Source organism: Astatotilapia calliptera, chromosome 13 (assembly GCF_900246225.1).
Source record: "Astatotilapia calliptera chromosome 13, fAstCal1.2, whole genome shotgun sequence".
Classification (NCBI taxonomy): domain Eukaryota; kingdom Metazoa; phylum Chordata; class Actinopteri; order Cichliformes; family Cichlidae; genus Astatotilapia; species Astatotilapia calliptera.
In genome coordinates, this window is record NC_039314.1 from 32,818,766 (window position 1) to 32,928,734 (window position 109,969).

The following is a 109,969-nucleotide window of genomic DNA, read 5'->3' on the forward strand; positions in this document are numbered from 1 at the left end:
AGCCTGAAAACGATCGCCCATAAAAAAAACACGAGCAAACAGCAGTAGCAGACATCCTGACTGGATTCCACGTTAGCATAGATCCCTCCAGAGTTTTGTGCACACGGTTTAGGTAAAAATGAAAAAGGTTGAGGTTTTACATTTAGTTCAGTATTACCTGTTGCCTGTGTCTTTGTCTTTTGGGAAAATACTTTACACAAGTAGTGGCTCAAAGAGGATTCCTTTTTTTTACTGTGCTGCAATTGTTTACTGGATTATTTGTGCCATTAATTAGTGTCAGCTAATTTTTATTCGATCTCCGCACAGGATATGCTTGTGAAGATGGAATATGGGGGAGAGCAGAAGTGCGTTGAAGTTCCACAAAGTGATGAATGAAGGACATGCATATTGTATTGAAGGAATAACTGATGAGAATGCTGTTATTTGCATTTACCATGTCAGACCTTTTGATAAACAAAATTCTAATGAAAGTGAGAACATGTATACTGTTACATCTTTCAGAAAATGTTTTGAAATTGTGGTGCACAGTTCAGAATAAATGTTTTTCAAAAACCATTGCATCTTTTTAGTAAATGTTTATTTCCAAAAGAAATTTCTAGAAGTTCAGAACAGTAAAATTCCCGCTTTTTAGAATGAATTAGAAGATAACTCTTACGTAGTTAAACTAAAATACTCTTTGAGTGTTAATATATAAACTCTTAACACCAAGTGTTAAATTATCAACTCCAGACAGATTTGGTGTTTAACACTAAATCAGAGTTAACGTACCAACTCTCCAAAAAGAGTTAAATTAACACTCTCTGGTGTGGACCCATATAGACACTTTAATAGTGTTGAAGTCAAATCCGACAGTGTTAATTTGGACATGCTGGATTTGCTGTGTGGTTAAGAGTAGAGTAATTTAATCCATGAGGTAAATTTTGCTCCAAAGCCAAATCTATCAAGGACTGCAAAGAGATAGTGGAACTCAACTCGATCAAAGGCCTTTTCAGCGTCAAGAGAGACTACACATTCATCAGAATATGTGTGGCTGGAGTAGACTATATTAAACAGCCTCCTTATGTTAAAATATGATTGACGATTTTTAATGAAGCCTGTCTGGTCTTTTGAAATAATTTTTGGAAGAACTATTTCTAGTCTACGGGCAAGTATCTTGCCTAGTATTTTAGTGTCTGTGTTCATTAGAGAAATGGGTCTATAGGAGGCACATTCCAACGGATCTTTTCCTTTCTTTGTAATAAGTGTAATACAGGCTTCATAGAATGACTGAGGAAGAGATCCCTGTCTGATGCAGTCTTTGAGGGTAATGAAGAGAAGTGTTTGAAAAACTCTGACGGAAAGCCATCTGGACCTGCACACTTCCCAGATTGCATTGAAGCTACAGCTAAGGAAACTTCTAACTGAGAGATGGGTTCATCCAGCCTTGTTCTATGTTCTGGTGGAATTTCAGAAATGTCAAGTTTAGCTAAGAAATCATTCACGGAATTGCAGACAGTTTGGGACTCTGAGGTGTAAAAATCCCTGAATACTTCATTGATTTTTTCATGATCTGTGACTATGTTGCCGTCTTGTTGTCGAATTTTAAGAATACTTTGCCTTGCCCTAGAACCTTTTAGAAGGCTCACCAGTAATTTATCAGGTTTGTCACCATGCATATAAAATTTTTATTTCTCATGTAAGAGTAAACGTTCAGTTGAGTACGTTGTGAGTAGGTCAAGTCTTGTTTTGAGTTCAACACGCTTTTTAAATATTTCACGACTCTATTTAAGAGCATACTGTTCATCGGTCTTCTTAATTTGTTGCATTAACTTATTCCTTTCACGGGTGGACTGTTTTTTTAATTCTTGCTAAATAACCAATAATCTGGCCTCTGATATACTGTAAGCCTTAAAGGCATCCCATACGACAAGGCTGGAAGTCTCTGGGGAAGAGTTGGTGGCAAAGTAAAAGCGTATCTCATCCTGGATAAACTTTACAAAATTTTCATCAGACAGAATGGTTGAATTGAAGCGCCACTGTGCAGCTTTAACAGGAAGATGTGGAAGAGACAGAAACAGAGTAAGAGAAATAACTACGCTATTGTAGGCACAGGAGTGGACCTGCTGCAGACAAGTAGTGTCAATGATAAAGTAATCAATTCTTGAATATGTATGGTGCACATGTGAAAAATAGGAGTAATCTCTTTTATGAGGATTTAGGGTACGCCAAACATCACACATTCCATATTCTGATAGAAAGGCATGAATGACAGATGCAGATTTGCTTAGAACATTACTCTTAGTAGATGAGTGATCCGGGGCTGGGTCTAACCAGCAGTTAAAATCACCCCCCAGAAAAAGAGAGTAGATGTTTAAGTCGGGTAAAGAGGAGAATAGTTGTTTAAAGAAATTCTCGTCATTTATATTAGGAGCATACACATTTACTAGGGCAACAAGACTGTTATACAGTTTCCCACTGACTATGACATATCTGCCATATTTGTCTGCTATGACATTGTGGGCCTCAAAGGGAATGTTCTGCCTGACCAATATAGAGACCCCATGTGCCCTAGCTTGGAAAAGTGAGTGCGAATACTGGCCCCTCCAACGGGAGAAGAGACGGACGTTATCAGAAGCCCTGACGTGGGTCTCCTGCAGGAAAGCCACGTCACTGTTATGGTGTTTAACATGTGAGAAAACCTTTTTTCTCTTGACTGGATGATTTAGATCATTACCATTCCAGATCAGAAAGTTTAACTGCAGACTCATCTGATTTATAGAGCAAAGACAATATGCACACTGGCTTTAAACGATAAGAACAGAATAACTGTACAGTGGGTGGAAATTCGTTCAGAACAGGTGAAAAAAAGGAACCAAGTCAGTGTATGAGGTTCATAGCAGTGCAAAAGTTTATCTGCCTGTTAAAAAAAGAAGATAATCTTATCACAAACTGGTGTTTGATTTTGAAACAGGAAAAAAGTGGGGAAACAACTGAAAAGTAGGGATGGGTACCGGTTTCTGGTGCCATCATGGCACCGGTTTTGACATAAACGGTAGTAACTAGACCGAAAAGCAGCGCACATTTCGGTGCTTCATTTCTGTGCTTTTTTCCTCCCTGAGATGTCACACACTTTAGATTCTAGCCAATCATTTTACCTTTCCGAGGATAGTAGGCGGGCCCAGGTACGTACATTCTTTTAGAGCAGAGCTACAGATTAAAAATGCCCAAGGTGAAGCGGTCAAAGTCTGGCTGTACTTCACAGCAAAAGATGCAAACTCAGCAGCCTGCAACAAGTGCTTTAAGCTGATACTGTCAAAGGAGGTAACACCTCAAATCCGATGAAACACCTGGTAACGCATAGCGTTTTTTTAAAAGCCGAGAAATGCACAGTATTTGATAGCTTGCTGCGAGACCTCACACCGAGCACATCTACTGCGGGTGGGTTGCCTGTTATCGGACCCAGAGTTAGCAACATCCCCCAAGAACCCGAAGAGGAGAGTCCTGGCCCCTAGCCCTGCCAGTGTAGCAGAAATGATGATGATGGCAGCAGCAGCTGTTCTTCTCTGCTTAATGTTGTTCGTGTGTAATTTACGTTTAGTAGGCTAACCACATTATTACATTAATGCATGTAAGGTGAACTAGCAAACACCGTCGTAGTTACATGCAGCTGTCTTCTTGTTTTGATGGCAGATACTCCCTTCACCCTGGCCAAAAAAGCTAAAATGACCAAAGAAAAAGTGGAAAACAGTTAAACATGAGAGGTTTTTGGACAAAGTGTCAGGGCTCTGTGTGCGGGCAGGCAGAGATGAGGATCCAAATGCAGGACTCGAACACAGAATTGAAACTCAAAAACCTCAGCTTTATTGCTGGCAGGAAAACAAACATGAAGTGATGATGGAACACTGAGACCAAGGACACACAGGCATAATCTGATGGTACGACGCAACACCGAGCATGGGAAAACACAGGGCTTATATACACAGGGTAGTAACGGGGGAATCGGCAACAGGAGGGAGACACAGCTGGGAGAGATCAGGGCTAACGAGACAGGGGGAACAAAGCTGCACACGCTAACATCAGACAGGAACAAGAACCCTCAAAGTAAAACAGGAAACAAAACACACTTTACTAAGACACAGACTAGACAGAGACAGACTTGACACTGACCAAAGGCTACTAAATGATAATCATAATCACAACAGTATCAGATCATAAATCATAATATAGAAAAACACCAAGATAACTGAAACACCAAGTATCAGAGAAACATAAAGGAAAATCCATGATGCAAAAGTACCAAAACATAATGAACTCAAAATACTGGGTCCAACGGACCCAGAACCGTGACACAAAGTTTGTGTTTTTTCCATTGTTTAAGCACTGCTTCCAGCCAAGAGTGATACCAAATATGCCCTATAGCTGCAGAAAACGCTAACATTGTTATCTTTTTACAAAAAAAACAGCTGAACATGAGAGGTTTTTGGACAAAGTTTCTTTAAGCACTGGCACCGTTTCAAAAGTACCGGTTTGGTACTGGTATCGGATAAAACCTAAACGATACCCATCCCTACTGAAAAGACTAACATTTGAATGAAACCTGAAAGCAAGTAAATACTTTCTATGCTGCCTTATGGTAAACTTTGGTAATATTGATGTATAAAGAACAACACTGGCTGATGATGAAATGCAGTCAGCTGGCATGGTGACACTACCAGTATTAACCTGCAGGGCTGGACTGTGACAAAAAAAATCGGGCATTTTGACTAGAGACCGGCCCAACAGGTATTAAAGCCATAAAGCCTTTGAATGAAAATAAACGTTGTTGTGACAGTGATGTAGTCTTTTTGGTATGTGTATGATTTCTATACATTTTACATCAGATAAAAACTTTGGTTGTAAGATTCAGATAATTATTTATTAAAAGTGAGACATTTTAAATGAGAATAAGAAAGAAAAGTATGTCTTTGTGCCCCCCTCTCCCTGTTAATGCCCTACCTGGCCCCCTGGCAAAACTTTCCTAGACCCGCCCCTGCACAGTTACCAGCTGTCAGCTACGTAAAAAAAGGATCCTGGTGTTATTTGTCTCTCAGAAACAGTTCATAACTTCAACTCATCCATGTCACCTAAAAGGTAAACCTGTTTCTCCATCACCTGTTCAGCTCTGATGATTCAGTAAGGACATCTCCTGGTTTCATCTTCATGTTTCCCTCTCACCACATATCCAAACCGACATCATGACCAGCAGGTTTACAGCTGTGGCTCCAGCAAACATCAGCTGATACTAGAAATTAATATTAAATAAATTCTAACAACAGCTGATCAAGCTTAAACGTGCTGCTGTTGTTTAGCGCGACATCCGCTGGTTTCCTCTTTCTGGCGCAAAGTGGGCGATAAACAAGCAAGAGAGCCGATCAGCTGATCATTGATCAGTTTCATGATTGAAGTAGCAACAGGAGAGGGAGGGGAGAGAATGAGAGAAGTAGATGCAGCTGTGCAGCGTAAACACAGAATAACTCCAGCTTTGTGTCTTTTTTTCATTATAGCTAAAGTCCGGGACAAACTGCATCTCTACTCAGCTCAATACGAAACGTGTAATATTTTCTCTGAATGAGGGACCATTCCATTTTTAAGGAGCCATTGGAAACTCTACTAACTAACCTTATAAATAAAATAAAGTTCACTATCAGTAACATCATAGCACCCACCCAGCTGTATAGAAACTCCGTCATGTTAGCTAGCAGTACAAGTTATTGTAACTGACTGTAAAAAGTCAGCACAACGAAAATAAACTCCACCTAAACTTGATTTACTACTAATTGTATTCAGTTGTGTTGCACCAGGGACACATGGAAAAGTTGCATGACACCGGCCCTCGAGGACTGGAGTTTGAGACCCCTGTCATACAGAATATGACAGGTGTGGTTGAACTGCACGAAGACTGAAGTTTCTCTTCTCTTCTGGCAGGACAGGAATGTGGCCTTGTCCTGTGAGCCACTGTAAGGATGTACTTAGAGTAGAACTGGACTGTCACCGGCCTCAGGCTCTTCACCTTTTCAAAGACAAAGCAGTCATTTAAATAAAATATAAGATATTGTTTACCTGTAAATGCACAAAGAGAATGTAGAAATGTAATTATTATCAAGAGTGAACAAGCACTGATAGTGTAATCTACAGCTGTGGCCAAACGTTTAGAGAATGAGAAGTGTTGTTTGTTTATTTACAAAGTTTGCTGTTTCAGTGATAGTTCAATCAATCAATCAATCTTTATTTATAAAGCACTTTTCATACAAAAAACAATGTAGCACAAAGTGCTTTACATAGTTAAAAACAGCCCACCCCACCCTCCAACTCACTCCCCACACTCTCATTAACATAAATGATGTGAATACACACATATCCCCCCCCACACACACACACACATACACACACGCGCACACTTAAAGAGTAAAAATTGGGCTGGGCTCGCATGAGCCAAGTGAGGAAACACTATAACAGGGAGCCGTCTGCACCGGGAGCCGGTCACAGACCGCAGCCTCCAGGCTGGGCACACAGCAGGAGGGAGGCAAAGGAGCCTCCCAGCCAGGCTGAGAGGACCCCCAGAGACCCAGCAGCCACAGTCGATCACAGCCCCGGTGCAGAGAGCGCCCTCTGAGGAAACACTGGAGATATGACGCAATACGATATATACAGGGTAAAATGATAAAATAAATAAGAACAGGATACAATATAAATATAAATAGAGTAACAAGATTAAAAAATGAATAAGAATAAAATCAATAAATATTAGGTAAAGCCTAAATTAATAATAGAATAACAGGATAGAATAAATAAGCATAAAATAAATAAACGCTAAGTAAAAGCTAAATTAAAAAGGTGGGTCTTGAGCCTGTTCTTAAAAACATGTACGTTCTCTGCGGCCCTGAGCTCCTCCGGCAGGCTGTTCCACAGACGAGGACCATACCACTGAAAAGCTGCCTCTCCGTGAGTATGTGTCCTGACTTTAGGGACAATTAAAAGGCCAGCACCAGAGGACCTCAGGGTCCGCGAGGGTTCGTATGGTAAAAGCAGATCTGAGAGATAAGAAGGCCCAAGACCATTAAGACATTTAAAAACCAGTAAAAGAACTTTAAAATCGATCCTGAAACACACGGGGAGCCAATGCAGCGATTCTAAAACCGGTGTAATGTGGGCCCGCCCTCTGGTCTTCGTCAGCACACGAGCTGCCGAGTTTTGCAAAAGTTGTAAAGTTGAAATATTCTTCTTAGGAAGACCAGAGAGCAGGGCATTACAGTAATCAATGCGACTGGTAATAAAAGCATGCATCAGCATCTCCGTGTTGGCCCGAGAGAGAATAGGGCGACTCTGGCTATATTTTTTAGATGATAAAATCCAATTTTAGTTACATGTTTAATATGTGGGATAAAACCAAGCTCAGAGTCAAAAATAACACCCAGGTTTTTCACTTGTAGCGAAGGACATAGTGAAAATGCCTCTAATTTAGACAAGAGTTTCTCTCTCTGAGCCTCAGGACCGACGATTAAAACTTCAGTTTTGTCCTGGTTAAGCTGTAAAAAGTTTTCTGCCATCCAAGATCGTATATCTAAAATACAGTTAAAAAGGGCATCCATTGGTCATGTGTCATCAGGAGACACGGAGATGTACAGCTGCGTGTCATCAGCGTAACTGTGGAAGTTCACTCCATGCCTCCTGATGACACCGCCGAGAGGGAGCATATACAAATTAAAAAGTACAGGGCCTAAAACCGACCCTTGAGGCACACCACATGTCATTCTATGGATCTTAGAGGAGCATGTAATCATACTCACCATAAAAGTTCTGTCAGAGAGATAGGAAGTGAACCAGCTGTGTACAGCACCAGAGAGGCCCACCATGTGTTTCAGTCTGTTTAAAAGAATAGCGTGGTCTACTGTATCAAAGGCTGCGCTTAGATCCAGTAGCACCAGGACTGAGAGCTTTTGGGCGTCCCAGTTACATCTAAGATCATTTAAAACCTTTAGGAGAGCCGTCTCTGTGCTGTGGTTCACCCTAAATCCAGACTGGAATATCTCCAGGATCTGTCTATCATTGAGAAAATCAGTAATCTGAGTAAAAACAAGTTTTTCTAAGATTTTACTTAAAAATGGTAAGTTGGATACAGGTCTGTAGTTATTAAAATCATTACAATCCAAATTGCTCTTCTTCAGAAGGGGTCTCACCACCGCCGTTTTAAAGGCAGCAGGGAAGACACCCAACTGAAGAGAGCAATTCATCATGTGTAAAAGCTCAGCCTCAAAAAATCCATAAAGTGTTTTAAAGAGTGAAGAAGGGATTGGATCTAAAAGACATGTGGTGGGTCTCACTGAGTGAACAAGCATTAACCAGGACAAAGCTGTCCAGTGTCTCCTCAGGTACAATCGAGCCCTCAGATGTGTTTACAAACATATCGCGATTAGATAAAATATCAGATCTGATGGCGCTGATTTTTCCCCTGAAGTGGTCTGCAAACTGTTGTATATCATATTATATCACTTCAAACAGAGATGATCCAGTAATGCTGCACTAATTAGACTAACTATTCACAGAGTTGGGATGCTGTGTAAGACATAAATAAAGCTAAAACACAAAGGTTTGGACACTGTTTTGCATGTTTCCCTACTGTAGGGTCTCTGCAAGCATACAGAGGGGGTACTCTGAGAGGGTCCAAGATGACAACTTTGGAATTCTGCTAGAAACAGTCTGAATTCAGGGTACGGCTATCATTTGTTAACATGACACTTGTTCTTATACATGTAATACATTTATTACCAATCTGAGAGTTTATCTGCTGGTCATTCAACATGACGAATGACTTCTGAAGTTTTAATTCAGCTCAAGACGCTGTAGATTCCCGTCAGTAACACTTTCGGTCCGCTAGTACAAAGTAGAGATGGCACGATACCACTTTTTTATGTCCGATACCGATATCATAAATTTGGATATCTGCCGATACCGATATGAATCCGATATAGTGTTTTTTAATCAACAAAACTGTTTTTTAAATATCTTGCTGCATTTTGTATAAGTTCATACTCAAGTTTAAAACAACAACTACACTAAAGCTATTCTGTTATACCTGTATGCAAAAAAAAATATTTCATAGTTCAGCAATACTGATCAATCTAATAAACTTAAACCTACACCATCCTCCCTATTCTGGTATTTTAAAGAGTACTTAGCATAAATATTAAGCAACCTAACTAATAGGGTTCCAACTCCCAGCAACAACAAAAATAAATAAATAAAAAATAGTAACCACCCCTCACGCTCCACCTCATGATGCTTAATCGACGTAATCAACCTTAATTTGATGCAGTGTGAAAAAAAATGCACAGAAATCAATTATTTTTCAAGAAATATTAAATAGATTCAACATCTTTCTTCAACAAAATTGCAGACTGCACAGATGGTAGCTTCCCAAAGGAAAAAGTACTATAGCTTACTAGGGTATATTAGACTTAACAGTTACTATATGCAGTAATGGACTTCTATACATTTTACATCAGATTAAAACTTTGGGTGTAAGATTCAGATAAATATTAAATAATTAAAAGCGAGACATTTTAAATGAGAATAAGAAAGAAAAGTATGTCTTTGTGCCCCCTTTTCCCTGTTAATGCCCTATCGGCCCCCCTGGCTAAACTTTGCTAGATGCGCCCCTGCACAGTTACCAGCGTCAGCTACGTAGAAAAAGATCCTCGAGTAGAAAGTAATATTAAATACATTCTAACAACAGCTGATCAAGCTTAAACGTGCTGCTGTTGTTCAGCCGCTGGTTTCCTCTTTCTGGTGCAAAGTGGGCCAAAAGCAAACTAGAGACACGGACTCGCGACAGAAAAGCCGATCAGCTGATCATTAAGCAGTTTCATGATTGAAGTAGCAGCTGGAGAGCGAGAGGCAGTCGCTCGTTAAGCTTAACGCAGGAATGCTTTACAAACATTCAGAGATGGACTTACACACTTGCTTTACTTCTCTCGGGGATAACTTTGTCGGAGATGAAATGCCGGGTTGCTAGCGAAGCTCCAAATGCTATCCAGACCACCGACAGGTCCTGCATGCCACAGCCGCTCTATCACGTGATGCCTACTGCTCCGACGTGCTAACGTTCTGAGGCGAGTTACGGCGTGTTGCAAGTTTTGTGAGGTGCTTTCGTGATATTTAATGGATTGGATTACATTTTTTATTTTTCTCCGATATCCGATCCAGTAATTTAGGTCAGTATTGGACCGATACCGATACGTAATATCGGATCGGTCCATCTCTAGTACAAAGTAGTTCTATTAATCTGAGCTAGATTAGTCTTCAATTCAATTCAATTCAGTTCAATTTTATTTATATAGCGCCAAATCACAACAAAAGTCGCCTCAAGGCGCTTCATAGATACAGAGAAAAACCCAACAATCATATGACCCCCTATGAGCAAGCACTTTGGCGACAGTGGGAAGGGAAAATTCCCTTTTAACAGGAAGAAACCTCCGGCAGAACCAGGCTCAGGGAGGGGCGGCCATCTGCTGTGATTGGTTGGGGTGAGAGAAGGAAGACAGGATAAAGACATGCTGTGGAAGAGAGACAGAGGTTAATAACAGATATGATTCAATGCAGAGAGGTCTATTAATACATAGTGAGTGAGAAAGGTGACTGGAAAGGAAAAACTCAATGCATCATGGGAATCCCCGGCAGCCTACGTCTATTGCAGCATAACTAAGGGAGGTCCAGCCCTTACTATATGCTTTGGCAAAAAGGAAAGTTTGAAGCCTTATCTTGAAAGTAGAGATAGTGTCTGTCTCCTGAATCCAAACTGGAAGCTGGTTCCACAGAAGAGGGGCCTGAAAACTGAAGGCTCTGCCTCCCATTCTACTTTTAAATACTCTAGGAACAACAAGTAGGCCTGCAGAGCGAGAGCGAAGTGCTCTAATAGGGTGATATGGTACTACAAGGTCATAAAGATAAGATGGGGCCTGATTATTTAAGACCTTGTATGTGAGGAGCAGGATTTTGAATTCTGGATTTAACAGGAAGCCAATGAAGGGAAGCCAAAACAGGAGAAATCTGCTCTCTCTTTCTAGTCCCTGTCAGGACTCTTGCTGCAGCATTTTGGATTAACTGAATGCTTTTCAGCGAGTTTTTAGGACATCCTGATAATAATGAATTACACTAGTCCAGCCTGGAAGTAATAAATGCACGAACTAGTTTTTCAGCGTCACTCTGAGACAGGATATTTCTAATTTTAGAGATGTTGCGCAAATGGAAGAACGCAGTCTTACATATTTGTTTAATATGTGCATTGAAGGACATGTCCTGGTCAAAAATGACTCCAAGGTTCCTCACAGCGTTACTGGAGGCCAAGGTAATGCCATCCAGAGTAAGAATCTGCTTAGATACCATATGTGGCGGAGGCGTGGCCCCGGGCGCAGCTGCAGGGGAGGAGTGCAGCAGAAGGCTCAACAGGGCGGCGCTGCGAGGCCGGTAAGAACAGCTGATGGTGTTTATGTACTGATGATGGTTTCCCTCCGCTGTTTTTATAGTGAGACGGGGAGGGGCGGCCAGGAGAGAGATCAGCTGGGCTCGTGAGCTGTCAGACTGTACGACTGAGTCAGCTGTCAAAACTCAAAACTCAAAGCTTCAATAAATGTGGAAGTTGGCAGTACATACCTGTGTGTGCGTGTGTCTGTGCCTGGTGTATTCCACAAGTGGTGCCGAAACCCAGGAAAGTGCCGGTGGGGGAATGTCCGACCCACAGGCCGCGCCACCCGCCCAGCCTCTGCAATTCTTGGCGCAGATGCTAGCGGAGATGGCGACGATGAGCCGGGATCAGGCGGCCGACCAGCGTGCCCACCTGGCCGCGCTGCAGGAGCAGACGGACCGACAGACGCAAATTCTGGAACGGCTGGTCGGGGCCGCTGCCACGCCGAAGCCCTCGCCACTGTCGGTGGCGGTGCCCCGGATGGGGGACGGGGACGACCCACAAATTTTTTTGGAGACCTTCCGTGCCACGGCGGAGGCTTGCCAATGGCCGCGGGAGGAGTGGGCTCCGCGGCTGCTCCCCCTGCTGTCTGGGGAGGCACAAACAGCGGCCCTGAGTCTGCCTCCGGCGTCGAGGAGCAGCTTCCCGGACGTGAGCCGGGCGGTGGTGGACAGGCTGGGGCTCACCGCCGAAGACCATCGCCGGCGGTTCCGGGCCTGTCGGCTGGCTACAACGGACCGACCATTCGCCTGGGCCCGGCAGCTGCGCGACGCGGCGGTGCGCTGGCTGCAACCGGGGGCATCGGAGGGCGAGACGAAGCTGGTGGACAAGGTGGTGCTGGAGCAGTTCACGGAGGGGTTGCCAGCGGAGACGGCGAGATGGGTCCGGTGCCACCGGCCCGCCAGCTTGGAGGTAGCAGTGACGCTGGCGGAGGACCACCTTGCCGCTGGAGCAGGGGAACCCGGGGACGCCGGACGGAGGCCGAACAAACAGGCCCCAGTGCCGGCCCCGAGGCGCCGTGTGCCGGCACCAGGGCAGGCCGAGCGGCTGCCGGCGCTGAGCCCCACTAACCCTTTCGCGGCGTTGATGCCGTCCAGGGGAGCCGAGCCAAGTGGAGCCGCCCCCGAGCCACGGAGAGCAGCACAGACGCCGGGGCCGGAGTGTTGGAAGTGCGGGCAGCCGGGGCACCTGAGGAGGGATTGTCCGCTTATGGAAGTGGGGCAGGTGTTCCGCGTTGCTGGCGCCCCAGCACCCTCCCCCGGTCCAGGAGGGACATACAGTATTCCGGTAAGGACTCGAGGGGGTATACGCCAGGCGTTGGTGGACACGGGCTGCACGCAGACCCTCGTACACCAAAGCTTGGTTCGCCCCGGGGCATTGCTGGAGGCAGAATGGGTGGAGGTGAGGTGTGTGCATGGTGACGTTCACAGGTATCCCATAGTGCCGCTGTTATTAAAGTATAAGGGCAACATGCATAGAGTAACGGCGGCGGTTAGCCCGCGCCTGTCGCACCCCCTGATTCTGGGTACCAATTGGCCGGGGTTTCATCAGCTATTGGGGCAGTACGCGGGGGTGCGATCACGACCGGAAGCGGGGTGTAGCGTGTGCGCGGCATTCAGCGGTGACGCGGGGTCGTCCGACACCGACTCCGGGGGGGAGGAGCCGGCGGGTCCCTCACGGGACGTCCCGCCGGCCCCGGAAGTGTCCCCCATGGGTGATTTCCCACTGGAGCAGTCTCGTGACGGCACCCTACGCTCAGCCTTTGACCAAGTGATGGCTATTGATGGTCACGTGGTGCGCCCTGAGGCCGCGCAGACCTACCCGCGTTTCGTCTTATTAAACGACCGGTTATATCGAGTGAGTCGTGACACTCAGACCGAGGAAACACACACCCAGTTGTTGGTGCCGCAGGGCCGCCGGGAAACGCTTTTCCAGGCGGCCCACTATAACCCCATGGCAGGGCATATGGGCTACGAGAAAACTCTGGAGCGAATAACGGCCCGATTTTATTGGCCGGGCATCCGAGCGGATGTGCGCCGCTGGTGCGCGTCCTGCCCGGACTGCCAACTTGTTAACCAGCCGGCCATACCGAAGGCGCCGCTGCGCCCTCTCCCCCTCATTGAGGTCCCGTTTGAGCGCATCGGCATGGACCTCATCGGGCCGTTTCACCGGAGTGCACGCGGCTACCGCTTTGTGTTAGTCCTGGTGGATTACGCAACGCGGTACCCGGAAGCAGTTCCGCTGCGCACCATCTCTGCAAAGAGTGTGGCGCAGGCACTGTTTCAGGTCATCTCCCGAGTCGGAATCCCGAAAGAGATACTGACTGACCAGGGCACGTCGTTTATGTCTCGTACACTGCGGGAACTGTACGAATTACTGGGCATTAAATCTATTCGGACCAGCGTCTACCACCCTCAGACTGACGGGCTGGTGGAGCGGCTGAATAAGACTTTAAAGTCCATGATTCGGAAGTTCATTAACGAGGATGAACGCAATTGGGATCACTGGCTAGACCCTCTGTTATTCGCAGTGCGGGAGGTGCCCCAGGCCTCCACGGGATTTTCTCCCTTTGAACTGCTGTTCGGCAGGAGGCCACGTGGGGTGCTCGACCTGATTAAAGAAAGCTGGGAGGACGGTCCGAGCCCCGCCAAAAATGAGATTCAGTACGTGTTGGACCTGAGAGCAAAACTCCACACTTTGGGGAGGTTGTCACGGGAGAATTTGCTCCAGGCTCAGCAGCGTCAGCAACGCCTGTATGACAGAGGGGCTAGACTCAGGCAATTCTCACCGGGAGATAAAGTGCTTGTGTTACTCCCTACTTCCAGCTCGAAGTTGCTCGCCAAGTGGCAAGGACCCTTTGTGGTCACACGGCGAGTCGGGGACGTGGACTATGAGGTCGCTCGGTCGGACAGGGGAGGAGCCACGCAGATTTATCACCTCAATCTCCTCAAACAGTGGAGAGAGGCTGAAACCGCTTCTCTGGTGAGCCTGGTGAAGGAGAGAGATGAGTTGGGGCCTGAGGTGCCAAATTCTATCATTCCCGCCTCCCTCCCTTGTGATGACCATCTCACACAGGCCCAGAGAGCGGATGTTGTCGCGTTGCAACAGCGTTTTGCGGACGTGTTCTCCCCCCTGCCCGGCCGGACGTCCCTCATCGAGCACCATTTCGTGACGCAGCCTGGCGTGACGGTGCGTTCACGGCCCTACAGGCTCCCGGAGCACAAGCGAAAAATCGTGCAGAGGGAATTGGCGGAAATGCTGAGGATGGGAGTAATAGAAGAGTCGCACAGCGCCTGGTGTAGCCCCATCGTTCTGGTGGCGAAGAAGGATGGGTCTATACGGTTCTGTGTCGACTATCGCAGGGTGAACGAAGTGTCACGCTTTGATGCCTACCCCATGCCTCGGGTCGACGAGCTCCTGGACCGGTTAGGCACGGCCCGCTTTTTCACGACACTGGACTTAACCAAGGGCTATTGGCAGATTCCCTTGTCTGCCGAGGCCAGGGAGAAAACGGCCTTCTCCACTCCGTACGGTTTGTACCAGTTCGTGACACTTCCGTTCGGCCTGTTCGGGGCCCCGGCCACTTTCCAGCGTCTCATGGACCGGGTACTGCGTCCGCACGCAGCGTATGCTGCCGCCTACCTGGATGACGTGATCATCCACAGCGACACCTGGGCGGAGCATGTGCTGCGGGTGGCCGCGGTCCTGGAGTCCCTGAGGGGGGCGGGGCTCACGGCCAATCCGAAGAAGTGCGCGGTTGGACGGAGGGAGGTGCAGTATCTGGGGTACCACCTGGGGGGCGGGCAGGTGCGTCCACAGGTGGAGAAGACGGCGGCTATCGCATCCTGCCCGCGCCCCAGGACGAAAAAGGAGGTGAGACGGTTCTTGGGGTTGGCGGGTTACTATCGTCGCTTTGTGCCGGGGTTTGCGCAGCTAACCAGCCCCCTGACCGATCTCACTCGAAAGGGTGCCCCGGATCTGGTCCAGTGGACGGGGCCGTGCCAGGCGGCGTTTGTGCAGGTGAAAAAGGCTCTCTGTGGGGAGCCGCTGCTTCACACTCCTAACTTTTCCCTCCCTTTTGTTCTGCAGACTGACGCCTCGGACAGAGGGCTGGGAGCCGTTTTGTCCCAGCAGGTGAGGGGGGCTGACCGCCCTGTCCTGTACATCAGCCGGAAGCTAGCGGAGCGCGAGCGCCGGTACAGCACCGTGGAGAAGGAGTGCCTGGCCATCCGGTGGGCGGTCGGCTCCCTGCGCTATTACCTCCTGGGACGCTCATTCACCCTCTGTTCGGACCACGCCCCGCTGCAGTGGCTCCACCGCATGAAGGATGCCAACGCCCGGATCACCCGGTGGTATCTGGCGTTGCAGCCCTTTAAGTTCAAGGTGATCCATAGGCCGGGGGCGCAGATGGCGGTGGCCGATTTTCTCTCTCGCTCGCGGGGGGGAGTTGGCTCGGCCGGACGGCTCCCCGGCCTCGAACGGGCGGTGGGGGTGTGTGGCGGAGGCGTGGCCCCGGGCGCAGCTGCAGGGGAGGAGTGCAGCAGAAGGCTCAACAGGGCGGCGCTGCGAGGCCGGTAAGAACAGCTGATGGTGTTTATGTACTGATGATGGTTTCCCTCCGCTGTTTTTATAGTGAGACGGGGAGGGGCGGCCAGGAGAGAGATCAGCTGGGCTCGTGAGCTGTCAGACTGTACGACTGAGTCAGCTGTCAAAACTCAAAACTCAAAGCTTCAATAAATGTGGAAGTTGGCAGTACATACCTGTGTGTGCGTGTGTCTGTGCCTGGTGTATTCCACACCATATTTCTAAGATTTTCAGGGCCGAGTACAATAACCTCAGTTTGATCTGAATTAAGAAGCAGAAAGTTAGCGGCCATCCAGGTCTTTATGTCTTTAAGACATTCCTGCAGTTTAACTCATTGGTGTGTGTTATCTGGCTTCATGGACAGACAGAGCTGGGTGTCATCAGCATAGCAGTGTAAATGTATGCTATGTCTTCTAATGATGCTGCCTAAGGGAAGCATGTATAATGTAAACAGAATTGGTCCTAGCACTGAACCCTGTGGAACTCCATAATTAACCTCAGTGTGTGAAGAGGACTCTCCATTTACATGCACAAACTGGAGTCTATTAGATAGATATGATACAAACCACTGCAGTGCAGTACCTGTAATACCTACAGCATGTTCTAATCGCTCTAATAGGATATTATGGTCGACAGTATCGAACGCTGCACTGAGGTCTAGCAGGACAAGCACAGAGATGAGTCCACTGTCAGAGGCCATAAGAAGATCATTTGTAACCTTCACTAAAGCTGTTTCTGTGCTGTGATGAGCTTTGAAACCTGACTGAAACTCTTCAAATAAACCATTCCTCTGCAGATGATCTGTTAGCTGTTTGACAACTACTCTTTCAAGGATGTTTGATATAAAGGAAGGTTGGAGATTGGCCTATAATTAGCTAAGACTGCTGGGTCCAGAGATGCTTTTTGAGTAAAGGTTTAACTACAGCCAGCTTGAAGGCCTGTGGTACATAGCCGATCATTAGAGATAGGTTGATCATATTTAAGATCGAAGAATTAATTAATGGCAGGACTTCTTTGAGCAGTTTTGTAGGAATGGGGTCTAAAAGACACGTTGATGGTTTGGAGGAAGTAATTATTGAAGTTAACTCAGAAAGATCAATTGGAGAAAAAGAGTCTAACTTAACATCAATGGTACTAAGAGTAGCTGTAGATAATATTACATCTGTGGGATGATTATTGGTAATTTTTTCTCTAATGAAAAAAATTTTATTTGTGAAGAAGTTCATGAAGTCATTACTAGTTAACGTTAAAGGGATGGTTGGCTCAAAAGAGCTCTGACTTTTTGTCAGCCTGGCTACAGAGCTGAAGAGAAACCTGGGGTTGTTCTTATTTTCTTCAATCAGTGATGAATAGTAAGATGTTCTGGCTTTGCGGAGGGCTTTCTTATAAAGCAGCAAACTATTTCTCCAGGCTAAATGATGATCCTCTAGATTTGTGACACGCCATTTCCTCTCCAGATTACGAGTCATCTGCTTTAGGGTACGTGTTTGAGAATTATACCACGGAGTCAGGTACTTCTGATTAGAGACCTTAGTTTTCACAGGAGCTACAGTATCCAGAGTCGTACGTAGTGAGGAGGTGAAATTATTAACAAGATAATCGACCTCTGTTGGGTTAGCGTTCAGATAGCTGCTCTGCTCTGTGTTGGTACAGGGCATTGAAGATGATAACAGTGGGTGGATTATATTCTTAAACTTAGTTACAGCGCTTTCAGAAAGACATCTACTTTGATAAAAGTCTACTCTTCACCGCTGTGTAATCAATTATTGTAAATGTACATGTTATCAGGAAATGATCAGACAGGAGAGGGTTTTCAGGAAACACTGTTAAATGTTCAGTTTCTATGCCATATGTTAAAACAAGATCTAGAGTGTGATTAAAGTGGTGGGTGGGTTCTTTTACATTTTGAGAGAAGCCAATTGAGTCTAATAACAGATTAAATGCCATGTTGAGGCTGTCATTTTTAGCATCTACATGGATGTTAAAATCACCCACAATAATTATTTTATCTGAGCTCAGAACTAAATTAGATATAAAGTCTGAGAAATCAGACAGAAACTCTGTGTAAGGCCCAGGTGGACGATAGATGATAACAAGTAAGACTGGTTTCTGAGTTTCACAGCTGGGGTGGACAATGTTAAGCATCAGGCTTTCAAATGAATTAAAAGTCTGTCTGGGTCTTTCATTAATTAATAGGCTGGTGTGAAAAATTGCTGCCACACCTCCCCCTCGGCCTGTGCTTCGAGGTTTCTGGTAGTTAGAATGACTCGGGGGTGTTGATTCATTTAAACTAACATAATCATCCTGCTGCAACCAGGTTTCTGTAAGGCAGAGTAAATCAATTTGTTGATCAATTATTAAGTCATGTACTAACAGAGACTTGGAGGAGAGAGACCTAATATTTAATAATCCACATTTCACTGTTTTACTCTTTGGTTCAGATGTGGATGCTGTATTGTTCTTTCTTTGTAATTGTTTATGTTTAAGTTGTTTGTTGCTGGTTTTTAGTTTGTTTTTTGTCTGTTTGGGAGCTGACACAGTCTCTATGGAGATGGGTTTTTGGGGGGGTAGCAGGAGGAGAGAAGCTGCAGAGAGGCGTGTAAGACTGCAACTCTGCTTCCTGGTCCCAACTCTGGATAGTCATATTTTGGGGGGTTTAATAAATTTGTCCATATTTCTAGAAATGAGAGCTGCTCCATCCAAAGTGGGATGGATGCCGTCTCTCCTAACAAGACCAGGTTTCCTCCAGAAGGTTTGCCAATTATCTATGAAGCCCACATTGTTTCTGGGACACCACTCAGACTGTCACGATCTGAGGAGACAGACCATGCGGTGGTGTGTGTGATGGACCCAGGTGCGAACACAAGAGAGTAGACCGGAGTAAACTTAAACTGAAAGCGAGCCTTTATTATGGCTGATGACAGGTCTCACACAAAGCAGAAACACCGTGACTAAACTGAACTTAACTAAACTGGGAAACAGATATGATAAACTAAGAAGACTCAGAGGACCATGATGATGACTGTAAAGACTGGCCGTGAGGACATGGAGGGTGGGAACACAGACGACGTGACACAGACTGCATGAAACACAGAGACTAAATACACATGAGGGATGATCAGGGGAAGTCGCCACACATGGGAGCACAGCTGACACACATGAACCTAAAGACAGGACAGGAGAAGTGAAACTAAATACACTGACATTGAATACAGACTTTCAAAGTAAAACAGGAAACATGGAGATTAGACATGACATGAACTAAACATAACCACGCAGACATGATGCATGACAGGTAGACGCACGAACCAGGGAGACTGAGTACAGGGAGATGACAGAAACAGCTAAGAAACAAAGGGCTAAACAGCACCCTAGAAATTAACTAGACGAACTAAGCTAAAGCATAAATGAATACAAAAGATACATAAAACTCAATACTGGGTCACACGACCCAGGACCATGACACAGACAGCCAACATTTTAAGGAGAACATGCGGCTAGTCCCACATTGTTTTGGCAAAGTTGCACACCGATTCAATATTGATTTTAGTGACCTCCGATTGGTGTAACCGGGTTGTCATTACTGCCGACGTGAATTATGATTTTACTGAATTTATGTTTACCCTTAGTCAGCAGTTTTAAATTTCCTTCAATGTCGCCTGCTCTGGCCCCTGGAAGACAATTGACTATGGTTGCCGGTGTCTCTAGCTTCACATGTCTGAGAACAGCATCACCAATTACCAGAGTTTGACCCCCGGCGGGTGTGTCGCCGAGTGGGAAAAACGGTTAGACACATGAACGGGTTGGTAGTGTACCCGGGGCTTCTGTTTAGGACTATGCTTCCTCCTCACCGTCACCCAGCCGCCCTCTTTCCCCAGCTGCTTGGGGTCTGCCGGGGAACAGCTAGCGGGGCCTACACTATCTTCGGCTGCACCAGCTACAGGGGCCTGGCTAGCTATGGGTGAATGAAGGGTGCGAAGCCGAGTCTCCAATTCAGTAATCCTGGCCTCCATAGCTGCAAATATGCTACATTTGTTACAGATATCATTACTGCTAAAGGAGGCCGAGGAGTAACTAAACATCTGACACAATGAGCAGGAAAGTGCAGGAGGGACATGTGAAGAGGCCATGCTGCTAACGAGTCGGCTACGAGCTAAGCTAGTTAATAAAGACACAGTGAGTGAATATTGTGAAAATAAATTTGTGAGCAAATCAAAAGAGTGTGCTTCGGATGAAGCCCGTGAAGATTATACTATGAAATTCAGTTATTAAGTAAGAAGAGTCTTTGTTCAGAAACGAGGTGTTCAGTGACCAGGTCAGACCCGAGGTAATGTGGAGGCCCAGGAATTTGATGTTGTCTACAAACTCCACCACCTCCCGTTGGATGAGGAGAAGTGAGTGCTCTGTCCTCCTGGACCTCCTGTAGTCTACTATGACTACAAGACTATGCAAGACTTGGTCTTGCTGGTGTTAAGCACCAGATTGTCGACTTGGAACGGCGAATCGAGGACCTTGAACAATAGACAAGAATGGATGACTTAGTCATAAGTGGATTGGAGACGCAACACCAAACCTATGCCAGAGTAACAGCTGGCGGAGGTAAAGACGGTGAAGATGCCCCGGTAGAGGAGCTGCAAACGCTTGAACAGCAAGTGATAAAATTCCTTGAAACGAAGAATGTATGTATTCAGAGCCATCATATTGCAGCATGCCACACGCTCCCCAGAAAAGACAGTAAAACAAAAACTGAAACAGGGTAGGAAGCTAAAAGGGACCGGTTTGTATTTAAATGAACATTTAACAAAAAAGACTGCTGAAATTGCAAGACAGGCACGCAGCCTGAGAAAAAAAAATAAGATACAAGCGACATGGATGAGGAACTGCAAAGTAATGATAAGACTAAATGGCAATCCCGAAGAAGCGAAAGTTGTGATGATAAGAGAACTCAAAGACTTAGAGCAATACAAATAATCAGGAATCTGCTATGGAATCTATTGGAAAAGTGACGATTGGATAATGAACAATGGGTATGGAAAGTGTTTCTGGCCTTACGGCTCAAAAAACAATGGAAACAACAAAAACAAAAACAAAAACACATAAATGACAAGTTTGGACACAGATTATAGGTTTCCATTCAGAGATATTGAAGAGGAAGAATTTGATTATGAAAAGGACTGTCAAGGTGGTTATTTTGCCACACTCTGAGAAAACGAACTTCAAAACGTTTAACTATGCAGAGCACAACATGCAAGACCCTGAAAGTAACATTGACCCAGATACCCACTTCTACAATAACACCAATAATACTTGTGAGTACTATACAGATGACCAATTCAATGTGAATATTAAAATGGCAAATGCATTGTCGGTCATACATTTCAATAGTAGAAGCCTGTATAAAATTTTTCTAAAATTACAGAATGTTTAAGTAAGTTAAAAAAGTTTAATATAATTGCAATATCAGAAACATTGCTCGATAATGAAAAAGTTAGTGAAATGGGACTGGAAGGATACGAATTATTTACAATGAACAGGGTGAATAAAAAAGGAGGCGGTGTTGCTTTATATGTTGATAAAGTTTTGAAATGTAGTCTGATTGAATGTATGTAAAGCACCATAGATGACGTATTGGAATGTGTTACTATTGAAATCCATGTTGAAAAAGCTAGTAATATAATTATAAGTTGCATCTATTGTCATGGTCCTGCGACCATGACTCAGTGACTTTATGTTTATGTTCTTTATTGTTATTACTTTCATTATTATTCATGGCTGTTTTGGGATGGTTTGTGTTTGGGATTTTAGACACTGGGTTCTGGGTTTGTGCTCCCTCTGTTGGTCCCTGGTGTTAGTGTTCCCCTGTCTCGTCAGGTTAATCAGGTCCAGCTGTTTCCCCCACCTGTGTGTGATTTCCCAGTGTCTCTTTGTGTACTTATAGTGTGTGATTTCCTCTGCTCCTCGTCGCGTCGTCTGTGTTCATACCTGGTGTAATCCCCTGCTGTTCTCCCTTCATGCTCAGGTTTGCTATTTCTTTGTGTAGTTTCTCCCAGTTAGTTCATCCTTAGTTCTGTTTTACCATCCCCACTTTATATTGGATATTATCAATAAATCACCCTCACACCTGAATAAGTGCTGCGTTTTGAGTCCTCCTTCCGCTCTCCACACGGCCGCTGCCCCGGACCGTGACATCTATAGGACACCAGGTTCATGCCTTGAGATATTCAATGAAAAACTTGCTGCTATGTTTAGCAACCTAAATGATAAAAAAGTGCAAATAATTTGTGGTGATTTTAATATAGATTTGCTAAACCCAAATGGACATCAGAAAACAACAGATTTCATCAATACAATGTATAGTAACTCCCTTTTCCCTGTAATTATTGTCATGAGCCTGTGCCTTCTCGGCTGACTCTGTATGGCTACAAGTGTTTTTGTTGTGCTGCATCTCCCTCTCTCCCCTTCCGCGCACTGCGCTCTACCGGGGCGGAGTCATGACGGCTCCAGCCCCTGGCTCGGACACCTGCAAACAATCATCTCACTCACTTCTTAAGGCAGCTGCTGAGAGTGCTTCCTCGCTGGATTATTGTGTAACACTCGTCAGTGTCATCACCTATCTGAGCCTTTTTCCGAGTTTCTGTCGTGCCACTACTTACCTGCCTTTCCTCTCTGTACCAGATTTCTCGCCAGCCTGAGGACCGCCGTTCGGTGACCTAAAGACCGGAGCCCGAGCTACCTGAGCTTCAGTGGATTGTGTATATAGCCGTTCCCTTCCCGTGCCTGTGTTCCCCGGAGACCCTCTTCCTGTGCCCCCTCACTTGTATATGCCCGCACCTGGTGTCTACGTGTAAATAAATTGTGAACCTTAGTGACGGTCTGCCTCTGAGTCCCTCCTGAGCCTGACAATTATAAAACCAAGTAGAATAACAACTGATACAGCTACACTGATAGATAATATATTCACAAATAAAATTGACCATGAAATAGTAGGTGGATTTCTTATAACTGATATAAGCGATTATCTTCCTGTTTTTGCAATTTTCCAAAATTATTTTGGGATTAAAACTGAACAAAAGAATCAAACATTTGATATGATACGACATAGAACAACAAGAGCCATTGCTGTCCTCCAGGTGGACTGAAAGGAATACAATTGGAATGAGGTTTTTGCAAATGAAGATTCAAATAGTGCATATGATGCATTCCTATCAACTGTAATTTCACTATATGAAAAACATTGTCCTTTAATGAAGATCACTAGAAAGCACCACAGATCAAATAAGCCATGGATCACAAAGGGGATAGAAGATGCATGTAAAAAGAAAAATAATCTATATAGAGGACAAAAGATGCTGAAATAAAGTACAAGTTATATAAAAATAGATTAGTAAATATTATAAGAACAAGTAAGAAAGAATATTACCACAAATTATTGGAGCAAAGTAGAAGTAACACACAAGAAACATGGAGGATATTAAACAGTATAATCAAAAAGGGCTCAAAAAATAAGAATTATCCAGATTATTTTAAAAAAGATAAAGATATTGTGCTTGATAAAACTGAAGACATAGCAAATGAATTTAACGATTTCTTTGTAAATGTTGGCTTTAATTTAGCAAAAGAAATTCCAGAGTCAAGAAATAATAACGACCTAAATAAACATATTACTCAGAATGTGTCCTCCATGTTTATTGGTGCTGCAACTCATAGAGAAATAATTAACATTGTGAAGACATTTAAAAATAAAAAGTCCACTGACTGTTTTGGTATTGACATGATATTAGTTAAAAGTATTATAGAATATATAGTGCAACCTTTCGCATACATTTGTAATCTGTCCTTTCAAACTGGTGTGTTTCCCTCACAAATGAAAATAGCAAAAGTTATTCCAATCCATAAAAACGGAGAGAGATGTCAGTTTACCAATTACAGGCCAATATCACTACTCCCACAGTTCTCAAAAATTTTAGAGAAGTTATTTGTTAATAGACTTGATAAATATATTGAGAAGCATAATCTCCTAAGTGATAAACAACATGGCTTTAGAGCAGGGCTGCCCAATCCCAGTCCTCGAGAGCTACTATCCTGCAGCTTTTAGATGCATCCCTACTCCAACACAGCTGAATCAAATGGTTTGATTACCTCTTCAGCATGCCATCATGTTTGGCAAAGGCCTGATAACAAGCCATTCATTTGATTCGGGTGTGTGGGAACAAGGATGCACCTAAAAGCTGCAGGACGGTAGCTCTCGAGGACCGGGATTGGGCACCCCTGCTTTAGAGCATGCCTATTCAACTACGAAGTTAGTTGGGCCAGATTTTCAAACCGAGGAATTTATCTGGGCCAGATTTTTTTTTTTTTTTTGAAGCCAGTAAGCAGCAGATCATGATCAGTTTCAAACCCACACAACTGTACTGAAAAACAAGTATTTTTTTTATTCCTTTTCCCCTATAAATCTGGTGGTGACCTCTCACAAATGCACACCAAAAGGTCTATTTAAAAAAAAGGGAGCTATAACTAAACTATTTTTTGCACGTTTGAAATACTAATAATAATAACAAAAAACATTTTGATAATTCCCTTTCAAATTAAAATATATATTTCGCTGACCACTCACTTTTCCTGCCATGGATGGAGCCCCATCGGTCACAAGTATACAGACACGCTTCATATCCAGACCATTTTCCTCAAAAAGAGCTGAAATCTTCTCAAACATCATTTCGCCAGCTGTGTGTCCCTCTAACGGTAGCAAGCCGAGCAATTTCCCATCCAAAAAACAGACATATACGCACAACTGTGCATTATCAGTTCTGTCTGTGATCTCCTGCTATAGACATTACATCAGTTTTCTTCAGGTCATCTAACAGCATTTCAAACTCGTCTGACGCCTTCAATTCTACGAATATTTGAACTGTCCTACAGGGGTACGTTTTTAATAGCAGATGTCACACTTACTTTAATTTATTCATCACTTTTCACTGCATCCACCACGGCCAGCATGCAGTATTTCACCGTTTCAGAATCTGTGAAAGGCCTTTTCTTCTTCGCCAAGAAGCAAACACGAAGGGAAGATGCTGCAGCTCTCTCTTGGGCTGTACAGGACCCTCACCATGGTAGCACAACTCCGGTTGTAAGATTATTAAACTCGGTAAAATGAATAAGTATTTGTCAGTCCAGGCAGGGTTAAACCGACAGTTTTCATTGTCAATTTTGCGCCGTTGGAGTGAGAAAGACATGCTGTTGTCGCATCTTATATTACGATGATTGTTTAATATGTTTACATCACGGTGCATTGTGGGTTAAATATTGCTAGGCTACTAGGAGTGTTGCATTCACAGTCTACACTACGCTGTAGGAATTTTTAATTTTTTTAAAATTAATTAATGAATTAATTTTTTGCGTTTTCTCTGTGTTTCTGCCAGGACCACAGGCAGGGCCACTCGCAGGTTGCTTCTGGGCTGCATTTGGCCCGCGGGCCGCCATTTGAATAGGCTTGCTTTAGAGTGAAAAGGTCCACTTCGATGGCAGTGATGGAACTTGTTGAAGGGATATCTAATGCTATAGATAATAAGGAATATACTGTTGGTGTTTTTATAGACTTAAAAAAGGTGTTTGATACAATTGATCATTCTATATTAATGAATAAACTAGAGAGATATGGCATAAGAGGGTTAGCATACAAGTGGATGAAAAGTTACCTGGATGAAAGATATCAATATGTCGAATTCAATAATGTAAAATCTAAGCAGTTGAAGGTAACTTGTGGTGTTCCTCAGGGCTCTGTGCTGGGCCCTAAATTATTCAAATTATATATAAATGACATATGTAGTGTTTCCAAACTGTTAAAATGTGTATTGTTTGCTGATGACACCACTCTGTACTGCTCAGGTAAAAACCTAGAACAGCTTCTGACTACAGCGGAAAAGGAGTTAAATATATTAAAAAACTGGTTTGATGTAAATAAGTTATCATTAAATATAAAGAAAACAAAATTGATTATTTTTGGCACTAGACAAATGAAAAATGTATCTAAAATAAGGGTTAATGGAATTGAAATTGAAAGAGTGTACGAGAATAAATTTCTTGGAGTGATAATTGATGATAAGCTGAGTTGGAAGTCTCATATAAACCATGTGAAAACAAAATTCTCTATAAAACAAAGCATGTCCTGAACAAAAAATCATTATACACACTTTATTGTACTCTGTTGCTTCCATATATGACTTACTGTCTGGAGATATGGGGTAATGCATATAAAACGAACACTCTTCCTATTTTCAAGTTACAAAAAAGAGCTATAAGAATTATAAACCAATCAAACTATATAGAACCAACTAACATTTTGTTTATTAATCTGAATACCCTGAAATTTTATGATTTAGTTGAATATAAAATGGCACAGATAATGTTTAAATCACTGTCATAACTATTCCACAGGTTACCTCCTCTAACAGAAACACATCTCTGCTTTATATTTGTCCTTATCTTGTTTTTTTTAAAGAAATCTGTTCCCCTTAAGTCATATTGACTCTCTCTGACTTTAAACAGCTTCTGAGTACTGCAGCAAAGCAAGTTATTTTGTGCTTTATCAAGGTGTAGTTCATTTTCCTTGTTTAAAAATATGTTTAAAAATAGAGTATTAGAAAAATATATAAATCAAGAATGAAAAGAGCAAAAATAATAATACTGAAACTCTTGACTGTTTTGCTTTGATGTAGTTACCTTTCTAAGGTGGAAAGTTTTTTTGTTTGTTTTTTTGTTTTTGCTTTGCTTTGTTTTATTCTTTGCTTCGAGCCCTGTGTACAGGAGCTGCATGCAAAAAGATCTTTCGTTAAAAGGGTTGGCGTAATAAGAAAATGATTCAGCCAAGACCTTTTGATTAGCCTTGTCTCATGCTTTCTTGCTTTGTGGTACATCTTTATTCTGTATTCACTGAGATATTTGAATGCTAATCAATCAAATCAAATCAGATTGTTCAATAAACAGCACTGGGATCTCCTCTCTGTACATGGTTTGTCATGAGACACTACTGTGGTGTCGCTTGCAAACTTGAGAACCGTGTTTGAGGAGTGGATAGCTGTGCTGTTGGTAAGAGTGAAAAGAGGCGAACTGAGCACACAGCCCTGTCCCTGTGTGGGACCGGATTGGATGATATTCTGGCCCCTAGTCTCACCACCTGAGGTCTCATTTAAAGAAGCACAACTTTAACTTTCTGCATGATTATTGGGGAAACTAACCCTACATGGAGTTTGTTCAAATTATTTAACCCTGACTAAATTTTAGCTGAATTAACTCATAGGGTCAGGGTTATTTCTTCAATCCATTATAAGGGTGGGGTAAAGGTTTCTGAGAGGTAAAAGCTCAGCTTCAGACACTCTAAACTCTCAGACAGCCAGAAACATGACAGGTGGACTCATCAAAAGCCGTGGGCGCTGCCCCTCTGCAGGCTTCCTGAAACTGTCCATTCAGAAAAAGGTAGGCATGAAGTGAGTAGCTTCACTGAGGTTCAAGATCACCTAAAGAAGCATTATTTTGAAAAGTGACTCAAATCTGCTCTGATACAAAGCCTGAGAGCATTTCTGCTGATGTGGACCAACTGAGCTGTAGCAGTCTGAGTGAAATAAGACCGGTTTCCAGATGAGGCAGGAGCTAAAGCAGAGCCAAAGCAGGTTTAGTAGGCTACAGGTTAATATGAGAAGACTCACGATGTTCACTTCCTGCAGAAATGAAAGAAATTCTGAGTCATTTTTTACTCTGTAAAACTTTTATTTCTTTTTTAAAATGAATCATTTCTGTTTAGAACAAACATGAAAGTCATGAAGCAATGCTACATTTTCCTAACAGCAGGTTTGCTAGTGGTGCTGAAACACGTGAGCATCCATAGAAACATGCACCTAAACAGGAGGCCCTGTCTTCATCATAAATTCAAAAAGCTGCTACAGATTTTTACTTCTATTGCATCTCTTTGCAAAGTTTCACATTTCATAAACACTTCTGCTCTTTACATCTCACATATATATTTGTATACTTTTACACATAAAAGCTACTCTCTCTTTGCGATAAAACTAAAATAATAGAAATAAAAAGACAGTAAGACACGAAAGTGTCTGAAATGGTCAGATGCATTCATCAAGTCGAACATTTTTCTCTTCAAATCTTCTCTGAGGTTTGAACATCTGCTGTACTGACACAGGAGGAGGAGGAGGAGGTCTGTTCCAGAGATCAGACAGATACAGATTAAAATCTCATTAGGAACATCTGTCCCTCACCTGACCACCACCATCACTGCCAGACACCAGCAAACACTCTGGTTTACTGGTTACACCTGAATGCAACCCGCTGCAGACCAATGCTAACTCTCAAAGTTTGGAATCGCTCACAAACGTCCTCATGTTTAACTTAAACAGATCAGAAAGGTCAATTTTTTCTGAATGAAAGGAAAGGTATATGTTCATTTAACACCACGCTGCAACCTGTACATACTACCTGAACCACTTTAGGGCCAATTTCCTCCTTCAACATCTCAACGAACAACCAAGACTGAGTGGTTGAGCAATAAAGGACTCTTTAGATGAGCTGGTGTTGGCCAGCTGGAGCTGGCGAATATCTGAACCGACCGCGTTTACATCCAGTCTGAAAAATAATTCCGACATGAAACACGCATTAATGTCAGAGGTGTAAAATCACTGTCGGCTCAAGCACTTCCTGAAGGTCTCCTGGACCTCCACAGTCCTCCTTGTTAAATCTTCTAGGAAGAGGAAGTTTGTGTTCTGATCTGATCTTTGTATAAATGAGAACAAAATGAAACCACATTTTCTTGATCCAGAGAAGGGTGGACTCCCGTCCCTCACTCTGAAGACGCTTGCCGAGCTGTTCCTGTCGGTGTTTGCGATGAAGAGAAGCAAGGCGAGAGGCCATCACAGCCTGATGTGTGAAGTCTACAACATCTCTCGGCGTTGAGTTTTACAGCGAACCGTTTTCACCAGGGAGACACCATGATGAGAAAGGTCTCGTGATCACCTCGTGGTACTGCATGTGGACGATCCTTTAAGTTCGGTTCTTTCAGGTAAAAGTCTTTCTGTACGTCTCCTTTCACCCTGCAGATCATCTCTTTAACCAAAGTCCGAGTTTTAAAGGAAAACGTGACATCCTGTGAGAGATCCTCGAGTGTGAATAAAAGTTCACATCTGAGTGTTCGGACCATGAACTCGGTTAATGTGGCGGTCGGGTTTACGCCAGGTTTCTGTGCAATTTCATCGGATTTGTTTCATTAGTTGTGTCAGTGTTACCTATTGATTACTTTCCAACTACAGATTACAGTTTGATTGTTTTAGTACCAAACCCCCGGCAGACAACAGGTTTCTGATCTTTACAAGTTCACAGAGTAAAATCATGTTTCTGATTTCTGACAGGAAGTGACCTCACAGTGAAGCTGGGACTCTGATTAGCTGATTTAATTTAGTGGCCTGATTGGTCAACAGCTGCTAATATTTTAGCAATGTTTTACCATGTAGACTTTTGTTATTTCAAGAAATATAATACAACTTAAAAAAATCATTATTTATTTTTGATCTTTTGCCCTTTTTTGGAGAGAGAAAATCAGAAATGTTCACATTTATGTCTTGAGAAACAACAGCGTAGACTTTAGCTCTACACTGACCGTCAGCAAAAACACCTGGTTGGCGTGTTTTAATCACATAGTGATCCCAGAATACTTGATAAACCTGTCAGTAACCACCAGGGCTTTGGTCACATCACCAATCATCTCTGAGGTCAAAGTTCAGCATTAAATCCGTCATGAGCAAAGTCATTGATGTTTCAGACGTAGATCTGCACAGACGTAAGTTTTGTTAGCAAACGTCATAGCAAGAACTTTAATTGAAAGCTTCCTGTTTACTGTCTCCTCTAGAGTCACACCTAACTTAGCTATAGGACTGTTAGCTCTGTCATCTATCCACGCTGTAACATGTTTAAAGTAACATATGAAATGGAAGAAAACGTAAAATAAACCCACAGACATCTGTAGCTTTACAGGCCTTACCCTAGCTTAACTTAAAGTCTGACCTGAACTGAAACCCAGATCAAAGTTGGTTTGTTAAAAAATTCACTCAAAGACAGTCCATTATTTTTCATTAACCTCAGAGGATCCGTAAAGTCTTCAAAAGCACGGAGCTGTCTGTTCTGCCTAAAGGTGAACAGCTGTGCCACTGTCACACATCAGGACTGCGTTTCCCAGAAGCCACCTGTTTTCTTACTGGTTTCTTGCTGGGTTGGTTTTCTCGGATCACGTTTAACTCTGTGTTCATTGACATAAAGCGTCCACAGCCTGAAGCAGGGGGCGCTGTAAGCAGTTTTGTTTAATTATAGACTGAGTCCAAATAAAACACGACTCCACGCTTGTTCTGGCTGTGTGATGAGTTATTCCTGAAATTTTAATTTAAAAAATCTAAACTTTGATCGGCCACAGCTGTGTCTGTGTTTGGTTAAAGCACGGTTTTATCAATCATTTCATTTTTAAAGCTCTGACCCTTCCTTTCAGGTGTGTTTGCATTATGGCTGTAACAAACATAGCTTCAGATCAAAGTGAATCTGTGGCGTGGGAAAGGTAGGCGTGCAGCCAGAAGGGCGGGGCTAGGCAGAAGTTTAGCCCCATCAGCCCTTGGAGGACAGGGACAGACCTGTCCATCGTGACAGAACAGGTACGTCATGACATCATCGTTGGTCAGTGATGAAAACAATAAGAAACTTGCATTAAGGCACACACTGGGAGACAATTTCACTCCAGATGAGATCTGAGAGGCTTTCAGGACGAGACTGAACTGAGACATCATCACAAAGGTGACACCCCTTTGAGTGCCTCACTTTGATTGGTCACTGTGGCTCATAAAGGCCAAAGTAATATTTCATGCTTGGATGTGTAAATTTAGCTCTTCCTCTCACAATACCAAAGTCCTCATTATTCTGATATTTAAACCTTTCTAATACTTTTCTCTGAAATTTTATTTCCTGAAGATTACAAATTTTCAAATCACTTGAATCAACTTTTACTTCCTCTCCAAAAATCGGCGTGTTTGCATCGACCTGAAAGCGTCTGCAAGTGGAGGCGTGTTTTCAGTTCACAGGGTGTTTTCAATGCAGGAAGCTGTGGTCACATGACATCAGTGCTAGAAGTCAGTTCAAACATTTTCAGCCAATCAAACGGCAGATAATGATGGAGCAATGACGACCTCATCCGTCCAGCAGGAGGCACAAGGCCGTGTGTGTGTTTGTTTGATCGTTTGTTTGTTTTGTCTCTCAGGAAGCATGTCGGAGGACCAGTGTAGGGGCAGGGCTCCACTGGCCATGAGTGTGGTGGTGAGGGGTGGGAGAGCATTCACAGGAACAGGGGGGGGCGGGCTTACCCAACATCCCCCCAGAGTCCAGCGGGTACTCCAAGATGGACGCTGGTGCCGCCAGAGTGTACGGGTAATCGTAAGGCGTCGTGTAGATCAGGCCAGACTCAGGCCCCACCCCTGCCATCAGTGCCGGTGTTCCATTGGGCAACACTGTCTGGATCTGCCGAATCAGAGGCATGAGAGTGGGGCCTGTGGGGGCGGGTGTACGCAGGGCAGTGGGCGGTGCCAGTATGGGGGCGGGGCCTGAGAGGACACGAGAAGCCTGTTGCGAGACGCTAGATGCTGCGAAAGAAAAGGCGAGGGATGCTGGGTATGGGTAACAGGAAAGGGGAGGGTTTATAAAAAGGGGAGGAGTTTTAGTATGCTTGCTGTAAAAAGACAAAATGAAAATCTGAATCAAACGGTGTGAATGGCATCTAAAACACTGCATGCTTCATATTTTTCATTTTAACCAATACATTTGGCACAAATGATTCATGTTTAAAATGACTGTGTATGATTGGCCAGTCTGTCTCTTACAGGTTTTGATGCTGGCGTCTCTGTACGTCCCGTTCAGGATGGCCAACTCCATCAGCTGCATCTTCTTCAGACTGTCCTCGCCCTCTGCCTGAAACACAGACACGACTTTCAGACACGCGTGTGCTGTGAGAACATGCAGAACCGACACACACAGCAGCTTAAGTTCACACAGAATTTCATTCAGCCTGAAAGTATCAGATGTATTAAAAAGTATGAAAAACTGTAAAATACATTTAAAAAGAATCTGAAATCAGCCACTACAGAAAGATTCATGTTGTATAAAACAATCTGTAAAATATCCAAACATCAGTAAATGATCATAAAAGATCGTACGGTTACTGTGTAACCTGAGCCCTCTCCTGTACTCACTCTACACCTACGACTGCACGGCCACTAACAACTCCAACATCATTGTTAAGTTTGTGGACGACACTACAGTGGTGGGTCGTATCACCAATGGTGATGAGACAGCTTACAGGGAGGAGGTCAGCGCCCTGACCCACTGGTGTCAAGACAACCATCTCACCTTCAACGTCGCAAAGACAAAGGAGTTGATAGTGGACTTCCGGAGGTGCAGAGAAGTACACACCCCCATCACCATCAACGGCGCTGCTGTGGAGAGAGTGAGCAGCTTCCGGTTCCTTGGAGTACATCTAGCTGAGGATCTTACGTGGTCAGTACACACAAACAAAACAGTGAAGAAGGCGCAGCAGCGCCTCTTCTTTCTCAGGAGACTGAAAAGATTCGGCATGAGCCCCCGCATCCTCAGGACCTTCTATCACTGTGCCATTGAGAGCATCCTCACTGGATGCATCACCACCTGGTATGGCAACAGCACCGCCTACAACTGCAAAGCTCTCCAGCGAGTAGTGCGGTGCTCTGAACGGATAATTGGAGGTGAGCTTCCCTCCCTCCAAGACATCTACAGGAAGCGGTGCCTGAGGAAAGCGGGGAGGATCATCAAGGATTCCAGTCACCCCAGCCATAGCCTGGTAGCCTAGCCTGCTGAAGTGGAGGGCTGAGCAAGGCGATGACCCGAAGGTCCACCCCCAGCACCGTCACCACGTGCTGTCCGCAGACAGATGAACCTCAAGAGTAAACTCGAACAAGACACTCGAGGTCAGTCATAAAGTCCCAGCTCACTGAGCGGGTCCGTGCTGGCCGTGTAAGCCCATGACACAAAGGCAATGCACCAGATAGGGAGTCAGCAGGCTGGAGAGCTTTCACTCACAGGCCGTGTCAGACACAGCGAGGTCTGACAAGCATGTAAACCCGCGGCACATGGTTAGCAGGCCAGAAAGCACAGGCAGTCAGCTACAATGAGCCTGTGTGCACGCTCTCCACATGATCTCCAGCTGGAGCCTGGGGTGCACAGGGCCTGAACCCGGAATCCTAGGAGCACAGTGAGGAGAGGAAGCGCCGCTCACCGAGCAACTGAGTGGGGACCCTACTGGACACACAACCCAGCAAGAAGTGGGCAATGCCAGACAGGGAGCCAGTGCTGCTGGAGCGTAAGCCGGTGAACCGTGGGCAATGTGCCAGGGGAACACAGCCCGCAGCGTCAGCACGGCCGCTGAAAGCAGAGGGCTGAAGTAGGGACGTGACCCAAAGGGTCTGTCCCCAAGCCGCAACACCACCCTGCGCCGTCAGCAGACTGGTGAGGGGGCTGGCGGTCCAGCCAGCCGAAGCCCAAGTGGGGAACACAACCCGAAGGTCCACCCCAGGGCCGGGCGTCTGCTAAGTGCTGTTGTAGCAGGGGCGAACTCGCTACTTGTGCACAGTCGGCCCTACAGGCTGGAGAACACTTACTCACTTACTGACTGGCTCTGACTCACTGCAGTCAGAGCTGAGAAGCCACTCCGCTCGACAATGACAGGAGCCCCGCTGGTTGTGTGAACGGCGCACTGCGGGTAACACACCAGACAGAAAACTGGCTACACTAGGCTGGAGAATTCTCACTCGCCGCAGCGAGGTCCAACTGGCGTGTAAGCCAGCGAATACGGGCAATACTCCAGGAGAGCACAGCCTACCAAGCCACTTGAGCACGGCAGCTGGCTATCGCCATGACAGAAACCCGCGATATGCAGACGACGCTCCAGATGGGAAGCAAGAGTGGGCCCGACAAGACACCTGCGGACAGTCGGGAAGTGTCAGCTCACTGAGCGGGCACCTGATGGCCGTGTGACCTGTGACACAGGGGCAACGCACTAGACCGAGCCAGCGCCGCAGGCTGGAGAATTGTCAACTGCTGGCCCATGCCTGCAGCGGAGCTGGCCACTATGCCCAACTCAAAGGATCTCAGGAAGAAGGAGGGTGGTTGGAGGACAGCTGAACCTAGGCTCCGAGTCCTCCCCGCCTCACCTGAACACGGCCATCTCCACATCCCTGCATAGGCCCCTCAGCACAGCGAGGTGGCCACAGGGTAGACAGGCAGTCCCATCAGGTACAGTGGGGCAAAAAAGTATTTAGTCAGCCACCGATTGTGCAAGTTCCCCCACCTAAAATGATGACAGAGGTCAGTAATTTGCACCAGAGGTACACTTCAACTGTGAGAGACAGAATGTGAAAAAAAAATCCATGAATTCACATGGTAGGATTTGTAAAGAATTTATTCGTAAATCAGGGTGGAAAATAAGTATTTGGTCACCTCAAACAAGGAAAATCTCTGGCTCTCACAGACCTGTAACGTCTTCTGTAAGAAGGTTTTCTGTCCCCCACTCGTTACCTGTATGAATGGCACCTGTTTGAACTCATCATCTGTATAAAAAACACCTGTCCACAGCCTCAAACAGTCAGACTCCAAACGCCGCCATGGCCAAGACCAAAGAGCTTTCGAAGGACACCAGGAAAAGTATTGTAGACCTGCACCAGACTGGGAAGAGTGAATCTACAATAGGCAAGCAGCTTGGTGTGAAAAAATCAACTGTGGGAGCAATCATCAGAAAATGAAAGACATACAAGACCACTGATAATCTCCCTCGATCTGGGGCTCCACGCAAGATCTCATCCCGTGGGGTCAAAATGATCATGAGAACGGTGAGCAAAGATCCCAGAACCACACGGGGGGACCTGGTGAATGACCTGCAGAGAGCTGGGACCAAAGTAACAAAGGTCACCATCAGTAACACACTACAACGGCAGGGAATCAAATCCCGCAGTGCCAGACGTGTTCCGCTGCTGAAGCCAGTGCATGTCCAGGCCCGTCTGAAGTTTGCCAGAGAGCACATGGATGATACAGCAGAGGATTGGGAGAATGTCATGTGGTCAGATGAAACCAAAGTAGAACTTTTTGGTATAAACTCAACTCGTCGTGTTTGGAGGAAGAAGAATACTGAGTTGCATCCCAAGAACACCATACCTACTGTGAAGCATGGGGGTGGAAACATCATGCTATAGGGCTGTTTTTCTGCCAAGGGGACAGGACGACTGATCCGTGTTAAGGACAGAATGAATGGGGCCATGTATCGTGAGATTTTGAGCCAAAACCTCCTTCCATCAGTGAGAACTTTGAAGATGAAACGAGGCTGGGTCTTCCAACATGACAATGATCCAAAACACACCGCCCGGGCAACAAAGGAGTGGCTCCGTAAGAAGCATTTGAAAGTCCTGGAGTGGCCTAGCCAGTCTCCAGACCTCAACCCCATAGAAAATCTGTGGCGGGAGTTGAAAGTCCGTGTTGCTCGGCGACAGCCCCAAAACATCACTGCTCTCGAGAAGATCTGCATGGAGGAATGGGCCAAAATACCAGCTACTGTGTGTGCAAACCTGGTAAAGACCTATAGTAAACGTTTGACCTCTGTTATTGCCAACAAAGGTTATGTTACAAAGTATTGAGTTGTATTTTTGTTATTGACCAAATACTTATTTTCCACCCTGATTTACCAATAAATTCTTTACAAATCCTACCATGTGGATTCATGGATTTTTTTTCACATTCTGTCTCTCACAGTTGAAGTGTACCTCTGGTGCAAATTACTGACCTCTGTCATCATTTTAAGTGGGGGAACTTGCACAATCGGTGGCTGACTAAATACTTTTTTGCCCCACTGTAACCCTGGTCGTCTGACCAGAGTCAAGCGTCATAAACATCATCCTCCTGAGAATCAACCTCCACCGGCACAGGCCTCACAGAGGCGGGGCAATGGGAGGCAACGCTGCAGCCATCATCTCCATTTTAGCCCAAGAGGCACAAGATTGGGGAGGGCTCTCCATGTCCCCAGCCTGCCTGCAGCTGACGTGTCAAGCTCCATCCCTGTAGAGGGAGCGACGAAATGGCCGCCAGCAGGGCATCAGTTACCCTCACGCCCCTGTTAGGGCATGCTGCCCTGCCCAGGGAGGGCCCGAAGGGGCGTCCAAAGAGACCAGGGACAGGGCTATTGGGGGAGGGGCCAAAGGCAAACTACTCCCACCATGCATAGCAGCAACCATCTGCGGGCAGGGGACCACAAATGCTGGGATGCAGCACACTCACTGCCTGCAACCAGACCAATCAGGCAGCAGCGGCACATGAGATAGGAGGCGCTGTGGCTGTATGACATCATCAACCTTGAGGTTCGCTCTACTAGATGGGACCTCAGGAAAGGCTAGTTCCCACACCCGTCATGCTCTAATTAAGAGCTGAAGGGACCCATTTTGCCCGACACTGTGCCTGGGGACCAGCAGGGGGCAGCCCAGGGACAGGTGGGTGACAGGTGACAGGTGAAAGCGTATGCTTGGAAATCTGACATCCTTCCCACTGTAGCCGAGCAACGAGCCGAGTCTTGCTGGCTGCACCCAAGCTATGGGCAACGGCAGACAGGCTAACAGACCGGAGAATGCTCACTCGCCAGCTGTAGCACAGCGAAGTCCCAGTGCCGTGAAGCCTGCAAGGCGGGCAAGATGCCACACACACAGACGGCAGCTCGATCGGCAAAGGAACCGGGCCACAGGAGACCAACTAGGGGAAACCGGGGCCGAGGGAAAGATAAAGGGGAACCAAGCTAAGGGGAACCACGGCTGAGGGAAACCAGCTAAGGGAGACCAAGCTAAGGGAAAGGGCAGGGGAGAGGCTAGCACCCAGGGAGGCTGCCGAAAGAGGCTCCTGACGGATGCACACACACACAGCACTCTCGAAGAAAAGTCACTCACACACACGACACAAGTGGAGATCAAACAATCACGTCAAACAGTCATGTCATGTCTGCACAGCTGTTTTATACGTGAGCTGTGGGGCGTGGCCGGGCAAGCTGGAGTGTCTTAAAGAATTATCAACGCCCCACGACCAAGGGGGTTCGTACCCCGTATATATGGAATATATAACGGTGTGGAGAGATAGTCTCGATATGCTAGAGACCATTCAAGTCCCAGAAATAAACTTTTGTCACATTAAGATGACTTGAACTCATGATGGTTACAGTATCCTATGAGCACGCTCAGTAACCAGCCTGCTTAGGGCTGTGCAGACCACATGGGGCGCTGCTGTCCACCACACAACGGCGATTATTTCTACCAATTCCTGAGAGGAAACACAACACAACATCAAACACACACGACACACTTGCCACGAGCTCGTTAGACAATCAGCTCGTCAGTTAACATCTTTCATTTTCTTCAGTCCAACTACAAACTGACTTCTAAACCACTTTGTGTCTCTGCAACATGAAAGTAACTTCAATGCCTCCCTCCAACTTCCTGTTAGAAAACACGCACACACACACACACGCACACACACACACACACACACACACACACACAAAGAGAATCATCAGGTGCCCAGACTCACTTCCTAGTTTTTTTTCTTCCTGCCTCTGCACAAATCAAGGAAGTGAGAGTGGAGGAAGTGAAGATCAGCAGAATCACTGCACTTCCTGTCTCTCTCTCTCTCACACACACACACACGCAAACACACACAGACACACACACTCCTAAATCTAGAAGTGATTCTAACATGAACATGAAGGTTAAAGCCCAAGGGCTGAAACCCCAAAGTGAGGTTGATGTCAGCGACCCGAGTCCGTTTACCTGCCAAATCACCATGGTGACTGATGCTGAGCATCACCAGGTGAGGCTCAGAGTTTCCTCTGATTCTTTAATGCAGCATGTTTTCAGAGTGAGAGATTCTCTGTGTGCAGCATGTTCCTGAAAGCAATGAATGAAGAAGCTCCAGCAGATCAGACTGAAAGTGCACGTGTTCATGGGGCGATCGTGGCTCAAGAGTTGGGAGTTCGCCTTGTAATCAGAAGGTTGCTGGTTCGAGCCCCGGCTTGGACAGTCGCAGTTGTTGTGTCCTTGGGCAAGACGCTTCACCCGTTGCCTACTGGTGGTGGCCAGAGGGCCCGGTGGCGCCAGTGTCCAGCAGCCTCACCTCTGTCAGTGCGCCCCAGGGTGGCTGTGGCTGCAATGTAGCTGCCATCACCAGTGTGTGAATGTGTGTGTGAATGGGTGGATGACTGGATGTGTAAAGCGCTATGGGGTCCTTAGGGACTAGTAAAGCGCTATACAAATACAGGCCATTTACCTTTCATGTGATCAAGTGTTCATGTGATCATGAAACATGAACGCCTTTTCAACCAATCACATTCGTTCCCTCTGATCTGATCTCACGTGCCCTTCATCAGGCTGTGGGACAGGAAGCTGTCATGTTTCACAGCTGTGATGTGAAGCTGTCACCTAGGAAACAAACAGCAGCGCTGAGCGCGCTCAGAGCAACATCCTTCCTGCCATTCAAACCTTTATTCTTCTCTGTCACAAATCAGCAGATTAACCAGTTTCTGCTGCTCCACCTCTGAGGGGTTCACCTCTTTACAGGTTTCATCATCATCATAGACCTTTAATGTCTCTGGTCAGAGCACCTGGCGCTAATAGAGATCCCGGCTTAACAGAAAAAGTTGATAAATAGCAAGTTTTAGAGTTCATCAAGCCAGCGAACTTGAAGAAAGCCTGGATATGTAGAACTTCCTTTGTCCTCACAAAAACACACACAGGTCAGAGGTCAGGGGACTCACAGCAGGCACGAGCAGCTTGGTGACTTCATCTACAGCTCGTTTGAGTTTGATGTCGGCTCGGTTCTGGGCGTCTTCCACCATGATGAGGACATGAAGGTCCTCGTTCAGGTGCTCCCAGTTTGGCTTCCCTCTGTTCTGGTCTTCCTGCAGGTGGAGACATGAGTGAAGACAGAGACAAGTAGTAAATATTCACATGCTGTCTGGTGTTCACAATTGACTGACTTTGGTGAAATGCATCCAGGGAGTTACAGTTTGTTTTTACATTCACTGTCTGTAGTCCTCAGAAGAGGGGCCTCAAAGCTAAAGGCTCTGTGTCCCATTCTACTTTTAAATACTCTAGGAACTATAAGTAAGCCACCAGATCACAACAACAGTCACCTCAACTGAACCCTGTGGAACTCCATAATTAACCTCAGTGTGTGAAGTAGATTCTCCATTTATACGAACAAATTGAGTCTGTTAGATAGATATGACACAAACCACTGCAGCACAGTACCTGTAATACCTACAGCATGCTATATATTGCGATCTTCTGCTGGCGTTCAGCCTGTTAGCGTGTTAGCAGGAAGTCTGCTGAGTTAGCAGAGGATCGGCAGATGATTGGACGATCGTTTTCTTGCACAGATGAGTGGTCTTAACAAAAACTGTATGAGTTTCAGCACGACATCAGTGCAAAACCAACACCCCCCTCATTCATTGTCCTCCCTCTCCTCTAGCTCCATCTGGCTTGTGTTGAACTGTTGCTACGCCTGTCTCATGTACCTCTGTTAGCGTAGCAGGTGGCTAACCTTGTCAGCGTCACACACGCAGAAACACAAACACGCATGTTTTTTCAGCAGTTTGACCTGAAATGTTTGAAATAGTTTCTTCACTGTGAATCATTCAGAGAGTCTTAATCCTGAGGAGACCGTGTGACTCGGCTGCTTCTGCAGACTCAGAGCTTTCACAGGAAGCAGCTCGTCAGCTCTTATTTTAGAGTCTCAGCTCTTCCTGAAAGTTGGCAGACAAACTTTCTGACACACGGGTGCATGAAGCAACATCCTGTTCGGAGTTGTATTTAAAATCTCAAGCTAAAGACAAATTCATGTCACAAGTCTTTCTTCAGTCTGACAGGACCTAACCCTAACCCAAAATGTCCTGTCCTTTCTGCCAAAGCAGAATGAAACTTTATAAAGTTCAGAATGCAAGCTGGGATTTTGGCTTCAGTTTGAAGTTCAAGCAACAGAAGAGTTTAAGAGCTTTTTTGGAAGGATGTGTGACTTTATTTTTATAGTTTTCAAACTGAACTCTAATCAGTGAAAGTCTCAGTTTTAGGGACAGACCATCCATCTGAGACAGCGACAGATTTTCGGGCTTCGTTGGAGCCACAGATACTTCCTGTTTCGGACATGAACTATTTCTCCAATCAGGCCCATCCCACATTAGTCTGCACCTGCATGAAGAAAGACCCTGCTCAAACTGGTTTGGTCCACTGAGCTCAGGCTGGATCCTGCATGTTCTTCTGCAGGTATCTGTTTCGGGTTGAGTGGACGTTCGCTGTGATAGGATAGAAGTTCAAGTAAAAGGAAAGACGCAGCTCAGCGTTCGTTGATGCACTCAGAACCTGCAGATTCACAACAATAAGCGGTCACTTCACTGAGCGACCTAATTCTACTGACACGTTCTATTCTGACTGATCTCCTCTGTGCACACATCAAACCGAATGTTACAAAGTCCTTCAGAAAATGCACAATAAAACACAAGCAGAATGCAGAGTTAACCCTAACATCTGGAATAAAATTCATAAGAACACACTCTCTGTGATAAGGAAATGTGTCATACCTCAGCAGCCGTGCACGTTCTCACTCTTCTAGCTTCTCAAACAAAGAGAAGGCTCTTCGTTCGTTTTAAATGTTGAAACACATCTGAGTGATGCTCAGGCTCACGTGTTCTGTCTCTGGATCATCCCTGCATATCTACACCAGATGTGTATTTTCATATGTGTTGTTCTTTAAATGAAAATCTGCTGACTGACCTCTGACTGTGTTTCAGTGTCAGGCATTTTCACTTTTTACGTCACTGCTTTGATTAAACCAAGAAAATCAAATATTTGAAATATAAGAAGAAAAATTTCATCTTATGCCTTCTGTGTGCGTGCGTATGAGCGTGTATTCATATCTTTGTGGGTAGCAATAATTGGAAGTTTACTACACTTATGGGGACCAAAATCCTGGTCCCCACAAGTCTGAAGGCATGTTTGAGACTAAATGTGTTTTTAGTGTCAGGGTGATAGCTAGGGCTTAGGCTCAAGGTTAGGCATTCATTTTTCATGGTTAGGGGCTAATGAACGCATTGTGTTAATTACATGTCCCCACAAGATATGAATACCTGACATGCTGTGTGTGCATGTGCACGTTACCTTCTTCTTGTCTCTCATAGAGCCTCTTCCTCTCACCATGATCTTACATCCAGTTTCAGCCTCCAGCTGCTTCGCTGTCAGACCGCGAGGGCCCAGAATCCTCCCCACAAAGTTAAACTGACATACACACACAGGTCAGCCTGTTACCATGACAACCTAAGCACTAATCAGCCAATCCTCTTTCAGAAATAGCCATAAATAGTTAGAATGAATCTACTGAGTCGTAAAACTTTGAAACAGAGCAACACTGATGGAAACACAGGAAATGAATTATTATTGGTGCATCACGATGATCCACACACACAGACATACGTCGGGATGCTCCTTCACGGGGACGTAGAGTTTCTCCTGCAGCTGCACCGTTGGGCCGACAGCGTCCGGCAGCTCGCTGCTCTTCTCCGATCCGTTCAGCGTGTCCGTGTACATGTCCTTCCTCACGCGGCTGATCTCTGAAACACACACACACGCAGGAAGTGGAAAACTGTTCTGCGGTCTGGCCAATCAGAAGCTGATTCTGTTTGGCGTTCGTGGCAGAGGTGAGTGGGACGCACAGGCCATCAGCACTAAAACACCTGCAGCAGGTAAAGAGGAGCTGATGGAGCTCGGAGGGAAACAAACAGCTGGAATCAAACTTAACTGAAAACCGATGTTTGAGCGCGCCGTCTTCAGACTTGTCCTTTATGTTCAGGTTTTCAGCGCTGGAGGCACTGTTTCTCTGCGTTTTGTTTTGCTGCTCACCTTTTCTTTGTGTTTGGAGTAAATCTGATCAGACATTCAGGTTTTATATTTGTAACTGATTTAAAGGTCGTGTTCATATTTTTCCAAACATCACCGTGCGAACCTCTGAAACCTGAGGTGACGATGATGTTCTCACCTGATTCCATGATCTGTCATTCCCGTGTCCTCTTTAGCTTCTTGTATCTGCAGGTGAGATGGATGTGATGGATGATGAAGGTGGAACTGATGATGTGTGTGACTGCTGCTCTCCTCGTGGAGTTTGAACCTTGAAGCAGCCAGACGATAACCTGACCTGCAAACATCGGTCAGCTTTCCCTTCATGTTGAGCCTGATCAGTGAACAGCTGAGTGTAATAATGTTCATGTTTCACAGATCAAGCTCAACTGAAGAGAACACTTTAACCTGTGTGGTTTCTTAGTCTTCTAGGTCCTGCAACTCCTTAAGTTCTTAAGTTTAAGGCATTTGGAGGTTCTTGCAAATGTTTCACTGGACAGAACGATGTGGTGTCTCGGGTCTTTGTCCTCTGGTAGGCTTGTCCTCTCGGGGGTCATCCTCACAGTTGCTGACCCACCCTGTAATCATGTGAGTTATGGGTCAAGCTGTGAGTTGGTGTCGAACCACCTGAGAGGAGGTCTGAAGACTGTGTTACAGGCGGCTGATTGCTGATGGGTCCCCCCTCTGTGGAGACCACCATCCACCTTTACTGCAGTTATAACGGTTGGTGTTCTCGGTCCTTTCTCCTTTACAGAGCCGCAGCTTTATCACTGTGATAACTTTGACAGATTTGGTCCTGCAAATGTTTAACACTGGGACATGTCTGGTTACAAAATAAAGCAAAAAAGCAAAACAACATGTGACAACAATCATTTGACATCACCCTGCAGACGAAGACTTAGGCCAGCAGACCTTTGGAGAGGTCTGTAGTTAGAAACCAGCTAAAAACTCTGTGTTATAGCAGCTAGCTGTGGGGTTCCTCAGGACTCCTGTGTTGCTTCTGTATTCTTTCATGTGCATGTTTTTAGCATGTTGGTTTAACATGTGGCATTGAAAGTGTGTTTAAGCTGCAGCTCAGCTCTTTGTTTCTGTCTTGAAACAGCAGCAAGTAGGGACGTGAAACCAGTGCAGCTTTCACAGGAAGTTGCAGTATCCCAGGTAACTGTTTCCATGATGATCGCACATCTTATACTGACCACCACCCCGGTAAGATTTATTTCTCCCTCGCAATGCATGCTGGGAGACTTTATGAAGCTGTCTGTGTGGTGATTCAGAGCAACAAAACAGCCCTCACCATCAGCCAATCAGGAGCTAGGAGTGCGCACACACACGCACACACACACACACATGCGCGCGCACACACACACACACACACACACGAACATGCAACTCTGAGTTCTGAGTTCATCCTCATGTCAGACGGCTGTTTGCAGCAGACGTCTGTGAGCAGGAAACAGGAAACAAGCAGCTGCACAGGTAGGAAACACCTGAGCATCTCCTCAGCAGGTTAGAAACACACTAACCTGCTGGTTAGCATCAGAGACTTTCCATCACATCAAGTGAGCTCCTCACAGTCTGCAGCTCCTGCAGCATCACGGCCACAATAACCAGCAACATGGGAGCAGGCAACCCGCCCTCAGGACCAGTGTTGGTCAAGTTACTTGAAAAAAGTAATCAGTAACTAATTACTGATTACTTCCCCCCAAAAGTAACCCTCTTACTTTACTGATTACTTATTTTCAAAAGTAATTAATTACTTAGTTACTTAGTTACTTTTTAAAAACAGGATTTACACCCTGAAGAGGTGATAAAGTGATAGATCTTTCAGCCAATTCTACTTTTTCTGCATAATCCATCATACAAAATGTAATCAAATGGAAAAGTCTCTTTTTAAAACTTGTTTTATTAGTTTTAATCTTTTAACTTTATGCATCAAGCAAAGATTTAATTATATGCAACATTCTCTGACTGGAATAAATTAGTTTAACATTTAAACCTATTTTCTGCACATTCCAGCACATAAAATAAAATATTTTGTGTGTTTACACTCAGTCTTTCAAATAGATGCAAGTAAAACACAGCAGAAAATAAATAAAGTCAAAGACTCAGCAGTCCTGTTGCTCTATTTTCACCTGTAAAGCAGGAGTGGGGCAGGCGGAGGTTTACCCTGGTGCAGGTGTGCCGCGGTCAGTGGAAGAATCCGCGAGTTTCTCTGTGAGTTTCCCATTACGTCGTAGCTACTCGGTGCTTGTTGGAAGTTTAGGGGTTTTTTTCGCTGTAAAAAGAAGTTTTCTTCCCACGCACAGCGGACACTAATGTTTTTGTCACTTTTTATGGAATCAAACTCAAAGTAAGGTCAGTACTTCCACGCTTTAAACGCTGCACGCTCATACTCTCTCTGCACTCGATATGTGATCCATTGTTGATCTGCACACAGCTGTTGTCACTAACGGCGCACTCGCTTACGTCACTGTCATGAGACAGACAAAAATCACGGTTTTAGTAACGCAGTAACGCAGCGTTCCTACGGGAAAGTGACAGTAATCTAATTATCGTTTTTGCAATAGTAATCCCTTACTTTACTCGTTACTTGAGAAAAGTAATCAGATTACAGTAACGCGTTACTGCCCATCTCTGCTCAGGACACACCTCCAAAATAAACCAACGTGCTTTCAGTCCGCCTACAACTTTCACTTCAATGTCAATGCCCCGAGTCATGGCGCAGAGGAGGAGATCACCAGTCATGAAAGGTTATCGTATAAGCACCATGTCCTCACATGGTCTCTTCGTCACCCTCATTGTCGCCCTGATTCCAACGTGAACCATCACAGAGGTCTTCAAAGGATCATCTTACACTGAGGAGTCAACACAGAGACCTAACAGGCAGGAACGTCCTCTCTACAATGGTTAAAATGGGATGTTGGTCCTCACAAAGTCAGACAGACACACACACACTGGTACTAGTGGTTTTACTGTCTGAGGCTATTACAGCAGGGACGCCAGCCAGAGGGGATTCTGGGTAAATTGATTTTCTTCTCTCTCTCTGACTGACACACACACACACACACACACACACACACACACACACACACACACACACACACACACACTTCATCTGAGCTTTTGAATTAATTGATTAGACCAATTAAATGATGAATAGCTGCACTTAGTGTAATTGAGACGCACACAGAGGACAGAAATAAAGAGGAGTAAGGTTTCATACTGTGGTGTGTTCAGGTGCTGTTGGAAAAGCAGTGTTCAGACACATGCCACAATTCTCCCTAGCGTCAGGTCTAGCCGTCCAATCACAGCGCACTTTCTACATCAGTAACTCACAGGTAAACAACACACCTGACACGTTGGCCATGTTGGTCCGAGTTCACAGGACTCTACTGTAAACGAACCTAACTGTTATTAAGTGTTTATTAGGTAAATACCCCCTGTGGCCATCTAGTGAAATGCAGTCTAACCCTAGCATCTACAACCCGGCTCTAAAAAAGCTCACTCGCTGAGAAAATGTAAATGTAAGCAGAATATTGAGTCATATTTCATTATCTATAGAAATCAAGTGTTTAAACTGAGGAAATCATTTCACCGTTTTAATATAAATATCAGATATATTTGAATTGTCTCCAAAAAGCCTGGTGTTTAGCAGCCAATCAGGTGAGCGGGCAGCAGGTCAGTCTCATGACTGGGTATAAAAAGAGCTTCTTGGAGGGCGTGTGCTGTACAGACGTGTCTATATCCTGCACACCTGAGTGTCAGTGTAGTGATAGCAAAGCTCATCTGGGCATGTGTGGCTAACTTACAGATAGCCGGCCAGCCTCAGCGTGCTCGAAGTATGAACTTCATGGAAAAGCAGATCACCTGACAGAGACACAGGTGAGCTAATGTGAGACAGGTGGACGTCTGCTGCATCAGTCTGCAGATCAATCGACCCTCACTGACCATGAGCTTCTTGTATTTCAGTCCTTCTCAAACTGTGAAACTTTATTCAAACATTCACACCTGCAGAAAACATCTGTGTGCACACAAACTGAACCAGATGTTCTCATTCCTCCACCTCGATGTCCGCTGGAGCACTGCCACATAATGTCAGCAGTCACATGACCACAATAACCTCACAGCAGCCCAGAAGGCTCCAACAGCACAAACACAGCCGAGGTCCAGTTCAGGAGAAGCTAGCAGACAGCAACAAGAGCCGCCTGTGTCCCATCCACCTGTCAGTCACAGAGGCCATGCCCCTAATAATGCAATGAGGCTGTAAAGTGACTGAGTTGGATTCCTACTGATTAGTGAAAATTGTGGGTGGGGTTAAACGTGCCAGCTCACCCATTTGTTTTTTAATCTTTCTGATCAATGAAATCAATAAATGATGATCAGTTATTAAAATCCATGATCACTAAAGTATGATACGTTACTCGAGTATGCTTCAGACAGTACTTTTACTCTGAAAACACATAGCACACTTTCTGACAGTACTTACTGCAGTACATGTAGTACTGCCAGCACTTTAACTTGTAGAAGTTTTAAAAGAAAAAGTATCAGGATGGTTTCAGTAAACTTTTCCTTTGATTTAAACCCTCTCGCGCGCGTGCGGGTCTCACCTTCGTCCAGGAGCCTCTCCAGGTGCTGGAAGATTCCGCAGAAGTTCGGCAGACCGCTCATCAGCTTCTTGTCGTTCATGAGTTGCATCAGGTAATCCGGACCGGGTCTGGGCTTCTCCCTCCCCTCCATCCTCCCCACCACGACCCGCCGAACTACACGGATCCGGACCGCAGCGGACTGCACGGCATCAGCATGAATCCAGACCCGCTCCAGACACGGAGGCGCCTTGAGTCCCGCACGCTCGGCTCCGAGTCCGGGTTTAACGCTCCAGCTGCTTCGGCTTTGCCCGGCTCTCCGCCCTCCGCTCCGCGCAGAACAGCGCTGTGTGTCGGCCAGCAGCGGCTCTGAGCCTCCGCTCCGCGCACACGGGGGGGCTTCAAAATAAAACTCTAACTAACTAACTAACTAACTAACTAACTAACTAACCAAATAACTAACTAACTAACGTGTGTGTGGTATTTTGTTCCCAGGCGTCACCATCAATAAAGCTGCTCCGTTTGAACGTGTCCCTCTAAATAGTTTTATTGGTTTTAATGGTTTTTTTCACATGGAAATGAGTCTCGTCCGCCTCCTCCTCTTCCTCTCCCTCTTCATCACCCACCTCCTCTCCAGAGCCTGGGACTCACAGAAGAACAAAGGAGGGGAAAACAAGAACTTTTCTTCTTTGTGAGTTTGGCTGAAAATCGCTTTGGGTGATGAAGAGCAGGAGGGAAATGAAGAGGAGAAGCGTGATGAAGAGGAGCAGGTGCAGCTGCTCCTCAGAGCAGCTCATGAAGAGTTTAAGGGTTGATCCGTCACCTCCGTGAGGAGGTGTTTACTTCCTGTAATGAAGGCATCCTCACCGTCGTGCTCACCTGTACACTTACCTCAGGGGTTGGATCATAAACACATCTAAAACCTGCAGGATCCCGGCCCTCGAGGCCTGGAGTTGGACACCTGTGCTCTACTAGCTCTGAGTTAACAATTACTGAAAGTAGTTTTTTCCTTGCCTGCCCAGCCCTTTCCTGGTGTGGACCCAAAGTGCCCTTTTGTTGAGGGTTTTTTGTGTATGTGTGGCGTCCTGCCTGTGCTCCTCAACAATAATATTTAACTTTTAATCACAGTTCTGCTAAATTAAAGGATCTTTCTTGCATCTGTCACATGATGACCATTAACCAGTGATCGCTCTTGACTGCAGATACGAGTTGGGAACCAGCTCGCAAAGAGCCCCTACATGTTTTGACACTTGAGCTGTGAGGAGTTGTGAGAAACAGAAAGTAACTGGGAGACGCAGACTGAGGCAACAGAAACCAGTAAGTAGGTGAATAGCCTACACTGTGTGTGCCTGTACATTACCTGTCCTTTATTACCTGCACACGTGTCCTGGTCATTAGCTGCTAGCTAACTGTGTAAGGCTGTCATGGATCTGCAGCTCTGTCCACCATCTCAGGGAACAAGTTTAAGAAATCTTATCGAGTGATATATCACATGAGAGGAGAGAGCTACCGCACAGATTTTCATTATTTTAATATGATGCTCTACGACGTTACAACGATACCAGAAAGTTCCTCAAAATTACACACAGCACAGATAAAATCTCAAAATTTTATAGAAGCCAAACATTTCCGCAGATTTTGCTCCAAGCATATGTGTAAATATCATAAAACTGGATAATAAAACGGAGGCTGCTCAGCCTGAGCTGAAGGCTCTGAGTCTGAACAGACAAAAAGTCACCGTTTTGGTTTTAGGACGTCTTTCAGCTGGTGGAGGTCAGTCGGGTGGACAAACAAGCCCATCTGGGGTCAGCTGACAGGGTCACGTGACCAGAGCCTGGACGACCTGTTACGAGTGGAACAATGAAAGTTTTCTCTGACGGACAAACAACAGAGTGAGAGTGTGTGAGCGCAGGCGAGGTGTGTGTGTCCACTGGTTTCATCAGGAGGTCACTCCAGTTTCTCCCCTTTACTTTGATCACATGATCAGAGCACCACATTGTCAGCTGAGCACTGACGAGTACTACAGACTACTTCAGTGTACTGAGAGGTACTACAGGGAACCACAGTGTAACAGAGATTTATGCAGTACTTGTACTGGCATTTTGTTTTCGGATGAATTTCTGGAACGACAGAAATCTGCGGACCTCTCTGCCCACTCTGATTGGTGGGAACAAACAACATCGCTGTCATGTGACCTTTAGGAGACCTTCAGACTGCGTAGGTCACACTGACCTCAGATCATAAGGTCAAAGGTCACGGTGATAGAATCACAGCCTCCTCTGTCTGCATGGGGTCTGTTCTGAGCTGGCTTGAGCTTCTTCTGCTTCTCCTTCGGTTCGATCCACACTGTGGACAAGCGCACGCACCTGTGACTCACCTGTGCACAGATGCTCTCTGTCATCAGGCTCTCTGAACGCTGACTCAGTGAAGCCCTTTCATATCCACAGCCTTCAGTCTCATCTTTAGAGGAAGGTTTAAAAGCTCAAAGACAGACATCAGCAGTCTTCTTGTGGTGTGTGTGTTTGTGTGTGTATGTGTGTCACAAAATGTACTTGATAATGAGGGTGGGAAGTTGCAATAATCCCCCCAAGGACCAGAAGCAGACAGAAATGGACCCAGGAAAATCGGACCATCCGCAGCCACCAAGAGTACCGAAGACCCGAAGCCACACATCTCTGCGATATCCACCTGCCTATCCCAGCAGGAGAAGGAGGGAGGCTCCAGATGTGGTGGCAGTCCCAGACAACCAGTGGCGAGAGCAGCCGAACTCGCCAGAGGACGGCCACCCCAGTGCGAGCCGGAATCAGGGTTCCAGGGATCCAGGCACCTATAAACCGCCCGGTACCTGGCAGGTACCTGGGAGCCCCCTCCCAACATATTTAAGATTGAATCATTAACTAATGGCAGGACTTCAGACATGAGAATGACACCAACAGAATGATCTGCCATTTGACTTTCTTACTTTTCCCTATGAAGCACCGTTGCCTGTGGGAGGGCTTCCAGGAGATTCCACAGCTGTTTCTGTGCAGGTTCATCCATCCATTCTTTTCCACTTATCAGGGTCGTGGGGCATGGGGGGGCTTACCAAAGGCTGAGAAGCAGGGTACACCTTGGATAGGTCGCCAGTCTGACGCAGGGCTAACACAGACAGCCATTCACACCTACGGATAATTCCAAATCATCGATTAAACTAACCCCACTAACTGTGTGTGTTTAAACTGTGGAAAGGCCCCGGCCACATGGTGCTTTATATTCTAAGGTAAAGCAAGCATTTGGTGACAGTGGGAAGTAAAATCTTCCTTTTAACAAGAAGAAACCTCCGGCAATACCAGGCTCAGCGAGGGGTGGGCGTGGTTACAGGAGGGAGATAATAATAATAATAATAATGGATTGGATTTATATAGCGCTTTTCAAGGCACCCAAAGCGCTTTACAATGCCACTATTCATTCACTCTCACATTCACACACTGGTGGAGGCAGCTACAGTTGTAGCTACAGCTGCCCTGGGGCAGACTGACAGAGGCGAGGCTGCCATATCGCACCATCGTCCCCTCTGGCCAACACCAGTAGGCGGTAGGTATCTTGCCCAAGGACACAACGACCGAGACTGTCCGAGCCGGGGCTCGAACCAGCAACCTTCCGATTACAAGACGAACACACAATCGCCACGATCGCCCCTAGATAGGCGATTTAGTCATTATCATACCTGCACACAGCTGCACAGGTGCGGCTCTGCAGGAATCATTGACAGAGTCAAACTGAGTTAAAGCTCAGTCAGCAGCTGTAGTACTGCACAGAGTACTGCAGTACTGTAGTGTAGTGCTGGGTGTCATACAGTGTATGATACAGTATATAGTAGTAGTACTGGTAGCTCTTTATGTGTTGACTGTCCAGGTTCAGTTTGTGAGGACATGCAGTGAGCATTCCTGCTCCCCTGCGTGCCTACCCTCTCTGGGACTCCTCCTCCTCCTCTGATGGACGAAGGAGGTCCTGGGAAAAGGTCGTGGTTTTTGGTTCAGACTGATTACCAACCCCACAAATCACCACAGACACTTTCATTAAAGGAGCATCTCCTCTAAGATGAGGAGGCCGAAGAGGAGTCAGGGAGACGCCACCACGTCTTCCTCTTCGTCCTGCTCCTTTCACATTTTCTCCCACAGTCGGGCCTTTTAGGAGTCCTGGATCAGCTCTGGCTGTTTGGGTTCAGTCCAGACCTCCGAGCTGTTTGAAAGGAGGCCGGAGCGCACCCCCGCTCCCCCTCCTCCTCCTCCCGTTGTCAGCAGCGTTAGACTCTCAGAGCGTCTTTCAACAGGGAAGAAAAGAAAACGGTCTTCATGAAGAAGGCCGGCTGGTTTCAGGAAGTAAGGGGGGGCACAGTGAAGGAGTCTTTGTGTCGGCTGTTTTCCGCCCAGCGACCACTGATTCATATTCAAATGGAGTTCTGAATGGACACACACAATGATGTCATTCGAAAGAAAGAGAGAACTCAGTGGGAAGAACGTCATGTGACATGTTAGTCACATGACGTTCTACAGAACAGAACCATCTGTACAGCATCTCCTCAGTGGTCCAGCTGCCTCAGCCAGCTCTGATTGGATGATCTGGGGTTTTATCAGGTGGGTGGAGCCACCAAAATTGACTGAAACCTATTGGTTGGTTTCTTGATGACCTTTGACCCTGCACAAACAGTGTTACTGAGGAACAGAATGAAGCTTTTTAGGACGCCCGTCCTGATAAAGCCTCCCTCCTGTCCCAGCAGCAGGGAGAACACGTTCAAGGTTCAAGGTTCAAGGTTCTTTATTTGTCACATGCATAGTTATACAAGTATAACACACAGTGAAATGTAGCCTGACACGCTCCTCGACATGCGCAAAAATGGGGGGGCGGGGGGGGGGGGGGGTAGAGGAAGAACATTATATATATATAGTATATACACTGGGTGAATGTGCAGTAGTAGCAGCAAGCAGGTGAATTCTGTACATTAATATGAATAGACATCTGACTATTTTACAGGATAGACAATATAAACATATTTAAAATTAAAGGATTTGAAATGTACATTGTGCCTTGGTTTAGTGTCTGGAAGAGTCCTGTCTCAGTCAATTATAGATGATGTGAGAGGGCGGGTGTGTGTGTTTAGGGCACGGATGGCTTGGGGATAGAAGCTCCTCTTGAGTCTCTCTGTCCTTGCCCGGAAGATGCAGAACCTTCTACCAGATTGCAGAAGTTGGAACAGTTTGTTGCCAGGATGGGACGGGTCCTTCAGTATCTGCTCTAGTCCGGCATCTCCTGGTGTAGGTGTCCTGAAGCGGGGGGAGAGCAATCCTGCAGCAGCGTTCTGCTGTACGGATCACTCTCTGGAGAGCTTTTTGGTCCTTCACACAGCTGTTCCCAAACCACGATGTCATGTTCTGTGTGAGGATGCTCTCCACAGCGCCTGTATAGAAAATCCTGAGGATCTTTGGAGAGACCCTGAACTTCCTCAGTTGTCGTAGGTGATACAGGTGCTGCCTAGCCTTTTTGGTCTGGACCTGAATGTGGGCAGCCCATGTCAGGTCTGAGGAGATGTGGACACCAAGATACTTGAAGGACTGCACCCTCTCCACTGGAGCTCCATTGATGATAATGGGCTTGTAGTCTCTGTGCTGACCCCTTCTAACGTCCACGTTAGACTTCATGCAGTAAATTGTGTCACATTTACATAACTCGTTTAAATACTCTCCTCCTGGGAGTGAAACAAACACATGTGCATAAGGCCCAAAATGTTGCTGTTCACAGCTGTCGGGACAAACAGACTCTGAGCCTCTGCAGGAACCCTGTGTTTGTTCTCTGCAGACATCAGTGACTCTGACCCCAAATGCTCCTCTTCCTTCCAGCCTCTGTAGTGCACGATACATTCACAGGCTGCTCTCATTTATATGACCTCCAGAAGATTTGCGTTTTGTAGTCCATCTTCTGGATATTGTAGTTTCAGCACGGTGGACACGCAGCATCCCATTGTTAAGCAGAGACGAGTGTGAGGTCGTTCCACTTCTCAGCGCACCGCTCTGCACTTCTCCTCACCTCCTCTCTCAAGCTCTCGAGGCCTTTAAACCCAGAGTTCAAATAAATCAGCCAGGCCCTCTGCAGGGGAGCAGGTGAACTGTCAGAAAGGGAAACTGAGCCACTTCCTGCTGCAGACGTCATTTCCTTGAAAATCATAATCAATAACTGGGCATCAGACAGAGGTCGGGATGTCAGAACAAGAATTCAACCGGCAACTGTGAGGAACCCGGACAAACACATAGACACAGATACACACACACAGATACACGCACACACAGACACACACACGTGTGTGTATTCATATCCTCATGGGGACATCTCATTGACTTAACCCTTCCCTAGCCCAGGGGTCGGTAACCTGCAGCTCGGGAGCCGCATGCAACTCTTTGGTCCTTATACTGCGGCCCCGCGTGGTTTGGGTAAAATAAATGAGAAGTGTTTAGCTGAAGTGTATTTTATTTGTGTTTAGTTCTTTTTTAACTTGTAGTTCTACATTGGAAGATTATTGTGATATTGAAATATAAAAATAAAATTATATTTCATTATTTTTCGTTGCTCAAAATAAGCGTCACACTGGCGGAAGCCGGTGTAGCCGCCGAAACGCTGTGCATTTATCGAGACTTTCGACCCCAGGTAGGCCAGTTATGGATCTTCGGATCCACATTATGTCAGCAGCTGTTCTCCACCGTGAACTGTGTTAAAAACAAACACGCTCACGCCTCACAGACGACAGCTTACAGTCCTGTAAAGATGAAAGTGACTTCGTACAGCCCTGATCTGCAGACGCTGTGCGCAGAGGTTCAGGAGCAGAAGTCACGGCAGGCCCGACGATGTTTGCATGAACACGTTTTTCAGCACACGGTTGCTGTACGCACACAGCAGGCTGTAGCTTTGCAGCTCACAGCCCGACACACACCAACACAACAGCATAGAGAGCACAGACTTGTGATTTTGGGTGCCGCTCAGGTGCATCCGACTCCCTGCAGCGGCGCTGCAGACTACGCCCCGCCACACACATTAACATGGTAAAATACATATTTATGCAGAATTTTGCAATATTTTTTTTAGCAGCATAGTGTTTTTTTCCAATTATTTTTTAACATTCAGGTCAAAGCTCCAAAAACCCAAAGGCGATACAAGGGTGGCGGCTCTCAACAGTTTTTCTTTGCTACATGGATCATTTTAGTTCAGCTTTTAAATTCATGTAAGAGACCTTCAACTGAGTGTCTTTCCTTTTTGTTATATTTCTTTAAGAGTTCAAAATGTGTTAATTACATAAATAAAATGTAGTTTTCTCTGTAGCACTTCATGGATTTCATAAGCAACACACCTTAGTTGCTCACACAAAGCATAAAGGTAAAAAAACAATGTATACAGTGTTATCTTCATTTTAGATGTCAGAAAGTATTTGTGGCTCCCAGTGTTTTTGTTTGCGTGGAAACCGGGTCCAAGTGGCTCTTCGGGGGTTAAAGGTTGCTGACCCCTGCCCTAGCCCCTTAACCTCACCTAAATGTAACCCTGACATTAAAACCATATTTTGAGTCTCAAAAGTGTCTTCAAACTAATGGGGACCGGGATTTTGGTCCCCACGAAGACATTAATACCCATACACAGGTACACACACACACACACACACACACACACACACACCTGACACACAGCCCTAAAGCTACACCTCCAACCAGTAGGTGGGGGTAATGCGCCTGATTGTTGGAGTCAACTGAAGACGAAGAAAAAAGAACTACAGCCCCCAGGGGGCACTGCGGCCCGCAGACTGTAAACACACATGAAGGACGGAGAGAGCAGAGAGAAGCATGATCGGTGAGTCTACCGGACCGATCAGCTGATTGATCCGGTCAGTCAGCTGATCTGCTTTTTTTGGTTGATGCGGGTCAGTGAGGGTTCTGTGTGGGCTGTCCTGTGTGCGGATCGGTGGCTGTGTCCCAATTCAGGGTCTGCACGCTTGAAATACGCATTTTAAGGGCGATTACGTCACCGCCACGCGACGACGGCTGTCCCAATTCGAAGTGTACTTCAAATGCGCCGTCGATTTCCCCAAATATCAAGCGTGGTCCGGTGCACGCTTCGTGGTCCCATATATCACACAGTGGCTGTCTCCCAATTCAGGGTCTGCAGCCTTAAAGTACGCAGCCTCAACGATCCTCAAGGGCCGTGTACTCAAAGACCGCTAAGGCCGGAAGTGCGAGGCTTGTGAAATGGGACGGTCTAGCCTCCGTTGCGCTGATACTGTTGTTTGTCAATAAAGTTAAAAAAAAAAAAAAGCCTCCGTTGCGCTGCCCAGGTTGCCTAGCAACCATGATAATAACAGCTGGAAACGTGTCATAGCTTTGTTTGACAGAAATGAAGGAGAAAATCGTTTGTTCATTTGTTTGTTTGTTTCTACATGAGCTTTGATCATTCTCTGTGAGATGAAGCTCAGCTATTGAACAGCGTATATTTTAAAGTAAAGGCTTTAAAACCAAGTTAGTACAAACGTCACTAATGTCACATGACTTTGCCGACATGTGGCCAACAGGAATGTTTAATGGTCTTCGTTATTAAACATTTGCACATAAATAAGTGACATAATATTCAGTACTTAAAGTGTACTCTTCGGGCGCCCCTCATCCGCCGTTTTTTTCTGCAAATTTATCCACACCCACTGCTGCGCTATGCATTCTGGGATATGTTGGGCCACGAAGTCTACACCGCCACATCCTTAAAATTCAGGGAAATGAAGGACGCATTTCAGGGCCGCATTTTGAGCAGCCTTTGAATTGGGACAGCCTTCGGCGCGCCGCTGTGACGTAATCGGCCTTGAAATGCGGCCTTTAAGGCTGCAGACCCTGAATAGACTACTTGCACTAGGGCATGTGACGTATTTCCGTTTCCAAATAGTACCGCTTGTGCGTTTCCGGTACGTTTGCTTATCTATCGGTAGCTATGCTAATGTCGCTTTAGAATGAGTATAAAAAGGAAAGTATTTAAAACAGAACATTTTCAAAAACAGGAGAAGAAATACTCCGAGCATTGCTGTGTCCCACTTTGTTCAGCTTCAGCCAAATTCAACGGCATACTAAGTTTTCATGCCTTTCCGACCCATTCCGACTTGAGAAGACAATGGCTGGTAAACATACGCCGGGATCATTTCACGATTACCTCTCACACCAGGGTCTGCTGCAGACACTTTGCCAGTGATCAACTCATAGAGCCAACAACCCTCGATGGTCGAAGGAGGCTTATTAAAGGTGCTGTACCAACACTTTTTGAGTGGAATGGCTATAAAGTTGAACCACCGCGGCGTAGTGTTTGGGAGAGAACGGAGCGACGCCCTGAACTAGTTCCTCCTGACGATCAAGAAGAGCAAAGTCTTACAAGAGATCATGACTACTGCTCAGTCCCCGAGCCGTCTGCATTGGACATATCTGCATCAGCTGCAGAAGACCTGTCCAAAGACGTGGAGACTCTGAGGAAGGAAATACAGGAGTTACGTGTCCAGCGAGAATTTGGGTTACAGCGTTTTGCTGGCTCCGACACTGACATCCGATTCTATACCAGGTACATCTAAGTTCTATTCAAGCTAACTGTTTAAAATATACCAAGGTCACCATCAGTTAAATTTCAAGTGTTTCCAGTCTTAATGAAAACAAAATAGAAATTTACTTTTTCTCTGCTGATTGTATGTTTTATGTAGATGCTTTAGTATTTGAACGATATCCTAATGCTACAGGTAAAATACAACACCAAATACTCTTAATCAGACTATTTTATACAGCATACCATTAGCATATTTGTCACAGTTCACATTATTTTTATGTCAGTGTGTAATGTTAATTAATGATTGACACGATGTATGGCTCTCTCGTGAATAGATTTCCAAGCTATGATCATTTGATGGCATTCTGGGTTTTGATTGAGCCTTGCATCTATAAAATGATCCGGGTTTCAAGAGCCAAGTCAGCTGCCAATCGGAACGAAGAAGTGTTGACACCTGCACGCACATCAACAGTAGGTTATGGGTTTGTTGGTAGTTAGAACTAGAGGTGTAATGTTATTGTATTTATGTACAATAACATTACATTATGTACAGTAGCATACATACACAGGTGTATGTATGCTAGACTCAGTATCCTTTACATACATACACCTGTGCACTACAGCACCTCATTGTTTACCCCATGGTACAGTATGGTATGCATAACCATTACAAAACATTTAGCCAAGAAAAGCATAATTTTACTAGTTCATAGCTTAAGGAGTAACATTTTCCCTTTTGTTTTCACCTTCCAGAGGCAGCTGCTACAGCCAATTGACGAGTTTTTTTCTTTTCCTGGTTTTCCTGTCAGTTGGTTTGAAGGAGAGGGACCTGGCACACCGCTTTAACATACACCAGTCCACAGTGAGCCGCATTATTGCAACATGGACAAATTTTCTTGCCACTGCACTGGGGTCTCAATGCATCTGGCTTACACGTGAAGGAGTGCAAGCTTACCTCCCTGAGGAATTCAAAGATTTCTCAGACACCCAGATGATCCTTGACTGTACAGAGCTGAGGTGTCAGACACCATCCTCACCACTTCTCCAAAGTGAAATGTACTCTTCGTACAAATCCCACTGTACGATGAAAGCCCTGGTTGGCATAGCTCCACATGGTCCAGTGACATTCATCTCTAATCTGTATGCTGGTTCGGTTAGTGACAAGGAACTATTCAAACAATCAGGCATTGCTGAGAAGTTGACTGAAGACATGGCAGTGATGGTAGATAAGGGCTTCCTAATCACTGATTGTTGTAAATGCAAAGTGTACTGCCCACCTTTTCTATCTAAGCAGAAGCAGATGCCAGCATACCAGGTTAAGGAGACGCAGGCCATAGCCAGACTCAGGGTACATGTGGAGCGAGTCATTAGGAGGATCAAACAGAACAAACTTTTTGATAGCATCATTACCATGTCACATGTTTATAATATCAACCAACTGTTTGCAGTGGCATGTATGCTGTCAAATTACCAGAACACAGCATTAGTTAAAAAATGGGTTAAGGCTCTGATATCTATTCTGTGTGACTTACAGCAGTTATGACATGGTCTGATTTTCTCACCCAATAAAGGAATATTTAATATATCAGTCTACTCTTCATTCTATCAGACACAGTTATCACAGCTCGTACATTTTCCTTTTTACACATGTATGTAAGCATTGAGCCAAATTTAGTAATGTCAACATATTAAAAGAACAATATTTGTCTCTTATATATAATACATCTATATATACACTGTCACAGATACTCGTCTTTGAGTGAAGATTTGAGGTGATAAGAAATATAAATAACTGCAACTTGAATCTTTGACCCAGAGTTCAAGCTCACTGCTATAATACACACACACACACACACACACACACACACACACACACACACACACACACACACACACACACACACACACATATATATTTACAGTCCCGTGGTCTCAGCCTCAGATACTCAACTAATCAAAGTGATGTCATGACAAAAATGAATGACCAACAAAACATTTTTTCTCCTTCATTAATTTCAAACAAAGCTGTATGTAACGTTTCTCGTGGTTAGTATCATGGTTGCTAGGCAACCTGAACAGCGCGACGCAGGTTAGACCGTCCCGTCCCATTTCACAAGCCTCTCACTTCCGCACTTCTCGTACTTATAGTACGCACCGTACGTAGTGCGCGTAGTGCGCGTGCCTCAAGCGTGCAGACCCTGAATTGGGACACAGCCCACTCTGATTAGAGTTCAGGTGCTACACGCAGTGACGTCATTTTACTTTCAAAAGAACACGTGGCAAATAACCTACGTGAAGCTGAAGTGTGTGTGTGTGTGTGTGTCTGTCCTCAGTGTTTGTGCGCTTTAACCTGGGCCCTGGCGTCCCGGTGGAGTTGCAGGAGGAGGCGAGCGTGGCTCAGCTGAAGGAGGTGGTGGGGAGTCAGCAGGGGGTGCGGCCGGAGCGCCTCAAGGTGCTGTTTGCAGGCCGGGAGCTGCAGAGCACCGCCACACTGCAGGTACGCTAGAGGTCAGGGGTCACTGCGGGGTCGAGGCATCTGCAGGAGGAAGTGATCACTCAGAGGGGTCTACATGCCAGTGATCTCCTCCTCTTCCTCGACTTTCAGTAAAATTCCGGTTAAACTATCTAGTTTTCTCAAACAGGTCCTCTCCTTCTCCTCGTCTCACATGTGGACACTTTGGAACAATAGACTGATAACCGCTAGAAAGCCATTATTTACCAGAAACTGGTTTGAGAGCGGCATCTTGTTTGTAACTGACTTGTTAGACTCTAATGGTGCTTTACTGGATTATGTATCTTTTCTGAAGAGACACAATTTAGACTGCCCACTAAAAGATACCAGAAAGGTTTGTCATGCTATCCCATTAGCTCAGCTATTATGCAACACATTGTTACATTCTAACATCAAACCAGCGCTGCCAAGCTTCAAAATTGGAAACTTTAATTTAAATGATAGTACAATAAGTTTATTAGAGTGAACTTCAAATTGATTCTTTTCCATGAGTTTGACTCGGGTAGACGTGTGCAGGCCTTTCACGGGGATCAGTCACTAGTGGAAAAGGTGTTTTCTGAATTTGTTAAGTAGCCTGTTCCTCCAAAAGTTAAAGAAACCCATTTTAAGGTCATTAATAATAAATACCCCGTATCTGAATTTCTAAAAAGGAGGTTTACATTTGGACCCGTGTTCTTTTAGTGATTCAGCCTGTGAAACATTACACCATCTGTTTTTCTCATGTCCTGTATCAGCTGGTTGTCACTCAAATCAGTGAAAATAACTCCTCCCAGACTGAGCTCCAACAGGGAGATCAGTTTGAGAACAGAAAAAAACACCTCTGCACATGAAAAAACACTTAATACACCAAAGAAACACATGACAAGCAACGGGGGGGTGCAGCATCGGGAGGGAATAAGTGTCGAAGGCGTTTGGAAAGGGAAGGGAGATGAGTGTGTGCATATCAGTGTATATGTATGTGTGTGTCCAGAGTTCAGCTGGGACAGTGTCCTTCGCCCTGCCAGGCTAAGTAAACAGTCTTCCTGCCAACCCAGGTGGCCTTTATTCCTCTTTTAGGTTTTAGAGAACAGACTGTGAGAGAGTGTTCCAGGGAAAGTAATACAAAAAACACGAGACTAGACAAGGACACAAGAGGCTAAGCAGGGAAGCTAAGGGAGAGGAGGAGGAGAGGAGAAAAGTGCGACCGCCTTCGTCAAGAGCAAGAGCAGAATATAGATTACCTTCTATGCAATAATAACTCCAGTACTGAAAAGAATGGTTCAGATCCCTCCAATCTAAATAATTTCAGGCCAATTTCAAATCTGCCTGTCTTAGCCAACGTTCTGGAAAAGATAGTGGCTGCACAGGTTCATCGTCATCTCACTGGAAATAACCTGTACGAACAGTTTCAGTCCGGCTTCCGTTCATGTCACAGTACAGAAACATGTCTAGTAAAAATCACCAATGATCTTCTGCTTGCAGCTGACTCTGGACTCATCTCCATCCTCATTCTTCTTGAGCTTACAGCAGCTTTTGCCACAATCTCCCACCACATCCTTCTTCACAGATTAGCATCTATTGGCATCAGTGGTACAGCACTCGCCTGGTTTACTCTGGCTGCTCACAGTTTGTTCAATTACTCTCTCACAGATCAGTATCTACTCCAGTTAATTCTGATGTACCCCAAGGCTCTGTCCTGGGTCCTTTACTTTTTATCATCTATCTCCTACCCCTAGGTAATATTATCAGGAAGCCTAACTTCCAGTTTCACTGCTGCGCAGATGACACCCAGCTCCAAACCCACAGCTACTCTCCCACCCACATCCATTTCTGACTGTTTAAGTGAAATCAAGGTCTGGTTTACTCACAACTTTCTTAAATTTAATAAAACAGAATTCATTTTAATAGGCACCAAATCAAAACTGACCAAAGTCCCAACCAGTCTTTCATTATCCATCGATGACTGTTGTCACACCCTCCCCTCAGGTTAAGAGTCTTGGTGTCATCATCGACAGCGCTCTGTCCTTCGCAGCACATATAAATTATATTTTCATCTCTGTAATATTAACCGCCTTCGTCCTTCACTCACTTCAAACAGTACCGCCATACTTGTCGATGCTCTTGTCACATCTCGTTTAGCTTACTGTGAATCCCTTTCTTTGTGGTCTACCTCATAAATCTCTCCATAAATTGCAGTTAGTTCAAAATACAGCTGCTCGTATTATTTCCAGAATTAGATCCACTGAACATATAACAGCTGTTCTTAAACAGCTCCATTGGCTTCCAGTTCACCACCATGTCAATTTCAAGATCCTTCTTCTCACTTTCAAAGCGCTTCATAACCTCGCTCCTCCATATTTATCTGATCTTCATACGTACTCACTCCATCGTACACTCCGCTCTTCTTCCCTTCTGTCTGTTCCACCTGCTCGCCTGACTACCATTGGACTCAGAGCCTGTCACTAATGAGCCAAACGCTCTCACCACTTTTAAATCATGTCTCAAAACTCATCTATTCAGCATTGCATACAGCTGATCTGTCTTAGTCCATTTTTACCTTGCTCAGTTTTTATATTTGCTTTTATACTTTTATGACTGAATGACTGACTAAATTAGATTTTACCATGTTTAATATATTTTTTGCTGCTATTGCTCACGTGTTTTTGTAAGGTGACCTTGAGCGTCTGAAAGGCGCCTATAAATAAAATGTATTATTATTATTATTATTATATGGATCATTTACATCCATCTGTCTCTACTGTGATTAACAGTATCATCCGCTTAGGTAAATACCATCTACATTATAGCCAGTGGAGAAATACTACACCGTCCTCCACGTGGGTCATTATTCACGTCACTGAAGAAACTGAAATCCAGCAGATCTGTTAAAATCTATGATGACGTTTCTCATCTGTTACTGTTTTGATTTTTGCCTCCAGTCTTTTGTTGTTTTTGTTGTCTTTGAATATTGTTCTACAGTTTTATCCTCTACGACAGTTTGTATTTGCATTGTTTTAATTATTAATTTAAAAAAAAAACCCTCCTCTTCCTCCTCCTGTCACTCAGGGCTGCGACCTCCCAGAGCAGAGCACCGTCCACGTCGTCCTCCCTCCTTCAGGCGCCTCCTTTCAGCGGCTCATGCAGGAGCACCGAGCTGAGGACGGAGAGGAGGAGCAGGAGCAGGGCTCTTTGACCAGGCTGGACCTCAGCTCTTCTCGACTCCCTGCCAACAGTGAGGGAGGAGAGGGCAGAGCAGAGGGGGAGAGTCTGAAGGAGGTGCAGGCTGGAGCTCACAGCAGTGAGTATGTCATGGTTACAGGTGCCTCGATGCCCCGTCCCTTGCTGCTGCTGAAATTCCTGAAATGTAATGTTTTTTCTAATGAAACAAATAGCACACTGGACTCTCAGAAAGACTTATTTATTTATTTTATAACCGATTTTTATTCAATTTAAATTTTATTTTAACTGTTGCCTCAGCTGACAGTACATCCTGTTTGAGTCCCGAGTTTACGAGGGCACCTGAATGCATCACCTGTCTCTGATCAGTGATCCATCACACACCTGAGATGGAGGTGTGAGGGAGGAGTCTGATATATTTCTGATGAAAGAATTAAAAATGAGCTGAAACACGTTTTTATACATGAAACACATGAAGTGCTGTAATACTCCCTTCAGAGTAGTATTACTCAGTACCTCGCTGGAGCTGTGAGTTCCAGTGCTTCTTGTTTCTTATGTACGATGATAAAGTAAAACGTTTGTATAGAAATGTTCCTGAGCACTTGAGCGCCACCTTCTGGTTGCAGTAGCACATTACATTCTTTCTGCTGCCTGGAAAAGACGAGTACCACCAAATACCCTGAAATTGTATTTATAACCCTAATCATGCTTGGCAGCACCTTACTACTCTGACTGTGTACTGTGTGTAAAGGTGTGCGTACCTGCAGTACCTTCTTCGTGTTCTGTAAGAGCTGCCGCTCCATCGAGCCAGGAAAACTGCGAGCGCGCTGCCGACGCTGCAAACAGACGGCGCTGACGCTCAGCAGGGTGAGAGACGTTTCTGCTTAAACTATACTTTTATTACAGTGCTTATACTGCAGTACTTGTACTACAGTGCTTATACTGCAGTACTTGTACTGCAGTGCTTGTACTACAGTGCTTATACTGCAGTACTTGTACTACAGTGCTTGTACTACAGTGCTTGTACTACAGGGTGGTCCATTTATATGGATACACCGTAATAAAATGGGAATGGTTGGTGATATTAAAGTCCTGTTTGTGGCACATTAGTATATGTGAGGGGGCAAACTCCTCAAGATGAGCGGTGACCATGGTGGCCATTTAGAAGTCGGCCATCTTGGATACAACTTTTGTTTTTTCAATAGGAAGAGGGCCATGTGACATATCAAACTTATTGGTAATGTCACAAGAAAAACAATGGTGGGCTTGGTTTCAACGTAACTTTATTCTTTCATGAGTTATTTACAAGTTTCTGACCACTTATAAAATGTGTTCAATGTGCTGCCCATTGTGTTGGATTGTCAATGCAACCCTCTTTTCCCACTCTTTACACACTGATAGCAACACCGCGGGAGAAATGCCAGCACAGGCATCCAGTATCCGTAGTTTCAGGTGCTGCACATCTCGTATCTTCACACCATAGACAATTGCCTTCAGATGACCCCAAAGATAAAAGTCTAAGGGGGTCAGATCGCGAGACCTTGGGGGCCATTCAACTGGCCCATGACGACCAATCCACTTTCCAGGAAACTGTTCATCTAGGAATGCTCGGACCTGCACCCATAATGTGGTGGTGCACCATCTTGCTGGAAAAACTCAGGGAACATGCCAGCTTCAGTGCATAAAGAGGGAAACACATCATCATGTAGCAATTTCAAATATCCAGTGGCCTTGAGGTTTCCATTGATGAAGAATTGACCCACTGTTGTTGTGCCCCATATACCACACCAAACCATCACTTTTGTTGTTCCAACAGTCTTGGAGGGATCCATCCAATGTGGGTCAGTGTCAGACCAATAGCGGTGGTTTTGTTTGTTAACTTCACCATTCACATAAAAGTTTGCCTCATCGCTGAACAAAATCTTCTGCGTGAACTGAGGGTCCTGTTCCAGTTTTTGTTTTGCCCATTCTGCAAATTCTGTGCACCGATCTGGGTCATCCTCGCTGAGATGCTGCAGTAGCTGGAGTTTGTAAGGGTGCCATTTGTGAGTAGCTAATATCCGCCAAAGGGATGTTCGACTAATGCCGCTCTCCAGTGACATGCGGCGAGTGCTACGCTGTGGGCTCTTGCTGAATGAAGCTAGGACAGCCACTGATGTTTCTTCATTAGTGACAGTTTTCTTACATCCACATTTTGGCAAATCCAACACTGAACCAGTTTCACGAAACTTAGCAAGCAGTTTGCTAACTGTAGCATGGGAGATGGGTGGTCTCGTAGGGTGTCTTGCATTGAAATCTGCTGCAATGACCCGGTTACTGCGTTCACCAGATATCAACATGATTTCACTCCTCACGTGTTAACCTCTTCGACATGTCAATGGCTGTGAACAAAGAGAAACTTGTAAATAACTCATGAAAGAATAAAGTTACGTTGAAACCAAGAACACCATTGTTGTTCTTGTGACATTACCAATAAGTTTGATGTGTCACATGGCCCTCTTCCTATTGAAAAAACAAAAGTTGTATCCAAGATGGCCGACTTCTAAATGGCCACCATGGTCACCACCCATCTTGAGGAGTTTGCCCCCTCACATATACTAATGTGCCACAAACAGGACTTTAATATCACCAACCATTCCCATTTTATTACGGTGTATCCATATAAATGGACCACCCTGTACAGTGTTTGTACTACAGTACTTGTATTACAGTAGTTATACTGCAGTGCTTGTACTACAGTACTTATACTGCAGTACTTGTATTACAGTGCTTATACTGCAGTGCTTGTACTACAGTACTTGTATTACAGTACTTATACTGCAGTGCTTGTACTACAGTACTTGTATTACAGTACTTATACTGCAGTACTGCACTGACTGTGTGTGTTGCAGGGTCCGTCCTGCTGGGACGACGTGCTCCTTTCCGGTCGCATCCATGGCATCTGTCAGTCAGAGGATTGTCAAGGCAACGAAGCGGTAAGGGGCGAGGCTTCACCAAAAAGCTGAATCAGTGATGAATCAGAAAATAAGCAGCGGCTCAGAGACTTATCTGCAAACTATTGATCAGCTGTCAGAGGGGTGGAGCATGACTTCAGTTTTTTTCCCCAGATATTTTTATTGAATTTTCTGCATCCATTTTACAAAAGACAACTTGAAAAATATGCCGTTTTCTTTTTGAAGAACGTAAAACAATATGAAACATACATTCCACCTCATAATTACAAGAGTACCAGTAGGTGTACAAAAAGGAAAAAAAAAAGGATCCAAGCTAATAATACAAATAGTAAACCCTGGAGTACAAGATAGCAGTTCCTGAGTGGACAAGAGAGATATGCAGAGTTTCAGAACCCACACCCCTACACAAACAAAAAACAAAACGGAACAAACAAAATGAGTGGTCAGCTTAGTCGTCGAAATAAGTCGAATCCGTAAGAAAAAAGAAATATGTATAAAGTAGATAAATAAATGCCATCATAAAGTGCAGGCACAATAGAGTCTGTATAGTTAAGCATTAGATAAAATAGAATAAAGTCTGAGCTGGCTAACTGGGAGTGTTACGGGACTGGAAAGTCTGCACATGATCAAAAAAGGGTTGCCAGATCTTAAAAAATTTGACCATAGACCCACGCAGGGTGAATTTAATCTTTTCGAGTTTGCTAAAATGCAAAGCATCTCTGATCCAGATTTCCCAGGATGGGGGAGAAGGGGACTTCCAACATAACAATATTCTGCGTCTTGCCAATAAGGTGAGAAATGCTACCAAATCCGCCTGGGGCGTCGGCAAGACAACTGTATCAGGAAGAACCCCAAACAAAGGGGTTGAGGGCACAGGTTGGAGGGTTAGCTGGATGATCTTTGATAGAGTCAGAAAAATATTAATCCAGTATTGTTTGATGGATGGACATGACCAAAACATATGTATTAAAGAGGCAGGTGTTTGATGACAGCAGTTGCAATCAGGGCTAAGGTTGGGGTATATTGGAGCTAGTCTGGCTTTAGTCCAGTGTACGCGGTGTAAAATCTTACATTGAATTAACCTGTGTTTGGCACATAATGAGGAGCCATGGACCCGGTAAAGAATTTTATCTCAAAAGACATCCTGAATCACACATCCCAAATCCTGCTCCCATGCCATTTTAATAGCCGAGGTTGAGGAGTTGCCAAATGAACATATTCTCCCATACAGACAAGAGATCAGGCCCTGTGATGAAGGGGGAGGCAATAGAAGGTTATCAAAGTCATGACAAGGAGGTCTAGATGGGAACTGAGAGGATTTCTCCTTAACAAAACTCCGGATTTGTAAGTAGCGAAAAAAGTGACTTTTTGGAAGGCCAAATTTAAATGAGAGCTGTTTAAAAGAGGCAAATGTATTCTGAATATACAGATCAGAAAAAGACCTGATACCCAAGGAGGCCCACAAACAAAAAGCACCATCAACTAACGAAGGCTGAAAAGAGGGATTTTTCAAAATGGGTGACTGAAGGGAAAAAAGTTCAGCTTAAAATAACGACGAAATTGATGCCATATTTTCAAGGTAACTTTGACAATAGTGTTATTATAAAAACCTGCACTCGGAGGCTGCTTTTGGGCATAAATCAGGGCTGGTAAAGAGGATGAGGCACAGGAAGAAATCTCCAAGCTCAGCCACGCCGGGGCATTATTCATACCTTCCCCCTGTAGCCAGTACCTGAGAATACGAATATTACATGCCCAATAATAGAACATAAAGTTTGGTAAAGCCAACCCCCCCATCTTTTTCAGTCTTTGAAGATATGTCTTGCGTATTCTAGGGTTTTGTTTTTTTTTTGTTCCAAATGAACCGAGAGAATCTTGTCTAATTTAACAAAAAAAGAAATTGGGATAAATACAGGGACACACTGAAAAAGAAAAGAACATTTTGGAAGGATGTTCATTTTAATTGCATTTATACGCCCTGCCACAGACAGATGGAGAAGAGACCATCTGTCCAAATCCTGCCTAACTTTCTCCACAAGTGGGTTGAAATTAAGCTTGAAAAGATTATGAAATCGACTTGTAATTTTAACCCCTAAATATGTACAGTTGTCCAATACAAGTCGAAAAGGCAGTGCTGTACACTGATATTTCTGTGCAGCAGCATTCAGAGGGAACAGTTCACTCTTGCCGAGATTCAGCTTATAGCCAGAAATAAGGCTAAACTGTTCAAGTATTGAGAGCACCAAAGGAAATGAGGATGCTGGTTTTGAGACATAAAGAAGCAAATCATTTGTATATAAGGAGACCTTTTGTTCCATACCATTTCTAGTAACCCCGGTGATACCTGGGTTAGATCTCAGCGATATGGCCAAGGGCTCCATTGCAATTGCAAAGAGCAATGGCGACATGGGACAGCCCTGCCTAGTCCCTCTGAACAGAGGAAAAAAGTCAGAATATGTGCCATTTGTTTTGACAGCGGCAAACAGGGAAGTATAAAAAAGTTCCAACCAGGAGATGATTATCCACACGCATCGCTAAAAGTTTAGCAAGGATTTTATAGTCCACATTTAACAAAGAAATGGGACGGTATGAGCCACATTGTAATGGATCATTATCCTTTTTTAAGATCAAGGGTATAGATGCCTGTAGTAGAGAAGGTGGGAGGGATCCAACTTCAAGTGAATGCTTATACATATTTACCATGAGTGGGGCCAGTCTAGGCATAAATTTACGATAGAACTCAACGGGAGACCCGTCCTGTCCAGGACACTTAGAACACTGCAATTTGCTGATAGCTTTCAGGATCTCTTCTACAGTTATTGGTCCCTCCAGCCGAAGACTGTGTGTTTGATCAATTGATGGGAGTTTAAGATGATTGAAAAAGGAGTCCAAAGATTCAGTGCTAAATACAGATTCAGACGCATAAAGAGAATAAAAGTCTCGAAATTGGTTATTAATTATTTTAGGATCCATAGAAACACTGTTTGATGTCTGAATCCGAGGAATGGAATGTGCAGCTGCTGCACTACGAAGCTGATGGGAAAGCAGTTTACTGGCCGTATCCCCATACTCATACTGGGAGTGCTGACACTTCAACAGCATCTCTTCAGCCCGAGCAGAGGACAGGTGATTAAACTCAGTCTGCAAGGACAGCCTGTCGTTATAGGAATGGGTATCGTTTAGGTTTTATCCAATACCAGTACCAAACCGGTACTTTTGAAACGGTGCCGGTGCTTAAACGGTGCTCGAACCGGTGCTTAAAGAATGGAGAACACAAACTTTGTCCAAAAACCTCTCATGTTCAGCTGTTTTTTTGTAAAAAGATAACAATGTTAGCCTTTTCTGCAGCTATGGGGCATATATGGTATCACTCTTGGCTGGAAGCAGTGCTTAAACAATAGAAAAAACAAACTTTGTCCAAAAACCTCTCATGTTTAGCTGTTTTCCACTTTTTGTTTGGTCATTTTAGCCTTTTTGGCCAGGGTGAAGGGAGCATCTGCTATCAAACAAGAAGACAGCCGCATGTAACTACGACGGTGTTTACTAGTTCACCTTACGTGCATTAATGTGATAACATGGTTAGCCTACTCAACGTAAATGACACACGAACAACATGAAGCTACTCACGCAGAGAATAACTGCTGCTGCTGCCATTATCATCCGTTATCATTTCTGCTCTAATCTTCGGGTTTTTGGGAGATGTTGCAAACTCTGGGTCTGATAACAGGCACCACACCCGCAGTAGATGTGCTCGATGTGTGTGGCTTTATTTTTGTGCCACTATTCTGAGTGTACGTAAAAAAAATTTGAACGCACGTAAAAAAAAATTGCAGTTGCAAGTGTTGCATTTTGAGGTGAAATTTATTTTGCCTCAAACGAGGCAGTGGCAGAGGAACACAGAGTGGCAGAGTTTGAAATATTACTGTTTCTGGGTCACAAAATAAACTTTAAAGATATTTTCATGCCAGAATGGTGCTGTGTAAACTTCTAATATCTGCTCGATTCATCAAGACATCACATATTTGCACAAGTGCTCTAACGTTTTTGGAGCACTTACGAAGTCTAAAATGATCTGAAATTTTTAGGTGTGTTTCTTGTAAAAACACAAAATTGCAAATGATGGAGGACCTTGCTCCTTTTAATAGGCTGATTCAGACCTTTACAATTCCAGCTACAGAACGTAAACGAGTGACCTGCTTGTTGGTTATTAATATTTAGTTGCGATACCATGTTAGAATAAAGACAAAAAAACAAAAGCTGACCGGTGAGAAGCACAGAAAGAACAAAGTCAGTGTACAGAACAGTACAACATAAAAACAAAGAGAACGCCCAAACTTCCCCCTAAATGCTGAAGCATCTTCCCAAACAAGATGCGCGCACCCCCCACCAAATACACCCCTGAGCACTTCTTCCCAACCATCCAAAGTCTCAGTTGAGTTCAAGCTCCTTACAATACAAGGCAGAGACAAATCAAGGATTGTATAAAAATATATTAGAACAAGACACATCCTATAAATCAAGTTCACCTCAAATAAATGTTACTAAAAAAATAAAAAAAATAAAAAATTTCACAGAAGTTAACCAAGATGAACATATCAGCCTAACGGGCTAAGACACTTATGTGTCCTGAGAGGCAGGGCCCCCCAGGATCTTATTGGCAAAGTCCGTGGCAGACGCAGGATCAGTAAACTTACGTACAACTCCATCTGGAAGTGATATCCTCAGTTCCGCTGAATAGAACAGGCCGAACTTGATCCCAGGACTAGAGTGCAGAAGGTGCTTCAAACTAGTAAACTGCGAACGTTTTTTAGCCACTGCAGGTGTGAAGTCTGGAAAAATGGAGATCCTTCTGCCCTGGTAAAGTAGAGGAGAGTTTGCTCCTGCAAGACGTAGCAGCTGTTCCTTGACATGGAAGTAGTGGACTCTAATGAGCAGTGGGCAAGGAGGTGCTCCATCTCTGGGCTTTGGTCCAAGGGATCTGTGAACCCGATCCAACAGAGGTGCTTCATTCCGTTTCAGAAGATCTTGCAGGAGATGGGAAATAAACTCGCTAGGGTTAGATTCAATTCAATTCAATTCAATTTATTTATATAGCGCCAAATCACAACAAAAGTCGCCTCAAGGCGCTTCATAGATACAGAGAAAAACCCAACAATCATATGACCCCCTATGAGCAAGCACTTTGACGACAGTGGGAAGGACAAACTCCTTTTTAACAGGAGGAAACCTCCGGCAGAACCAGGCTCAAGGAGGGGCGGGGCCATCTGCTTCACACCATGGTGTCTAACAGCGCCCCGCCTCACTTCAGTTTTTCCGGGAACTTTTGATTGTCACATGAGCCATCACAGATAATGTCATTGATTAAGCCAGGTGGAGTGTGTGTGTCTGTCTTCAGGAGTTTTACATGAAGTGTGCGTCTCACCCGACGTCAGATGATGACCTTTCCGTGGCCCTCGACCTCATCATGACCAACACCAGAGGCGTGCCCTGTATCGCCTGCACCGATGTCATGTACAGCGCACACACACACACACGGACACACACACACACACCACCCATCACCCATCAGCCAGGTGTAATCCCACCCCTTCTGCCTCTCAGGGGCGTGGTCCTGGTCTTCCAATGCTCGGAGCGTCATGTGATCTGTCTCGACTGTTTCCAGCGTTATTGCCAGACGCGCCTGAATGACCGGCAGTTTGTGTACCATCCTGTGATTGGCTACTCGCTGCCGTGTGCAGGTGGGGACAAGGGGTGTGGTCAATGCAACCTTCACTCTCTGTAGAAATATGTCAGAACAAGACTGCCCAAGAATCTGAATTCATTTTCAATGATCATTGTTCATTAACTGCAGACAGGAGCATGCGACATTATCAGACATGTGTGAGTGTGCACACGCGTGTAAACATGTTTCATGTGTTAATGTTTCAGTCGGCTGCGACGACTCTCTGATTAAAGAAGTTCATCATTTCAGGATCCTGGGAGATGAGCAGGTACACGCAGTACTGCATCACAAAGATAATTATACAAATACTCTCACACTTACTGTGAGTGAAACATTGTGAAGTCTGTCAACACTCGGCCAACAAAAAATGATCAAAAAATAAAAACAAATAAATAAATAAAAGAGTGAACGTGGCAGACAGATGTCAGACAGACTCTCAAATATGAAATCCCTGAAGAAGATTTTTGTAAGCAAATGGGAACCAGTAAGAGCCAATGAGAGGCCTCTGCCTCAATCCTAGCCAATTACTGTGAGCAGAAAGGGGTTACCATGGCAACGATAACGCAAGAAAACCAAAATTCATCCAGTGAGCATGCTCCAGGTGAGTCAGCTGAACCACCTGCACCCTCAGTCACCTTTGCTGTGTCCTCTCAGTATGGGCGCTACCTGCAGTATGGCGCTGAGGAGTGTCTGCTCACCACTGGAGGAATGATGTGTCCATCACCTGGCTGTGGGGCGGGGCTTCTCCCACCTGATGGCAGAAGGAAGTTGGAGTGTGACCGCCGGCTTGGCTGCGGCTTTGTCTTCTGCAGACTCTGCAGGGGGGAGTACCATGAGGGGGCGTGTCAGGCAGTGACAGCCCCGCCCACAGGGGAAGCAGCACAGGTGAGCTGGCCAGTTACAGAGGTTGTAGGACGATGACGAAAATAAAACAATCAGCTGACTCCTCTTCTTCCTCAGGGCTTCGTGGTCGGGGAGGAGGCGTCGCTCATGGGGAGATGGGAGCCAGCGTCTCTGCTCGTCATCGCCGAGTCGACCCGGCCCTGCCCAACGTGTTCGGTTCCCGTGGAGAGAAATGGTAAGGGACGGCTGTGGTGTCATACATGTCGAGGATCGTGTGACAATGGCTGACACGCTGTCTCCCCCTGCAGGCGGCTGCATGCACATGCACTGCCCGCTGTGCAAGGCCGAGTGGTGCTGGCTCTGTGGAGTCCCCTGGAACAGAGAGTGTATGGGAAACCACTGGTTCAGTTAAACGGGTCACATCCCTGCTTGCGGTCACAGAAAAGACTGATGGCTTTAACATGTTCTTCCTTTTTGTTGAAGCCCTTTCACAATAAAAGTCAAATGAAGTTTTTAGTCTGACTGACTGACTGTTTGAATAAACATGTGGATCCAACAGTGGGAAAAATGTTTATTTTCACCCTTGGACTTTCAGGTTTTACTGTCTCCTTTGTTAATTTGAGTAAACATTTCTGAGTTAAAATATCTTCACGTGTATGCTGAATCGTCCAGGTAAAGAAAGTTGATTCTGTTCATCTGGACGTTTTCAGATGAGAAACGTTTCATCATCAGGTGCTACGGTGGCCCCTAGAGACAAAGCACGTACAAACTCCAAAACACAACGGAAGTGCTCCAGGACGTAACTACACAAGCCAGGTACTTCCTGGCTTGTGTAGTTACTAGGTACCAAAGGCTGCTTGAAATGCGGCCCTCAAACGCATCCTTTATTTCCCTGAATTCTAAGGATGGGTCGGTGTAGCCTTCATGGCCCAACATATCCCAGACTTCATAGTGCGGTGGTGGGTGTGGATAATTTTGCCAAAGAAAACAGTTGAAGCGGGGTGGCCGAAGAGTAAAATTTCAAAAGTAAGTACTGAATATTATGTCACTTATTTATGCGCAAATGTTTAATAATGAAGAACATTAAAACATACTGTTGGCCACATGTTGGCAAAGTTATGTGCCATTAGCGATGTTTGTACTAACTTGGTTTTAAAGCCTTTACTTTAAAATATGCGCCGTTCAATAGTCGACCTTAATCTTACAGAGATTGTGATGATTTTGTAGATAATTAAAGTCAGTCATATATCCACAAACACAACAAGCTGAAAGTCAGTGATGCTGCTCGGTTTGCAGTCCTGAATATCACGGCACAAGCAGGATTCACTGCACTGTTAATGTTAGCTATGTTATATTGCTGCCTCTGTTCGGTGGTGTCAAGCCAAACGGACTTTAACGTGTGTTTGAACGAGCTGACGGTTCACTCGTTAAGCTAAAAGAAAGATGCTTTAATCACAGGAGTCAAACATGTGTCCACTGTATATGTTTAAAAGTAAGCTAGTCAGTTTTGAAGATTAACAAAGACTAACACTGAGCAGTGCTGATTTTCTAACACTGGAAAATAACTCAAAATGTTAGAAATATTCGAGTGTTAGAAAATCAGTGTTAGTCTTTGTTAATCTTCAAAACTGACTAGCTTACTTTTAAACATTTAAACACTGTCAAAAGTGTTAATTTAACACTCAACAGTGTTGTATTTAACACTCAGAGGAGTGGACCCATATAGACACTCTCTAGTGTTAATTTAACACTGGAGATTTTGCTGTGTATAAGGATGTTATGTGTTTGTAGACTTTCTGCCCAGTTTGACCCATTTAGCAGAAGTCAGCCTGTTTAAGGCTCTGATATCTATTCTGTATGACTTAAAGCAGTTATGACATGGTCTGATTTTCTCACCAAATTAATGAATATTTCATATATCAGTCTACTCTTCATTCTATCAGAAACAGTTATCACAGCTTGTACATTTTCTTTTTACACATGTATGTAAGCATTGAGCCAAATTTAGTAATGCCAACATATTAAAAGAACAACATTTGTCTCTTATATATAATACATCTATATATACACTGTCACAGATACTTGTCTTTGAGTGAAGATTTGAGGTGATAAGAAATATAAATAACTGCAACTTGAATCTTTACTGAAGCTCAGTATTTGACACAGAGTTCATGTTCACTTCTGTAATAACTAATAATGATTAATATAATAACTATAATATTGGCCATATTATATTTACATTACCAAAGTGATATGACTTTAGTCTCACGAACAACATTACAGGGCTCTAGAGTGCGACCAATTTGGTCGCAAATGTGACCAAATTTTTCAGTGGTGCGACTAAAAAGAAAAATTTGGTTGCACCTTTGCGACCAAATGTTCGGGTAGCAAAAAAACAAAAAATCTGCAACCTTCCCTGTGGTCAACAACAGACACACATTATGCCCCTATCGTGGACTAAACCAATCAGAGATAGTAAGGGGCGGGACCTCTCTGATTGGCCGTGGTCCAGTTGAAAGTGCAGGTGGAAGTGGGAGGTGAGTAGCTTGAATAAAGCGATATCAATTCATTAAATCCTGAATCGACTTTTAAATATAACTGTGTTTTGCCAGAAACGCCAGATTCTCAGATTAACACCAGCAGTGCCCAGCCTTCTACCTTTCTACCTTTAAAACCCACCTTCCAGCCAAATGGCTGGTAGGCTTTTAGCTAGGCTTTAGCTTCAGCCAAGTGGAAGCTAAATTGTCTAGTCATTCATATGTAAATTAGGTTGTTATCTGGGAATTCTGGAGGGGAGTGGGGGTGTGTGAATGAGGGGGTGGGGGAGTTGCTAAAAGCTGTGAACTTCCTTTTGTGTTCGTCTTGATGCATTCTCAATCATCCAGGGAAATAAATCTCCAAAAGTCACCAACTTGGAGTGGTTAGTTTCCTGAGCCACAAGGAAACTTGTGTTTCAGTTTGCCATCTTAGGGAGAAATCAACACACATGGGTGTATGTCCTTTGTTGCTGAGATTTATTGATAAAAACAGTACAAAAAACCAACCATTTGTACACATATTTACAAATAATAATAAAAAGTGAGTACATTTCAACATTTTCTGTCACCCTTTACAACAAAACAAAGTGTGGCGTGGATGTGATGGACCAGATGGTTCGGGAGTACACTGTCCGCAGAGGAACACGGCGCTGGCCAGTTGCCGTGTTTTATAACATGATTGACATGGCAGCACTGAATGCACATGTGCTGTATCAAGCATGCACCGGGACGAAGGAAAGACGGGTGGACTTCCTGGTGGAGCTTGCAAGAGAGTTGGCTCACTCTCATGTAGCTGCGAAGAAGGCAAGAAAAGAACAGTTGTTTTGGACACAACCCTCCACACATAGCCCTGGAAAAAGAGCCATGTGTCAGGTCAAACACAAATGAAAGAACAATCATGCCACTGCGATGTGTTCACTGCAACAGATACACATGTGGTAAATGCAGACTACAGATACCATGGCAGTGCCAGGATTGTGAGTGATTGCTGAAAATGTTGAAATGTACTCACTTTTTATTATTATTTGTAAATATGTGTACAAATGGTTGGTTTTTTGTACTGTTTTTATCAATAAATCTCAGCAACAAAGGACATACACCCATGTGTGTTGATTTCTCCCTAAGATGGCAAACTGAAACACAAGTTTCCTTGTGGCTCAGGAAACTAACCACTCCAAGTTGGTGACTTTTGGAGATTTATTTTCCTGGATGATTGAGAATGCATCAAGACGAACACAAAAGGAAGTTCACAGCTTTTAGCAGCCCCCCTCCCCCCCCCCCTCATTCACACACCCCCACTCCCCTCCAGAATTCCCAGATAACAACCTAATTTACATATGAATGACTAGACAATTTAGCTTCCACTTGGCTGAAGCTAAAGCCTAGCTAAACACCTACCAGCCATTTGGTTGGAAGGCGGGTTTTAAAGGTAGAAAAGCCAAATGGCTGCTCTCTGGGACTCTAAGTGTTTTAAAGCTCACAAGACCATTTCAACAACAACCAAACAGCAAATGAGAGCAGGGGTCCGTTCTTCGTACCTCGCTTACTACATCCAAGATCAAATCATCGCACCAACTTTGAGCTCGCTATTCCGGTTCTCCGAACACACCTGTTGTTGACGATTAGTATAGCTGGATGAAGTAATGTGAGATCACTGGGTGGCTTAACAGGGGCTACGCATCGATAGTAGAAACATTGATCGGCAACCCTTTGATTGGTCGGCGAAAATGTCAAAGGAGCGCGCTCAGTATTTTTCGGCAGCAGAGCAAGAACTCTTGATTGAGGGATTTCAGGAGTTTCAGAGTTTAATTAAAACGCAAGGGAACACTGCAAAGGCTGCAAAAGCAAGGAGAGAGGGCTGGCAGAAAGTTGCTGACAAATTAAACTCGTAAGTACTTTATTAATAATAATAATAACAATGGATTGGATTTATATAGCGCTTTTCAAGGCACCCAAAGTGCTTTACAATGCCACTATTCATTCACTCCCACATTCACACACTGGTGGAGGCAGCTACGGTTGTAGCCACAGCTGCCCTGGGGCAGACTGACAGCCCCAGGGCAGACGCAGGCCCCTCTGGCCCACACCAGTAGGCGGTAGGGTAAATCTATTATATTATATTACATTATATCCTCTTTCACATTAGAGCCACAACAGGACCCACTAGAACATGGGAACAAGTAAAAGTGAAATATAAGAATATTCTACGGAATGGTAATATTTATCACTTATATTGCTTTTAGTCTCTTGGAAAGAGACCCTGAAATAATCTGTTTGTTTGTTCATAACAGCACCCAGGAAAAGGGCAGAGCAAAAAAAGACAGGTGGTGGTCCTGCACCCCCACTTCAAGAACAGTTTCCCGTCTCCAATCTCTGTTTTCTGTATTATTTATTCGCTTATTACCCACCAGTCTACTGTTGTTCACAGCGCTGTGGCTGCTGTCTTTTTCTTTTCTTTTTTTCACTTAAATGACCTCGGACAAGAAAGCCTTTTTTTTCTGTTGTTCAATACTGAAGAAATTTAAACTTCATATGCAGAACATTGTAGAATATTTTTAAGGTTATCTGCTATAAAAAGCCAGACCAGGAAAATCTCCTTCATGTTTTTCTGTGTTTTATTCTCAGTTACTTTCACACAAAGGCATCTGCTGTGATGTTCACAATTCTGATGAAGTCAGTACTGATAAATGATCAGAATTATAATATTTCTGACTGTCTGAGGCTAAGTTGAATCGAATCGGGACTTTGAAAACCGGAATCGAATGGATTGTAGAAATCAGTGATGATACCCAGCCCTATGAGCAGCCTAGGCACGACAGAAGTGGATGTAGCTGTAATAGGAAAATAACTATTGCTAACTTTTCTGTTAAGGCCTGATGCTTCTGAAATTAATAGCCAGTGCTCTGACACGGTGTCATCAATCTTTGAATGCTGAAAAAGCACAGTGTATCCAGAAAAACACATTATATTATATAAATTATTAGAAAATTTGTGTGCGCCTAACTTTTGTGCCGTCCGCCCATGGCAAAAAGTTAGTCTAGAGCCCTGCATTAGCTAATTGTTATTTACTAGCTTTTATTATTATTAATCCTTTATTTATCCAGGTAAAAAATCTCATTGAGATTAAAAATCTCATTTCCAAGAGAGACCTGGCATCATAGCAACAAAAGTCACATATCACATAGGTATATAACATTTAAAACAAATACAATATCCCATACAAACGTGTAAAATATACAATAACAGATCAAATTAAGAGTACATTTAAAAGCAATCACACTGAGTAAAAGAGCTGTTCTCTCGTTCCTTTAAAACAGACTTTTTTTTTTAATTTTTTTTATTTTTTTATTTTTTTCTAAATGACATCAGAAACAGCAGTATGCGACATTACGTGATGGCAGAGCTTCAGTTCATCCTTTGTCATTTTTTTTTTTTTTTTTTTTTTTTTTTTAAATAAATAGGACAGGGGGAATGAATGAGAGAGAGAGGGGGAGAGAAAGAAAGAAAACCAAAGGGGAGAAGAGACGGCGAGAAGGGGGGGGAAGAGAGAGAAGAAAAAAAAACTCCTGGGTCACCTGTATGGAGAAAAAAACAAACAAACAAACAAACAAAAACAAACAGAGGAGACAGCAAACAACAAAGAGCAACATAATAATAGAGAAAACAAAGCACCATCACAATAAACTAGCTAGTCATAGATATCAGTATTTACTAAGTAATAAACGATATTGTGCAGCACGCAAGATAGACAGCGGGTGGAGGGAGGTTTGGAGTCTTCTCCCACCCCCATTCTCTGCGGCCTGCTGGAGCGGGAGGGCTAGTAGGAGGAGTTGGCCGTCCGACTGCGGTCTGGGGTGTGGGGCCTCCCTGCTGCTGCGGAGTCGGGGTGGTCTGCCTCTCCCCACCGCAGGGAAAAGGGTAACACCACCTGGGTCTGGGTGCAATTCCCCCCTCCAGGGGCAAGGGTACCTAGACCCGGTTTGTAGAGTACGCTTGGGGAGTGTGATTGTGTGTACAACGTCTCTTTATGTCTGTCTCCACGTTGGTTGAGTGTGGAGTGAGTGCATATGAGAGCATGAGGGTGGGAATGGATGTTTGTGTCTGTGTGTGCCTGTATGTCTGTGTCTATATGTCAGGTTGGGTATCAGACGCCACCTCTCTGGGGACACCTCAGGCCCTCCAAGGTTTGGAGGCCTATCTCCACCCACCACCACTTCCCCTGCCGGTGGCGGACTCCCTCAGGTGTCGGTGTGTTGGTGGTTCTTTGTGTCTGGGGGTGGGCGTCCGGGTACACACCGGCTCACTCCTTGGCGGCCGCTTGTCGGGGCCTGGGGCCTGGGGCTCGCTCGGGCCCCTTTGGAGGTGGGGTGCCCCCGGCCTCTCGGCCTAGGGCTCGGTCACTCAGGCGCAGCTGGGGGCCGGCGGAGCTCACGGGCGCGTCACTGCAACTCCCCCTGACTTCTGCTCCGCGGCTGCTGGGCGAGCCCTCATCTGGGACTCTCCTCAGCTCTTACTGGGACAGTGGCGCGGCTGCCTTTAAAACAGACTTAAACTCTCCCAAGGTAACCAATTCTGATAATTTCAGTTCCTTCTGCAGATTATTCCAGGAAGCAGGGGCAGCATATTTAAAAGCCCTTTTCCCCAATTCTGTTCTAATTTTTGGGACAATCAATTGTATGATTTAGCTAATCTTAAAATGACTGTTCAGTACAGAAATGAAGCCCAACAATCATGTTTTACAGTCCTGTGGTTTCAGCCTCAGATACCTATCAAATCACACAAAGCTCATGTAGAAACAAACAAACAAATGAACAAAATATGTTCTCTTCATTTCTGTCAAACAAAGCTGTATGACACGTTTCCAGCTGTTAGTATCATGGTTGCTAGGCAACCTGGGCAGCGCGACGGAGACTAGATCGTCCCATTTCATAAGCCTACAAGCCCCGCAGTTCCAGCCTTAGCGGTCTTTGAGTATGCGGGCCTTGTGGACCGTTAAGGCTGCGTACTTTAAGGCTGCAGACCCTGAATTGGGATACAGCCCATGTGTTTGCAACAATCTTGCCATTTATTTTGCAAATCGAGCTCAACACTGCCCCTAGCATCCTGGAGCAGTTCCTTTGTGTTTTGGAGTTTGCATGTGTTTTGGATTTTGTACGTGTTCTGGGCCCTATTTCAGGAAGCCGGTTTAGAAAACTCAGAGTTAAAAATGATACACGGGGTTGAGTAACCCCGAACTGTCCAACTCGGAATATTCGGTTTCAGAAAGGCTGATAACAATTAGTTCAATCAACGCGGAGTTGCTTTAACCCCAAATTAAGGGCACGCACGAGGATACATAAAGCCCTGATTAGTGGAGCACAGATTAAGCGAGTCACCATGGAGACGGAGGGAAAGAAGGCGCGGTCAATGTATTTTACAGCGCTTGAGGCCGAAATTCTGATGGCAGTATATGCCGATAACATGCAAATTCCGCGGAAAAAAGGTAACACAGCCTCAGCTGCAAAAGAAAGGGAGCATGCATGGCAAAACATAGCCGACAGAGTCAATGCGTGAGTGTTAATTTAAACATTGATCTAGGGATTTCCACCTATTTAACACGTTATTTTATTTTATATTTTATACTGTCACGGTTCTGGGTCCGTTGGACCCAGTATTTTGAGTTTATTATGTTTTGGTTCACTTTTGCATCATGGATTATTCTTTGTTTCTCTGGTACTTTGTGTTTCAGTTATCTTGGTGTTTTGGATTGTTTCTCATTCTCTTGTTGTGATGTTTATTATTCCATCCATCCATCCATCCATTCGCTTCCGCTTTTCAGGGTCGCGGGGGGTGCTGGAGCCTATCCCAGCTGTCATAGGGCGAGAGGCGGGGTACACCCTGGACAGGTCGCCAGTCTGTCGCAGGGCCAACACACAGGGACAGACAACCATTCACACTCACATTCATTCGAACATTCACACCTAGTGACAATTTGGATTATCCAATTAACCTATCCCCACAAGCTACATGTCTTTGGACGGTGGGAGGAAGCCGGAGTACCCGGAGAGAACCCACGCAAACACGGGGAGAACATGCAAACTCCACACAGAAAGACGGTGGAATTGAACTCAGGACCTTCTTGCTGTGCGGCAACAGTGCTAACCACCGTGCCACCGTGCTGCCCATGTTTATTATTATTATTATTATTATTATTATTATTATTATTATTATTATTATTATTATTATTATTAGAGTTTCATGTTTCTATTATCCATGTTTTAGGAATGGTGGTTTAATGTATAGTTCAGTTCCATGTTTCATTTTCTGTCTCTGTGTTGAGTCCATGTCTCTGAGTTGTGATTCATGTTTCCTGTTTTATTGTGAAAGTCTTTGTCTTATGTTAGTGTGTGCAGCTTTGTTCCCCATGTCTCGTTAGCCCTGATCTCTCCCAGCTGTGTCTCCCTTCTGTGGCCCATTTCCTCATTACTACCCTGTGTATTTAAGCCCTGTGTTTTCCCATGCCCAGTGTCGCGTTGTACCCACAGATTATGCCTGTGTGTCCTTGGTCTCAGTGTTCCATCCTCACTTCATGTTTGTTTTCCTGCCAGTAATAAAGCTGAGGTTTTTGAGTTACATTCCGTTTTCCGAGTCCTGCATTTGGATCCTCATCTCTGCCTGCCCGCACACAGAACCCTGACATATACATTTTATTTTGTGATGTGATGTGAGCGCAGGTGCAACCCAAAAGGCCCCAAACATTCCTGGCAGCAAGTAAAAATGAAATATAAAAATATAGTCCAAACAGGTAAGGTGTAATTGTATTATGAGCCATAGTGCTTGATCTGTTTGTCCGATGTAAATCAATTGCAGTTAGAGGCTACATTAATTTCCCCTCTGTAAGCACTTATTGAAATTATCTGAGCACATTACAAGTACATATTTGCTTACTCTGTATGCTCAAATGTGACCCGTTATAGCCAACAGAAAAAAAGCGGAGGCCCGAAAAACAGGTGGGGGTCCTCCACCACCACCACTCACAGAGGCTGAGCAGTTGGCTTCCACATTTGTGATAATGTTGGCAGCATCACATATGATCTTCACAGTGCAGAGAACACAAATTAGCATCCATTACTATAATGAAATAATTTGTTAGTTTGAAATGCTACAGGGAACTATGTACCTGTACATTAATGCTGTGGAAAGACTTCCTGTTCACATAGTCTCCTTCATTTACTGAAGGAGCAATGATTGGAATGTGAGTGCCATCTATACAGCCAATCACGCCTGGGAACCGTGAGAATAAATGTAAAATTTAAGTAGTAGTTCAAGTATCACCACATCATGAATTAAGTTTCGTTCATCCTGATACCTGCAATTTTGTGGCATCCCTCTTTGATAAATCTTGTGGGTCTATGACCGGGGAACACCACAAACGAGTACAGGAGACGTTTCAGTGCAACTGTAACATTCCTGACTGCCCGAAAGACGGTAGCCTTGGAAACGTGCTCAGCGTCACCAATATTATACAGAAAGCTCCCGTTTGCAAAAAACCGAAGTGCAATACAAATAATATGTACAGAACTGAGAGAATGTCTGCGATGTGTCACATGAGCAATATTAGGCCTGAGGATGTTATTCAAATAAATTATAGATTGTGCTGAAAAACGGTAACGTTCGCACAGGAGATCATCAGGAAATGATAAAATGTCCGAACGCGCTCTAATCACTCTCTCCCGGCGGAGAGCTCTGCGGAGAATTTGGGCTTCAACATCTACTGGCTCTTCAAGGAAGGGGCACGCCATGTCTGACACTTCCTACAGTCAGGTTTCTGACAAAGAGGCGGAGAAAGTCAGGGTTAGTTGAAGTAAACCTCCTAGGGGGCAGGTTAGCTTCACGGAGTGTGTCGTCATAGTAACTCACTCAGAATTAATCTAAACTCGCTTTGTGAAACCGAAAACCCAGAGTTTTCGTTAACTCAGGGTATACTTACTCAGAGTTTGCACTAAACCGGCTTCCTGAAATGGGGCCCTGGCGTTTGCATGTGTTTTGGATTTTGTACGTGTTTTGGAGTTTACATGTGTTTTGGATTTTGTACGTGTTTTGGAGTTTGCATGTGTTTTGGATTTTGTACGTGTTTTGGAGTTTGCATGTGTTTTGGATATTGTAAGTGTTTTGGATTTTGTACGTGTTTTGGAGTTTGTACGTGTTTTGGATTTTGTACGTGTTTTGTATTTTGTACGTGTTTTGGATTTTGTACGTGTTTTGTATTTTGTACGTGTTTTGGAGTTTGTACGTGTTTTGTATTTTGTACGTGTTTTGGATATTGTAAGTGTTTTGTATTTTGTACGTGTTTTGGAGTTTGCATGTGTTTTGTATTTTGTACGTGTTTTGGAGTTTGCATGTGTTTTGAATTTTGTACGTGTTTTGGAGTTTGCGTGTGTTTTGGAGTTTGCATGTGTTTTGGATTTTGTACGTGTTTTGTATTTTGTACGTGTTTTGGAGTTTGCATGTGTTTTGTATTTTGTACGTGTTTTGGAGTTTGCATGTGTTTTGTATTTTGTACGTGTTTTGGAGTTTGCATGTGTTTTGGATTTTGTACGTGTTTTGGAGTTTGCATGTGTTTTGGAGTTTGCATGTGTTTTGGAATTTTGTACGTGTTTTGGATTTTGTATGTGTTTTGTATTTTGTACGTGTTTTGGAGTTTGCATGTGTTTTGGAGTTTGCATGTGTTTTGTATTTTGTACGTGTTTTGGAGTTTGCATGTGTTTTGGATTTTGTACGTGCTTTGGATTTTGTACGTGTTTTGGATTTTGTACGTGTTTCGGATTTTGTACGTGTTTTGTATTTTGTAAGTGCTTTGTATTTTGTACGTGTTTTGGAGTTTGCACGTGTTTTGGAGTTTGCACGTGTTTTGTATTTTGTAAGTGTTTTGTATTTTGTACGTGTTTTGGAGTTTGCATGTGTTTTGGATGTTGTACGTGTTTTGGAGTTTGCATGTGTTTTGGATATTGTTAGTGTTTTGGAGTTTGCATGTGTTTTGGATTTTGTACGTGTTTTGGAGTTTGCATGCGTTTTGTATTTTGTACGTGTTTTTTGGAGTTTACATGTGTTTTGGATTTTGCATGTGTTTTGGATTTTGTTCGTGTTTTGGAGTTTGCATGTGTTTTGGCGTTTTCATGTGTTTTGTTGTAGTTTTCTCTTGTCCCCTCCCCAATAATACCAGGAGTGACATGTTTAGCTGCATGTTTTCCTTAAACTGGTGGCTGTCTGAGTGGTGTCCCAGAAATGATGTGGGCTTCATAGATAATTGGCAAACCTTCTGGAGGAAACCTGGTGTTGTTAGGAGAGACGACATCCATCCCACATTGGATGGAGCAGCTCTCATTTCTAGAAATATGGACACATTTATTAAACCCCCCAAAATATGACTATCCAGAGTTAGCACCAGGAAGCAGAGTTGCAGTCTTACACGCCTCTCTGGAGCTTCTCTCCTCCTGCTACCCCCCCCCCCCCAAAGACCCATCTCCATAGAGACTCTTTCAGCTCCCAAACAGACAAAAAACAAATTAAAAACCAGCAATAAACAATTTAAACATAAAAAATGACAAAGAAATAATACAGTATCCACATCTGAACCAAAGAATGAAACAGTGAAATGTGGATTATTAAATATTAGGTCTCTCTCCTCCAAGTCTCTGTTAGTACATGACTCAATAATTGATCAACAAATTGATTTACTCTGCCTTACAGAAACCTGGTTCCAGCAGGATGATTATGTTAGTTTAAATGAATCAACACCCCCAAGTCATTCTACAGTAACTACCAGAAATCTCGAAGCACAGGCCGAGGGGGCAGTGTGGCAGCAATTTTTCACACCAGCCTATTAATTAATGAAAGACCAAGACAGACTTTTAATTCATTTGAAAGCCTGATGCTTAGCCTTGTCCAACCCAGCTGTAAAACTCAGAAACCAGTCTTACTTGTTATCATCTATCATCCACCTGGGCCTTACACAGTTTCTGTCTGATTTCTCAGACTTTTTATCTGATTTAGTTCTGAGCTCAGATAAAATAATTATTCTGGGTGATTTTAACATCCATGTAGATGCTAAAAATGACAGCCTCAACATGGCATTTAATCTGTTATTAGACTCGATTGGTTTCTCTCAAAATGTAAAAGAACCCACCCACCACTTTAATCACACTCTAGATCTTGTTTTAACATATGGCATAGAAACTGAACATTTAATAGTGTTTCCCGAAAACCCTCTCCTGTCTGATCATTTCCTGACAACATGTACATTTACAATAATTGATTACACAGCAGTGGAGAGTAGACTTTATCACAGTAGATGTCTTTCTGAAAGCGCTGTAACTAAGTTTAAGAATATAATCCACACACTGTTATCATCTTCAATGGCCTGTACCAACATAGAGCAGAACAGCTATCTGAACGCTACTCCAACAGAGGTCGATCATCTTGTTAATAATTTTACCTCCTCACTATGTACGACTCTGGATACTGTAGCTCCTGTGAAAACTAAGGTCTCAAATCAGAAGTACCTGACTCCGTGGTATAATTCTCAAACACGTAGCCTAAAGCAGATGACTCGTAAGCTGGAGAGTGTAGAATAAGGAGGGGATGTTTTTCTCATTATCATTTACTATTTTAATATGGCATTATTAGTTCATCAGAAGTATATAACCAGCTTTGCATTAAACATAAATTGAAGTTTTTGACCTTACATTATCCTTTGCATTACAGTGATTGTTATAACTTTAGTTTGATCTTTTCTTACAGGTACCAGAATAATAACATGATTTTCCATTGCAGATGTAACCATGATCATTCCATACACATTGCAGTTTGTTGCTTATTCTAGAGTTGTGCTCAAGTTAATTAAAGGTTAAAAGCTACAGCCAGCGCGAGTCTGGCTGATCTATGGAGGGCAAAGGCTTTGAGCTTGGAAGGCCGCACGCGCTTACACAGCACTTATAAGATGTTATTCTTGGTGATTTTGTGCTTAGTCATGTTCTAATATGTTTTAAGTAGAAGTAGCTGATCCAGCAATATTCATTTAATATTATATACTTGATTTAGAGCAATACACACTGATGGTCTTAACAAATGAAAGAGTCCTTGTAGCTGCCATGTTGTGTCTTAGCAGGGTACAGACGGTTCCAGGAGATGGGGGCAGTCAGCGTCTGCCCTCGGGAAGGAGACAATGTTATTCTTTGTGTTAAATAAAATTGTCAACATTGATTGTATTACACCTGTCACTACGCATGAAGGGGCGTTCTAATACCCTGATTTCATAAAACTATGGTGATGTGTTTTTTGAGACGAGATCTGAGGCTGTCTGCATACAGTGTCCATCTCCCACGTGTGTGATTATTAAATCATCGTTTGACTCAACCCGACCGGACCAGTGTTGTTATTGTGGGTTTTTCCTCTGGTGTCCATCCCCAATATTTTGAACTCGTAACAAAAGGAAATGGTGTGTCCCAAATTTAGAGGATCATCATTTAACCTGGAGAAATAGTTTGTTGCTTTATAAGAAAGCCCTCCGCAAAGCCAGAACATCTTACTATTCGTCACTGATTGAAGAACATAAGAACAACCCCAGGTTTCTCTTCAGCACTGTCGCCAGGCTGACAAAAAGTCAGAGCTCTACTGAGCCAACCATCACTTTAACGTTAACTAGTAATGATTTCATGAACTTCTTCACAAATAAAATTTTTATCATTAGAGAAAAAATGACCAATAATCATCTCACAGATGTAATATTATCTACAGCTACTCTTAGTACCATTGATGTTAAGTTTGACTCTTTTTCTCCAATTGATCTTTCTGAGTTAACTTCAATAATTACTTCCTCCAAACCATCAACGTGTCTTTTAGACCCCATTCCTACAAAACTGCTCAAAGAAGTCCTGCCATTTATTAATTCTTCAATCTTAAATATGATTAAACTTTCTCTAATAATCGGCTATGTACCACAGGCCTTCAAGCTGGCTGTAGTTAAACCTTTACTTAAAAATCATCTCTAGACCCAGCACTCTTAGTTAATTATAGGCCAATCTCCAACCTTCTTTTCATATCAAACATCCTTGAAAGAGTAGTTGTCAAACAGCTAACAGATCATCTGCAGAGCATCTGAAGAGTTTTGAAGAGTTTCAGTCAGGTTTCAGAGCTCATCACAGCACAGAAACAGCTTTAGTGAAGGTTACAAATGATCTTCTTATGGCCTCTGACAGTGGACTCATCTCTGTGCTTGTCCTGCTAGACCTCAGTGCAGTGTTCGATACTGTCGACCATAATATCCTATTAGAGCAATTAGAACATGCTGTAGGTATTACAGGTACTGTGCTGCAGTGGTTTGTATCATATCTATCTAATAGACTCCAATCTGTTCATGTAAATGGAGAGTCCTCTTCACACACTGAGGTTAATTATGGTGTGAATGTGAGAGTGAATGAATAGTGGCATTGTAAAGCTCTTTGGGTGCCTTGAAAAGCACTATATAAATCCAATCCATTATTATTATTATTATTATTAATTATGGTGTTCCACAGGGTTCAGTACTAGGACCATTTCTTTTTATATTATACATGCTTCCCTTAGGCAGCATCATTAGAAGACATAGCATACATTTTCACTGCTATGCAAATGACACCCAGCTCTATCTGTCCATGAAGCCAGATAACACATACCAATTAGTTAAACTGCAGGAATGTCTTAAAGACATAAAGACCTGGATGGCCGCTAACTTTCTGCTTCTTCATTCAGATCAAACTGAGGTTATTGTACTCGGCCCTGAAAATCTTAGAAATATGGTATCTAAGCAGATTCTTACTCTGGATGGCATTACCTTGGCCTCCAGTAACACTGTGAGGAACCTTGGAGTCATTTTTGACCAGGATATGTCCTTCAACACACATATTAAACAAATATGTAAGACTGCTTTCTTCTATTTGTGCACCATCTCTAAAATTAAAAATATCCTTTCTCAGAGTGATGCTGAAAAACTAGTTCATGCATTCATTACTTCCAGGCTGGAGTACTGTAATTCATTATTATCAGGAAGTGAAAACTCAGCTAATCCAAAATGCTGCAGCAAGAGTACTGACAGGGACTAGAAAGAGAGAGCAGATTTCTCCTGTATTGGCTTCCCTTCATTGGCTTCCTGTTAATTCAAAATCCTGCTCCTCACATACAAGGTCTTAAATAATCAGGCCCCATCTTATCTTAATGACCTTGTAGTACCATATCACCCTATTAGAGCACTTCGCTCTCGCTCTGCAGGCCAACTTGTTGTTCCTAGAGTATTTAAAAGTAGAATGGGAGGCAGAGCCTTCAGTTTTCAGGCCCCTCTTCTGTGGAACCAGCTTCCAGCTTGGATTCAGGAGACAGACACTATCTCTACTTTTTTCTTTTTATTTTAAATGTACTGAAGAAGCACTCCAAAATTATTCAGTTTTTTTTTTGTGATTAATATTTTATTGTGCTTTTAGACCACTACAGTCCACTGCAGAGACCGGTTACATCACATAAAACATCAGCATAGCAGCAGAACAGCAGCAGAGAATACAAAACCAAAATGAGGGGGACAAACAAAGCAAGAGATGAAAAACAAAACAAAACACAACAAAACAACAAAAAAGGAAGCCTGTATGAGCAGGGTTTTAAAAGTTTTGCAACTTTCATTAGTTTTTATTTTTATTTAGTTTTGACTTCAGATTTTCAATTTTATATCAGTTTTAATTAGTTTTTACCAATTGTTTGCTAGTTTAGTTTAGTTTTTATTTTTTTGAAAATCCTTAGTTTCAGTTTAGTTTTGATTAGTTTCAGTTATAGTTTTAGCTGTGTTTGCAATAATTAAGTGTAACAAAAGGTCAACAGGTCGCCTGTCTGTCGCAGGGCTAACACGCAGAGACAGACAACTCACATTTCCACCTATGGGTTCTCAGTGTTGGGGAGTAATGGAATACATGTACCGCCGTTACGTATTTAAAATACAAAATATGAGTAACTGTATTCCGTTACAGTTAACGTTTAAAAAGGTGGCATTTAGAATACAGTTACTTTGTTGAAATAAATTGATTACAGGACGGTACTTTCCTGTTTCATATTGTGGCGGGTCAGGACTGTTTGGGTTTTGTTTGACAGCTATGTTCTGTTGTTCCAGGCGGCAGCGTTACGGTTGCCATGGTTACAGGGTGACTCTCTCTCTGCGTGTTTCCTGGGTGAGAGAGCGCCTTTTTGTTGTTGTTGTGCTAAGCTAATAGGCAGAATGCTACAGATATAGCTCTAAAGAATGTAGCATCATAGGCAGTGTAGTCCGTGCTGCAGGGAGAATGGACTGCCATACCCTTTATGTACCAGTCGCATTGATTACTGTAATGCCCTGCTCTCTGGTCTTCCTAAGAAGAATATTTCAACTTTACAATTCTTGCAAAACTCGGCAGCTCGTGTGCTGACGAAGACCAGAGGGCGGGCCCACATTACACCGGTTTTAGAATCGCTGCACTGGCTCCCCGTGTGTTTCAGGATCGATTTTAAAGTTCTTTTATTGGTTTTTAAATGTCTTAATGGTCTTGGGCCTTCTTATCTCTCAGATCTGCTTTTACCATACGAACCCTCGCGGACCCTGAGGTCCTCTGGTGCTGGCCTTTTAATTGTCCCTAAAGTCAGGACACATACTCACGGAGAGGCAGCTTTTCAGTGGTATGGTCCTCGTCTGTGGAACAGCCTGCCGGAGGAGCTCAGGGCCGCAGAGAACGTACATGTTTTCAAGAACAGGCTCAAGACCCACCTTTTTAATTTAGCTTTTACTTAGCGTTTATTTATTTTATGCTTATTTATTCTATCCTGTTATTCTATTATTAATTTAGGATTTACCTAATATTTGTTTGATTTTATTCTTATTCATTTTTTAATCTTCTTATTCTATTTATATTTATATTGTATCCTGTTCTTATTTATTTTATCATTTTACCCTATATATATTGTATTGCGTCATATCTCCAGTGTTTCCTCGGAGGGCGCTCTCTGCACCGGGGCTGTTATTGACCGTGGCTGCTGGGTCTCTGGGGTCCTCTCAGCCTGGCTGGGGGGCTCCTTTGCCTCCCTCCTGCTGTGTGCCCAGCCTGGAGGCTGCGGTCTGTGACCGGCTCCCGGTGCAGACGGCTCCCTGTTATAGTGTTTCCTCACTTGGCTCATGCGAGCCCAGCCCAATTTTTACTCTTTAAGTGTGCGCGTGTGTGTATGTGTGTGTGGGTGGGGGGATATATGTGTATTGAGAGTGTGGGGAGTGAGTTGGAGGGTGGGTGGGCTGTTTTTAACTATGTAAAGCACTTTGTGCTACATTTTCTCTGTATGAAAAGTGCTTTATAAATAAAGATTGATTGATTGATTGATTGATGTGTCTGTGAGCGAGGGAGGGAAAAAAAGGAAAAGTACAAGCTGTCATCGAGGAAAAACAGGAGCTGGAAGCATGTAAATATAATAATAACCACTGCAGCCAAGAAGAGTGCCTGACGAGTCCAGTTGTAAGTAAGCTATTAAGACTCGACTGTACACCGTGTTCGTGTTTTCCTCCGAAAACAATAAGTTCCGTTGGAGCAGCCTTTCAACGCCTCTCTCTGTCTCTCGCAAGAAAAGTTGACCCACACAACAAAGTAAAGCTATTTTTCGGCTACGGAACCCACGGTATTAGTCAGAGGTCCCTTTACTACGGTTCGGAGCCATGGACCTTCAGTAATAGTAATAAATCACACAGCAATAGTACATTCACGTAGTTGTAAACAGCATGATAATATATTAAGTAATCCAAAGTATTCAGAATACGTTACTCTCATTGAGCAACGTAACGGAATACGTTACAAAATACATTTTGGGGCATGTATTCTGTAATCTGTAGTGGAATACATTTTAAAAGTAACCTTCCCAACACTGTGGGTTCTTTAAATAAATAAATAAATAAATAAATAACGGCAGATGAACAACCATTGATACCAGGCAACTTTAAATTTTATATCTTGGCCCCAATGAGACTATTAACTCTTGCAGCACCGGGTGTTCGTAATTTTGGTTCAAGTGAATTGATAAACTTTTTTAAGGCAATTGACTCACACAGTTATGTAGATATCCCCGTCCTGTTGTCCCGGGATGCATCACGCTGCCTTGCCTGGGGTTAGCTTCTGTTTTCTGGGAATGAGGGTTGAGTGTGCTCCCTTCTCAAGGTAAGCTAGGTTAGCCTTCTTGTGTGAGCTTTTCAACTGCACTTTAAGGTTTGTGGGATTTTTTCCCTTTAGAAATGTCCCTCATAATTAGTCTCTTTCCACTACAAGACACTTGCTTTGTCCAAAACACAGTCATATTCAAAGTAATCCCAAATTGGACTCTGGCGCGTTCTCCCGACTTTTCCTGACATGATTCTGCGCGTGGACGGAGCAGCAACACAGACGACTTGACTAACGTACTGGCCACCTGCTGGCATAATGAGACAGCAAGAAAAAATCTGGAAACTAAACTTCATTTTCACCCTTGACTATTGTATGACACGCACACATCAATGAAACTAAACACATTTTTGCTATAAATTCAGTTAATTTTAGTTAGTTTTGTGAACACTCATTACAGTTTTAGTTAGTTTTCCTTTTTTTGTTTTTATTTTTATTTCCGTTAACGAAAATGTTTTTTCACTTCTAGTTTTCGTTATTTCGTTAGTTTTCGTTAACGATAATAACCTTGTGTATGAGAGTTGTTCTAGTGCAGCGAGTCTGCCTAGTTGAACATGCCATACAGAAACAGGTGGGGTGGAAGGGGCCTTCAAAACTTCTGAACTGGTGGACAGAACCAAAGAGCGTGGATGTAATTGTCCGGTGAATTGGTTTGGCAGTGTGAGCAGTTGTTGGTAGACGTAAAGCCCATCTTGAACATCCGATGACCTGTATAGTGCACTCTATGTAGTATTTTGTATTGAATTAATTGAAGACTGGGATTTCTGATTAGATGAAAGGTTTTTAAGCAAATCTGAGACCAGAAGTTTTGGTCTAAGTTAACTGATAAATCCGCTTCCCATTTTGCAATAGGAAGTGATGTTGATTCATCTGTTTTAGAAAGCATTCTGTATATTTTGGATAGTAATTTGGGGTTTTTTTGTTGTTTTTTTTAATATTTTTATTGAAAAAAGAAAACAACAGTACTTGCAGTTACCAAAATACAATCAACCTTTCTTCATTTTCCTAAGTAAATAAACACACATATATATGAAAAGAAAACCCACAACGCCCCCCCCCCCCCCCCCCCCCCCTCCCCAGTCCCACACAGATCAACACAACCATCAATTTGGGGGGTTTTAAGAGTAAGAAATTGAACCACACTTGGTGGTGTTTGTAGTTCAACTTGACCCGGTTTAAATTTCTTTTTTACTATGGATTTAATTTGTTGATATTCTAAAAATCTTTTCTTGTTGATCCCATATTGTGTAACTAGTCCGTCAAATGAAATTAATTCTGTTCCTTCTAGTATATGTTCTAAATATTTTTTCCTTTACCACTCCAATCTGAAAAGTTTATCATATTATTGTTTTGTAATATGTCAGGGTTGTTCCAGATAGGTGTACGTTTGCATGGGATTAATGAAGACGCCGTCAATTTTAGAAACTCCCACCATGCTGTCAGAGAAGAGCTGATGTTGATGCTTTTAAAGCATTCACGTCGTTGGATGTTTGAGCTGATAAATGGTAGGTCTGAGATCTCTAGATTATTGCAAAGTGCTTGTTCTACATCTAGCCAAGGTTCATCTAAGAGGGTATGTTTTAGCCATCCTGAGATAAACTGAAGCCTGTTGGCTAAGAAGTAGTGCTGAAAGTTAGGTAGTTCTAATCCTCCTCTATCCTTGGTCTTTTGTAGTGTTTTTAAGCTTATACGTGAGGGTTTATTTTTCCAAAGGAATTTGGACATACATGAATCTAGAGATCTGAACCAATCTTGTGGCGGTTTAGTTGGGATCATTGAGAATAAATAATTTATTTTTGGTGAGACCATCATTTTTATAGCGGCAACCCTTCCCATGAGTGATATGGGTAGACATTTCCATCTAGCCAGATCATCTTCTACCTTCTTTAAAAGTGGGATATGGTTTAATTTAGTTAGATCTGCAAGCTTGGGAGAAACATTAATACCTAAATATTTTATATTTCCCGATTGCAGTGGTGTAGAAGAGGAATTACAGTGGGGCAAAAAAGTATTTAGTCAGCCACCGATTGTGCAAGTTCCCCCACATAAAATGATGACAGAGGTCAGTAATTTGCACCAGAGGTACACTTCAACTGTGAGAGACAGAATGTGAAAAAAAAATCCATGAATCCACATGGTAGGATTTGTAAAGAATTTATTCGTAAATCAGGGTGGAAAATAAGTATTTGGTCAATAACAAAAATACAACTCAATACTTTGTAACATAACCTTTGTTGGCAATAACAGAGGTCAAACGTTTACTATAGGTCTTTACCAGGTTTGCACACACAGTAGCTGGTATTTTGGCCCATTCCTCCATGCAGATCTTCTCGAGAGCAGTGATGTTTTGGGGCTGTCGCCGAGCAACACAGACTTTCAACTCCCACCACAGATTTTCTATGGGGTTGAGGTCTGGAGACTGGCTAGGCCACTCCAGGACTTTCAAATGCTTCTTACGGAGCCACTCCTTTGTTGCCCGGGCGGTGTGTTTTGGATCATTGTCATGTTGGAAGACCCAGCCTCGTTTCATCTTCAAAGTTCTCACTGATGGAAGGAGGTTTTGGCTCAAAATCTCACGATACATGGCCCCATTCATTCTGTCCTTAACACGGATCAGTCGTCCTGTCCCCTTGGCAGAAAAACAGCCCCATAGCATGATGTTTCCACCCCCATGCTTCACAGTAGGTATGGTGTTCTTGGGATGCAACTCAGTATTCTTCTTCCTCCAAACACGACGAGTTGAGTTTATACCAAAAAGTTCTACTTTGGTTTCATCTGACCACATGACATTCTCCCAATCCTCTGCTGTATCATCCATGTGCTCTCTGGCAAACTTCAGACGGGCCTGGACATGCACTGGCTTCAGCAGCGGAACACGTCTGGCACTGCGGGATTTGATTCCCTGCCGTTGTAGTGTGTTACTGATGGTGACCTTTGTTACTTTGGTCCCAGCTCTCTGCAGGTCATTCACCAGGTCCCCCCGTGTGGTTCTGGGATCTTTGCTCACCGTTCTCATGATCATTTTGACCCCACGGGATGAGATCTTGCGTGGAGCCCCAGATCGAGGGAGATTATCAGTGGTCTTGTATGTCTTCCATTTTCTGATGATTGCTCCCACAGTTGATTTTTTCACACCAAGCTGCTTGCCTATTGTAGATTCACTCTTCCCAGTCTGGTGCAGGTCTACAATACTTTTCCTGGTGTCCTTCGAAAGCTCTTTGGTCTTGGCCATGGCGGAGTTTGGAGTCTGACTGTTTGAGGCTGTGGACAGGTGTCTTTTATACAGATGATGAGTTCAAACAGGTGCCATTCATACAGGTAACGAGTGGGGGACAGAAAAGCTTCTTACAGAAGACGTTACAGGTCTGTGAGAGCCAGAGATTTTCCTTGTTTGAGGTGACCAAATACTTATTTTCCACCCTGATTTACGAATAAATTCTTTACAAATCCTACCATGTGGATTCATGGATTTTTTTTTTCACATTCTGTCTCTCACAGTTGAAGTGTACCTCTGGTGCAAATTACTGACCTCTGTCATCATTTTAAGTGGGGGAACTTGCACAATCGGTGGCTGACTAAATACTTTTTTGCCCCACTGTATGGAGGCAAGGCAAGGCAAGGCAAATTTATTTGTATAGCACAATTCAACAACAAGGTGATTCAAAGTGCTTTACAGAGACATTAGAAACAAAAACAAATAAAAAGCATGATTTAAAATTGATTAAAACAAGCAAACAAACTAACTAACTAAACACACACATTTCACACCTGTTCGCGCGATCTGAACCCTTATCGTAAGGGGAGCTACCAGTGGTTCTGTGGACGAGCTACTTTCTATTTTAAATTCCCTGAATTTAAAATACTCTCTAGACCCAGTCTAGACCCAGTTGGGGAGCTACCCAGAGCTCTAATCCCACACCTGTTCGCGCGATCTGAACCCTTATCGTAAGGGGAGCTACCAGTCCTTCTGTGGACGAGCTACTTTCTATTTTAAATTCCCTGAATTTAAAATACTCTCTAGACCCAGTCTAGACCCAGCTGGGGAGCTACCCAGAGCTCTAAACCCACTTAACAAACAAACAAACAAACAAACAAACAAAACAGTATATAAAATCAAAACAGATAAAATCAGAACAGTAGATAAAATCAGTAGTTAATGTAAGTTTTGAAATTTAAGCTTAACAAACAAACAAAACAGTATATAAAATCAAAACAGATAAAATCAGAACAGTAGATAAAATCAGTAGTTAATGTAAGTTTTGAAATTTAAGCTTAACAAACAAACAAAACAGTATATAAAATCAAAACAGATAAAATCAGAAATAGATAAGATCAGTAGTTAATGTAAGTTTTGAAATTTAAGCTTAAAAGTGTGGATTTGGTGCTTTATTCAAATGCAGCTGAGAACAGGTGAGTCTTCAACCTGGATTTAAATAAACTGAGTGTTTCAGCTGATCTGAGGCTTTCTGGGAGTTTGTTCCAGATATAAGGAGCATAAAAGCTGAATGCAGCTTCTCCGTGTCTGGTTCTGACTCTGGGAACTGATAAAAGACCGGATCCAGATGACCTGAGGGATCTGGAAGGTTCATACTGGGTCAGGAGGTCACTGATGTATTTTGGTCCTAAACCATTCAGAGCTTTATAGGCCAGCATCAGAACTTTAAAGTCTATCCTCTGACGGACAGGCAGCCAGTGTAAGGACCTCAGAGCTGGACTGATGTGGTCCACTTTTTTGGTCTTAGTGAGGACTCGAGCAGCAGAGTTCTGAATGAGCTGTAGTTGTCTGACTGATTTTTTAGGTAGACCTGTAAAGATGCTGTTACAGTAATCAAGCCTACTAAAGATGAATGCATGGACTAGTTTTTCCAGGTCCTGTTGAGACATCAGATCTTTTATCCTTGATATATTCTTGAGGTGATAGTAAGCTGACTTTGTTATTGTCTTAATGTGTTTTTCTAAGTTTAGGTCTGCATCCATCACTACACCCAAATTTCTCGCCTGGTTTGTGGTTTTTAGGTGTATAGATTGAAGTTCTCTGGTGACCTGTAATCGTTTTTCTTTGGCGCCAAAGACTATTACCTCAGTTTTGTTTTTGTTTAGCTGGAGAAAATTGTGGCACAACCAGTCATTGATTTCCTCAATGCATTTACCAAGAGCCTGTACAGGGCCTCGGTCTCCTGGTGACATTGTGATATATATTTGTGTGTCATCTGCATAGCTGTGATAGTTTATTTTGTTGTTGTTTATAATCTGTGCCAGTGGGAGCATGTAGATGTTAAACAGAAGGGGTCCCAAGATGGAACCTTGGGGAACTCCACATGTGATACTTGTCTGCTCAGATGTGAAGTTACCTATTGATACAAAGTATTTCCTGTTTTCTACGTATGTTTTGAACCAGTTTAGTACAGTTCCTGAAAGACCTGCCCAGTTCTCCAGTCGTTTGAGTAATATGTTGTGGTCGACTGTATCAAATGCTGCACTGAGATCCAGTAAAACTAAGACTGACATTTTTTCACTGTCTGTATTCAGACATATGTCATTGAACACTTTGGTCAGAGCAGTTTCAGTGCTGTGATTCTGTCTAAAACCTGACTGGAAGGCATCATAGCAGTTATTCTGTTTTAAGAAGTAATTGAGCTGTTGAGAAACTGCTTTTTCAATGATCTTACTTAAAAATGGGAGATTTGAGATCGGCCTGTAGTTGTTCATTTGTGTCTTGTCAAGATTGTCCTTTTTCAGTATAGGTTTTATTACAGCAGTTTTTAGTGGTTCTGGAAACACGCCTGATATTAAAGAAAAGTTGGCGATCTGTAACAGGTCTGACTCTAAAGTCTTTGAGACCTTTTTGAAAAAACTTGTTGGCAGGACATCTAAACAGCAAGAGGAGGAGTTCAGTTGACCTAAGATGTCCTCCAGGTCTTTGCTGTTAATAGGGTGAAACTGTTTCATGGTGTTTAAACAGTTTTTCGGTGGACACAGTACATATTCTGGATCTGCTGTTGATGTACCAATTGCTTGTCTAATTTTTTGGATTTTTTCTGTGAAGAATTTGGCAAAGTCATTGCAGGCCATGGTTGAATGAAGTTCAGCTGCCACTGACACAGGAGGGTTTGTTAGCCTGTCTACTGTAGAAAATAAGACCCGAGCATTATGGCTGTTTTTAGTGATGATGTCAGAGAAGTAGGACCTCCTTGCACTCCTCAGTTGTAAATTATAATTGTGAAGTTTCTCTTTATAGATGTCATAATGAACCTGGAGGTTTGTTTTTCTCCATCTGCGCTCAGCTTTCCTACACTCTCTTTTTTCTTTTTTCACCAGTGTGGAGTTTCTCCATGGAGACTTTTTCCTTCCAGAGATAACCTTCACCTTAATGGGAGCAATAGTGTCCATTACATTTAACATTTTAGCATTGAAGCTATTGACGAGCTCATTGACTGAACCTTTGGACAGGTCAGGTGTTAATGGGAAGACCTGGTTAAAAATTGCACTACTGTGTTCAGTTATACACCGTTTTGTGATCACTGTTGTTGATATATTTGTGTGGGCTGAGATTTTACTTTCAAAGAAAACACAGTAATGATCAGACAGGCCCACATCAGACACAGTAACCTTTGAAATGCTCAGGCCCTTGGAGATCAGTAGGTCAAGAGTGTGTCCTCTATTATGTGTGGCCTCTGTTACATGCTGAGTCAGCCCAAAGTTGCCCAGAGTGTTACTCAGGTCTTTAGTCCCTTTGTCCTGAGGGTTGTCCACATGGATGTTAAAATCCCCAACAATAATTACACAGTCGAAATCAACACAGATCACAGACAGCAGTTCACTGAGGTCATTAAAAAAGTCTGTGCAGTATTTGGGAGGCCTGTAAACATTAAGAAACACAACTTTGGATGGGGCCTTCAGCTGTAAAGCCACATATTCAAAAGACTGAAAACTTCCAGGAGATAGCTGCTTACATTGAAATGATTCATTAAATAAGACAGCAACCCCTCCTCCTCTCCTGCTCACCCTGGCCTCACTGATAAAACTGTAGTTAGGAGGGGTCGTCTCGATGAGAACAGCTCCACTGTTACTTTGGTCCAACCAAGTTTCAGTTAAAAACATAAAATCAAGGCTGTGCTCAGTGATTAAATCATTAATTAAAAATGTTTTCCCAGCTAAAGATCTAACGTTTAATAAAGCCAACTTAAGTGTTTTAGAGGTATTACTTGTCCCCTCGTGTTTGGGAGCAGTCTGTGGCACACAAGGTATGTTTACTATGTTTAAAGATCTTTTAGAGTGCAGCTCTCTGTGTTTTGACCAGGCCACATGTCTCCTGTCACCTAAAAGTACAGAGATTTTAAAACCTTCTAGTAAACAGGGTCCCAGCTTCTCCTGGGAAAAGTCACCACTGCCATAATCCTCGCAGCCCGGACCCTCCACACATCACACATCAGACTGCGGAGACAAAGCATGAAGGTGGTAAGGAGGAACTAAGGGGGGCGAGGCTGGGCAATGTGACTTCGATTGCTCTGTTGAGGGTGGGGCTCGATGGCGAACCTTTGGCCGCTCTGGTGGGGGGTTTATGGGGGACAAAAAGGGATTGGGCCGGGGGGTAGATCTGAGCCCAGCATTGACCCGCTCCATCATCTCCTCGGTGAATTAGACGTAGGCTGTCGGGGATTCCCATGATGCATTGAGTTTTTCCTTTCCAGTCACCTTTCTCACTCACTATGTGTTAACAGACCTCTCTGCATCAAATCATATCTGTTATTAATCTCTGTCTCTCTTCCACAGCATGTCTTTATCCTGTTTTCCTTCTCTCACCCCAACCAATCACAGCAGATGGCCCCGCCCCTCCCTGAGCCTGGTTCTGCCAGAGGTTTCTTCCTGTTAAAAGGGAGTTTTTCCTTCCCACTGTCGCCAAAGTGCTTGCTCATAGGGGGTCATATGATTGTTGGGTTTTTATCTGTATCTATTATTGTACGATCTACTCACAATATAAAGCGCCTTGAGGCGACTTTTGTTGTGATTTGGTGCTATATAAATAAAATTTAATTAAATTGAATTGAATTTTGTATTTTGTAAGTGTTTTGGATTTTGTAAGTGTTTTGGATTTTATACGTGTTTTGGAGTTTGTACATGTTTTGTCTCTAGGGGCCACCGTAAGGTGCCATCTTCAGTCTCAGCTGACTGCAGGTTTCCAACCTTAAACAGGACATTTACACAATGACTGAAACCAGCACCACTGAATGAACAGTGTCATGACCATTGATCAACAACCACTGATCAAGAAGGTGACGTGATGACGAAATGTTTCTCACACTGAAAACGTCCAGATGAACAGAATAAACTTCTTGGGATTTCTGAGCAACTTTAGGCTCATGCAGAGGTCACATCAGTTGGCTTTGTTTGGTCCCTGCTGAAGTCTTGGTGGTTTGAAGTTGGCGTGTGTGTGTGTGAGAAAGAGTGAAAGAGAAAGAAAGCTCTAACTATATATGAAGCCCTTTATGAGTTTGCATAGATGCTTTTTGTATTAAAATGAGTTCATTCACGCTCTGAATCTGGTCCTCGTGTTGGGACCGATGGGGAGCACATCATTGATGTTTAGGAGACAGCTCAGATTCATTATGTGACTAAACAGGAAAACAAAGAATTTGTACAGCTTTTGTTTTTTTTCTACTAACAAAGAAGTAAAACTGAAGCATATCATATATCATACTCGTCTGCTTGAACCTTGGGTCAACACCTGAACGTGGACCGAGGTGGAACAATCTCCACCCACTGATAAGATAAACCATAAACCTTTGAGCTGCAACACGTCACCATCAGCTGACTTTAAAGGTTTGTTTTCGTCAACTGAAACCAGCAGAGAGCTCAGAGGTACATCAGAAGCAGGATGAAGAGAGGAGCCCAGGGGGGTCTATGTAATACTGGACTGGAGCTGGAGGACATGACAGGAAGAACCGTCCAGGTGAGTGGGATTTTCCTCATATGCAGCCAGCTGGAGCTTAACTCCTCAATGCTTAAAAATATTTGTACTCATAAAAACTTTATTCGATTGCTTGGTGGGTGTCTTTAACAGACTTTAGCAGAAAAAACAGTGTATCCAGGTGTCCTCAGGTATTTACTTGTCCTCAGGAATCAGGGTGTCCACAGGGATCCAGGTCCTCTGTGTCAGCAGCAGCTTGGTGGGTGTCTTATTACAGAGGTCGCTGGAGGCAGAAAAGAAGAAAGCTTACAGGTAAGTCCAGCTGAGCTCAGTCGTTGCAACAAGTCTGAGTTTGGTCTTCATCAAAGCTTCTTTTTCAGGATTTCAGGTGGAGGTCAAATACTGTGGTCTGGCTGAGGATGATGAAGATGACAAAGAGCAGAGGGACAAAATAGACAACATCAACAAAAACCAACAACTCAACAAAAAACTGCTCGATCACTTCAGACATCTGGCTGCAACCAACCAGGACACTGACCAGGTAACAATCAGTGAGAAGTGTCCGTATAAAATCAAACCATTTTTCTTTTCCTCTGTTTGTATTCATGTTTGTGTGTTTGTTCAGGTGGACCTTCAGCTTCTGGACCGGGCGATCTCAGACGGAGCTGATCCGAACGCCTCAGACAGATATGGACAGACCGTCCTGCACGAGGTCACACGGGAAGTCACTTCTGCCCTGTTAGCCGTTTGTTCACACACCTGCAGGACGGTCACTGAGAGCTTCTGGAGAGCTTGTGCTGTGTCTGTGTGGTACAGGTGTGTGTCTGCAGAGAACTAATGCAGGTACGTGTGTGTTCAGATCTCCAGAGCGTGGAGCGTGGATGTGATGCGGTTCTTCCTAGACCGGGGCTCAGACCTCCTGCGGCCAGATCAGTTTGGAGTCACTGCGCTGCATGTGGCCTCGGCGCTGGACTATCAGGACATGGTGCAGTTCCTGCTGGACCGAAAAGGTCTGTGGACACTAAAGCATGAACAGTGTGTGATGGGAAGTCATGTGATAGAGTCACATGACTGCATGTGTGTTATGATCAGCTGATCCGGAGGCTCGCACCTTTCTGGACAAGCAGACCCCGCTTCACTACGCTGCGAAGAATGATGCCGTCGGTTCGATCAGGCTTCTGCTGCAGGCCGGAGCCTCCATCAGCTGCACCGACTACAAACGCAGGACACCACTGCAGCTCGCCGCTAACGCAGGTACCACTGACACACACTGCAAAAATTGCCTGTTTAGAAATAAGGAAAAATAATAATTGACTTTAAAGAAGATCCTGACTATAATAAGTGAAATAAGATAATTACACTCGATAAGATTTCTTGAAATAAGAAAAATTATGTAGACAAGTATGTTTGAAGTCAGATCAACTGAAAACAAACCCGTCAGTAATGCTTTCAGTGTTGTTTCTTTTTCACTTTGAGAGGAAGGATCTTCTGGTCACCCGTCTGTCACAGGGCTAACAGTCTTGCCTGTGGACGATTTGGAATAAGCGATTAACTTCAATCTTTGGACTGTGGGAGAGAACCCAGAGGGGAGGCACAAGGCAGATGCTGGAGTTGAACTCAGAACCTTCTTGATGGAGGGAGTGGTGCTAGCTACTGGACCAGTTTCCTGTCCATGTTTTTAAAAGTCTGTACAAGAAAAAACTGCACTGCAAAAATCGATTTTCAAGAAAGTAAAAAAAAAACTTTGTTTCTGAACATTTTTTCGTATTTTTTGTCTAAAAAGAAACCATATTCTTACCAAGCAAAATTAAGCACATGCTAGGAAAATATGTCTAACTTTTCTATAATAAGATATTTCAGAGACAGACACTATCTCTACTTTTAAGATTAGGCTTAAAACTTTCCTTTTTGTTAAAGCATATAGTTAGGGCTGGACCAGGTGACCCTGAATCCTCCCTTAGTTATGCTGCAACAGGTGTAGGCTGCCGGGGGATTCCCATGATGCACTGGGTGTTTCTTCTTCAGTCAGCTTTTCACTTATTTACTTCGTTGCATTTGATTATTCGTTATTATTAACCCTTGGCTCTCTTCCACAGTACTTCTTTGTTGCGTCTTCCTCTGCTAACCTCCAGATGGCCCCGCCCCTTCCTGAGCCTGGTTCTGCCAGAGGTGTCTTCCTGTCAAGAGGAAGTTTTTCCTTCCCACTGTCTGATTGTAATCATCTCTTTGTGTCTTCAGAGCGTAGTGATGCAGCTCGTGTGCTGTTGGAGCTCGGGGCGGAGGCGGGGCTGAAGGACTCTGATGGACAGTTCTGTATAACAGCTCTGATTGGCCGGATGAGCCCAGTGGTATAACGTCCCACATAAAAACAACACAGCTGTGATTCGTTCACAGACATTGTTATGTAACATGTGGTTGTGTTTAGGCTCAGCTGGCTCTCAGTCAGTTCCATGTTTTCGACCGAATGACCAGGCAGCACTACTACTACCTGAACCTGCTGGAACCAGAACTACACTCACCTGAGGACCAGCTGTCAGGTGATACTACAGTGTGCAGTCTGGCGTACAGCAGCCTCACAACTGCAGTAGTACTTCTGCAGTAGTGTTGATATTACAGCTGCTGGTCTTGCCTAACACCCCTCTGTCTGTCTGTAGGTGTGTGGGTCGGTGAGCCAATGTCTCCGGTAAGTTTCAACAGTAAGTGAAGGGATTCAAACCTCGGCATCCCCATTAGCACCACCTGAGCTACATTTAAAGAAAAAAAATCATCTTGTCCAGAGGGATCCCCATGATTTAATAAGGCATCCTATAATATTACTCATGGATTAGTGTCCTCTTAAACTAAAATTAGGATCAAACTGTAGAAAAAAAAATGATGATGATGCAGATGTTTACTGGGAGTTGGGGCGTCTACATGACTGAGTCAGGTTCCTTCACTAAGTGCCTGTCTGAAGTTCTAAACAGCTCTTTGGATCAACTCCTCGTCCTCTGAAGGATGTATGATGGTGTGGGTACACATCTACTCTGTGGCCTTGGGATCACCGCTCTGCTTTTTGTGTTGATGCGGTTATTTTAGCCTCATTGAGCTATCCTGATGGTTCACTGTCGAGCGTGAAGGGCAGAAAAGAGAACGCCTCAGGTTTAAGGTCATAGTCCTCAATAGGAAAAGGGTGGAGGCCGTACTCCAGAACAGGGACAAAGTGGAGGAGTTTAAGTATGTTGGGTTCTTGTTTAAGTGAGGGCAGACACATGTCAACACATAGTTTAGCACCATGACTGCAGTGACACTGTAGCTTTGGTGAAACCAAAGGTGTCCATTTACCAGCTGATCTACTCCCACCCTCATCTACACTCACAATAGTGATGGGATTTCCGGCTCTTTTTGGAGAACCGGCTCTTTTGGCTCGGCTCACTAAAAAGAGCCGGCTCTTCAGGTTGTTTTGTTGCTTTAATTAATTTATTATTAACAATAATATAAAATTATGCACAAAAGGAATTACTAATGTAAAAAAAAGTGGTTTTATTTATATATGTTTATATATAAATATATACGGTAGCCCCTAGAGACAAAGCACATACGAACGGCAAAACACATTTCTAGCGTTAACTGAAATTCCAAAACAGAGCTACATCACTTAAATTACACAATTGAAAGCATATGTGTATTGTTTGTGTATTTATACTAGAGATGGACCGATCCGATATTACGTATCGGTATCGGTCCGATACTGACGTAAATTACTGGATCGGATATCGGAGAGAAATAAAAAATGTAATCCAATCCATTAAATATCAAAAAAAGCACCTCACAAAACTTGCGACACAGCGTAACTCGCCTCATAACCGTAGCACGTTGCAGCAGTATGTGTCACGTGATAGAACGGCTGTGTGTATTTGTAGCCTCGCTACCAAACCGGCATTTCATCTCCGAGGAAGTTATCCCAGAGAGAAGTAAAGCAAGTGTGTAAGTTCATCTCTGAATGTTTGTAAAGCATTCCCACGTTAAGCTTAACAACCGATATATGGAGCGACTGCCTCTTCTTGCTGCTACTTCAATCATGAAACTGAACAATGATCTGATCAGCTGATCGGCTTTTCTGTCGCGAGTCCGTCTCTCTTGTTTGTTTTTGCACCAGAAAGAGGAAACCAGCGGCTGAACAACAGCAGCACGTTTAACCTTGATAAGCTGTTGTTAGAATTTATTTAATATTACTTTCTACACCAGGTTCTTTTTCTACGCAGCTGACGGCTGGTAATTGTGCAGGGGCGGATCTAGCAAAGGGGGGCCGATAGGGCATTAACAGGGAAAAGGGGGCACAAAGACATACTTTTCTTTCTTATTCTCATTTAAAATGTCTAGCTTTTAATAAATATTTATCTGAATCTTACACCCAAGTTTTAATCTGATCTAAAATGTATAGAAGTCCATTACTGTATATAGTAACTGTTAAGTCTAATATATCCTAGTAAGCTATAGTATTTTTTCCTTTGGGAAGATACCATCTGTGCAGTCTGCAGTTCTGTTGAAGAAAGATGTTGAATCTATTTAATTATTCTTGAAAAATAATTTATTTCTGTGCATTTTTTTTCACACTGCATCAAATTAACGTTGATTACGTCGATTAAGCATCATGAGGCGGAGGGTGGGGGGTGGTTCCCTATTTTTTTTTGCTGGGAGTTGGAACCCTATTAGTTAGGTTGCTTAATATTTCTGCTAAGTACTCTTTAAAATACCAGAATAGGAAGGATGGAGCAGGTTTAAGTTTATTAGATTGATCAGTTTTGCTAAACTATGAAATATTTTGGGTGCAGTGTATTTTTTACATACAGGTATAACAGAATAGTATTATTGTTGTTTTTTATTTAAACTTGAGTATGAACTTATACAAAATGCAGCAAGATATTTAAAAAAGTTTTATTGATTAAAAAACACACTATATCGGATTCATATCGGTATCGGCAGATATCCAAATTTATGATATCGGTATCGTATCGGACATAAAAAAGTGGTATCGTGCCATCTGTAATTTATACACAAGCACTCATATATATTCAAATAATTTAAAAAAAAAAATTTTATTTACCTGTTACTACCACACACCAAATCCGGTCATTGGTAATTCTTGGCTTATGTAGCCACTAGGTAACAAAAGCTCAACACTGCGCCCTAGCATACTGGAGCACTTCTGTTGTGTTTTGTTTGTGCTATGGAGTTTTTACGTGTTTTGGAGTTCGTACGTGTTTTGGAGGTTTTACGTGTTTTGGAGTTCGTACGTGCTTCGGAGTTTTTACGTGTTTTGGAGTTTTTACGTGTTTTGGAGTTCGTATGTGTTTTGGAGTTCGTAGGTGCTTTGGAGATTGTACGTGCTTCGGAGTTTGTAGGTGTTTTGGAGTTTGTACGTGCTTCGGAGTTTGTATATGTTTTGGAGTTTGTACGTGTTTTGGAGTTCGTAAGTTTTTTCGAGTTTTTACGTGTTTTGGAGTATTTACCTGCTTCGGAGTTTGTACGTGTTTTGGAGTATTTACCTGCTTCGGAGTTTGTATGTCCTTCGGAGTTTGTATGTCCTTCGGAGTTTGTACGTGTTTTGGAGTTTTTACGTGTTTTGGAGTTCGTACGTGTTTTGGAGTTTGTACGTGCTTTTTCTCTAGGGGCCACCATAAATATACTTTTATTTATTCACTCCGCATAAAATGTAATAAATAAATCATATATCCTGTGCTACTGCGAGTGTAACTACCGCCCCTCCCCCCTCTTCCCAGCGCAAAGCACAAGGCTTGCATGCGGAGTGAAGTGGAAAAAAGTGAGAGAGAAAGAAAAAAAAAACCCACAGCTCCCAATAAGGAGCCGACTCGCGTTGTTCACTTCAAAGATCCAGCTCTAAGAGCCGTTTCTCTCGTGACCGACACATCACTAGCTCACAAGCTGTGCTTAGTGACCAAAAGTATAAGACTGAAGATAAATGAAGCAGAAACAAGCTTCCTCTGCAGAGGATCTGGGCTCAGCCTTACAACAGGGCAGGAGCCTGGAGTAGAGCCACTACCACTACACTACTTAAAACGGCTTCTAGTATGTGTCAACACAATTCTCATCATCCTTGGGCTAGGAGTCATTGCTTGAATAATTCATGGGTCAGAGTTCAGAGGGTCAATAACCAAAACCATCCAGTGAAAATGGTCAGGTACAAGGACTGTACTGAACATGAGTGAAAAGCAGCCAATGTCCAAAGAGGAACAAAATAAAATACATAAGCAATGGCTCATGACTTTTGCACAGCACTGCTTGACGGAGCTTAAGAACCAGTGCAGGTTATTTTTGTTTGATGGCATCAGTGCACAGAGGATTTTATTTTACGTGCTATAAATGCAGTCGGACATCAGCTGTACCTGTATCTGTTCAAGCTGCAGATGGTGATTCAGGAGGAGAAACTTGATCTCATCATGAATCCCGTCTTCCTCAAACTGATCCACGTCAAATGGAATCTCTACGGCAGGTAAAGTCTCTCTGACTGATGGTTATGTCAGGTGATAGGACACTTTTCTACCTGCATGTCTGTCTGTCCTGCTGACAGGTTTGGGGCATGGCTTCTCCTTATCCTTAACTTCCTGTTTAATGTTTCCTGGACGACTGTCGCTATCTCAGTGTCTGTCCACCGAGACTCACCTGATCGTTATGTCCTCCCCGAGGTAACCTGTCTGTCACACCTAACCTATCTATCTATGTGTCACCTGTGTATCTCTCACATGCGTTACTCTAACATTTATGTTACACCTGTCTGCCTCAGGACTGGTGGTGTGTCCTCTTTGTGGTCTTGGCGCTCCTGTTGACCCTAGAGGAAGTGCTAAGGGATGTGCGGGACATCCTGCGCTCAAGGAAAAAGCTCCACCTCTGGCAGCAGTTGGTGAAGCATCGTCTCCAGAGTGACCTGAGCTGCTCACATCCCATGTGGCCACAGGTAGGAATCAGGATGATGTGATGGACAGGAACAGGAAGTATCAGATATTTCAGGTGTATGTCTGTGAAGGTTCTCAGTCATCCAGGTCATCGTAGTCAAAGGAGCTTGCAAAGAAAAGTGTCTGGACTTCTTTAAGTTACTTGAAGACGTTTCACCTCTCATCCGAGAAGCTTCTTCAGTTCTAAGGTCAAATGGTGGAGAGTCCCAGATGTAGACAAAGCAGAGTTGTTCCTAAGAGCCTGCGCCTTGGATCCACTGTCAGGGGATACAGAGCAGACTTGATTCTACAGAGAGCACAAAATCACCTTTTAAGTGAAAGGATAAGACAGGTCCATTTCACTATAGATGCCCTCCAGATCAAGATCAGCCAGACCCTGCAGGAACTGGAAACCCTTCTACCCTCTCCAATCTTAGAAGAGGTTTACAAGTTTGTGGACAAGGCTCAGCGGGCCCAACACTCTAAAGGAAAAGAAAGACAACGCAGGAAATTTCACACCTTGCTTTCAAAAACACACACTCCTCATCCCGAACCTACACAACCCAGAGAAGAAAACACACCTGAAGACAGTCAGGAGAAATGGGTTAAGAACTTTTCAGACAGGATTCTCACTGAACCTGAAAAGAGAGTATTAGCCAAAGGACTATATTTTTCCATTTCTCCACAACAGTTGCCCATAGTGGACCTCATCACAGCCACAGAAACCGCCATACGGATTAATAAATTATCACAGACAGAAGCAGAGCAAATCAGGATGAAAGTCTCAGCCACGCTCTCCAGTGCCAAAGTCCCTCCATCCAACCTCACAATACAGGAAAAGAAGGCCGTTGCTTCCCTGAGCAAAGACCACAGCATCACTGTTTTACGAGCTGATAAGGGAAGATGCACCGTGGTCCTAAACACTACAGATTACCATACAAAGATCACTACTCTCCTCAGTGACAACAATACCTACGAAGCCTTAAAGCGAGACCCCACAAGCAGCTACAAAAAGAAAGTTATAGTTTGCCTTCAAGACTTTGAAAAGGACAAAATTATTGACCACCTTACATATCACCGCCTTTACCCAGGGGATGCCATACCCTGCATTTACGGACTTCCTAAAATCCACAAGGAAGCTGTCCCACTCAGACCCATAGTCAGTAGCATAAACTCAGCCACTTATAACATTGCTAAACACCATCAAGAACTCCACCGACTTCACCGACAAGGTCCAGAAACTTACCCTGGATCCAGATGAAACCATGGTGTCCTTTGATGTAGTCTCTCTCTTCACTTGCATACCCACCACGGAGGCCGTGGAGACTGTCAGAAAACGACTACAAGAAGACGGCTCCTTGGAAGACAGGACCAACTTCACACCCGATCAGATCTGCACACTGTTAAACCTCTGCCTCACCACTACATATTTCAAATACAACGAAGGCTTCTACAGACAAAAACATGGCTGTGCCATGGGCTCCTTCGTGTCACCTATTATAGCCAACCTTTACATGGAGGAAGTGGAAAGGAAGGCTCTTGGCTCTTTCAAAGGAAGAGTACCCAGCCACTGGTACAGATATGTGGACGACACCTGGGTCAAAATCAAGACACAAGAAGTGGAATCTTCACTGCGCACATTAACGCTGTGGATAAAAACATCAAGTTCACCAGGGAAGACACAAAGGACAACTGTTTGCCTTTCCTGGACTGCGCTGTGCACATTGAAGAGAACGGCAACCTCAACATCGAAGTTTACCGGAAGCCCACACACACGGACCAGTACCTCCTCTTTGACTCCCATCACCCTCTGGAACACAAACTTGGAGTAATCAGGACCCTACACCACCGGGCAGAACATGTTCCCTCTAAGCCTGAAGGAAAAAAGAAGGAACACACACATGTAAAGGAAGCACTCAAAACGTGCGGCTATCCTAAATGGGTGTTCTTAAAGTCAGCAAAGAGGCACAGAAAAGAAGACCAGACACCAGCGAGGGAGGATAAGAAGGACAGACGCAACAACATTGTCATCCCCTATGTATCAGGTGTATCAGAGAAACTCAGGAGTTTTCTCCAAGCATGACATCCCAGTGTATTTCAGACCCAGCAACACGCTCAGACAAAAACTGGTTCACCCGAAAGACAAAACGCCAAAACACAGACTTAACAATGTGGTGTATGCTGTACAGTGCAGCGAGGAATGCCCAGACCTCTACATTGGAGAGACCAAACAGCCACTTCACAAGCGCATGGCACAACATAGTAGAGCCACCTCCACAGGACAAGACTCAGCAGTCCATCTGCATTTAAAAAAGGTCAAAGGTCACTCTTTTGAAGATGCCAATGTTCACATTTTGGACAGAGAGGACAGATGGTTTGAAAGAGGAGTGAAAGAAGCCATCTATGTCCACTGTGAGCGACCATCTTTGAACAGAGGCGGGGTTTACGACACCAACTCTCTGCCATCTATAATCCAGTTTTGAGATCCCTTCCCAGACGCCTTAACGCCCACTCACATCCTGGGCCAGCTGACCTCAGGAATTCGCATGATAAGGTGGGGCCAGGTTTCACAATGAACACACCCAAAACTCTGGCTGATTGGGACCCACACCCAGTTTCACACCTTGGCTCAGGCGATTAGAGGATCATCAGGGGGTCCTTTTGTCCCTCTGTGGGGGGTCACTCCCACTAGGTTTATATCTGGGACTCTCCACCATCTGACCTTAGAACTGAAGAAGCTTCTCGGATGGGAGGTGAAACGTCTTCAAGCAACTTAAAGAAGTCCAGACGCTTTTCTTTGCAAGCTCCTTTGACGTTTCAGGTGTATGTTGTGTTTACAGGAGAGAGAGTTTCTACTAAACCAGTTCAAACTGGTTGACAGGAAGAGAGGAAGCTACTGCCGGGACCTGTGGTACTGACACACACACACACACACAGAACAAAAACCAAATGTAATCATGTGTGAAACAATCACTTTATTACATTTTAGCTTCACTATGTCCCAGTGTGAATGCATGGTCAGAGCAATCAGAAAGAGTATCTGCATCACAATGGACATCAGGTGTGCAGATCAATATCACAGCAAGAAATCAGGACATTGAAACCCCCACCATCAAAAGTATAACGCAGAGAAATCAGGTTCAGCTCTAGTATCTACTATCTAGTATCTAGTATCAGTCCACATTAATCCACTGAAGGAGGCGGAGAAAAAGCTCAGAAAAGGTTAAAATATGGTTGGTGTGATCTTTAAATGATCATTTGCATGGATCAATGAAAAAGGAAGAAATTCATCATCAGCTGAGCAGGGGGTAGATAAGAGAAAAGAGTGAAAACGTCAAAAGAGCATCTGGCTGTACTTTTGTGATTGTTGAGAATGAGAAGCTAAGTGCATCATTTTTTAAAAATAGCAGCTGGATAAAGAGAAAATTGCTTCCTTGAAAGAGAATAAATGTGCAGTTCAGTATTGAATATTAAATGGTAAATGGCCTGTATTTATATAGCGCTTTACTAGTCCCTAAGGACCCCAAAGTGCTTTACATATCCAGTCATCCACCCACACACATTCACACACTGGTGATGGCAAGCTACATTGTAGCCACAGCCACCCTGGGGCGCACTGACAGAGGCGCGGCTGCCTCGCCTCTGTCAAAAATTTACTATTACAAAAAAATAAACTATACATAAAGTGTGTTTGAATGGCAGCGTTGCAGAAATGTGTGCATGTAGCACAGAGCCATGGCTTGGAGTCTGAATGAGTCTCACAGGCCTGATAGTGCGCTTCTAGCCATTCATAATTATAATTACAATTTATAATTCTTAATTTGTTTAATCTGCTGCTCTCCGTAAATAAGCACAAGCAGGAATGTTGAACTTTTAACTGTGTTTCAATAACTTTTACAGCTTTTCCTTCTGATAAAAACCTCCCTTATGGCC

At 43.9% G+C, this 109,969-nt stretch overlaps 4 protein-coding genes across 8 annotated transcripts in view; 3 read left to right on the top strand and 1 right to left on the bottom strand.

Moving 5' to 3' along the window:
• Positions 1 to 30,529: 30,529 nt before the first annotated feature.
• Positions 30,530 to 47,075, bottom strand: qkib (QKI, KH domain containing, RNA binding b). The gene is made up of 6 exons (XM_026190437.1): positions 46,695 to 47,075; positions 41,668 to 41,804; positions 41,356 to 41,472; positions 38,958 to 39,101; positions 31,975 to 32,062; positions 30,530 to 31,761 (listed from the first exon to the last, which is right to left on the bottom strand). The coding sequence occupies exons 1-6, from the start codon at positions 46,822 to 46,824 to the stop codon at positions 31,355 to 31,357; spliced, it is 1,023 nt and encodes a 340-aa protein (XP_026046222.1). The 5' UTR covers positions 46,825 to 47,075; the 3' UTR covers positions 30,530 to 31,354.
• A 7,338-nt stretch (positions 47,076 to 54,413) lies between these two features.
• prkn (parkin RBR E3 ubiquitin protein ligase) lies at positions 54,414 to 71,997 on the top strand. 2 transcript variants are annotated; one of them, XM_026189994.1, is made up of 11 exons: positions 54,417 to 54,536; positions 58,586 to 58,749; positions 61,810 to 62,041; positions 62,672 to 62,787; positions 64,812 to 64,895; positions 70,270 to 70,385; positions 70,476 to 70,612; positions 70,803 to 70,864; positions 71,251 to 71,481; positions 71,557 to 71,674; positions 71,748 to 71,997. In XM_026189994.1, the coding sequence occupies exons 1-11, from the start codon at positions 54,530 to 54,532 to the stop codon at positions 71,849 to 71,851; spliced, it is 1,371 nt and encodes a 456-aa protein (XP_026045779.1). In that variant the 5' UTR covers positions 54,417 to 54,529; the 3' UTR covers positions 71,852 to 71,997. The 2 variants fall into 2 exon arrangements, with proteins under 2 accessions (XP_026045778.1, XP_026045779.1); XM_026189993.1 differs by having other exon boundaries at positions 54,414 to 54,536; positions 70,270 to 70,612.
• On the top strand, positions 55,528 to 57,792 carry LOC113034870 (THAP domain-containing protein 2-like). Of its 2 annotated transcripts, none has more exons than XM_026189995.1 (3): positions 55,528 to 56,273; positions 56,588 to 56,723; positions 57,006 to 57,792. In XM_026189995.1, exons 1-3 carry the CDS (start codon positions 55,678 to 55,680, stop codon positions 57,096 to 57,098), a joined length of 825 nt encoding a protein of 274 aa, XP_026045780.1. In that variant the 5' UTR covers positions 55,528 to 55,677; the 3' UTR covers positions 57,099 to 57,792. The 2 variants fall into 2 exon arrangements, with proteins under 2 accessions (XP_026045780.1, XP_026045781.1); XM_026189996.1 differs by having other exon boundaries at positions 57,062 to 57,077.
• A 26,537-nt stretch (positions 71,998 to 98,534) lies between the features above and the next one.
• LOC113035475 (transient receptor potential cation channel subfamily V member 5) overlaps positions 98,535 to 109,969 on the top strand; it is a 21,092-nt gene continuing 9,657 nt past the window's right edge. Inside the window, exons 1-13 of one of the 3 annotated variants that reach the window (XM_026191066.1) lie at positions 98,535 to 99,149; positions 99,317 to 99,419; positions 99,488 to 99,648; positions 99,733 to 99,819; positions 99,967 to 100,117; positions 100,200 to 100,361; positions 101,346 to 101,455; positions 101,533 to 101,644; positions 101,762 to 101,790; positions 105,506 to 105,597; positions 105,676 to 105,790; positions 105,889 to 106,059; positions 108,877 to 108,947. In XM_026191066.1, coding sequence (XP_026046851.1) covers positions 99,075 to 99,149; positions 99,317 to 99,419; positions 99,488 to 99,648; positions 99,733 to 99,819; positions 99,967 to 100,117; positions 100,200 to 100,361; positions 101,346 to 101,455; positions 101,533 to 101,644; positions 101,762 to 101,790; positions 105,506 to 105,597; positions 105,676 to 105,790; positions 105,889 to 106,059; positions 108,877 to 108,947 — 1,439 coding nt within the window. In that variant the 5' untranslated portion in view covers positions 98,535 to 99,074. The remainder of the gene's footprint in view (positions 99,150 to 99,316; positions 99,420 to 99,487; positions 99,649 to 99,732; positions 99,820 to 99,966; positions 100,118 to 100,199; positions 100,362 to 101,345; positions 101,456 to 101,532; positions 101,645 to 101,761; positions 101,791 to 105,505; positions 105,598 to 105,675; positions 105,791 to 105,888; positions 106,060 to 108,876; positions 108,948 to 109,969) is intronic. The other 2 variants (XM_026191065.1, XM_026191064.1) reach the window with 2 other exon arrangements.

Bases quoted from the DNA above. Each gene is read 5' to 3' on its own strand.
- prkn (XM_026189993.1), top strand. The intron at 62,042-62,671 runs GTGAGTATGTCA...CTGTGTGTAAAG, and splicing joins GCAGGCTGGAGCTCACAGCA to GTGTGCGTACCTGCAGTACC. The intron at 64,896-70,269 runs GTAAGGGGCGAG...GTCTGTCTTCAG, and splicing joins ATTGTCAAGGCAACGAAGCG to GAGTTTTACATGAAGTGTGC.
- qkib (XM_026190437.1), bottom strand. From the start codon at position 46,824: ATGGAGGGGAGGGAGAAGCCCAGACCCGGTCCGGATTACCTGATGCAA. The intron at 41,805-46,694 runs GTGAGACCCGCA...TGTGTGTTTCAG, and splicing joins GGAGAGGCTCCTGGACGAAG to AGATCAGCCGCGTGAGGAAG. The intron at 41,473-41,667 runs GTATGTCTGTGT...TGTGTATGTCAG, and splicing joins CCGTGAAGGAGCATCCCGAC to TTTAACTTTGTGGGGAGGAT.
- LOC113034870 (XM_026189995.1), top strand. From the start codon at position 55,678: ATGAGTATAAAAAGGAAAGTATTTAAAACAGAACATTTTCAAAAACAG. The intron at 56,274-56,587 runs GTACATCTAAGT...TCTCGTGAATAG, and splicing joins GACATCCGATTCTATACCAG to ATTTCCAAGCTATGATCATT. The intron at 56,724-57,005 runs GTAGGTTATGGG...TTCACCTTCCAG, and splicing joins CACCTGCACGCACATCAACA to AGGCAGCTGCTACAGCCAAT.